Source organism: Bos taurus, chromosome 13 (assembly GCF_002263795.3).
Source record: "Bos taurus isolate L1 Dominette 01449 registration number 42190680 breed Hereford chromosome 13, ARS-UCD2.0, whole genome shotgun sequence".
NCBI lineage: Eukaryota > Metazoa > Chordata > Mammalia > Artiodactyla > Bovidae > Bos > Bos taurus.
Window position 1 is genome coordinate 657,855 of NC_037340.1, and position 144,179 is coordinate 802,033.

A 144,179-nucleotide genomic window follows, 5' to 3' on the forward strand; every position below is an offset into this window, starting at 1 on the left:
CTTCCAGTTATCGGTCTCATTTTTACAGTAGTTTCAAAGCTTCTCCTTCTATACAGCACCATTGATAAAACATCTACATTAAAGATGAAAAGTTTCTCTACCGTGAGTGTCACCCAGAGAGGTTTACAGCGTTATATCGAGAAGAGTGAGGAGGGAGTTAGAGGTGACCCGAATGAGATGAGATGGAATCAATAGAGGAGAGTGGGCTATTCAGTAATCTCTTTCTTATGTGCACTCCACAACTGGACTGCTCAGAGTTGTTCACAGAGTTATACAGAGAAGAGAAGAAGGAGGAAGGTGACAGAGGTGGCCAGTAGGATAAATGGGGGGAATGAAAAGGAGGGAGACAGATCCAGCCAGTAATCAGTTCCCTAAGTGTTCTCCACCATCTGGAACACACAGAAATTCACAGAGTTGGGTAGAGTAGAGAGGGGTTAGGGAGGAGACACAGACGACCTGGTGGAGAAAAAGGAGAGTCCAAAGGGAGAGAGAGCAGTTAAGCCAGTAATCTCACTTCCTAGTGAAAAATGGGTACTGAAGATTGGGTTCTTAAGGGTACAAAATTGGTAACAAATACATAAAAGCAAAAATTAAAAATCTAGAGTAGAGTTTGGAACTTCAAAAATATGATGTTAAAGAAAAGAAGAAGGAAAAGAAAGAGAGAAAAAATGAACAAACAAAAACAAACAAGGTCACGAAAATTATAAAGAAAATATAGGTACAAAATTGATAACTAATACCAAAAAGCAAAAGTTAAAAATCTAGAGTAGAGTTTGGAATTTCAAAAATACAATGTTAAAAAAAGAAGAAAAAGAAAGAGAAAAAAAACAAACAAACAAAGTTGCATAAATTATATATAAAAAAAATACAGGTTCAAAATTGATAACAAATACCAAAAGGCATAAATTAAAAATCTAGAGTAGAGTTTCGAATTTCAGATATACAATGCTATTTAAAAGAAGAAGGGAAAGAAACAGAGAAAAAGAAAAGAAAAAATAAAAAATGGTCACAGAAATTATTAAAAAAAAAACTATAGGTACAAAATTGATAACAAATACCAAAAAGCTAAAATTAAAAATCTAGAATAGAGTTTGGAATTTCAAAAATACAATGTTAAAGAAAAGAAGGAAAAAAAAAGGTCAAAAAATTATAAAAAATATGTATATATGAAGTTTGCTTTTAAAAAAATAGGGTCTTCTTCCTTTTTTTTTTTTGTGCAAAGTAATCAGTTATAAAAGTGGAAATTAAAGGAATATTAGAGGACTTTAAATTTTTTTTAATAAAAAAAAGAAACAATGATCGTACAAATAGAAAAAATATATCTAGGACTTTCTCCAGTTTTGTTGTGAGTATTGTGGGTTCAGTAAATTTTTGGCTAGTTCCTTGGTCTGATTTATATTTCTCAAGATCTATAGGCCCCTTCCTATGTAGTTGGTAATAACCACAGGGTTTTAATCTATTGCCTGTAGCTTCCAAGTCGGTTCCCTCTCTTATAGCTTCTTCTGTTTGCTGGTCTCTTCGGTGTCTGGTTTCTGCACTGACACAAAGGGGACGGTGGAGGACACTTTTTTTTTTTTTTGGCTCACTTGTTCAGTTGTGCTGAGGGGAGGTAGGGAGGGATGCTGCAAACAAATAACACTGGCGTGTGCTCGCAGTGCCTCAGACACACTGGGTCTGCCCCCCCGCCTCCTCCCCGTTCAGGGCGCATGTAGCCTCTTTGCCCACGCTGCTCAGGCTCTAGGTTGCTCCACCAGGAACCATCCGTGGCCGGCCCTGGGCTGCCTGTACTTCCCAGGTCCAAGCCGCTCAGGTTCAGGCACTTGGGTAGTCCTCAGACGCGCAGACTCTTGGTTGGGCCTGCATTTTGTGCCGTTCCCCGATCTGAGCAGCTCAGGTGATGAGGTGTTTGGAGCGCGATTGCTGCGACTTATCGCCCCCCGCCGCTCGGTTATCTAGGTGTGCACCGGCACACCTTCTCAGGCAGATGTTGACCGTCCAGACCCCCAAGAAGTTTTAGTTAGCAAAGAAGCCTGCTTACAGTTTTATAGATAATGTCTCTGGGGCTGCGATTGTCCCCTTCCGCCTCTGGCTGCCTATCACCGGAGGGGGATGGTCTGCTGCCGGCTATCTCTGTTCAGTCCTTTGTTCTGTGCGCGGGCCTGGCGATGTCATAGGTTAGGGCTGGCTTTTCGCGTGGTAGATATCCCACAGTCTGGTTGCTAGCCCAAATTATTTCACTCAGATAGCGCTCGGGGTATTCAGGCCAGATTCTTGCGATGCAGCCTGCGCCGCGCCTCCCTGCCCAGCCCCCACTTGCTAATGGCGGATGCAGGCATCTGCGCTGCTTCTTTGCTGGGGGAGTTACTGTAGGGCTCGCAATGTATGGGTTTTAATTGTTTATTTATTTTTCCTCCTGTTATGTTGCCCTCTGTGCTTCCAAGGCTCAGCACAGATTCGTCAGTGAGAAGGTTTCCTGGTGTTTGGAAACTTCTCTCTTTTTAAGACTCCCTTCCCGGGACGGAACTCTGTCCCTCCCTCTTTTGTCACTTTTTTTGTCTTTTATATTTTTTCCTACCTCCTTTCAAAGACTTGGGTTGCTTTTCTGGGTGCCTGATGTCCTCTGCCAGCATTCAGAAGTTGTTTTGTGGAATTTACTCAGCGTTTAAATGTTCTTTTGATGAATTTGTGGGGGAGAAAGTGTTCTCCCTGTCCTACTCCTCCACCATCTTAGCTCCCCCCTCCTGTTTTCCACTTCTTTGGGGATCTCATCTGATAGTATAGTTTCACTAAGCAGGGTAACAACAGGTATGGCAGTCAACAGTGACAGAACACTCTCCCTTCATTATTTTTTCCATGGAGTGGTACAGTGTGTGTAGGTGTGTATTTACACAGCTCTGAAAGTGTGGGGAAACACTTTTTTTGGATACTGGGAACTGTAGCCTAATGATAAAATCAGTATTTTCCTCCTCTGAAAGGTGGATGGCTGTAGTCTCAAACTTGCCAGAAAAACACATGGGTTCATTTTTCTCCTCATTACAACCACAATTTTGGTCAAGTATTTGAGTTTTCTGAAAGAAACAGGTTCCTTGAAACTTACTGCTGGAACTCGTCTGACATTATTAGAGTGTCACTGATCGGGATAACAATAGATATGGTAGTAAACACTCACAGAACACACCCCCTGGCATCTTTTCTCATGGAAATGTACAGTGTGTCCTTGAACTGTTTTTAGACAGCTGTGAAACTGCAGAGACACATGTTTTTTGGAACCTGAGAATTGTGGCCTGATGGCTAATATCCTTGTGAAAGCTGGAAAGTTGAACCCTCAAACCTGCCAGATAAACACACTGATTTATTTTTCTTTTCATTGTAACAACTTTCATCAAGTATTTGATTTTTCTGAAAGAAACAAGCTACTTGCCACATCTCCCTGGGAAGTTGTCTGATAGTAGAGTTTCACCTAATCAGGGCAACAACAATTATGGCAGTCAATACACAGAACACTCACCCATGACCTCTTTTATAACAGGATAAAACGGTGTGTCCTACGTGTGTCTTTACACAGCTCTGAAACTCCAAACATGTTTTTGTGAAACTTGGAACTGAGCCTGATGGTAAAAGCAATATTTTATTCCTGTGAATGCTAGATATTTGAAGAGTTACTTGTGGGAAAAAAACACCGTCGTTTATTTTTCTCTCCATTACAACAACTGTGGTCATGTATTTGAGTTTTCTGAAGTAGCAAGCTGCTTGCCACTTCTTACTGGGAATTCATCTGACACTAGTTTTACCTAATCAGTTGGTGATAAGTATGGCAGTCAACACTCACAGAACCCTCTCCTGCTGTCAGTTCAGTTCAGTTCAGTTCAGTCACTCAGTCGTGTCTGACTCTTTGCGACCCCATGAATCGCAGCACGCCAGGCCTCCCTATCCATCACCAAATCCTGGGGTTCACTCAGACTCATGTCCATCGAGTCAGTGATGCCATCCAGCCATCTCATCCTCTGTCATCCCCTTCTCCTCCTGCCCCCAATGCCTCCCAGCATCAGACTCTTTTCCAATGAGTCAACTCTTCACATGAGGTGGCCAAAGTACTGGAGTTTCAGCTTTAGCATCATTCCTTCCAAAGAAATCCCAGGGCTGATCTCCTTAACAATGGACTGGTTGGATCTCCTTGCAGTCCAAGGGACTCTCAAGAGTCTTATCAAAAACCACAGTTCAAAAGCATCAATTCTTCGGTGCTCAGCCTTCTTCACAGTCCAACTCTCACATCCATACATGACCACTGGAAAAACCATAGCCTTCACTAGATGGACCTTCGTTGGCAAAGTAATGTCTCTGCTTTTGAATATGCTATCTAGGTTGGTCATGACTTTCCTTCTAAGGAGTAAGCATCAGGGAATGTTTAATAGGAGGATTCCTACGTGCTGTTTCTCATAAATCCTCTGTTCCTTTTCAGTTTCTGGAAACAGAAACCAGTGGAATGGCATGCCACTCCCAGGACTGAGGTCATAGGATGAGACAGGCTTGAATCTCCTTCAGTAAACATTCTTCTTATGACAAAACTGCTTAGTCTCAATCCTCTTTCTTGAGATATGGATTGTCTCCTGACCTTGTGACCATTATTAATCCCTTGTCCCTTGGTAATGGTTGCTGTACATTTGGTTTTCTGATCTTTATCATTGACAAAAGAAATTCCTTGTACAAAGGCCTATATATACTCACAGAAATATCATTAAAGCACCCTTCCTCCACCAGAGGCTTGGGTCCCCATGTCTTTCTTTCTCTCTCTCTCTTTCTGGCTAATTCTCTGGAGTGTAGAAACCCACCAAGTTCATTCTCCTGCCTGGGTTCCAAGACCTCCTCCAGAAGGCACCCTGTGCTTTGTGAGTGGTGCAAGCCCTGCTCAAGGGTTTTATTGGTTCTCTGCATAAACCAGGGAATATTTGCTTCTTTCTTTCTTTCACTTTCTTATTGTTGACTCTGGACTTCCAGGTTCTGGTCCATTAAAGGACCGCAACATCCCACGACCACCTTTGTTATGAAATGGTAGAGTATATCCTAGGTGTGTCTCTACAATGCTGAGAACGTGCAGGGAAGCATATTTTTTTGAACCTGGGTTTGGGCTCTAATGGCAAAAGAAGTATTTTTCCACTGTGAAAGTTAAATAGTTGCAGCCACAAACCTGCCAGAAAAAATCCAGGTTCATTTTTCTCTTCATTACACTAATAACTTTGGTCAAGTTATTGAGTTTTTTAAAGATAAGGCTGCTATCCACTTCTTGCTGTGTGTCATCCGACAGTACAGTTTCACCTATTTGGTTTAACAACATTACAGCAGTCAGCACATAGAAAACTCTCCCCTGACCCCTTTGCTCATGGAATGGTTCAGTGCATTCCAGGAGTGTTTTTACACAGCTCTGAAACGCAGAGAAACATGCTTTTGTGAACATGGGAATTGAGACCTGTTGACAAAAGCAGTGTTTTCACCTTATGAAAGTTGAATAGTTGCAGCCTAAAATCTGTCAGAAAAAAAACAATGGTTAACTTTACTCTTCATTACAACCACAACTTTGGTCAAGCATTTGAGTTTTCTTAAAGAAATTGGCAAGTGAGAGGTGCTCACCACCTGTTGCTGGGTAGTCATCTGATAATACAGTATCACCTAATTAGGGTAACAACATGTATGGCATTCAACCCTCACAGAACACTCTCTCTGACCTTTTTTTTCTCATAAAATGGTACAGTGTGTACCTAGGAGTATCTTTACAGAACTCTGAAACTGCCAGGAGACATGCTTTTTTGAGTCTGGGAATTGGGCCTGATGGGAAAATTAGTACATTTCCTCTGTGAAAGCTGGATAGTTACACCCTTAAATCTGCCAGAAATGCACACTGGCTTATTTTCCTCGTCATTAAAAGTACAATTTTGTTCATGTATTTTAGTTTTCTGAGACAAATAGGCTGCTTGCTACTTCTTGCTGAGAACTCAAACAGTACAGTTTCTCTTATTCAGGGTAACAACAGGTATGCCAGTCAACCCTCACAGAGCACTCTCCCCTGATCTGTTTTCTCCTGGAATGGTACAGTGTGTTCTAGGTGCATCTTTACACAGCTCTGAGCCTGCAGGGAAAACTTTTTTGGGGAATCTGGGAACTGTGTGTATTTTCCTCCTGTGAAAAGTGGATATTTGTAGCCTCAAACCAGCCAGAAAAACACACTGATTTTTCTCTTCATCACGACAAAAATTTGGTCAAGTATTTGAGTTTTCTGACAGGAACAGGATGCTTGCCCCTTCTTGCTAGGAAGTCCTCTCACAGGACAGTTTCACCTAATCAGGGCAAGAAGAGTTACCTGTACACAGGTACACTTTCCCCTGACTTCTTTCCCATGGGTTCTTACAGTGTGTACTTGGTGTATCATTAAGATCTCTGAAACTGCAGGTAAGCACGTTTTTATGAACCTGTGACCTGGGCCTAATGGTAAAAGCAGTGTTTTTCCCCCCACGAAAGCAGGATAGTTGTAGTGTCAAACCTGCCAGAAAAATACACTCGTTCATTTTTTTCTCATTACAGCAAATACTTTGGTCAAGCATTTGAATTTTGTGAAAGAAACTATCTGCTTATCACTCCTTGCTGGAAAGTCATCTTATATTACAGTTTCACTTTATCAGGTAACAACAGATATGGTAGTCGAAGCTCACAAAACACACTCCCCTGACATAGTTTTCATGGAATGGTACAGGGTATTTTAAGAGTGTCTTTACACAGTCTAAAACTGCAGGAAAACATGCTTTTACGAAACCATTAATTGGGATCTAATGGCAAAATTAGTATATTCGCCCTGTGTAATCTGGATAGCTGCAGCCTCAAACCTGCCAGAAAACACACTAGTTTATTTTTCTCTTCATTACAACAGCTTTGGTCAAGTATTTGAGTTTTCTGAAAGAAAACAGGCTGCTTGACACTTATCACTAGCAAGTCATCTGACAGTACAGTTTCACCTAATCAGGGTAACAACAATTATGCCAGTCAACACTCACAGAATACTCTAACCTGACCTTTTTTTCTCATGGGATGGTAGAGTGTGTCCTAGGTGTGTCTTTACACAGCTCTGAAACATCAGGGAAACACTTTTTTTGTGAACAGGGAACTGGGGCCTGATGAAGGAAGCACTATTTTCTTCTTGTGAGAGCTGGATAGTTGCAGCCTTAAATCTGCCAGAAAAATACTCAGGTTCATTTTTCTCTTTATTACAACAATTTTGGTCTATTATTTGAGTGGTCCGAAATAAACAGGCTGCTTGCCATTTGTTGCTGGAAAGTCATCTGATAGTACAGTTTCACCTCATCAGGGTAACAACAGGTATGGCAGTCAACACTCTCAGAACACTCTTTCTTGATATATTTTCTCATGGAATGGTACAGTATTTCCTAGGAGTGTCTTTACACAGTTTGGAAACTGCAGGGAAACAAGTTTTTGTGAAACAGGTAATTGGGGCCTGATACCAAAATACTATGTCCCCCTTTGAAACCTGGATAGTTGCAGCTTTAACCCAGCCAGAAAAACACACTGGTTCATCTTTCTCTTCATTAAGCAACAACTTTGGTCATGTATTTGAGTTTTCTGAAAGAAACAGGCTGTTTGACTCCCACTTCATGCTGGGAGTCATCTGACAGTACAGTTTCACCTTATCAGGGTAACAACAGGTATGACAGTCAACACAGAACACTGTCCACTGATCTCTTTTCTCATGCAATGGTACAGTATGTCCTAGGATTATCTTTACACAGCTCTGAAATGGCAGGTAAACATGCTGTTGTGAACCTGTGAATTGGGGCCTGATGGCAAAATTAGTATTTCTGCTTTGGAAGCTAGATAATTGTACACTCTGACCTACCAGAAAAATACATTTGTTCATTTTTATCTTCATTACAACAACTGGAGTCAAGTTTTAGAGGCTACTTTGCCACTTACTACTGGGAAGTAAGCTGACAGTACAATTACACCTAATTAGGGTTACAACAGGTATGGCAGTCAGCACTTACAGAACACTTTTACTGAAAGGTTGTTGCTGAACCATGAAAGATGCTGGGATTCTTGGCATCCAGAGGAGAAGAATTCAATCAGGGGCCAGTGACGAGGCTTGATCATTCAGAGCTTTTGTGTAATAAAGTTTTATTAAAGTATAAAAGAGATAAAGCTTCTGACATAGACGGCAGAAGGGCACCCCTCTAATAGTCTTTAGCTGGATGTTATATAGCTACTAGCAGTCTGCTAATTAGAGAAAGGAAATGTCTCAAAACTCAGAGACTGGCACCAGGCCCCTCACCCACAACATGCATCTTGAGATAACATTGGCACAAAATGAGTTGTCCAGGGCCATAATCTGTTGACATGAATCTTGAAGAAAGGCAAGTTGCCAAGCAAATACAGTCTCATTAACATAGCTTAAGAGAACATTTGCATGAGTAAAACATACTGGTTTGTCAAGTTGGTTCTGAGTCTTAGGCAAACCAACTTGAAGATGGAGTCTAAGGTAAATAACATAGGGTTCATTAACATAGCTTAAGAAAAACATTGCCATAAGAAAAACACATTGGTTAGCTCAAGGTTTGAGAAAAGTTAAGCTCAGGTGGCGCCAGATGTCATCATGGCAACACATAATTTTTAAGAGAAATCTCCTTTTAAATTTGTATAGAGAAGGGGAAAAAATCTTACCACTTGTAGTTTGTTTCCTCCTGCTGCCTAAGAGAGACATAAAAAATGTCTGACGCTTGAGCCTATTTCCTCTGTTTGGAGACCCCTGGCCTTCCTGCCTGTTAACCTCTCATTACTTGATATTTTTTCTCATGAAATGGTACAATGTCCTAGGGGTATATTTAAATAGTTTTGCAACTGCAGGGAAACATGCTTTTGTGAACTTAGGAACTGGGGCCTGATGGTAAAGCAGTAGTCTCCTCCTGTGAAAACTGGATAGTTGGTGCTTCAAGCCTGCCAGAAAAACACCCTGGTTCATTGTTCTCTTCCTTTTCAACAACAGCTTTTTTCAAGTATTTGAGTTTTCTGGTTGAAACAGCTGCTTGCCACTCCTTTCTGGGAAGTCATCTTGACACTCCATGTTCACCTTATTAGGGTAACAATACATATGGTCGTCAATGATTACAAAACACACTGCCTTCACATCTATTCTCATGGAATGGTACAGTGTGCCCTAGGAGTGTCTTTTCACAGCTCTGAAACTGCAGGAAAAAAAAAATGTGCTTTTGTGAACCTGGATAAAGGGGCATGATGTTAAAAGGCATATTTTCCTCCTGTGAAAGCTGGTTAGTTGCAGCCTCATACCTGCCCCCAAAATATACTGGTTTATTTTTCTCTTCATTACAAAAATTTTAGTCACGTATTTATGTTTTCTGAAAGAAACTGCCTGCTTGAAACTTCTTGCTGGGAAGTTATCTGAAAGTACAGTTTCACCTAATCAGGGTAACAACAGGTATGGCAGTCAACACTCACAGGACACTCTTCCTTGATATCTTTTCTCATGAAATAGTACATTGTGCCCAAGTGTGTACTTACTTAGCTCTGAAACTGTAAGGAACCATGTTTTTGTAAACCTTGGATTTGGGGCCTGATGGAACAGGCAGTATTTTCCCCCTGCAAAAGCTGGATGGTTGCAGGCTCAAACCTACCAGGAAAACACACTGTTTCATTTTTCTCTTCATAAAAACATCGACTTTGGTCAATATTTGAGTTTTCTAAACAGTTTTCCAAAGAAACAGGCTGCTTACCACTACCTGTTGGAAATTTATATGACATTACAGTTTCACCTTATCAAGGTAAACAAAGTATGGTAGTCAACAATCACAAAACACACTATCCTGACATAATTTCTCATTGACTGGTACAGTGTGTCCTAGGAGGATCTTTACACAGCTCTTAAACTACAGGGAGACATACTTTTGTGAGCCTGTGTATTGGGGTCTGATGGCAAAATTGGTATATTCCCCCTGTGAAACCTGAAAAATCATACCCTCAAATCTGCCAGAAAAACACAATTTCGATTCTTTAAAACAATAACTATGGTCAAGTATTTTGAGTTTCCTGAAGGAAACAGGCTGTCTGACACTTCTTGCTGGGATGTCATCTGACAGTACAATTTCACCTAATCACAGTAAAAATAGGTATGGCAGTCAACACTCACAGAACACTCTCCTGACTTCTTTTCTCAAGCATGGTATGGTGGGTCCCAGGAGTGTCTTTATACCACTATGGAATTGCAGGGAAACATATCTTTGTGAACTGGGGAATTGAGGCCTGATATAAAAGCAGTTTTACCCCTGTGAAAGCTGGATAATTGCCTCCTCAAACCTGCCAGAAAAACACTCTGGCATTTCATTTTTCTCTGCATTACAACAACTATTATGGTCAAGTATTTGAGTAGTCTGAAAGAAGCAGGCTGCTCGCCACTTCTTGTGGGAAGTCATCTGACAGTGAAGTTTCACCAAATCCAGGTAACAACAGGTATGGCAGTCAACACTCACAGAACACTCTCCCCTAACCTTTTTTTCTCATGGAATGGTACAGTGTGTCCAAGATGTGTCTTTATACAGCTCTGAAACTACAGGCTTGCTTTAGTGCTTGGAAGTCACTCAGTCGTGTCTGCCTCTTTGTGACCCCATGGACTATACAGACCATGGAATTCTCCAGGCTAGAATACTGGAGTAGGTAGTTTTTCCCTTCTCCAGGGGATCTTCCCAAGCCAGGGATTGAACCCAGGTTTCCTGCACTGCAGGTGGATTCTTTACCAGCTGAGCCACAAGGGAAGCCCTTCTCATTCTTATGGAGTGGCATAGTATCCTGTACACACACACAGTGTGTCTTGTGTCCTGTCTTTACACAGCTCTGAAACTGAAGGAAAACATGTTTTTTGTGAACCTGGGAATTGGGCCTGATTGTAAAAGCAGTATTTTTCCTGGTGCTGAATTCTGGGGGATCTGGCTTCTGGCTGTTGCTGTGGGAGTTGACTTCAGAATTTTGAGCCACCAGAACAAAATAATTGCCCCCAGAACATTGTGAAATCTGTGGGAAATACCATGCAAGGAAGGGTCAAATAAAAAACATAGTTTTAATTTGACCATTCTACTAAAATGATACAAATATGTACAGACACAGAAATAGTGAGATGCTATAACATCTAACATCCGACACCATGACTGACTTAGGAAGTCAGAAGCTATACAAGCTGCAATTAATGTAGAATGGTTTTGAGAGGATGTGCCCATATGTGGCAGAAAGTATGCTTAAGGTGGTCTGTCTGCCAAGGGTGATGGAATGAGGCTTGGCAAACCTCCTGGTTGGAACAATTAGATAAGGGAGCAAAATTTGCTGGATTTTAATCTTAAAGCAAGAGCCTCATGAATTCTCTCTACTGATGAAGGATACCTAGGCTGAAGAGGATAAAGAAAGAATATTTACAGCCTTTAGGATCACCTAGTGGGGCTCATGCCAGAGGCCTGGAGTAGAATTAGGGAACTGGAAATCACAGCAGGGATACTCCCTCTCATTGAAGTTTTCTCATGGAAGCATAAACAAAACCCAAGTCCCAATCAGAGACCCTGAAAGACAGGTCTTCTCACAGGGTGGGCACTAATGTGCTTCCAATGCAGTAGTTTTTCAACAGCAAGTGGAAACCAGAAAGAAGTCAGCAGGAATGAGTCCACGCAGGGTTCACCCTCCACCTCTGTGGTTGGACCTGGAAGGCCGTGTGTGCCCACTGTCCCCATCTGCCACGGAGGAGAGGGGCATCTAGTGGGGCCTCTGCCTCGAGGAGGTTTGTCAAATGAATCAGACTTCCCTATTTGAAGAATGGGCACTGGATCAGAGGGCCTGAGATTCTCTGGGCAGGCAGGGGGATTTGTTACTCAATCTCATATGTTTCTAGAAATTCTAGTAGTGAGTTTTCCCATTTTCTGCCTCCAGTGATGAATGTTGGCAGAAGCTGCTGAATTTTACAGTGTCTCCTGACAGAGACCCCTGACAGGGATTTTGATCTTCCTGGTATGAGCCAGGGAAGGTGGAGGCAGCAAATGGAAAGTGTAATCAGCACAGTTTCTTTTGACACATGTCCTTGCATAGCCTCTCTTCCACTTCCCCTCACAATCAAGCAAAACTCTGGCAATGTCATTTTGGTATTTACAACTTTCCTGGACTACATGGCTTAATTGTACAGTGAAAGAAACTTAGGAGCTGAGATGGGGTATCTCTATCAGAAAGGATCTATAGAAAAAGTGTCTTTCTCCAGAAAGTGTAAGAAAGGAGAGGTGGTAGCTGACAGGAAAGTGTAGGTGAGGTGAGATTGATTAACGCTCAGTCTTTGGGAATAGCAGAGAGAAGTATTTGGGGATAGACTAGAGATTAAAAGGAGGGAATAGTGTTGGCTTGCAGAAGGGGATTGATCACTTTGGGACTAAATGAGGCAGAGAAAGAAAGGAATATATGGAAATCAGAGTTTACTTTTGATTGCTAGATTATGGTCCTTTGAATGCAATAATCCACAGGGCTTTATGAGATGCAGGATTTATTTAGATCATGAAATCCTACCTCACAGCAAAGTGAAAAGTGCAAGAGAGTCCTCCACTCAACTTAAGAACTCAGTCATAACCAATTTCTTCCTCCCAGGATTTGCCTTTGCCTCCAGGTCACAGCATTCTGTTTTCAGAAACTAGATAGACCAAGGCTGTGCCTGCTCCTAGTTCATCCTCATTTCTACTGTTAGTCCTTTCAGAGATCCAGCCCAAATGAGGGGGTTAACAGGCCATCCTGTCTTTAGCCAGTCTCTGATTCCTCAGAGAGACAGCGCTCTCAGAAAGATTACTCAGCTTCTTAACACACCCACCATCATCTCCACTTCTGGAAACAGCAAATGCCCTCAGTAGAAAGCTGCCCCTAACACCAGATCACAGTCCTGACCTTTCTGTCTCCCTTAGATCCTGACCTGGGAATCCTTCATTAACCTATAAACTCTGATGCTCTTAAGCAAGATGTGTGTGTGTGTATGTAAAATGTTTCTTACTATCTGAACATTTACATACACATAAGAATGGAATGGCTGTCCCTCCATTATTCTTGCCTGGAGAATTCCAAGGACAGAGGAGCCTGGCAGGCTATGAAGGGGTCACTAAGAGCTGGACACAACTGAGTGACTAACACTTTCATATGTATATATGCATGTGTGTATATGTACATGTATATGTATATATAAAGCAGCTTTTCTAGTTGTTCTCATTAGGAGGATTGGTTAGAATTGTCTAGAATGTCATTAACGGATGTGAATGTCCCTTTATATACCCGCTGTAATGATGAGGCACAGAAAAGTTAGATAACTTGCTCAAGTTCAAATCATGGCAAATGGTGGACCTGGGATTCACCCCAGGAAGACCTGCTCCAGTATCTGATGCCTGCAGGGGTAAAATACATTGCCTTTTGGTGACATAAGAACAAATCTTGGAAAATCCTGAGGAATATATTTCTGGTATTCATTCCAATATTTCTATCAAAGATACTTGTTGTTCAGCTGCCCAGTCCTGTATGACTCTTTGTGATCCCGTGGACTGCAACACACCAGGCCTCCCTGTCTCTCACCATCTCCCTGGAGCTTGCTCAAGTTCATGTTCATTGCATCGGTGATGCCATCCACCCATTTCATCCTCTGACGCCTTCTTCTCCTCCCCTTGATCTTTCCCAGCATCAGGGACTTTTCCAGTGAGTTGTTTGTTCACATCAGATGACCAAAATACTGGAGCTTCAGCTTCAATGTCAGTCCTTCCAGTGAATATTCAGGATTGACCCCCCTTAAGATTGACTGGTTTGATCTCCTTGCTGTTCAAGGGACTTTCAGAAGTCTTCTCCAGCACCACAGTTAGAAGGCATCATTTCTTTGGTGTTCTGCCTTCGTTATGGTCCAGCTCTCACAACCGTACATGACCACTGGGAACACCATAGCCTTGACTATACAGACCTTTGTCGGCAGAGTAATGTGTCTGCTTTTCAACACACTATCTAGGTTTGTCATCGCTTTCCTGCCAAGAAGCAACTGTCTTCTGATTTCATGGCTGCAGTCACTGTCCCCAGTGATTCTAGAGCTCAAGAAGAAGAAATTTGTCACTACTTCTACCTTTTCCCCTTCTATTTGCCATGTAGCAATGGGGCCGGATGCCATGACTTAGTTTTCTTTAATATTTAGTCTTAAGCCAGCTCTTTCACTCTCCTCCTTCACCCTCATCAAGAGGTTCTTTAGTTCCTCTTTGCTTTCTGCCATTAAGGTGGTGTCATCTGTATATCTGAGGTTGTTGATGTTTCTCTTGCGTATCTTGATTCTGGCTTGTAACTCATCCTGCCCAGCAGTTCTCATGACGTGGTCAATGTACAGATTAAACAAACAGGGTGACAGCAGACAGACCTGTTATATTCCTTTCTCAACCTTGAACTAATCAGTTGTTCCATACTGGGTTTGAACTGTTGCTTCTTGACCCTCATACAGGTTTCTCAGAAGACAGGTAAGACATAAGAACAAATCTTGGAAAATCCTGAAGAATGTATTTCTGGTATTCATTCCAATATTTCTACCAAAGATTACTATAATGGTAAAGTAATTCAGGAATATGTCATAGTCAGAAGATAGCATGGGCCAGCCAAAAACTAGAAGTACTCTGCATGTCTGTTAACAGAAGAGTAATGTGTTGCATATTCATAAAATGAAATACTACATACAAATAAAAAGGATTGAACTATTGATACCTGCAGCATGGATGAAACTAAAATACATTATTCTAAGGGGGGAAAAGTGCCCTCTTCTTTTATGTTTTAAAAGTTTAAAGTTTTTATCTGATATTATCTCAGGGATTAGGGCAAATCTAATCCTTGTGTCTGGTGAAAAGTCTCCTTATGTAATTTGTAATTTTGAATTGTGAATTAATCTTTAAGTGGGCTTTATCAATGGAATTTTTATGCCAGGTCAACAGTGATTTCAAGAGTACTTAGTTTTGTCCTCCTTTTGCTAGTATACCCTCCTGCCCCAAATTTATGAAAATTTTTTGACTGGGGGACTTTTGAGACTATGAAGCTTATGTAAATCCGAACTTAAATTTGTAAAAGTCAGGCCTGTGGTTATGACTTCCCAAGGAAGAGTACTGTTTTCTACACAGAGATGAGGCCAAGACAGATAAGCTTTCCCCGTGTGCTAGTGAGTAGATTTTTTTTGTTTCACTGAGGATGTAATTGGGAATTTTACACAGTTTTGGTTCCAACTTCCCACCTTGTTACAGTCAAGACCTTGTATCCCATAGCTATGTGGTCAAAAAACTACACACCCTCTGGTTACCTAGGGCCACAGCTTCCAACACTAACATCACCCCACACCATCACCCCTACTAGAGCAGTCCTAGTACCAGGTTATGTTTATTTACTTCATGGTTTTTGACCCCTGTGAATTTTCCCTTCTTTAGTGGCTAACTTTGCCTTTAAAAAGATGTCAGCTACAGTTTAGCCAAGATTTCTAGTTTTTGTGGTGGGAGAGTTTTCAAATTTTCTTTTCCCTCAATGTTGTTCATCAAATAAGTTTTAGAAATGCTAAACTCACCTCTTCCTTGGAGATTTTTTTCCCTTCTTGTTCCTTGGAGATTTGCGTCACTAACTTGCAAAAGACAACAATTTAAATTTAAACCTTTTTTGAAAAATGTATGCTAAAACTTCTCTTGTTGTGGGTTTGCCCCTGAATCACTGTGTTGTTTGCATAATATGAATGAGGCAGTCTATTTCATGAGAAAGCTCAAAGACGTCATGGGCTTAACTGTTTCTTGAGGTCACTACTTTAACCTGTCAATAGGATTGTGCTGTACTCACAGGATGGAGGTGGGTAGGGAGGTTGCTTTCTGCTATAGCATGAAAACAGGTAGAAGTTTTAAAACAAATGTCAACACTATTCATATGTGTTTGGAAGCATAGAAGAAAAAAATCACCTTATTTTATGCCATATAATAGGACAATTTGACTCTGTTGGGAGGTGACACTTTTCCAGAGTCAGTGGAATAAAGGCTCTGAAGGAGGGTCAAAAAACCTGATGCCACAGTATAACTATAGATTTTCCCACAGCTGCTTCCCATCTAAGAAGGAATCAAGGATGTGAAAAGTCTTAGAATACCCTGTACAATATTTTTATTAGTCAAAACAGTTGAAAGTCAATGCTTAATCCATAACCTGCTGGTTTCTAATGCTATTTATTAGATCAAGACTCATGGTCAGAATTTATTGCACAGAGAACCAGAGATTGAAGGACAATTCCATAGAGTGACAGCTCTGTAATTTTATAAAGTTGGCAGGTTGTTCCTCTGAGTCTGGGCCTTATCCTCTGAACTCTATCAAAGTAACTAATTATAATTTTAGGAATTATATGCCCCAACAGGGACAACAGGATACAAAGAATTTTGATGGTATAAAATTTTCCAAACTATAATTTTTAAGGTTAACATGATTAATCAGACATCTATTAACTAGAAACCCATTTAGGGAGATTTATAAGTTATTGATTAGATATCAAAGATATAGAAATGGGAGAAAAATCTCATGCAAGGGTTAACAAGAAACTCTCTCTCATTTCCTAAAAAAAGGAAAATGAAATCCCAGAATCCACTCTGAATACTTAAGAATCTCCCATTGAGATATGCTAATCCTGTTTTTCAATATTTGCAGCTTAAAAGTTGCTTGTGTTCATCAGAGGGGTTCCAAGTCCATATCTGCCTTAGAAACTTCTAATCTTTCCCTCCTGGTCACACATAGCATTCAAACTCTCCACCCGGACCAGGTTCCTTTCTTATAAACTCACATAGCATCTCTTAATTCTTTTATTTGTCCTTCTTATTACACTCATTAATTTCCGTCTCTCAAAACATGAACTCCATGAGAACATACCTCTAACATTCTGAAAACTCTGGTATCTTGAAGACCAATGATAGGAATGTTCAGAAGGAAGCCAGCCCTGAGCCTGCATGTGTTCTTCCCTCTCTGGTGATGTGACATTTATATTACTAACATTTCTCAGGAGCTTACCTTTCGTGAGGCACTTGAGTTACACAGATAGGTAAGATAAGTCACTGTAGCAGAGATGCTGGCTCGCAAACCTCACTTTTCTTGAGCACATGGCAAGACGACACAACCCAACCCCACTGAAGGTTGGCTGTAACCTCTCCCAGGACGTGTGTACAGAAGGGACTCAGCCCGGCTCTAACATACCCTGGAAGCACTCCTTGTGCTCTCACTTCTGCAATGACTGGGGCAGAGGGAACACAGCTGCCTCAGAAGCCACACATTACACAGCCAGAGTCTCCCTTGACCGTGGTCGTGCAGAGGAAAACCTGCATGACAGCCTCTGCTGTCTGGAACGGCTGAACTCGGTGAAACAGTAATAAAATTCTCCTTGTTCTGAAAGCCCCTGAGATTTGGGAGTCTGTTAACACAGGCTGTCTAGGATGGTCATAACTTACCTTCCAAGGAGTAAGCGTCTTTTAATTTCATGGCTGCAATCACCATCTGCAGTGATTTTGCAGTGTTGGGGGCCAGAGTGAGGTACTCCGCCCATGACAAAGGTCATGAGGAAGGAGGCTCGACATACGCAAAGGCGGGATCGAGCCTCAGGAATCCCCCTGGAACTCCTCGAGCATCTACCCCCATAACCAGAGCCTGCCTACTTTACTACTTTGTGCTCACCTACACCTCTGACTTTACAGGGGGCTGTCCCCCACCACCTCTTTCGGAGAAGGAGTTAACTTAGAGCTCTAGTTAATAATAATTCCTGGGCGTGATAAGAGTGTTTTAACCTACAAACTCCTCTGAAGGTTCTCTAGCCTGCCTGACAGGCTTGTCCGGCCACATGTGATTGCTCACAGCCTCCCAACCGTGAGAGGCACGAGATGCTTTAAACCTTCTAAAAACAGGTTCCTTAGAAAAGTTAGAAAACTATTAGTATAAGTATAATGGGCTGATTAGAAATTGTATTGGTGAAGGGTTTTTCATTTGTTGAGCCAATGTTTGTTGCTAAGTCTCCACATCCCCTGCCCTTACACACATTAATGAATATATAGAAGAAATAAGTATTAACCTTTGATATTAATCACGTTAGACCTTAGGCTAAGTAAATTCTTTCCTTAACTAAAACCCACTACACCCTCACCCTATAGGAATGTAACTTTATTTGGGTAGTGTCTGTTTTGAGAATAATCAGCCCTGGAGAAATAAGTGTCCTGGTTGACTGACCGCTGTCACAAGGAGAGGGTCGTAAATTGTCAGCAGGCCCCCCTGGCCAGAAGATGATGTAACACCCCTAAGACCTCTGTATACATTTGTATGAAGCACCTGACTTTGATAAGTCAGGACTGCTGACCCCGTGTGACGTTTGCATAACATCTCAGTGTATAAAAGTAGACCATGGAAAATAAAGAATTGGGATCAGTTTCTCGAAATACTGGTCTCCCCATGTCGCTCTCTCTCCCACTCTGGCTGAGTCTCCATCTGGAGCGTGGAACCCACCATGCTTACTAATTATGCCTGGGCTTCTAAGATCCGACCAGGGAGGCCTCAGTGTCTCCTCTCCTTTGGGAGAACGGAAGGACGCCTGTGGCCTACGTAAGTGGTGCAAACTTCTTGTCTTGAAGTTTTATTGGTCTCCCGCGTAAACCAAGCCACTCAGCCTCTTTTCTCCACTGAATTTTCCTACTGAGCTATCCTTATTCTATTACTCTTTATATCTTTAATTAATATCTAATTGAAGGTATTGTATCCTGATCCTCGCCTATGCCGTCTCTCCTTCGAATACCCTGGATCAGCTGGGGCTGGACCCCGGCATTGCAGCCCCCCAAAATAAAGTCAGCCACTGTTTCCACTGTTTCCCCATCTATTTGTCATGAAGTGATGGGACCAGATGCCATGATCTTCGTTTTCTGAATGCTGAGCTTTAAGCAAATATTTTCACTCTCCTCTTTCACTTTCATTAAGAGGCTCTTTAGTTCTTATTCACTTTCTGCCATAAGGGTAGTGTCATCTGCATATCTGAGGTTATTGATATTTCTCCTGGCAATCTTGATTCCAGCTTGTGCTTCATCCAGCCCAGTGATTCTCATGATGTACTCTGCATATAAGTTAAATAAGCAGGGTGACAATATACAGCCTTGATGTACTCCTTTTCCTATTTGGAACCAGTCTGTGGTTCCATGTGGTTTTTCCAGTAGTCATGTATGGATGTGAGAGTTGGACTATAAGGAAAGCTGAGCACCAAAGAATTGATGCTTTTGAACTGTGGTTTTGGAGAAGACTCTTGAGAGTCCCTTGGACTCTCAAGTTCATCCTAAAGGAAATCAGCCCTGGGTGTTCATTGGAAGGACTGATGTTGAAGCTGAAACTCAGTTCATCCTAAAGGAAATCAGCCCTGGGTGTTCATTGGAAGGACTGATGTTGAAGCTGAAACTCCAATACTTTGGCCACCTGATGGGAAGAGCTGACTCATTTGAAAAGACCCTGATGTAGGAAAGATTGAGGGCAGGAGGAGAAGGGGATGACAGAGGATGAGATGGTTGGATGGCATCACTGACTCAATGGACATGAGTTTGGGTAGACTCCGGGAGTTAGTGATGGACAGGAAGGCCTGGCATGCTTCAGTCCATGGGGTCGCAAGGAGTCAGACATGACTGAGTGACTGAACTGAACTGAACTAACACAGGCTAGACTGCCTAATCCTGTTCTAAGTCTGAAGAGGGTCACATGTCCTAAGAAGACTTAACCTATTATTGTAGAATAAATTTCAAAGAACCTCAAAGACTGGAGCAAAGAAGGGGATTGCATCTCAGTGTTGGTTTAAAAAGCTGCAGGCTTTGCTCCCACTAAGGATGTATGACCAAGTTCAAGTAGGTCAAGATACCACATAGTGGATGTTCTTCCATTAGCATGCTGAGCAAGTTTCTCTAAGGACTTGGTCGTATGGAAGTTTAATCATTTTTTTCTTACTACACATCCCTGTGTGCTTAGTTGTTTAGTCGTGTCCAGCTCTTTGTGACTCCATGGACTGCAGCCCGCCAGGCTCCTCTGTTCATGGAATTCTCCAGGCAAGAATACCGAATGGTTTGCCATGCCCTCCTCCAGGGCGGCATCTTCCCAACCCAGGGATCGAATCCAGGTCTCCCGCATTCCAAGTGGATTCTTTACCATCTGAGCCACCATGGAAACCCAAGAATACTGGAGTGGGTAGCCTATGCCTTCTCCAGGGGATCTTCCCGACCCAGGAATTGAACTGGGGTCTCCTCCATTGCAGGCAGATTCTTTACCAGCTGAGCTACCAGGAAAGCCCACACATGTCCCTACTATCTTTCAAAAATGAAAACTCTAATTCCATTATTTCACCCCAGTCTCTGAGGGAGTCTGTCCTTTGGGCTTTTCCACTGCTATACTGACAGGAAGGGTCAGATGCAGTATTCTGAATGCCCTAGGAGACCAGGTCAGTTCAGTATCCCAAAGGGTTAGTAGCATCCCTTGCCATCTGCTCCACTGCCGGCCACTTCCAGACCTCAGGAAAGAGGGGACCTGAGGGCAGTGAGTTTCCATAGACAACACAACTATGATGAGGAGAAAGCCTTGGATCTTTGCACTCATTCCTGAGTTTTTGTGAACCTCTCAGAGAAGCTAAAGCAAGGGTTCGGGATGCATCAAGTCAAGGAGGAGGAAGAGAGGAACAATGAACAGACAGGATGGAGGATGGACACATGAAAATTACTTTTTAACAAAGTAATATTTTTCACTGCCTAGGCAAATGACTTCTGTGAATTTCGTGTATGAAAAAGAACTTTTGTTTTGTTTTCTTTTTACTTAGTTATCACCATCATTATGTTTTGATGCAAGTGGAAATTTACAATAAAATGAAAACAAATAGCATCAAGGATCACATACAATTCTGTGATAAGGTGATCTGTAATTCAGGCAATGTACGCTTGAGGCTCATATCTTGATCTCCTACTCCAGTTGCTGCTGATGCCATTTGAGGAAAATACAGATGAAGAGAAAAATAAGTATCACCAGGCTAAAAAATTAAGACAATTACAAGAATATAAATAACAAATTTATAATGGATTGCAGTACAAATAAATAGTATTTTTAGTATAAAGCTGCATTTGCATGAAGAAGCTACATTTGCACTGTTTAGTAACAATTATGATTAAAATACACCAGAAACATGTTAAAGTTGTTTGAGTCACATATATACAATGTCACAGTTCACAAGAAGCTTCGCTGAGAATAAGCCATCTGAAGGCCATGTGTCCTGATCTGAAACTATCAAAGGCCTTTCAAGCAAACCTCCTGGCTCAGGAAAGATGCTCAAAAAGCTGCCCCATCCAGATCGATCTGACTTGACTCCACTTTTGGTTTTCAAGATAAGCTATAATCTTCTAAAGGGGATCATAATGTAGACTGATATAAACAGATACTGAACAAGAAGGAACTTTTCTATTGGCACAGAAGATTTACATCACCATTTTCCCAAATGTTATTATTTGAAAGGATGGGTGAACCACACATTTATAAGACTGGCAGAAATAACACTTTAACACTGAGATAAAGGACATAATGAAACTACTGATAGACATTATAAAAAGCACCAGTCTCCCCTTCCTTTTCTTACTTCATGCCAATTTAAGGTTTTAGGCTAAAAGCTCAGGTACGTCTTATCATTTCAACTCTTCTTTGGACTCTTTAATGTTTCTCATTCTGTAAATCAGGCTCCACTCTTAAAGGACTTGGTAATAAGTCACATGCCAAGTACTTGCCTTAAAAGACACTTCTATCATCTACCCAAATCACACATACACAAATCTTATAGAAATACCACAGCTATCAACAAGGATTTGGGCCCTAAGAGTCAAAATTTGGCTTTCTCCACCATCAGAGTCAGCCTGACCAAAGCTTGCTTGCTTTTTATCACAGTAGTAATTTTGGATTTCTTCTTGTAATCAGAGAAGCTTGTGGCTAACTGGGATCTTGTGCCAAGATAAAGCAGCGGGTTTGTACTCATGGGTTCAAGCCATGTGAGTTGAATGAACCAGCTTCTCATCCATTCACACTTACAGTTTAATGGGAAAGAAAGAAGTAGACTGCCTACATGTTGCTTCAGAATGAGAACTCTAAGCAAGCTGGGGTTGTTCGCCAAGAGATAAATAATAAAAGGAAGAAATCAAGGAAACAGTAACTGGAGGTTTCAAACTTTCCCTCTAACCAGTGAACAGGCATTCTGCTCTCACTTCTCACACAGAAGGCACTGCACCCATTCCCAAATGAAGAGTTTATTTAATTTACCTAACTTTGATATTCTATAACTAAGTAACTGATATTGCAATACAGGGAGGTATGATAATTTATTTTTTGAATAAAAATCATATTTCTATGCACTTGACTTCTGGATTAAGGACTACTTATTACCTACAGGAAAAATCTATCAACTCCTATTGAAATGTTAATCTAATTTTAAATTATTTTGGGTTGATATTTTCCTTTAGTTTTATATTCAGGAAGAACTTAAAATGAACCTAAAAGTTGCAAGTAGAAAGAAATTAAATTCGATTGTGTGCATCTCTCATCAGAATATTAAATAAAAAAAAAAAAAAAAAAAACGTAAAAACAGTCCCCATAGCAAATACTTCAACTTTTAATGAATCCACATCTCCAAACTGTTTTCTCCTCTTCCTCTATTTTTTTTTATGTATTGTTGAGAAAGAAAATACATTTTTCTTATTATATAATTAAATACTATCAGAAGTCCAACTGGAAATTGGCCTTACATTTATAAAAAGCCAAAGTAGATTTTATTTCTTCATTCCATCCCCTTTAGTAAAATACTTCACTGACAGAAAAAGAATTATTTCAATATGGGGGCAGGGGGTTGGGGAGAAGTATCATACAGAAAAGCCAAACTATGAAGCCTTTCTTATTCCAATACTATTGAACTTGAATTCAATTATCTTTGAGAATTTTGTTTCAGCTGATTAGAAAAGAAACAGAATCCAGTGCCAGGAGGGCAGGTTCAGCTTGTCTCTGCTCCAGAAAGGCTTCCTGGTATCAGGGAGATGGAGCTGCCTCCCTGGAGGTACCACTGGAACTGGGACTTTGGGTGAGGTGTCAGAGCCCCAGATGGTGGTCGGGCGAGAAGTGAGCACAAGTCAAGGTTTTCCCAGCCTGTCAGTTCTGTGATGGCCTCAAACTTGAGATTGTGTTGCTGTCTAAAGAGAAAAATTATCGGCAACTCTTAATGTCATCACACTGGGGGATGAGACTATCAGGTGACTAAGTGGGAAAGATGAAAAATAACCAACTCTAAAAACTGGATTCTGTCAGAATAAAAACTCCCTTTGTGTGAGGCTTGCAATAGGCTCATTCAGCCACATCAGGGCAGAGTTTCAGAACCTCCCCCTCCTCCAGTAAGCCCATGTTCAAAGTTAATACAAGGTAAGGGTTATCTAAACAGCAGATAGGAGTGTACTGCATATTTCTTCTTAAAGATTACAGAGTAACATGGAGACTTACATTACCATATGTAAACTAGATAGCCAACGGGAATTTTCTGTATAGCTCAGGAAACTCAAACAGGGGCTCTGAATCAACCTAGAGGGGTGGGATGGGCAGGGAGATGGGAGGGAGGTTCAAAAGGGAGGGGATATATGTATACCCATGGCTGATTCATGTTGAGGTTTGATAGAAAACAACAAAATTCTGTAAAGCAATTATCCTTCAATAAAAAATAAATTAAAAAGAAAAAAATGACAGAAGCTTTTTGAATTCCATAAACCTGTACTACTTATTATTCCATCTGGACTCAAGGGGTGTACAATAAACTTTAGACACCTTTCATAAGCTTGGAATCTAATATTATGAATTTATTCTAAGGCATAAATCAGATAGATGGATGGATTTTCTAAAGGACATTGGGCCCCCTGGGTACTTTTAGCAGACTAAATATTGAGATGTATGGAAATAAAATTCTTTACAAGATTAAGGAAGAAGGAAACGAAATCAAACCTTTCATTTTCAGATACACAATTTCATTAGTTCTTTCATCAAAAGCGTATCAGTGAAGGAAAATCAGAAATGTTTTTTCAGTTATTATTAAACTGGTTCAAGAGCCAGGGAACCCCTTGAAATGGAAACAAAACAATACAGTATTCAAGGTTTCATCATAAGATTACCTTGTACTGGCAAAGACGTAGGAGATTTCTGGCTTCAAAGAATATTGCTAAAGGAGCTTTTGGAAAAAAATTTAAAAATACCACGTTTTGGCTAAAAACAACCAAAATCTCTCCTGTAAAACCGCTACTTCTTTTTGAATCTCTGAAGGTTACAACATTTTGTTTGAGACCCTTGGCAGTCATGGCTTCATGGGCTGTGCTGCTTGATTATCTAAACCCTTAAGGCAAAATAAATACAGCTAATATCAAGCTGACTGCTGCCCGAGTCCTCTCACTGAGGAAGTACTGTTCAGAGGATGGGGAGCCCACAGGCCCATGGTGGGAAAACTGGAAATGTTAAAGGTAAGAAATAAAACACAAGAAGGGAGGTTCAGAGTTAGAAACATTTCCAAGCTTTTTTCTACAATAATCTCCAAGGCCCTCTCAACTTCTATCTCTAAAAAGTACCCCTTTATATGGTGCCTGATGGCCTGATGTTTCTTACAGTTTGACAAAAATCAATATTCAAACAAGAGGAACCAAGATGGCTGCTACACTCAGGGTGCTCAGCTTGCCCTGCTCTCACGGTAAGGGCCTGCAGCCCTGTCTGTGCCCGTGACAGTGCTCCTGACGCTGGGGACTGCGTTCTCTGGTCAGAGCTCTGTAGCCCCGAGTAAATGTGTGCTCACCCCCGGCCCCAAACAGACCCCAGCACCATGTTTGCTTTTCTGTATCCTGATTGTCATGCCTGAAAGATTCTCCCTAACATACACGAGGCTTAATGCCATGAGACTAAATGGCTAAAGATTATTGTTTAAGAGAAGCTTGCTCATTCAAAAAGAAAATAAGAATTTGGTTTAAACTGCAGACAAAAGGGGAAGTTAACATATTCTTTTGGTCTGTATTCCAGTCTCAGGCCGACGGTCCCTTGTCAGCATGCTGACTTCTGCGCTGTCTCAACGAGTCTCCCAGCGCCTCTGTGCCAGCCGGGCGGGGCTGCTCCAGGCTGTCATCTCCAACCTCACTGGACCCCTCGTCCTCCCGGGCCTCCCTCGGGGGCTCCGGGTCCCGGGCATCACTCTTCTCCTCGTCCCCGCCAGCAGCTGGGCCGTCCTCCTCTTCCTCCTCTGCTTCCTCCTCGTAACCAAGGTCCTCTTTCTCATCCTCATCATCTACAAGGCTGTCCTTGTTCTCTTCTTCATTTGAATCATCCTTTTCCTCCTCTACATCCTGCAACTGCTCAGTTAAATGAACCTCCTCTGACCTGAGATTCTGCTCTGTGGAAGAAAGAGAGGGGAACATTCTCTGATTAAACAATGGGCATTCAAAATGCTTTCACTAGTGTGTAGAATCTAAAAAAATAAAACAAACGAATGAATATTATAAAACAGAAACAGACTCATACAAACTAATGCTTTGTACTGATTCAACAAACTAGTGGTTACCAACTGGAGGGGCAAGACAGGGGAAGGGGAAAAGAAGTACAAGCTACAAGGCGTAAAATCTACGAGATACAAGGGTGTAATACACAGCACAGAGATAGAACCAGTATCATAACTTAAAATGCAGTGTAACCTATAAAAATAATGAATCAACTCTATTGTACACCTGAAACAAATACAACGTTGGACACCAACTATACTTCAATTTTAAAAAGGTCATTCAGCAGTCGATTGCATTTTGCTGTAAAATGAAACAATGGGGTACAGGATGGCTTTCTCCATCATGAAACCATGTTACTGCAAAGGACAGATCTCTGGATGGCATCCTAGCCCCATCCAGGGTGTCTCCACCTCTCTCTGGAGACTCGCTGACCGAGCTGACTTGGGCACAGCCCAGGGGCATGGAGGGCAAAGATTCCTCTGTGCTCTGTGTTATGCACTTTGTAGAATGCTCAGCAAAACACTCACTGGTCATGGTAATTGGTTCAAACTCTGACTTAAGCAGAGCCAGTTGGAATCCTGTCCAGGAATTTTTGGCCAGAGTGAGGAGGATAACTTTCTCTCCTTCTACAGGGATTGTTAAACTGATGAAATGTGAGTTGGGGCTGTTTAAAGCCACTGAATCAGCTTCACAGAGACAGAAAGCGATCATCTTTGGGCTGAGCATGAAACCAGAACATCCTTGGATTTTTCAGCTTTGTAAACTAATAGATTTTTCTTTCTTCCCCTAAGTTACTTTAAACCGGGATTTTGTTACTTTTAAGAATTCTAAGGAATATAACATAGTTTATAATTATATATGGAAGTCTGAAAGCCTTAAAAACTTTAAGAATTAAAAAAGAAATATAAGCTTATTTAGTTAAACTCACATAAAATTCAACAATTACAAAGTCTCATGAGTCTTCAACACTTCCCTAGCAGTCCAATGGTTAGGACTCTGCACTTCCCCTTCAGGAAGTGCAGGTACAATCCTGGTCAGGAAAGAAAGATCCCACAGGACACAAGTATGGCCAAAAAAACAAAGTCTTCCTGCAAACAACAGGAGTAAAAGCATGGAAATCCAGGGGTATTTGGTCCCAGAAACAGTGTGAAGTACTGAAAGGATTTGGGAAGACTGCTTTAATGGCTCAGAGTCATTACTGGTACACAGGAGAAACTCAGTAAGTGCCACTTCCCCTCCTGCCTTGCTCATCCCAGTTTGAATGAAGGAAAACATGTCAACTGATTAATGAAAGGCATACAATTCAAGGGAAAAAGTAATGGCCAAAATGAAATGTTCTTTAATGTAAGAGAGGAAAAAAAAGAATGCTTGCTCAAATCTATCTAGAGAACACATTTCAAGGAATTTGGTGGTGGTGAATGTTTGGTCACCAGCAAACCACAGGAAAATTCACTATGAGCACAGAAGGGCATACCACAGACTTCTAAAGATACTCTATCTCATAAACTTGTCATCCTTACCAGAATGTTCAGATAAATTCCTTGGAAGTGGCAAGTAGAAACATTCAGATATTACTACCAAGACCTGGAGGGAAAACAGTGATTTTACAGTGAGTAAATAGAACATTTACTACCAGACAACCTTAAAGTTAGGCCTTGCTTCTATAACCAGATATTCATAGATAAATACAGAGCAATTGGTCAAAAGTCCTCAAAAATACAAGGCAAGGGTATAATTAAGAATTTTCTATTTTTCAAATGTGGATATAATGCTGGAAAATACTATTAATTTCAAACAGAGGTCACAAAGTCAAATGTATACACACAGTCCACTAAAAATAATAAGCAAGTATAAGAAAACAGACACTCTCAGCCAAGTCTGAAGTGATCCTTTAAAAAATCCTACTATGACAAATGATACCACTCTCATGGCAGAAAGCAAAGAGGAACTAAAGAGCCTCTTGATGAGGGAAGATGGAGGAGGAGAGTGAAAGAGCCAGCTTAAAACTCCACATTCAGAAAACTAAGACTCTGGCATCTGGTCCCTTTGTGAAGTGAAGTGAAGTCGCTCAGTCGTGTCCGACTCTTTGTGACCCCGTGGACTGTAGCCTGGCAGGCTCCTCCATCCATGGGATTCTCCAGGCAAGAATACTGGAGCAGGTTGCCATTTCCTTCTCCAGGGGATCTTCCCGACCCAGGGATCTAACCCAGGTCTCCCGCATTGCAGGCAGACGCTTTAATCTCTGAGCCGTCCCTTTACTACATGGCAAACAGAAGGGGCAAAGGTGGAAGCAGTGACACATTTCCTCTTCTTGGCTCTAAAACCAATGAGGAAGGTGACTGTAGCCATGAAATCCAAAGACGACTACTTCTTGGCGGGGAAGCTATGACAAACCTAGATAATAGTGTTAAAAAGCAAAGACATCATTTTGCCAACAAAGGTGCATACAGTCAAGGCTATGGTTTTCCCAGTAGTCATGTACTGATATGAAAGCTGGACAATAAAGGCAGAGAACTGAAGAATTAATGCTTTTGAATTGTGATGTTGGAGAAGACTCTTGAGAATCCCTTGGACTGCAAGGAGGTCAATCCAGTCAGTCTTAAAGGAAATCAACCTGGAACACTTTTTGGAAGGACTGATGCTGAAGGTGAAGCTCCAATACTGTGGCCACCCCATGCGAACAGCTGACTCACTGGAAAAGACCCTGATGCTGGGAAAGACTGAGGCAGAAGGAGAAACAGGCAACAGAGGATGAGATGGTTGGATAGCATCACTGAGTCAACGGACATGAACTTGGGAAACTGAGGGAGATGGTGACGGACAGGGAAGCCTGGAGTGCTGCAGTCCATGGGGTCGTGTAGAGTCGGACATGACTTGGTGACTGAACAACAGTATGATAAATAAAATGAGTCTGTATATGGGTTGTCATTCACCAGTGGGAAACTCCTGATTATGTGGAAGAGTATTTCAGGGTGTAGAATTACTAAGAGTGCTGTAAGAAATTACTAGAGGTGCACTGGCAGGACCCTGAGGGATGGGATGGGGAGGGAGGGTCAGGATGGGGAACACATGTACACCCATGGCTGATTCATGTGAATGTATGGCAAAAACCACCACAATACTATAAAGTAATTAGCCTCAAATTAAAAAAAAAAGCAGTGGGAAAATAATAATAATAATTTAAAAAACAAATTACTAGAGGGACAAACTAAGAAAACATATCAATGATGTGAACTAGATCTTATTTTAAAGAGTGACTGGCCTCACCTCCAACCTTGATTGCAGCATTGACTCACTTTCTACTTACTACTACTAAGCTGCTTCCCTTGATAAACTACAAGCTTCCTAGAGGAAGGTTCATTCTGGCTCATGTTCCACACCCGGATCGTGTGCTGCGGTGATGAAACTGATGGGACGATGTGTGAAATGGGACTGAGGCAGTCGGGGTCCCTCACTCCCTACACCCTCCGCACGGCCTCCGCACAGTACTGCGCAGCAGAGAGAGACCAGCGTGGGAGGAAGCCGCCCGTTGAGAAGGGCTGCACTGGTCCTCCTGTACCGAACTAACTCTTGGGCTTCACCTTCACTGTGAACAACTGCCCAATCTTTAAAATAGGAACAGTACTTCATAAATTTAAGGGGTTCAAAACTTTTAAAACTCTAAAGTCATGTCCTTTTGATTCAATGTTATAAACATCAAATGAGTAACTCACTTTGACTATTCCCACCTGCATAGTTATTTATTACTTTACTTAATACTTGGTTCATTACATTTAAGATATCATGTTAAAATCTGGGGGGAAGGGTTCAGAAAAAGATAAAAAAAGAAGTTGTAAAGCAATATGTATCAGGCAACTCATAAAAAAATGAAGAAAGCTCTTTGATAGATACTTCAGAGATACAGAGACAACAACCAGTCCTGGGGGTGGGGAAGGATCCAGAATGACCACTTAAGAGAGGTGGCCTTTGGGGCCCTGGACACGGTTAGGAGAGGACGAGCACCACCAGTGGTCTGACTCATGTAAGCAGCACCACGCTGCACAGAGGCTGTTGGATCCAGCTGTTGTTCAGTCAGTCACTCATGTCCGACTCTGCGACCCCATGGACTGCAGCACGCCAGGCTGCCCTGTCCTTCACTACCTCCCAGAGTTTACTCAAACTCATGTCCATTGAGTCGGTGATGCCATTCAACCATCTCATCCTCTGTTGTCCCCTTCTCCTCCCGCCTTTAATCTTTCCCAGCATCAGGGTCTTTTCCAATTAGTCAGCTCTTTGCATCAGGTGGCCAAAGTATTGGAGCTTGGATCCAGAGAAACGCCTAAATGACAGACAGAGGAAACCCACGTGCAGGGCAGTGGGATGCACAAAGCACCGAGTGTTGGAGAGGAGCAAGCTCCAAGCTCTTAAACTGATGTGAACAACAAAGAGGAAAACACTTCCACCTGAAAAGACAGAGTCTGAAAACCAAATGACAGCCACATGCTTATAGTAGCTATTCACTGAACATAATGCTTTTTTGTGACTTTCTTTTTCCTTTTGCCTTTCTTAATACCAACTGAAGCAGAAATTTTTGGTTTGGTCACATTGCAAAGGAAAGAAGAAACACCTTCCAGTCACAAATAATTGGCATTTACAATAAAGCCTGGGAGGGAGTAAGTCCCACCTGTGAGATACCTGGGCCATCTAGAATGCACATAAGGGGGCCTAGAAGAGACTTACGGGACACCAGCCTCAACCCTGTCAGCTGTATGACCCTGGGCAAGTCACTTAACTGTTTTCTCACTTCAGTCAGTTCAGTTCAGTCACTCAGTTGTGTCCGACTCTTTGTGACCACATGAATTGCAGCACGCCAGGCCTCCCTGTCCATCACCAACTCCCAGAATTCACCCAAATTCATGTCCATCGAGTCGGTGATGCCATCCAGCCATCTCATCCTCTGTCGTCCCCTTTTCCTCCTGCCCACAATCGTTCCCAGCATCAGAGTCTTTTCCAATGAGTCAACTCTTCGCATGAGGTGGCCAAAGTACTGGAGTTTCAGCTTTAGCATAATTCCTTCCAAAGAACACCCAGGACTGATCTCCTTTAGGATGGACTGGTTGGATCTCCTTGCAGTCCAAGGGACTCTCAAGAGTCTTCTCCAACACCACAGTTCAAAAGCATCAATTTTTCGGCTCTCAGCTTTCTTCACAGTCCAACTCTCACATCCATACATGACCACAGGAAAAACCATAGCCTTGACTAGACGGACCTTTGTTGGCAAGGTAATGTCTCTGTTTTTGAATATGCTATCTAGGTTGGTCATAACATTTCTACCAAGGAGTAAGCATCTTTTAATTTCATGGCTGCAGTCACCATCTGCAGTGAGTTTGGAGCCCCCAAAAATAAAGTCTGACACTGTTTCTACTGTTTCCCCATCTATTTCCCATGACTTGCATTCTCTCAAAAGGACAAGTCTGGGGTCAGTCTACCACTAAGGGCTGCTTCATGTCTCTAACACTACATACATAACTCCATTACACCGTCATCCTTCCCAGAAATTGGGAGGAAAATCCTCTTGTTCCATCAGTTCAGGATCTATTTTCCAATCTAAAGAACCACTCTCTCGTGATGGGACACTTTCTGAACCACTAAACATGGCACTGTTTACAAACAGGGCCTATACAGGAATGGTACCCTCCTCTCCCTCTTCCCTCCAACAGTTAGATGTTCAGGTTTCAGCTTAGCAGACAGCCAGGCATCTAAAAGAGGAGAGCAGACAGATTTGCCATCTTTCATAGAGAGTGAGAGCTACACCTCCTGATACTGGAGACCCTCTCTGTGGAAGCTCTGTGCTAGGAAGCGGTCAGCAGCATATACTGGGTTGACCAAAAAAGTTCATTCCAGTTTTCCCACAAGATCTTGGGGAAAACCCAAATGAACTACTGGCAACGCAATAGAAAAATGGTTCACCCAAGTTGCAAAATTCAGACAGTATCTACAGCAACTGAAATGGAGATCAGATAAGACAGGCAAAAGTTTGCTGCCCATATATTCCATGGCTTTTCTGCCTGTCCGCAGCTTTGCTATTTTCCATCCTTCAAAGCAGAGTTTCCATCAGAAAGTGATGCAACCAGAGCAATCTGATGTACATTTACAGGCCTTCCCCATGTTGGTTTAAAGTGCAGAATATAGAAACAGAAAAATATACGGAAATATATTCTATAGAATATAGAAACTTCATTTCTAAAACTGAGCCCTTGGGTTACATATGAAAAATAACATGGTACGAGTACAGCCACTATGGAGAACAGTGTGGAGGTTCCTCAAAAAAACTGGAAATAGAACTGCCATATGACCCAGCAATCCCACTGCTGGGAACACGCACCAAGGAAACCAGAAGACACATGTACCCCAGTGTTCATTGCAGCACTGTTTATAATAGCCAGGACATGGAAGCAACCTAGATTTCCATCAGCAGATGAATGGATAAGAAAGCTGTGGTACATATACACAATGGAATATTACTCAGCCATTAAAAAGAATGCATTTGAATCAGTTCTAATGAGGTGGATGAAACTGGAGCCTATTATACAGAGTGAAGTAAGTCAGAAAAAAAAACACCAGTAGAGTACATAAACACATGTATATATGGACTTTAGAAAGATGGTAATGACGATGCTATATGCGAGACAGCAAAACAGACACAGATGTAAAGAACAGACTTTTAGACTCTGGGAGAAGGAGAGGGTGGGGTGATTTGAGAGAATAGCATTGAAACATGTTTATTACCATATGTGAAATAGATCACCAGTCCAGGTTTGATGCATGAGACAGTGCTCTCAGGGCCGGTGCACTGGGATGACCCTGAGGGATGGGATGGGGAGGGAGGTGGGAGGGGGGTTCAGGATGGAGAACACATGTACACCCATGGCTGATTCATGTCAATGTAAACCACTACAATACTGTAAAGTAATCAGCCTCCAATTAAAATAAATTAATTAACAACAAAAAAAAATAACACTTGAAAAATATTTCAACCATTACTAGTCTCAATAAAGACAGCAAACAAAAACCAAACTAGCAGTCCTACTTTGACTTCCCATCTTTTAAAATTATGGGAAAAAAGAAAGATGTAATGGTGAAGCTTATGGGAAACAAAGACTTGATCTGGAAATCACTTCTCTATGGGAAACGTCGTGCCCTTCCTGGGCAATGCATATATTAACATTTCATGCAAAGACTGGCACAATAAAGGACAGAAATGGTATGGGCCTAACAGAAGCAGAAGACATTAGGAAGACGTGGCAAGAATTTGTATGCAGGTCAGGAAGCAACAGTTAGAACTGGACATGAGTTGGAACAACAGACTGGTGCAAAATAGGAAAAGGAGTACGTCAAGGCTGTATATTGTCACCCTGTTTATTTAACTTATATGCAGAGTACATCATAAGAAACACTGGAGTGGAAGAAACACAAGCTGGAATCAAGATTGCCAGGAGAAATATCAATAACCTCAGATATGCAGATGACACCACCCTTATGGCAGAAAGTGAAGAGGAACTCAAAAGCCTCTTGATTAAAGTGAAAGTGGAGAGTGAAAAAGTTGGCTTAAAGCTCAACATTCAGAAAACGAAGATTATGGCATCTGGTCCCACCACTTCATGGAAAATAGATGGGGAAACAGTGGAAACAGTGTCAGACTATTTTTCTGGGCTCCAAAATCACTGCAGATGGTGACTGCAGCCATGAAATTAAAAGACGCTTACTCCTTGGAAGGAAAGTTATGACCAACCTAGATAGCATATTCAAAAGCAGAGACATTACTTTTCCAACAAAGGTCCGTCTAGTCAAGGCTATGGTTTTTCTTGTGGTCATGTATGGATGTGAGAGTTGGACTGTGAAGAAGGCTGAGCACTGAAAAATTGATGCTTTTGAACTGTGGTGTTGGAGAAGACTCTTAAGAGTCCCTTGGACTGCAAGGAGATCCAACCAGTCCATTCTAAAGGAGATCAACCCTGGGATTTCTTTGGAAGGAATGATGCTAAAGCTGAAACTCCAGTACTTTGGCCACCTCATGCAAAGAGTTGACTCATTGGAAAAGAGTCTGATGCTGGGAGGGATTAGGGGCAAGAGCAGAAGGGGACGACAGAGGATGAGATGGCTGGATGGCATCACTGACTCAATGGACGTGAGTCTCAGTGAGCTCCGGGAGTTGGTGATGGACAGGGAGGCCTGGCATGCTGCAATTCATGGGGTCGCTAAGAGTCGGACACGACTGAGCGACTGATCTGATCTGATACACAAAAAATATCTTCATGACCCAGATAACCACTCAATATGCCAGCAAACTTGGAAAACTCAGCAGTGGCCACAGGACTAGAAATGGTCAGTTTTCATTCCAATCTCAAAGAAAGGTAATGTCAAAGAATGTTCAAACTACCAGACAATTGCACTCATCTCACACACTAGCAAAGTAATGCTCAAAATTCTCCAAGCCAGCCTTCAACAGTACAGGAACTGTACTGTTCCAGATGTGAAATTCCAGATGTTCAAGCTGGATTTAGAAAAGGCAAAGGAACCAGAGATCAAATTGCCAACATCCACTGGATCACTGAAAAAGCAAGGAAATACCAGAAAAACATCTACTTCTGCTTTATTAATTACGTCAAAGCCTTTGACTGTGTGTATCACAATAAACTGTGGAAAATTCTTAAAGAGATGGGAATACCAGACCACCTGAACTGCATCCTGAGAAATCTCAAGTACACAGGTAAAGAAACAGCTAGAATCGGAAATGGAACAACAGACTGCCTCCAAATTGGGAAAGGAGTACGTCAAGGCTGTGTATTGTCACCCTGCTTATTTAACTTACATGCAGAGTACATCACACAAAATGTTGGGCTGGATGAAGCACAAGCTGAAATCAAGATTGCCAGGAGAAATATCAATAACCTCAGATATGCAGGTGATACCACCCTTATGGCAGAAAGCAAAGAAGAACTAAAGAGCCTCTTGATGAAAGTGAAAGAAGAGAGTGAAAAAGCTGGCTTGAAACTCAACATTCAGAAAACAAAGATCATGGCATCCAGTCCCATCACTTCATGGCAAATAGATGGAGAAACAATGGAAACAGTGACAGAGTTTATTTTCTTGGGCTCCAAAATCACTGCAGACGGTGCCTACAGCCATGAAATTAAAAGATGCTTGCTCCTTGGAAGAAAAGCTATGACCAACCTAGACAGCATATTAAAAAGCAGAGACATTACTTTGCCGATAAAGGTCCTTCTAGTCAAAGCTATGGTTTTTCCAGTGGTCATGTATGGACATAAGAGTTGGACTATAAAGAAAACTGAGCACCAAAGAATTGATGCTTTTGAACTGTGGTGCTAGAGAAGACTCTTGAGAAGTCCCTTGGACAGCAAGGAGATCAAAGCAGTCCATCCTAAAGGAAATCATCCTGAATATTCATTAGAAGGACTGATGTTGAAGCTGAAACTCCAATACTTTCACCACCTGACACGAAGAACTGTCTCATTAGAAAATCCCTTGAAGCTGGGAAAGATTAAGGGCAGGAAGAGAAGGGGATGACAGAAGATGAGATGGTTGGATGGATCACCAACTCGATGGACGTGAGTTTGAGTAAACTCCAGGAGTTGGTGATGGACAGGGAGGCCTGGCGTTCTGCAGTCCATGGGGTTGCAAAGAGTCGGACATGACTGAGCAACTGAACTGAACTGATGACTCACAGAAGGAAGGAGACCCTATGAGGTCATGGAGATCAAGCTTCACATGATGACACCCATGCCTTGCTTTCAGTCCCCAGTTAAAGGCAAAGGTGATAGGGATCAGTGAACCTGAGACCTCACTGAAGGCAAAGCTTCTAGCTGTTGTGTCACTTTCAACACACATTAGAGGTACAGAAAATGCACGTTGAGCAGAGATACATGCTAGCTGTTTTACGGAAATGTATTAATAGAAAACGTATGAGTCTATTACTGCTTTGGAATTATTATTTCCTTAAATAATGTTCTCTTCCCAACTTCTTTAAAGGAACAGTATCACTTGGTCACTTGAATAGTCTAGAATCAACTCCCTTCTTCAGATCAAGTCTCTAATAACCTTCCTACACTGATAATTTGACTCAGTTTCCAAATAAACTTAGGGCCCAGATAGGCCTGACTTTTTCAACTTAAAGTCAACCTCAAAAATAAAATTCTAAACTATTTATGTGAGAAGAGTTTTCAATGTTTGGGCTTCCCTGGTGGCTCAGACAGTAAGCATCTGCCTATAATGCAGGAGGACCTGGGTTCAATCCCTGGGTTGGGAAGGTCTCCTGGAGAAGGAAATGGCAACCCACTCCAATATTCTTGCCTGGAAAATCCTATGGACGGAGGAGCTTGGCAGGCTACAGTCTTTGGGGACACAAAGAGTCGGACACCACTGAGCGACTTCACTTTCACTTCCAATAGGCCCATACTCAACTACATCCAGAATAACTCCATCTCAGAATCACCCAGGATCTCATATTGTTTCTCCTACAGAAGCCACACACTCATGCAGCTCCAGAGTAGACAGCAGATGGGAGAAATACATTGATATCCACAAAGTTATATCCAAAGTCAAATTATTTTAGGCCAGAGGACTAAGGACACGTTAATTAGCAATAAGATCAATACAGCAGAATGGAACATACCCAGGACTACTGAATTACCCAGGACCACTTAAGTTCTATCCCTATCCATGAAGTTAACATCAGCAGTCAAATGACAAATACAAACCATATATGAGGTAAGCATACTCATGGCAAAATAAAAGCAAGCCTTCTTGGCACCCTGGAATATGACTTTGTAGCACCAAGTTATGGCTTGCTATAAAGGTGACTGCTAACATTTTCCTTAAGTTTATTTTTTAAAAGACTGTGAAAAAGAGCTGAAATATATTACAAAATGTAAGGACAGACTCTAACAAACTTACCTAAAGGGTGATCCTTTTCCTGTAAATTTTTAGTCATCAATTATTCCTATCTATAATATAGTGTTTAAGAGCTATGTGATTAGTATATAGTATAATAACTTCTATGAACTTCTCAAGTTTAAAGCTCAAATTGATCAAGAGTAGGTAAAGAAAAGGATTTCAAAAATACATAACCAAGAGAAAAACACACTTATGCATTTACATTTCCCACATAATTAAGTATAAAGTATAAAATTATTCCAAGCCCTATCTAAAACTCTAGGAAGAAAGTATACAGATACCTAATGGATAGGGATTTTCAAATCCAAAGAAGACATAGTGATATGGTTTACATCTCATTTTTTCATGCAACAATGATTGTGATTTTTTTTAAATCCACATTATCTTACAAAATCTACCTTGGGAAAACTGGAGTATAATAAGCTGGTTACATTTAGATTTTCAATTTGAGGATACAAATAGGAAAAATCATCTTGCTCATCCAAGGAACAAATTCACAGCTTTGGCCTTATCACAACAGTGTTCTAATCAAGTAGGCAATGTGTGAATTCACAGCTGACTCAGTTGTCTTGGAAACTAACTTATCAACTCAAGTTACGTCTCTATTTCTCTCTTCAGCACTGCCTATATTTTGGGTGGCACATATCTTCAGAATATTTAAGAGAGGGGATTGGGGGATAATAATTTAATGAATTTTCCACTATATCTCAAATTTCCATTGAAAGTAGTATCATACAAGCAAATGTTATTTAACTGCTTAGATTATACACAAAATGATGTTTGTTTATGTGCTTTTTCTTTCTTGGCTGCTTTCTAGTTTTGCATGAAACCAACTGGCTTTAAAGACAAGAGATTCACGTTATCTCTTACCAGACCCATGAGAAGGCCAAAAATCAAGGTGGCTATCACAAAGAAGAAGTAAGAACACCAAGCAGGAACTCCAAGGGTCACTGTGAAATAGTTGTGAAGATGCTGTAAACAGAAGAAAAAAGTAAAAAAAAAAAAAAATACATATTTATAAAGAAAACTAAAAATGTTTGAATCTCTTTACCACTTTACTCATGTCTACAGTTCTATTTATATGAGCTCCCACAAAGATTATGCATCTATATTATTTTTCAAAAGCAAGTCAGATTTTATAACACTGAGAATCTGAGAGTAAAAATCAAGGTCGTATCTAGTAAGAGTTATAATTCTTTGAAGTTCATGACCAAACAGAACTCTGGTAGGATTGTTTATCCTTCTTCCATCATGAGATTTTTTTTTTGGTCACTATCCCCTAACAACTTATATACCTTAATGATTACTAATAATATGATATCCATAAAAAATTAAACTTTTTTTTTAATTGGGCCTTAATCAATTTTTAAGTATAACTAAATTACTACTTATGGAACATCAACCATTTAAATGTTTCCATACTTTCTTTTTCTAGTCATATTCTTATTGCTCGACACCCAGCGATCCTTTACAAATTTCCTAATCACCATAAAATTGACATTTTTCATTTAATTCATTATGAGCAAATAAGATATCATCAGCCTTTGAAGAAAGTGCACATTCCTTCTTGTTTACTATCCCCTGGGACTCTATTTTTCACTCGAACAGTAAAAAATGAGTGAGGAGATACGATCTGAGCTAGAAGTATCACATGCTAAATCATACAGTTATTACAGATAGGAACTTGCTAGTGTGGAATCAAAGCCCATTTAGACATGGACTTGAAGGATCCATGTTGCCTCATGACGGCTTTATAATCATCTATTTTAGGCCCTTTTAGCTTCAAAAAAATTCACTAAAAAGCCAATAGTTTTATGATATTTTTATGTCTATAGATAGTTTATCTACAAAATTACTGGGCACAGAATGAAATGGCTCCAAACTAAATGCCACCAGCAAACAGAAATAATGACTGAATGACTTGCTCAGAACTGATGAGGTTAATGAAAACTAGTCCAAGATTTTATTTAAATAGTTCTCAAAACTGAAGTCACTCAAGTATCTCCCATTGGCTTCTCGTTTGTAACTGTCAATACAATTAGATAATATATCTGCTTCTGGCTTAATTTTGAATAAACAAAACAGATTGTTAACTGATCTAGAATAGTCTGAGATCTCTTCTCTCCAATTGTTTATTCAGCAATAGAGACACATCTAAAGACTCCTCAAGTTTTTAAATACTGACACATGTAATTAAAGTGTTCAATAAATACTTATTGAATAAATAAAATACACTAGCAAATCCTTAAACTATTCACAGGAATGCACACAACTCCTGACTTATAAAACTGTCATCCGTCTTCTGTTGATGGCACTGGTCATTGCTCTATCTGCAGCCAGGGCAACTATCTAAGAATAATCTAGTACTCTGCAGCCCAAGTAGGCAAAAGAGATATTTAGGATATAAAAGGTTGTTTTGCTCAAACTCTGTTCAGTGGAAGTTTTAAGATGCATTGTACAGTTCTCTAGGAAATTTGGCATATTGAACATAGCTTATTTATGCTTGTCTTGATTATTCAATGTCATCATCAAAATTAAACTCTGAAATGGGCCAAGGAATTAGAAGACATGGAAAGCCAGTGTGCATATGTGCTGACCCATGGACATATGAATTCTGTAATTTGCTTTATAAGTAGTATCTGCCCATATAGTTGGAATGAATAACAACACATCCAGTTATAAGACCATCTGGACAGTGTCTTAAGCCCTTTTGCAAAATAAATGATTTAAGAAATGCTTAAGAAATTTTTTAAGTTATTTTCTAGAATTCAGTAAATGATGTGCCTTTGAATCACTGCATTAAGTCATATTCTCAGTGCATTCAAAAACATCCTCTTACAGATTCCACTTCAATTTTCTTGTACTGTCATACTCTAAGGAATTTGCTTGAGCTTCTTAGAGAAACTCTGCCATCTTGTGGTCTTTTTAGGTGATTACTAAAAAATTACTAAAGCTTCATTAATCAAGTTGTGTTTTCAAAACTGTAGCCACAAATCTTTATCGTTTACTTTGTCTGAGTCCACAACAGTTTCAGAATACCTTTAAGACTATTAGGGTTCCTGTACTAGGCACATGAAGTTTTCTGTATACATGTTTCCAAGCAGTAACTGATTAAAACCGACCTATTTCAGTTTTAGATTTCTGTGTTTCTTTGCCAGGCAAAGTAACTCTTCACTTGTGGAAAATATTGACCCGAGGTCAATATTATATGTGCTCATTACAAGGAAGCATCATATTATTTCCTTAAAATGCATGCAAATGTCACCTGCTGGGCCCAATACCTTATAATATTATATTTTTGTAATAAGTGACTGAATTAAAGCTAATTTTTAGCTATGAACAGATCTGAATGAGAGGACTACATGAAGACACTGTTTACAGCAGAAAAAAAGGAGGACATTCCAACCAGTGGTCAGATGGATTTGAGGAATGGAGCCAGGATAATGTGTCCAAGGTTCAGAGGTGGAGCTTTTTATAAGATTCACTCAAAACATAACAGAAAGGTTGAAAGTTGAAAAAAACAATTCCAGGTAGGCACTAACCAGAAAGAAAAAATTACAGTATTAATATTAGGAAAAAATGACCTTATAGAATGTAAATCCAATTGCTATGTGTCAAATTTTACAATTTCTTATAAAATTAAAATTTTTGTTCTTTTAAAAAAAATCTGGAAAGTCCAAATATACATACATATACCATATATACTGTACTTCTCAATCACTAATAAGAATATATTAACTGGTTATTCAGAGATGGATCATGTTCTGCTCTTCAAACAGCCTTTTCTCTGCAGTCCAATGCATTCACACAGAATCCATCCATGCTGCCCAAGGCTGTGCCCTGTGCCTACAGAGGTAAAACATCAACTCCTGGCCTTCATGTGCTCCAAATGTCACACACAGAAATCATTTGCATGACATAATGAAAAATGGCAACTCCTTGTTATCACTCAAGCTATAAGTTCAGTTCAGTTCAGTTCAGTTCTGTCGCTCAGTCGTGTCCGACTCTTTGCAACCCCATGAATTGCAGCACGCCAGGCCTCCCTGTCCATCACCAACTCCCGGAGTTCACTCAGACTCACGTCTATCGAGTCGGTGATGCCATCCAGCCATCTCATCCTCTGTCGTCCCCTTCTCCTCCTGCCTCCAGTCCCTCCCAGCATCAGAGTCTTTTCCAATGAGTCAACTCTTCGCATGAGGTGGCCAAAATGCTGGAGTTTAAGCTTTAGCATCAGTCCTTCCAAAGAACACCCAGGACTGATCTCCTTTAGAATGGACCGGTTGGATCTCCTTGCAGTCTAAAAAGGGACTCTCAAGAGTCTTCTCAAGCTGTCAGAAGTTTGAACAATTATTTATTTTCCCTGGTACTGTCTTTGAAAAGAAAACTACTTTATAACAATGTGTGAGGGTCACAATTAACTTCCATCTAATCTCTTTTTAAGGCTTCCCTGATAGTTCAGTTGGTAAAGAATTCTCCTGCAATGCAGGAGACCTCAGTTTGATTCCTGGGTCAGGACAATCCACTGGAGAAGGGATTCCAGTATTCTTGGGCTTCTCATGTGGCTCAGCTGTTAAAGAATCCTCCTGCAATGCTGGAGACCTGGGTTCGATCCCTTGGTTGGGAAGATCCCCTGGAGAAGGGAAAGGCTACCCACTCCAGTATTCTACAGTCCATGAGATTGCTAAGAGTCAGACACGACTGAGCAAATTTCCCAATCTCTTCTTAACCCTCAGAACAAATTCTCTCCTGACCTGCAGTTGTAACAGATTCTTTGCTAAGCTTTTGGAGATTCCTGACACCTATTATAATTATCCTGTTGGTTTAGAGAGTATATGTCTTAAGGTTTTCAGATAGCTATCAAAATATATGACTCCTAAATATATTTAGTGTCAAAATATTGCAATAGGCTGAATCCTTACTCTCAGTTCCTGGTTTGCAATGCAAAATTCTCAACCTTTGAATAAACTTCTCACCAATAAAAGAAAATATCAGAAGAAAACCAAATGAAACTGAAACTATATGAAAAGAAGACAAATGCTAGTTATTTTTTAATATGATATGCTGCTGCTGCTCCTAAGTCGCTTCAGCCGTGTCCGACTCTGTGCGACCCCATAGATGGCGGCCCACCAGGCTCCCCCGTCCCTGGGATTCTCCAGGCAAGAACACTGGAGTGGGTTGCCATTTCCTTCTCCAACGCATGAAAGTGAAAAGTGAAAGTGAAGTCGCTCAGTCGTGTCCGACTCTTCGCGACCCCATGGTCTGCAGCCTACCAGGCTCCTCCGTCCATGGGATTTTCCAGGCAAGAGTACTGGAGTGGGGTGCCATTGCCTTCTCCAAATATGATGTACAAATGTCAAAAAAAGACAATTAACAGAATTTAAACAAAAAAGATTAAGTTCAAGTCACCAATTTATTTTCTGTTGCTAAAAAAAAAAAACCTAAAGTAGGTATATCTTAAAAAGCAAAAACTATAATACAACTGAAAAACTGAGATATAAAAGTTCTTTTTAAATTTCTCCAAATATATACTAATATGCACAAAAAGCAGAGCTTTCATGAGCTTCATGAACTGTTGTTGTTCAGTCACTCAGTCGTGTCCGACTCTCTGCGAACCCATGGGACTGTAGCACACCAGGCTTCTGTGTCTTTAACCACGTCCTACAGCTTGCTCAAACTCATGTCCATTGAGTTTGTAATGCCATCTCATCCTCTGTCATCCACTTCTCCTCATGCTTTCAAACTTCCCCAGCAGCAGGGTCTTTTATAATGAATCCGCTCTTCGCATCAGGTGGCCAAAGTATTGGATATTCACCTTCAGCATGAGTTCTTCTAATGAACACCCAGGACTGATCTCCTTTAGGATGGACTGGTTGGATCTCCTTGCAGTCCAAGAGACTCTCAAGAGTCTTTTCCAACAGCACTGTTCAAAAGCATAAATTCTTCAGCACTCAGCTTTCTTTATAGTCCAACTCTCACATCTATACATGACTTTGTATGGAAATACCATAGCTTTGACTAAACAGACCTTTGTTGGCAAAGTAATGCCTCTCCTTTTTAATATGCTAAGTTGGTCATAGCTTTTCTTCCAAGGAGCAAGCGTCTTTTAATTTCATGGCTGCAATCACCATCTGTAGTGATTTTGTACTTGTTTCTATTGTTTCCCTGTCTATTTGCCATGAAGTGATGGGACCAGGTGCCATGATCTTCATTTTTTTCAATGTTAAGTTTTAAGCCGGCTTTTTCACTCTCCTCTTTCTCCTTCATCAAGAGGCTCTTTAGTTCCTCTTTGCTTTCTGCCAAAAGGGTGACATCATGTGCATATCTGAGGTTATTGATATTTATCCTGGCAATCTTGATTCTAGCTTGTGCTTCATTCAGCCTGGCATTTTGCATGATGTACTCTGCATATAAATTAAAGAAGCAGGGTGACAATATACAGCCTTGATGTACTCCTTTCCCAATTCGGAACCACTCTGTTGTTCCATATCTGGATTTAACTGTTGCTTCTTGACCTACATACAGATTTCTTAGCAGGCAGGTAAGGTGATTTGGTATTCCCATCTCTTTAAGAATTTTCCCCAGTTTGCTGTGATCATACAGTTCAGGGCTTTAGCACACTCAGTGAAGCAGATGTTTTTATGGAACTCTCTCGCTTTTTCTATGACACAATGGATGTTAGCAATTTGTTCTCTTGTTCTTCTGCCTTTTCTAAATCCAGCTTGAACATCTGGAAATTCTCGGTTCACGTACTGTTGAAGCCTGGCTTGGAGAATTTTGAGCATTACTTTGCTAGCATGTGAAATGAGTGCAATTGTGCAGTAGTTTGAACATTCTTTGGCACTGCCCTTCTTTGGGATTGGAATGAAAACTGACCTTTTCCAGTCTTGTGGCCACTGCTGAGTTTTCCAAATTTGCTGACATATTGAGTGTAGCACTTTCACAGCATCATCTTTTAGGATTTGAAATAGCTCATCTTGAATTCCATCACCTCCACTAGTTTTGTTCGCAGTGATGCTTCTTCCTAAGTTCCACTTGACTTTGCAATCCAGGATGTCTGGCTATAGGTGAGTGATCATACCATCATGGTTATCTGGGTCATTAAGATCTTTTTTGTATAGTTCTTCTGTGTATTCTTGCCATGTCTTGTTAATATTTCCTTGAATATTAAGTTCCAAAATGACAAATGATGTATAATCATAACTTAGAAAAGACAAATAAAGGGAGGTAATCAGATCTAAAGATCTTCTGAAATACTTTAAAAATATATACTTAATTCCCTGACAATTTTGTCAAATCTGGCAGGATTTAGATCATCCTACATGTAGAGAGGAGCAAAGGTTACGTGATACATTCAGTATTATATAAAAATTCAGCATTTTAACCATAATAACAGTTCTAAGTTACTGAGAAGACTCAGTAAAATGATATAATCACACATAGCAGCTTCCCAGGTGGCGCTAGTGGTAAAGAACCCGCCTGCCAATGCAGGGGACGTGAGACATGGGTTCGATCCCTGGGTCAGGAAGATCCCCTGGAGGAGGAAATGGAACCCCACTCCAGTATTCTTGCTGGAAGAATGGGCCATGGAAAGAGAAGCCTGGTGGACTGCTATAGTACATGGGGTCACAAAAAGTCAGACTGTCTGAGCCACATAAAAGGGGCTTGCAAATTTTTCCTTAAAGGGCTACATCATGAATATTTAGGTTTGTGGGCCATATGATCTCTGTCACAACAACTCATCTCTATCACTGTACTGTGAAAGCAGTCACAGAAAATAGGTAATAAGTGAATGTGACTATGTTCCAACAAGACATTATTAAACAAAACAGGCAGCCCAGCCCACTCACAAGCTGAAGTCTGCTGATCCCCAACAGATCTTTGATTCGTAGGGAGATCATGACACGGAGAAGGCGTAGGGAGATCATGACACGGAGAAGGCAATGGCACCCCACTCCAGTACTCTTGCCTGGAAAATCCCATGGACGGAGGAGCCTGGTAGGCTGCAGTCCATGGGGTCGATAAAGGTCGGACAGGACTGAGCGACTTCACTTTCACTTTTCACTTTCATGCATTGGAGAAGGAAATGGCAACCCACTCCAGTGTTCTTGCCTGGAGAATCCCAGGGACGGGGGAGCCTGGTGAGCTCCCGTCTCTGGAGTCTCACAGAGTCGGACACGACTGAAGTGACTTAGCAGCATGACAATGAGAAATAAGAGCAAGTGAAACCACAGAAGCCCTTTCAGCTTTGACAAAGGGATTCACTACTGATCTATGAAAATATGACTTTGGTCTTTTGGTCCCTGTCCAATTTAAGTCCTTCTACACAAAGACACATTCCCACTATGACTCCAGGTAAGAGTAGTTGTGTGGCTTAAGAAGAAAAGTGAAATTATGAAACCATTTATAAGTATTCATTTTCCTATTATTTAGAAGCTACCTTCTCACTCTTAAAAACCCCTCTGCTGATATAATCATAAAAGGCCTTATTTACTCACCCATATCTTGCCAGAGATGCTAAAAAGCCCAGCCATTCCAGACATCCTAAAAAAAAAAATAAAGGTAAGGAGAACCAGTGGTGATGGATAGCATAATAAAGAATAAAAACAAAACAAAACAAAACCTCAAGTCACAAGGACTCCTCCTCCACTTTGTGCAAGACATCATGCTCTCTCCTGGATTCTCTTCTGTTCTGACAGAGCTTAGACCCCAGGGCCAGGTTCTGGATTACTCAGGAGTAAACCCAATCAGGTCAGCTGGTCCTTTCTTGCTGCATGGTGCGTGCCTGGCAACATTCCTAACACTGAGCAGCTGCAGGTCTCAGGGGAAAAGTCACACACTCTGCCCTCAAGGCCACAAGCTCAGTGGGCACCTGAGAGGGCACCGTCTGGCTAGAATCCTCTAGGCTCATACTAGAGATGGGAGCTCATGTCCTTTCTCTCCCTTCAAACTGTACACACCCTCTCCACCCCGTGCCCTCAGCTAACACACACTCATCTGTCACTGTGCAGCCAGCAGCTGGCAGGTGGCCTTTCTCATCGTCTCAGCAGCACGTCTAGCCTGGTGTTCACCTGCATCCAGCTTCTTCTGTTCCAGTGGAGGAAACTATCCCCCCAACCACAGTCCAAACTCTCCACTTGTGCCTTGGATCCCATCCCTTCTGTCTTGCTAATGACTTGGTTTTTCCTTTCATCCCATTTTCTGCATCAGCAATTTCTCCCTCTCTGATGGACCATTTCACTGCATGAAAACACGTTCTACTCTCACTCATCTTCTGAAAGGAGCATCACTGGACCGCAGATGGCCCTCCAACTCAGCTTCTCAATCTCCAAAGAGGTGCCTACACCTGCTGCTCGTTCTTCCTCGCCTTACCTTTAACCCACTCAGATCCGGCTTCTGTCCTCACTGCTGCACTCCCTGACTCCCGTTAAGGCCACAATGACATCACATTCCATCACTCAATGTCCTGTCTCAGACTTCATCTCCCCTAACCCCTTGTAGACATGAGACACGAGGGACTACTCTCTCCTTCGTGCACCTTCTACTTGCCTTTCAGGAAATCGCACACCCCTGCCTGCCCTCCTGCCTCCCTGGCACTCATTTCCAATTTTCTTTTGCTGACTCCTTCTCTACTCAGCTTCTTACCTCTGGACTGTCTTGTGGCTCAGCCCCAAGCACTTTTCTTTCTCTCTCTCTCCAGGTGACCCCCTTCCTTCTAAAACTTAAAATACCATCTATATGCCTTTTGTGTTCCTGAATTCTCCATGGAGACCTATCTTCATGCATCCAAACTGGAAGCTCTACAAAGAAGTCTGCATCTCAAACTTAATATGCCCAATGCTGAACCCCTGATTTTCTTTTGCTCAAACCAGTAACTGGTACCAAGACCATCAAGTTCTCAAACCAAAAACCCAGGAGTTGAGTTGTGTGTGTGTGTGCATATTTGGTGTATGTGTCTGTTTGTGTATGGATCTTCCCTTTCCTTCACCTTAGTGGAGGAAACCTATTTTAAAACCTATTTTAAACCTATTTTATTTTTTAATAGTGAAACAATTATTAAAACATTTAACAACTACATTTATACCATATACAAACCTAAATTTCATTTAAAAGTATCAACTGATAGTGGTGTTGGATTCACATTAGCAATCATTACATGATCAAAGAGACTGCTTTCTTGCACTTTATTACAAAATTTATTTTTATTAACTACTCAAGTTTCAGAATGCTTTTATTTTTTCCCTAGGTATATTCCTTTCTTTAGGGCTCCTACAGCTTCAAACAATTGTTCCTATCTTTAAATTCAGTCCTGTCTGAGTTTAATTCAACATCTATTAACAGACATTGGTTTCAATCTTTTTCTTCTTAGCTATAATTATGATATACAGGGAAACAAAAGCCATCAAAGAAGCCTAACATTTACCAAGTGTCTTTTATTTGGGGCCATGACTAGCACTGAATCTCAGTCTTCAGGAAAGAGCTGGGAAGGTGAGGACTATGATCTCATCTCCATATAGAGACTAAGAAGCCTGAGTGATGCCAAGTCACTTGGTTAGTGATTGAGACAGACCTCTCCACTGGAAGGTGGTTTTCACTTGATAATGGCTAGGTCATTTGTGGGGTGATATGTTGGCACCATGTGAATGCCCCATTACTCCACAATCTTCTAAGAGTTTTAAATCCATAATGTCAAAAGCCCTGGTCTGCCATGAGGCTACTCTTACACATCCAATCCACACAGTTCCTATAACACTTAACTGGAAAACTGTGCTTATATTCAGTATTCAGAAGGCATCTGAAGTTGTATGGCATTTAACTTTAAAAGCTTTAAAGGCCTGTTCAGCAGTCATTTGTTAACAGCAGAACTGTAATTTTATTAGCAGGAGCTTGTTCAGCTGATAAAGAATCTGCCTGCAATGCAGGAGACCTGGGTTCAATCCCTGGTTTGGGAAGATCCCCTGGAGAAGGGGATTCCATAGATGAAGGAGCCTGGTAGGCTACAGTCCATGGGATCGCAAAAAGTTAGACACGACTGAGCAACTTCACTGGTTCCTAGAAAAGGGAAGGGATACCCACTCCAGTATTCTGGCCTGGAAAATTCCATGGACTGTACAGTACATGGGGCCACAAACAGACACGACAGAGACTTTCATTTCACTTCACTTCCAAATCTGTAGTTCAGTGGTTCCCAACTTTGGCTGCTTCTCAGAAACATCTGGGGCTTCCCTGGTGGCTCAGATGGTAAAGAATCTGCCTGCAATGCAGGAGACCTAGGTTCGATCCCTGGGTTGAGAAGATCCCCTGAAGAAGGGAACGGCTTACCCACTCCAGTATTTTGGCCTAGAGAATTCCAGGGACAGAAGAACCTGGCAGGCTATATAGCCCGTGCGGTTGCAATCAACTGAGTGACTTTCACAGAAACACCTGAAGCTGCTTGACCAGTATCAGCACAGTCTCTAGGACAGTAGCCATGTGTGGGTAGTTTTCAAAAGTCCACAGGTAATTCCCCTGGGCAAGTGAGGATGCAAATCACTGCTTTCAATCATCGCAATTGCAATTCTTACCACTTCAAAAGGCTTCCCAGGTGGCACTAGTAATAAAGAACCAGCCTACCAAGCAGGAGACATAAAAGACACAGGTTTGATCCCTGGGTTGAGAAGATCCCCTGGAGGAAGGCACAGCAACCCACTGCAGTATTTTTGCCTGGAGAATCCCATGGACAGAGGAGGCTGGTGGCTACAGTCCATAGCGTTGTAAAGACCGGGACATGACTGAAGTGACTTAGCACGCGCACACACGCACACCATTTCAAATTCAGAGAGGTAGAGTTTTGGCGAATCAATAAGCTGACTTTACAGTTTTCTGAAAATGTGAAGAAAGTGCAACACTGTCAGTTTTCACTAGAAAACTAGTGCTCTTGATACTCATGCCTCCTTAAGAAGAACCCAACATCACAGATGTAAGCCACACTGTATGATTTCTGGGAAATCAGGTCCACAATAGGGTATATTTTCTGCCCAGTTCTCAAAGAGATCACACTAATATTTTATAAGTGAAAAGGAAGGCCCCAGACCTGGAATCCATGACTAAGAAATAAAGCTGATTAGTTTATGGAGGGAGCAGAGACAGCTCTAATTTGGCCTACAGGGTCTAAAACTGGTCTTAAGTAAATTTCCCTCAGAGAGCAAACTGACATCATCATGAAACACTAATGATACTCAGTTCAAATATATCCCTACACCATTTTTTTTCCAACTGGAAATTTACTCCATTTTCCAAACTATACAAATGTAAAAGTTTCAAATAAAAGCCCAAGCATTAGTAATGCCCATCTTTCTGGCCAATGTCCAACAAATATCTTTACAATAGTTGGGCATTTCAAAACCATACCACAAGGGTATGTTAACTAGAATTATGTAAGACTCACTCCTTTAACTAGTCCTGTGTTCTGCAGGTTCAGCAGGGAGGACTCTCGCCCAGCTGGCAGGTCAGGTGCAAGAGTCAACACTCTGCACCCCAGACCTACTGATGACCGTCCCTGAGGCTGAGACATGAGGCTGAGGTGAGAGGTGGGAGCAGACAAGGGCAGGGGCAGGGAAGTCTAGTTTGTTATAATAATGACAGTGAACTCATGACAGTGGGGCTGCTCATGTGAACCATTTCAGTCTCAGCAAGATTATAAACCCAGGAGTCTACCTGTGGGCCTGAGTGGGCAGCAGCTGGAAAGTGAGAGTGCCCTGGATCCCTCTCCGCTCCTCTGCTCACAGCTCCCCACCCTAGCAGGGCCATCACGAGGCAGGGTGGTGGGGAGACACTGGATCCAAGGGTTCAGAGTGGCAGGGACGCTGGGAGGGCACTGGAGCAGCACAGGGAGGCTCTGGGTAAGGAGTGAAAATGCAGAAGAGCCTCACAGGTGCTCTGACAAGAAGCTGTCAGAGGTTTCTAGGCCAAACCACAGGTACAAAGCCCTGAGCAAGGGAAGCTGAGCCCCGAACACAGTCAGAGTGAAGACTAAAACCACTTAATCCCTCCATCCGAGAAAAGTCACTGTCTCTTCAGCCTCCATGACTAAGAAGGAGGCCCAGGATGTTACTGGATTCTCGGTACTGGAAAAAGAAATGCACGCCTTCCTTGTTAAATGCATGCCTTTCCAGTTGGAGAACGAAGCACACACGGGTGTGGGGCTTGCTCCTGGTATCTCAGTTTTGCAGAAAGGGCAGCAGCTGTTCTGTGGGGAATCTCTCTCACTTCACCACCTGAAGCAAAGTTGCAACAGGGCAACAGGGCCTCCATTAAGAGGCTCCCCTAACGCCTGAGGAAGCTCTCCTAAGGGCCACCAGTGCTGTGCAACAGAGTACTGCCACTGTTAAACTCAGCACCCACTCTGCACTACCACCAGCAATGGCCCTGCTCAGCAGGCAGAACACAAAGCCACTCTCACTGCGATAGGACGAGGCCAATCTGCATTACTGCCTTCAACCATGTCCCTGAGGAGGAAGCTAGAATCCTATTTCAGTCTAGTATTAATATCTATTATAACCCACTCTAAGCAGCTTAGAGCAACATCTAATCTTTGTTGTCATCACCAATAATCACAGGAAGAACTGATGGAGAAAAGCCACTCCCACTCCACGAGAGAGGCCACACCCTTCCACCTGCAACCCACAGGGGCACAGGGCACTTCAGCTAGGTTTCGCAGCCCTCATTCCACTGGCGTGAGTAGGGTCAGACTGCATAATAATAGGGTACTATATTTACGATTTTTAAAAAGAGTTCTTACCTTTTATAGACACATACCAAAATATAATAAAATGACATACTTGGTATTTGTTTCTAAACAATTGATAAAACAAGCTATAATTTGATGGTCATAATAGGTGTGTGATACGTACATGGAGGTTTACTATACTATTTTCTGTATTTTTATGTATATTTGAAAGTTTCTGTAATAAAAAGTGAAAAAAAATTTTGAGTTCTTGTACAAAAATTTGGAACAAAGTGGCTCATACCATTATGATTTTCGTATGATTTATACATTTTACAAGCAAAATAACACACTCCCTTAAAATACTACTGTAATAAGGAGAAAATGCAAATGGATGAATTTCTAAAATTTCCACACATCTACTGCTGCTAAGTCACTTCAGTCGTGTCCGACTCTGTGTGACCCCATAGACGGCAGCCCACCGGGCTCTCCTGTCCCTGGGATTCTCCAGGCAAGAACACTGGAGTGGGTTGCCATTTCCTTCTCCAATGCATGAAAGTGAAAAGTGAAAGTGAAGTCACTCAGTCATGTCCAACTCTTCGCAACCCCATGGACTGCAGCCCACCAGGCTTCTCCATCCATGGGAGTTTCCAGGCTCCCAGTACTGGAGTGGGGTGCCATGTACATCTACTAGTAGCTACAGTTTCCAAATTCAATACATCACTCCCAAGTTAAAAGACAAACATTTTTAAAGGAATGCCTTAAAACCATACCTTTTGCAAGGGATCACCTGCAAGTTTAAGAATTAATTCTAAGTTCTTTGCATCCTCAGAATTCATGAAGTCCCCAAAATCCTGTGGATCAGTCCCTTTTCCAGCTCACTTTCTAACCTTCTGTAGTATGAAACCTGTACATCATCCAGTGACACCTCCAATTAACAGCTGGGTTGCCATGCTACACTTTTCGGCTGAAGGCCCAGATTCCTGTCCAAACACCTTGGGCCACCATGGCTGCTTTTCAGCAAGTTCTGCAAAATACAGTGACTCAAAATTTCCCTCAAAGTTTAGGCGAGCTGGTCTCACGATGACCCCGCGGGGATCCGAGGGGTGGGACACAGAGTGGCAGGGGCCCTGCCATCAGCACAAGCTGGCTTCCAGCATGCGGGACTGAGGTTTAAACCTGTTTTAAATCCACCCATGCTCTGCATTCCCACTGCCTCCAGCCTGGTCCATGCTACCATCCCTGGGCGAGGCCACTCCCCACAGTCCCCTCCAGCCTCTGCTCATGGCCTACACTGCTCACACCCCGGCTTCTCAGCAGCCACAGGCCTGACAGTCTGCCCCTGCCCTCTCTGCCCTCTGTTTATACTGCTCCCCCTTCTCTTTCACTGTGCCTCTAACCCTGGCCACCTGACTCTTCCTCAATACACTGAGCTCTTTCCAATGAGGGGCGTGTGCGAATGCTACCTCCATTCCTGGAACAGTCCTCACCTGCTCCTCACCTGGCCAGGCCCTGCGGCCCTGCAGACCCCATCCGCAGTGACCCCTCAGAGCCAGCTCTCCTAGTACCCATCTAATGGAGGCCCGTGCTCCCACAGTCAAGCCCTGACTCGGTAAGAGTTGTTTTCTGTTTTGTTTTGTGATTCTTTACATCCCTAATTTTTTCATCATCTATCTTACTGTAAGTCACCCTAGGAGACCAGAGGGGTCACATCTGTCATGTTGACTGCTAAACATCTAGCACCAAGAATAGTATCTGCATAAAATCAATGCTCACTGATTTTAAAGAATGAAAATTTGTAGAATGAAACGTCAGAGGTGAGCTGCTTTTAGAATAAGCCATGTATTTCCTATGGATGCTATCAGATCATTTATTCCTAAAATGTAACATGATTTGATCCTATTTAAGCAGGGATACTCCTTATGCTTATATATACCAACATAAAATCAATTACAAATACCACAATTCATTCCAAATGAAAACTGTGATTAAGGTATTATTGCTTGACATTATCTGCCTCACTAAGCATTATATAATTTACCATCATGGCCAAAGGTTACCCCAGCAGTATTCTGCTAAGCAGCCAAAGACACCATAGGTCTTACTCTCCACACAGATAGATACTTTAGCAATTCCTTCATGAACTCTAATTCAAGAAAAAGGTTCTCCTCTACCTTCTCAATAATTTATAAAGAAGGAGGCATGGTAAATAGTGTTCAATACCATATTTAGTAAAGCGAAAAGAGGTGACGGTGCAAAAGTTGGAGGAGAGGTCTCTGTAACCCACCTGAATCTGGATACTAAACCCTAGCATCCTAACAACCAGCTGAAACACACGGGGTCACAAAACCAGAAACACACCATGGGCCAAGCAGAAGCATGTGTCATCTGGGAAATCAGAAGTGAACATGAAAAGAAATGTAGACTTTCAAGGTCTATGGGTTGTTAACTTGAGACTGTCTGTTCTATTAGTAATACTCTGTTATTAAAAAAACAAGTTACGTTAGAGAAGCTGGGGATTTCCAGCCAGTCAGAGGCTCAACAGATTGCCACTTCTTCTCTAAGATATAGTTCTGCAAGTCTTCGTAGACTCCTGGGCCACGGTAACGGCGGAATATCCCATCTTTTGCACTATAAATTATAAAAACAAAAAATAAACCAATTAAAATAACAAGTGTTACAGATAATAAAAACGAAAATAAGTACTGGTTTACATGTGAACTCCACTCTGAATTTTAACTTCACTCAAATGAAAAAAAAAAAGAAATATTATAGTTAGGCATAAATAAGAAAGCATGCACAAATACTTATTACAAATGAGAAATTCCAAAGCAGAGAGAATTAAACATTCTATTTTATCACTACACAATTTGCAACTGTAAGCAAAGTCCTTGGCAGTGGCTAATCTGACAAGTTACTTTTTATTAATTTTGCTACAAATTATTTCAATTTTTCTCTTACATCAGCAAAACAGCAGTTCTAAAAAACTCTATCCACATTTCCAAATCAATATCATCCAAGTCCCTCCCCTGAAAACTGGGTCTCCCTGGTGGCTCAGTGGTAAAGAATTCTGTCAAGGCAGGAGACCTGGATTTGATCCCTGGGTTGGGAAGATCCCCTGGAGAAGGAAATGGCAACCCACCCCAGTATTCTTGTCTGGAGAATTCCATGGACAGAGGAGGCTGGTGGGCTACAGTCCATGGCGTTGCAAGAGTCGGACATGCCTTAGTGACTAAATAGCAAATGCCTTCGGTCTTCCCTCCCTCTCACCTTCTCTCTAGCTAAGTTTCCTAAGGGAGGAGTCTACATTTTTTCCTCTTACATTAACTCATTCACTACTCCTGCCATCAGGGGTCCTGTTTCCATGACTGCATGGAAACTCCTTCACTACTCCTGCCATCAGGGGTCCTGTTTCCATGACTGCATGGAAAATGCTCATACTGGGGGTCTCCAATGACTCTTCAGTGCGGTGTCCCTGGAGCACTCTTCTGCCATTTCTCCTGTGTGTGTCCTGGACTCTGTCCCTTCCTCCCTCCTTTCCCTAAGCTTTTCTGACATGAGCTCTCCAATCCTTCTCAGTTCCATGCTCCTTTGCAGATGTCCTAATGGTGGTCACCGATCCTTGCTGCTGCTACTGCTAAGTTGCTTCAGTCGTGTTCGACTCTGTGCAACCCCATAGACGGCAGCCCACCAGGCTCTGCCGTCCCTGGGATTCTCCAGGAAAGAACACTGGAGTGGGTTGCCATTTCCTTCTCCAATGCATGAAAGAGAAAAGTGAAAGTGAAGTCGCTCAGTCGTGTCTGACTCTTAGCGACCCCATGGACTGCAGCCTACCAGGCTCCTCCATCCATGGGATTTCCCAGGCAAGAGTACTGGAGTGGGGTGTCATTGCCTTCTCTGCACCAATCCTTAGCCTGCTTCTTTTCCCACCGTGTCTATTCTCTCATTGTATATATTTCAACTGTTATCTAATCCCTGGTATGTACCTCCAGTCTAGACCTTTCTTATGATCCTAAAATTAAACTTTCACCTAAACTTCTCATTTGGAATTAGCATAAAACCTTCACACTGTCTTTTCCATTCTGGTCTCTATCTTCCAAACTGCACTTTATTCTAACAACCTCTCAATAGCTTTGCTAGTTAAACAATAGTCAGCACAGGCTTTCCCTTTCTTATGGCTAACCAGTCACCAATGATCCCACCTCCTCAGCATCTCTGGAAACCACCCCTGCCTGTCCCCTTCCCCCTCACGACCTGAGCCTCGCTGGCGCCATCACCTGGGATAATCCACCTGTACCTCTCAGGCAAGCCACAGAGAAATAGCTATAGTTCTCAGAAGGCATCTCCTCTTCTCCTGGGCTTTTCCATGATACATCCTCTATTTGGAAAGATCTTCTCTACTTTACCTGCTTCACATACACCTGTTATCTATTAAGAATCATCCCATCTTTCATATTGTCAAAAAACCCTCTTTGACCTCCTCACCTATTTGCTGCCTAAAATTAGATTCTCTGTAGCACCTGGACACCCCTCTCTTCTAATCACTATCGTTCAGTGCAGACTCGTCTTTCTCCCTTCAAACGCTAAGCTGAACAAATGAAGGTTATGGACAACAACAAAAGAATCCCGGGACAGACTTTTTACACACGCACCTACTAATTTCTAATCATTACAGGACCAGAAAATTATTTGAACTTACTGGAAAAATGCTGGGAGGGTAGTGACAAAGAAGCGGCCACTCAAACCTACAAGAAGCAGAAACAAAAAAGTTATAAGCCAAACTCAGACTAACAGAAGCATCTAACTTAGGTTTTAAGAACAAGCAGCCTTGATCTTACTACAACCACATAAGTAAAATCGCTCCCATTACTGAATCACGTTTACTATTTTTTAAAATAAAATTTTAACCATCTTTATTTACCCAATACTCTCCAGTCACTGACATAAAACTTGCTTATTTTCGATGTGTTAAACTGGAGTTTTCTGGCTTATATAATACTAAGAACTGTATGGTGGCTGAAAGAATAGGCTGTAAAGACATGCAACCTGGGTTAAAAAACTAAATTCTCCACTTACTAGCTTTGTGTCCTTAGAAAAGTGACTTAATCTTTCTGATTATCAGTTACCTCATATATAAAATGGGGATATAAAAGCCTAGCTGAATTGTTCTGAATATTAAATTATTCAATAAATTATACATATTAAATCAGCCATATATTTAAAAATAACAAATATGACATAATGAAATCATGTATAATCTTTGCACATTCATAAATTTTGCAAGTACACTCAAGAAATTCTATGTACAATTCAGCTCAGTTGAATTCAGTTGCGCAATTGTGTCTGACTCTTTGCGATCACGTGGACTGCAGCACGCCAGGCCTCCCTGTTCATCACTACCTTCCGGAGCCTACTCAAACTCATGTCCATCGAGTCGGTGATGCCATTCAACCATGTCATCCTCTGTCGTCCCTTCTCCTACTGCCTTCAATCTTTCCCAGCATCAGGGTCTTTGCCAATGAGTCAGTTCTTCGTATCAGGTGGCCAAAGTACTGCAATTTCAGCTTCAGCATCAGTCCTTCCAATGAATGCTCAGGATTGATTTCTTTTAGGATTGACTGGTTGGATATCCTTGCAGTCCAAGGGACTATCAAGAGTCTTTTCCAACACCACAGTTCAAAAGCATCAATTCCTGGCACTCAGCTTTCTTCATGGTCCAACTCTCACATCCATTCATGACTATTGGAAAAACCACAGCCTTGACTAGATGGACCTTTATCGGCAAAGTAATGTCTCTGCTTTTTAATATGCTGTCTAGGTTGGTCATAGCTTTTCTTCCAAGGAACAGTGTCTTTTAATTTCATGGCTGAAGTCACCATCTGCAGTGATTTTGGAGCCCAAGAAAATAAAGTCTGTCACTGTTTCCCCATCTATTTGCCATGACGTGAAGGGATCGGATGCCATGATCTTAATTTTTTTAATATTGAGTTTTAAGCCACCTTTTTTATTCTCCTCTTTCACTTTTATCAAGAGGCTCTATAGTTTCTCTTTGCTTTCTGCCATAAGGGTGGTGTCATCTGCATATCTGAGGTTATTGATATTTCTCCATGCAATCTTGATTCCTGTTTGTGCTTCTTCCAGCCCAGCATTTCTCATGATGTACTCTGCAGAGAAGTTAAATAAGCAGGGTGACAATATACAGCCTTGACGTACTCCTTTTCCTATTTGGAACCAGTCTGTTGTTTCATGTCAAGTTCTCACTGTTGCTTCCTGACCTGCATACAGATTCCTCAGAAGGCAGGTAAGGCGGTCTGGTATTCCCATCTCTTTAAGAATTTTCCACAGTTTGTTATGATCCACACAGTCCAAGGCTTTGGCATAGTCAATAAAGAAGAAGTAGATATTTTTCTGGAACTCTCTTGCTTTGTCAATGGTCCAACTGATGTTGGCAATTTCATCTCTGGTTCCTCTGCCTTTTCTAAATCCAGCTTGAACATCTGGAAGTTCGCAGTCCGTGTACTATTGAAGCCTGGCTTGGAGAATTTTGAGCATTACTTTACTAGCCTATGAGATGAGTGCAATTGTGTGGTAATTTGAGCATTCTTTGGCATTGCCTTACTTTGGGATTGGAATGAAAACTAACCTTTTCCAGTCCTGTGGCCACTGCTGAGTTTTCCAAGTTTGCTGGCATATTGAGTGAAGCACTTTAACAACATCATCTTTTAGGATTTGAAATAGCTCTGCTGGAATTCCATCACCTGCACTAGCTTTGTTGGTAGGGATGCTTCCTAAGGCTCACTTGACTTCTCATTCCAGGATGAATGACTAGGTGAGTGATCACACCTTCGTGATTATCTGCATCATAAAGATCTTTTTGTATATTTCTTCTGTGTATTCTTGCCATCTCTTCTTAATATCTTCTGCTTCTGTTAGGTCCATACAATTTCTGTCCTTTATTGTGTCCATCTTTGCATGAAAATCTCCCTTGGTATCTCTGATTTTCTTGAAGACATCTGTAGTCTTTCCCTTTCTATTGTTTTCCTCTATTTCTTTGCATTGATCACTGAGGAAGGCTTTCCTATCTCTCCTTGCTCTTCTTTGGAACTCTGCATTCTAATAAGTATATCTTTCCTTTTCTCACTTGCCTTTTGCTTTTCTTCTTTTCACAGCTATTTATAAGGCCTCCTCAAGTAATCATTTTGCCTTTTTGCATTTGTTTTTCTTGCAGTGGTCTTGATCACTGCCTCCTGTACAATGTCACAAACCTCTGTCCATAGCTCTTCAGGCACTCTGTCTATGTGATCTAATCCCTTCAATCTATTTCTCACTTCCACTGTATAATCATAAGGGATTTGATTTAGGTCATACCTGAATGGTCTAGTGGTTTTCCCTACTTTCTTCAATTTAAGTCTGAATTTGGCAATAAAGATTTCATGATCTGAGCCACAGTCAGCTCCCAGTCTTGTTTTTGCTGACTGTATAGAGCTTTTCCATCTTTGGCTGCAAAGAATATAATCAATCTGATTTCATTGTTGACCATGTGGTAATGTCCATGTGTAGAGTCATCTCTTGTGTTGTTGGAAGAGGGTGTTTGCTATGACCAGTGCGTTCTCTTGGCAAAACTCTATTAGCCTTTGCCCTGCTTCATTCTGTATTGCAAGGCTTTATAACAAACTTTCCTGTTACTCCTGGTAGTTCATGACTTGCTACTTTTGCATTCCAATTCCCTATAGTGAAAAGGACATCTTTTCTGGGTGCTAGTTCTAGAAGGTCTTGTAGATCTTCATAGAACCATTCAACTTCAGCTTCTTCAGCATTACTGTTCGGGGCATAGATTTGGATTATTGTGATATTGAATGGTTTGTTTTGGAAATGAACAGAGATCATTCTGTCGTTTTTGAGATTGTATCCAAGTACTGAATTTTGGACTGTTTTGTTGATTATGATGGCTACTCGATTTCTTCTAAATTATTATTGCCCACAGTAGTGGATATAACAATCATCTGAATTAAATTCACCCATTCCAGTCCATTTTAGTTCACTGATTCCTAAAATGTCGATGTTCACTCTTGCCATCTCCTGTTTGACCACTTCCAATTTGCCTTGATTCATGGACCTAATATTCCAGGTTCCTACGCAATATTGCTCTTTACAGCATTGGATTTTACTTCCATCACCAGTCACATCCACAAATGGGTAATGTTTTTGCTTTGGCTCTGTCCCTTCATTCTTTCTGGAGTTATGTCTCCACCAATCTCCAGTAGCATATTGGGCACTACCACCTGGGAAGTTCATCTTTCAGTGTCCTATCTTTTTGCCTTTTCATACTGTTCATGGGGTTCTCAAAGCAAGAATATTGAAGTAGTTTGCCATTCCCTTCCCCAGTGGATCACGTTTTGCCAGAACTCTCCACCATGACCATCCTTCTTGAATGTCCCTACATGGCATAGCTCATAGTTTCATTGAGTTAGAGAAGGCTGTTGTCCATGTGATTAGATTGGGAGAGCTATTAGCTTTTGTTAATTAACCTCACTGAGCCTGTTTCTGAGTAATATATAAATAGTTTGTTCTTCCTAGGATTGTAATGATGCTAAAATGTATGTAAGTGCTCAACACAATTACAAACTGAAATAAATGCTTACTAAATGTTAGTTATTATCACCAAAGAGAAAAGTAGAAGGAAAAAAAATTTTTTAAGTAAAACTAATCTTACTTTCAAAACTGAAATGAAGTTGTCAATATAATAGAATATAAATAACTTTTATTATTATAAAGTTAAAATGTCAACACTAACTAAAGTACAGTAAACTAGTTTCTATAATAAATTAGTGATTCTGAGAACAATGCTTACTCTTGGCCATGGTTTTACCTCTAATCTAGTGCAACAGCCATGGATGTTTTCTGAGCAGCTGCTGTTTTCTGTCTTGGGCAACTAAGCTCATCCATATAAAACAGAAGGTTCAAGTAGACACTCATTAAATTTAATTTTCCAAAGTCAACTGAAACATCACCTGGTCTACACAGTATTAAAAAGGCAGCATATGTAATCTAAGGCCTGTGCTCTCTTTGACTTCTACATCTCAGATGTAAAAATGCAATGTGTTTATAATCTCCAGTCTTTATAATCCTGAAATCTTACTTTCTACTTAAACTACCTAAAAAAATCTCTTATTAAAAACACCAACAGTTGAGTTACAGGCATAGCTAAAGAGTATGCATGAACACTTCAAAAATTCTTGCTTTCCCTTCTTTTTAAAAAGGAATGAAATTATCCCTTACTAGCATTCCTGCACATGGCAATCCTGGTGAAAGTTACAGTAATACAGATTTGCATCCAGTTCTTCAACTGTACACAGAAATATCCAATAAATATCTCAATTGTGGGAAAAATAATATCATTGCAATGGTTTCCCACTGCTTATTCCAGAGGTAAGATTTTGTAAAAATGAAGCAAATACTTGCTTCCAAGAATACAGACAAGATGTCCTGGAAGTTTTCCAATGAGTCAGTACCACATAAGACACTCTCTCTTCATTCTGCTTCCAGGACTGCCTACTTCTCCATCTCCTTCCTACCTCACTAACCTCTCCTTTTCAGCTTTTCTCCTTTCAGCTTCTAAATGTCAGAGTGCCCCAATTCTCAATTCTGAAAACACTGCTCTGCATATATTCCCTGGTGTTGGTGTTTAGTCACTCAGTTGTGTCCGACTCTTTGGGATCCCATGGACTGTAGCCCACCAGGCTGCTATGTTCATGGGACTTCCCAAGCAACAGTACTGGAGTGGGTTGCCATTTCCTTCTCCAGGGGCTCTTCCTGACCCAGGGATCAAACTCAAGTTTCCTTCTTTACCACTGAGCCACCAGAGAAGCACACATTCCTTAGGTAATCTCAATTCAACCCTTTGCTTAAAATACCATCTACCTGATAATTCTTAAATGTCTTTCTCTAGCTCATCTCTATTTGGATTTCTACTAAACATCTCAAAGCTAAACCCCGTTCCAAACCTGATCCTCTTTTAGTCTCTTCCATTGTCACTCTTTTCACAAGTGTTGCAACCAATCTATCAGGAAATCCTTCTGGGTATTCCAGCCAAATGCGTATGTTCAGTCCACCCACTTAACACTGTTGCTTCCATCCAAGCCCTCATCCCTCCACTCTAGGCTACTGAACTGACCTCTGAAATTTTCTTCTGGCTTATACTTCCAACCTCTTACAAATTTTCACATAGCAGCCAAATGAATACTTTTAAAACATGAATCAAATCATGTAACTCCCCCACTAAAAACCTTCCAGTTAGCTTCCTTTCTATCATACTTGATATAAAACCTAAACACTTTGCCATGGCCAACAGAGCCTACATGATCTGGTTTCTAGCTACATCTCCAGTCCCATTTGTCTCAAGGACCCCACTGGCTATATTGTTTCTCAAATAAGCCAAGTACCCCTACCTGCACATACTGTTTGCTCCACCTGGAATGCTCCTCTCCTAAACCTCATTGAAATTCATTTCATTACTCTGTCAAGACCTACAGTTAAAAAGTCCTTCCCTGGACATCCGATTAAAACAGTGGCTCCCACCATTTTTACATTTTTACCTTGCTTTCTTTTTCATTACAGCCCTTACCACCCCCAGACATTATTTCCCATTTTACTTTTGTGACTGTTTATCCCCTTCACTAGAATGTAAACTCAATGCGGAACTATGTTTTTCCTTCTTATTCATTTGCATCTTTATTCACCTGCATCATTGATCTTATTGCTGGTATACAGAACAGGGCTTGGTGCATGATACCAACTCAAAAGTTTGTTGAAGAAACACATTATTTCTAAACTCTATTAAAATATTATTTGAAAGCATTACATTTGTATTTTAAAGTACAATTACAAGCATAAAATAATATAATCTAAAGTGAAATATTCTCTAGGCCACACAGTCATGTGTGTGAATTTTGTATCCTAATTTTTTTTTTTAATCAGTTACAGGTTCAGTATCTACCATTTAAAAAAATTCTAGAGTTTCTACTTTAAAAAAACTAAGACATAAAACAACCACATTTTGATTTTTTTGGTCTTTATTTCTTCCCTATTTTCATGGAACACTAGACCAGTGACTTTTTTCCTTCTCTGAAGATGTATCATATTTATATTAATACTATGAGTCAATGATGAATTTGCTCTGAAAATATTTTGTCATAGTCAATTTCTCTTATTTCATTATACATTTAATCCATTCATAAGGGAAAAATAGCTATAAGTCTACATTTTAGAAGGAAAGACTATATTTATTAATAGTTAGGTTTTAGATCTATGAATTCATCACAAAGCTGTTTAATTTGTTTAATTCAAACTATGCTGTGAATTTCCAGCAGGTAACCCAAAAGGCTGAAATAAGAATAGGCCAGATGCTGCATTGCTAAGAAACTCATCATAAAATGGGTCTGGTACTCACAAATTAACAAGACTTACACCTGACTTCACTGGACTCAAACTTTTAAAAACACAAAAACACGTTTACAGCAGATATGTAATTGTAATGATTTGATCTCCAAATATAAAAACTCATTAAAATAGCAGAAAGTCAAAGTGAAAGTCATGTCCAACTCTTTGCGACCCCATGGACTGTTATACAGTCCATGGAATTCTCCAGGCCAGAATACTGAAGTGGGTAGCCTTTCCTTTCTCCAGAGGATCTTCCCAACTGAGGGATGGAACCCAGGTCTCCCTCATTGCAGGCTGATTCTTTACCACCTGAGCCACAAGGGAAGCCCAAGAATACTGGAGTGGGTAGCCTTTCCCTTCTTCAGTGGATCTTCCTGACCCAGGAATGGAACCAGGGGATTCTCTACCAACTGGGCTATCAGGGAAGCCCATACAATAGCCCAAATCATCAACTAATAATGATAACTGTTAGTCCCCTCAGTCGTGGCCGACTGTTTGCAAACCCATGAACTATAGCCTGCCAAGCTAATTTATCTAAGGAATTCTCCAGACAAGAATACTGGAGTGAGTAGCCATTCCCTCCTCCAGGGGATCTTCCTGGTCCAGGGATCAAACCCGGGTCTCCTGCCTTGCAGGCAGATTATTTACTGTCTGAGCCACCAGGGAAGCCCAATAATGGTAATTGTCCATCTCTAAATAGCAGATAGGCATTAGTGGTTTTGGATTAAATGCTTAAAAAAGGCAGAGGCTTAAGGACTCAGAGCTTGTAGCAGAAATCTCTCTCCATGGGTTTGTCAACACATAGATATTAACTGACACCATTCATTTTGTTGTCCATGTAACTGGTAATTCATTATTTTTTGATTGTTAGACTCACAGCTACTACAGAGAAGGAAGAGCTATATTTCCATATCTACTATCTTTTTCTTTCCTGTGAAAGGATGCAACAGGTAGAAATTAAATGTAGATAGGAAAAAATTACTTATACAGTTTGAAAATTGTCAAATTTGAGATTTAAATCATAAAAACCCAACTCTTCTAAATTTACATATATTACAGTTATTTTTAAACTATAAATACAAATTTATTGTATTTTTCCAGAATTTAAGTCTGTATCTCCCTCTTTTGAAAAATTGCATCACTATAATTTTTTCATTATTATTCATTTCCATTATTCATTCATTATTTCATTATTATTTAATTTTCATCATTAACAACTAATGAATGTAGGTGGTGAAAGAATTAGAAACTTACCATTCTGGAACTCTTAATAAAATATCTTGTTCAGGTAAGATCATCACAGATCTTAAAACCCTAAAGTATCACCCCATAGATTACCTGCCAGCTATAAAGTGTGGTCTTTCTTTATAATTGAGATGTGTAGTGTCATCACCTTAACCAAGTGCTCAAACTCAACATGACAGTACATGTCTTCTGATGGGATACAATATAAAGTCACAGCATCACTCCTCCGGAAGTGTTTAACTCAAATCATCCCTTTAGACAGAAGTTCAAGTTTACAGAATATGCAGAAAATATAAGAGCAAGTTAAATGTCACCAATAAAGAAACATCTAGGAAAATCCCTAGCTTGTTCTCTTCAGAATAATAACGGCATGGAAAAAAAACGGAGTATTCTAGATTGATAGAGACTAAAAACACTTAACAATGAAATGTAACTGGTGAATCTTGACTGGATCCTGGTTTAAAAAACTATAAAAAGACATGGAAAATAATTAAGGACACAATAATATGCTGAAGTATTGAAGGGTGAAGTCTCACGATGTTTGCAACTTACATTCAAATGACTTAGCAAAAAAACCATAAAAATATATACACACATCTGTATGTGTAAATATGAATACACAAACAGATACATATTTGCTAAAATATTGTTTGTTGATTTTAGGTAGTCAGTTTATGGTAATCAATATTCTAGTCTTTCAACTTTCTGCATGTGTGAAAAATTTCAAATTAAAAGCAACACACTTTTGTATTTAATGTTCAACATTTACAGTACCTGGTTCTTGAATGACATCTACTTTCCCCACACTGATCTGAAGTATTTCACCATTCTTTGCAAATGTCTCCCATTCTGAATCAGTCTGCTGACAGGATGGACACCAAGGGGCATAACTATAAAAGAATAATAGCTATTCAATACACATAAAAACATCAATAAAACAAAATAGAGAAACAGAGTATTTAAACTGACAAATTCTTAACTAAAAGGAGGCACAAAAGCAAGTTTTTCCAAAGTTGCTTGATACAGAAGTATATTTCCCCCCTAGAATTTAATGTCATGAATATCAATTTCCCAGGGGAAAATTCACCAAGTTTAAGATTTTTCACAATTATTATACACTTAAAATACTTTATTTCAATGTTATTGCTATAATCAACACAAATTTTATCACTTTACAGATACTTTTTGATATTTGAGGATGAACATTATTTTGAAAGTGCTACTAAAGAAGGATAATTTTCAAAAGGATACCCATAAACTAGCTAAACCAGTTTCAAATCCATAAAAGCTATAAATGTGATGAGCAAAGACCAGAAGACTTGTAGCTAGTGGGTCCCCAGAACGTGAGTCACTTCCAAAGCTCTGTGGCAGTTCTGAAAAGCATTTGAGAAAGAAAGTATAAGCTATAGCTAAACCAACTCTTGACACTAAAGAGTTAGAAAAACATGTGTCTTTAATTAGAACTCTGCTATTTACATTTATTTTTTTCCAAGGACCACCTTAGAAGCTAAGGCTACAACTCTGGAGAAGACTAATGCATCTCCTCTCCTTATGGATTTTACAGCTCAAAGAGGTAATTAGAATCCAAGAGGCAAATATGAGTACAGAAAAGATGCTGTAGAGACCCTCAGAAGCTGGGTGATCTCAGAAGGGCCCAAAGAAAAAGAACATCTGTGCTAAAGTAGGAGTTAGCAGCCAGAGAGGAATCAGGAATGTCCTCATCAAAGCAGAGTAAACAATATATGTGAAAATGCAGAGAAATGAGCATTTAAGAGTTGTATAAGGGGTGAGCACTATATTTGAAGCTCTCTGGTTAGCCCTATGGAGGTAAGAGAATTATGATCAGATTTACATTTTGTAAAACTCACCCAGCACTTCTGTGGATAATGGATCAGGGAAGAATAAGATGGAAGCAAAGAGAAGAGGTAGAAGGCCAGCCCTGTCTAGTTCCATCTTTAAAAAAAGACTAGAATAGCCAAGTCCAAGATCATTCTAAAAAGTCACTAATCATGCTATTACAGCTCACTGTCCAAGCCCTCATGTTTAGGCGACAGGGACCAGAGAACATAGTCCAAGGAACAATCTGCTGACATGACACCTTTGAACGTGGATTTTTCTAAAGGCACTTTTATCCCTACATTTCCAAGGCAAAATACATCCTGGTATATAGTAAGTGCTCAATAAATGTTTACAGAATAAGAAAATGAGCCAACTTTAAAGAAAGTTATATTCTTCACCTGAGAAACTTTGTTATTTTCTAAATATCCAAATGGCAGACTAGATTGGGGTAAACAATTGGTAAACTCTAGGGTAAAAAGGAGCATTATTAAGTCCATTTCAAGAGGGATTTCAATATATTGGATAAGAATTCTGCTGAAGGAATCAGAAAGACCAACTACAAATTAAGCATGTGACTTTGAGCAAGTTAATAATCCCTCCATGCCTCAGCTTTCTCAAATGTTAAATGAGATAGTAACAGCAGCTACCTTAGAAGGTTATTGAGAGATTAGATGATGCATATAAAGCAGACACATATGAAGAAAATCATTAGAGTAAATGACATCTGTAATAAGTGGTTTGGTTTCAGAGACATTTTTATGGTGCATTAGCAAGCTCATCTGAACCTTACAATAGAAGAAGAAAGAGAAAAACAATAGAATGGGAAAGACTACAGATCTCTTCAAGAAAATTAGAGATACCAACAGAACATTTCATGCAAAACTGGGCACAATAAAGGACAGAATGGTATGGACCTAACAGAAAGAGAAGATATTAAGAAGAAGTGGCAAGAATACACAGAAGAACTGTACAAAAAAGATCTTCATGACACAGATAACCATGATGTTGTGATCACTCACCTAGAGCCAAACATCCTAGAATGTGAAGTCAACTGGGACTTAGGAAGCATCACTACGAACAAAGTTAGTGGAGGTTATGGAATTCCAGTTGAGCTATTTCAAATCCTGAAAGATGATGCTGTGAAAGTGCTGCACTCAATATGCCAGCAAACTTGGAAAACTAAGCAGTGGCCACTGGACTGGAAAAGGTCAGTTTTCATTCCAATCCCAAAGAAAGGCAATGCCAAAGAATGCTTAAACTACCACACAATTGCACTCATCTCACATGCTAGTAAAGTAATGCTCAAAATTCTCCAAGCCAGGCTTCACAGTACGTGAACTGTGAACTTCCAGATGTTCATGCTGGATTTAGAAAATGCGAAGGACCAGAGATTAAATTGCCAACATCCGCTGGATCATCGAAAAAGCAAGAGAATTCCAGAAAAACATCTACTTCTCTTTTATTGATTACACTAAAGCCTTTGACTGTGTAGATCACAACAAACTATAGAAAATTCTGAAAGAGATGGGAATACCAGACCACCTTACCTGCCTCCTTAGAAATCTGTATGGAGGTCAAGAAGTAACAGTTAGAACCAGACATGGAACAACAGACTGATTCCCAATTGGGAAAGGAGTACGTTAAGGCTGTATATAGTCACCCTGCTTGTTTAACTGATATGCACAGTGCATCATGCGAACTGCCAGGCTGGATGAAACACAAGCTGGAATCAAGATTGCCAGGAGAAATATTAATAACCTCAGATACACAAATGATACCACCCTTATGACAGAAAGCAAAGAACTAAAGAGCCTCTCGATAAAAGTGAAAGAGATGAAGGAAAAAGCTGGCTGAAAACTCAACATTCAAAAAGATCATGTCATCTGGTCTCATCACTTCATGGCAAGTGGATAGGGAAACAATGGAAACAGAGACAGATTTATTTTGGGGGGCTCCAAAATCACTGTAGATAGTGGCTGCAGCCATGAAATTAAAAGATGCTTACTCCATGGAAGAAAAGCTATGACCACCCTAGACAGCATATTAAAAATCAGAGACATTACTTTGCCAACAAAGGTCTATCTAGTCAAAGCTATGGTTTTTCCAGTAGTCATGTAGGGATGTGAGAGTTGGACTATAAAGGTGGCTGAGGGCTGAAGAATTGATGCTTTTGAACTGTGGTGTTGGAGAAGACTCTTGAGAGTCCCTTGGACTGCAAGGAGATCCAACCAGTCCATCCTAAAGGAAATCAGTCCTGGGTGTTCATTGGAGGGACTGATGCTGAAGCTGAAACTCCAGTACTTTGGCCACCTGATGTGATGACCTGACTCACTGGAAAAGACCTGATCCTGGTAAAGTTTGAAGGCAGGAGGAGAAGGGGATGACAGAGGATAAAATGGTTAGATGGCATCACCGACTCGATGCACATGAGTTTGAGCAAGCTCCGGGAGTTGTTGATGGACTCGGAAGCCTGGCATGTTGCAGTCCATGAGGTTGCAAAGAGTCAGACATGACTGAATGACTGAACTCACCGAACCTTACAACTTCACTGCTGTAAGGCCACAGACAGGTTCAGGGAGACTTGCTGAAGGTCACTAAGACCACACAGAGCAAGAACCCAGATGGAGGTATTCCTGTGATAAAAGTGTTCAAGGAAAATAAGATCCAACAGAGAGACAGACACACAGACAGCAGGAATAAGACATACCTGGTGGCTCAGACAGTAAAGAATCTGCCTGCAATGCAGGTGACCCAGGTTTGATCCCTGGGTTGGGAAGATCCCTTGGAGAAGGGAATGACTACCCAGTCCACTACTCTTGCTTGAGAAACTCCATTACAGAGGAGTCTGGCTGGCTACAGTGCATATGGTCACAGAGTTGGACATGACTGAGCAACTAAGCATATGCACTTATATATATATATATACATTTTATATATATATATATATATACATTATATATATATATATGAAATTCTGAAGTACAATTTAATGAACTCTAGATATTTTTTGCTTTGTTTCCCTAGACCTCTTTTTGCATACAACTCATGGACACCTTTGCTATATCAGTAATCATTAAATGATACAAATTTCATCATCTAATGAAATCCTAGTACCTAATCTCCAGATAAATTATTATATAAATCAGGATTTGGGTGAAACTGACCCTCAAAAATACAAATATCATTGAGATAATTTTAGATACTCCATTTTCTTTGTAGCTGCTACCCAGTGGTTTGTGACACTTTAATGTTATTATTTCTTAGATTTAATCAGTTTATTGTGTTGGAATGTACCAAGGTCATCCATTAACCAAGTGTGTTCTTTGCTAATGGAGAGAAACCATCCCTGAGTCTTAGATGAGGGAACTGGTCTATTGTTGTTGCAACTTTTAAAGTTACTAATATTGTTTTGTATCTAAATGATCCCATTTAGAGTCTGTTGTTCATTGTTCAGTTGCTAAGTCTTGTCCATCTCTTTGCCACCCCAAGGACCACAGTGCAGTCTACAGTACACCAAGCTTCCTTCAAACCATTTCATCCTCTGTCGTCCCCTTCCCCTCATGCCCTCAGTCTTCCCCAGTATTAGGGTCTTTTCCAGTGAATCAGGTCTTCACATCAGGTGGCCAAAGTATTGGAGCTTCAGCTTCAGCGTCAGTCCTTTCAATGAATACTCAGGACTGATTTCCTTTAGAATTGACTGTTTTCATGTCCTTGCAGTCGAAGGGACTCTCAAGAGTCTCCTCTAGTGCAGTTTGAAAGCACCAATTCTTTGGTGCTCCGCCTTCTTGATGGTCCAACTCTCAAATTCATACATGACTACTGGAAAAACCACAGCTTTGATTATACAGACCTTTGTTGGAAAGTGATGTCTCTGCTTTTTAAGATGCTGTCTAGGTTTGTCATAGCCAAGAGTCTTTTAATTTCATGGCTGCAGTCACCATCTGTAGTGATTTTAGAGCCCAAGAAAATAAAATCTGTCATTGTTTCCTCTTTTCCCTCTTCAATTTGCCATGGAGTGATGGGGTCCAATGATATCATCTTAGCTTTCTGAATGCTGAGTTTAGAATCTACTACAAGATTCTATAAGATTTTATTTTCTTGGGCTCTAAAATCACTGCAGATGGTGACTGCAGCCATGAAATTAAGAGGCTTGCTCCTTGGAAGAAAAGCTACGACCAACCTAAACAGCATATTAAAAAGCAGAGACTTTACTTTGCCAACAAAGATGCATCTAGTCAAAGCTATGGTTTTTCCAGTGGTCATGTATGAATGTGAGAGTTGGACCATAAAGAAAGCTGACCACCGAAGAATTGATGCTTTTGAACTGTGGTGTTGGAGAAGACTCTTGAGAGTCCCTTGGACTGGAAGGAGATCCAACCAGTCAATCCTAAAGGAAATCAGTCCTGAATATTCATTGGAAGGACTGATGCTGAAGGTAAAACTCCATTACTTTGGCCACCTGATGTGAAGAGCTGATTCATTTGAAAAGACCCTGATGCTGGGAAAGATTGAAAGCGGGAGGAGAAGGGGATGACAGAGGATGAGATGGTTTGATGGCATCACCGACTCCATGGACTTGAGTTTGAGCAAGCTCTGGGAGTTGGTGATGGACAGGGAAGTCTGGCATGCTGCAGTCCATGAAGTCGCAAAGAGTCGGACACGACTAAGTGACTAAACTGAAGTATAAGTAAAATACCTCCAGGGCCCAAAAGAATAAAAAGAAGGAAAAGCACCATGATCCTAATGATGTTTCTCTTTTCTCTCCCTCTCCCTCTTCTCCCCTACCCTCTTCTGTGTCTCTTCCTCGTTCCCACCCTCCCTTCCTCTCCCTCATTATGCATAGATAAATGTAATTTGTTTTAAGTACATATACATGAATAAGACTAATTACAATGGACTGAACACATTTATATTAAAAAACAGGTCATAGTGGCAGTCTTCTAAGAACTATAATAGAGTTGACCTGCTCTAATTTTGTCTTTTACATATAAATTAATCCTTTAAAATTCTCCAAGAGCAATTAGTACCTTTATAGTCATGGAAACTGGAAAAGAGCATTTTTAAACTTTTTGAAGGTGACAGTGGCAGGTAAAATTAGTATGCTTCATAAAGACATTTGAAGTATTATATATTCCAGAAAGCAAAATATTGCTAAATCCATGAACTTAGGTGTCAGTCTAGTGTTTTTAACCATTACTGGGAAACAGAATTCAACAGCGAGCTTTTGTTCTCTATATTGGTATTCACATACAAATCACACGTGTACATCTGCTACATGTAAGGTGGTTGAAGGCCCCTGAGTCTCTGACTGCATAAACTCACTGAATTTTGTATGAGATTTCATTAAGCATACTAAACATTTCAAGAGAAAGAATTAAATATATTTTCTAGAAATAAAATTTCATGAAAAATAATTTTTATTCCCCAATAATGGTCAATTTTTCTTTTGTCTTGACTTAAACTTTACCAGTGTTTCCCAGTACATTCTCATTTCTTATCCTTGTAGACATGAGATGAACCATGACTACTACTACTACTAAGTCGCTTCAGTCGTGTCCGACTCTGTGCGACCCCATAGACGGCAGGCCACCAGGCTCCCCTGTCCCTGGGATTCTCCAGGCAAGAACACTGGAGTGGGTTGCCATTTCCTTCTCCAATGCAGGCAAGTGAAAAGTGAAAGTGAAGTCGCTTAGTCGTGTCCGACCCTCAGTGACCCCGTGGACTGCAGCCTTCCGTGCTCCTCCATCCATGGGATTTTCCAGGCAAGAGTACTGGAGTGGGGTGCCATTGCCTTCTCCGTGAACCATGACAGATACAGTTAATTTTCACTTTGAACTTACTTTGACCAACATACTCAGAAGAATCTGTAACACTGAAGACAACATCCATATACTAGGATCATCTTTCTATATAAAACTAAATCACAATGTCAACAAATAATGCCTTAACTATAAGTGCTATTCTTCTTTCTGGAAAATCTGGATAAACTCTTATTAGCCAAGAGTTGAAAGTATTATGCTCAATTCTCTTTCTTAGAAGATCATTTCTAAGACATGCTATCATAAAATGTAGAGAAAAAATAAAAACTGACAGCTCTGTGAAAACCATGACACCTGCTAGAGAAATTTAATAATTTCACTAGAATTAATACTCCACAAAGGCAGCAACTGGTGCCTTGCTTGTAACCTAAAACAGAGCCTGGCGCATTCCAGGTCACAACAAATATGTATTATATCAATGAACAAAGGGGAGATGATAGTGAATATCCTCGGGTACCAAGGATACCAGGAAACCACTGTTCCTTCAGTGATACACTAGATCTTGATTAAAGATTAAAATATATTATTTGTTCATTCACTGAGTCAAAAGTATTTACTGAACACCTAGAATTTGACAGTTATTATGATTTTGTAGATAAACAGGAAAAAGAAAAACTCTGTTCCTCTACTTAAAAGCTTATCGTCTACAGGAAGAATAAGAAAAAAATCAAGTACAAAAACATATAAATTAATTTATGAATTGTGAAATAAGGCCACGATAGATACAAACAAAAACTGTGGAAAATTCTGAAAGAGATGGGAATACCAGACCACCTGATCTGCCTCTTGAGAAATTTGTATGCAGGTCAGAAAGCAACAGTTAGAACTGGACATGGAACAACAGACTGGTTCCAAAGAGGAAAAGGAGTACGTCAAGGCTGTATATTGTCACCTTGCTTATTTAACTTTTATGCAGAGTACATCACAAGAAACGCTGGACTGGAAGAAACACAAGCTGGAATCAAGATTGCCGGGAGAAATATCAATAACCTCAGACATGCAGATGACACCACCCTTACGGCAGAAAGTGAAGAGGAACTCAAAAGCCTCTTGATGACGGTGAAAGTGGAGAGTGAAAGAGTTGGCTTAAAACTCAACATTCAGAAAACAAAGATCATGGCATCCGGTCCCATCACTTCATGGGAAATAAATGGGGAAAGAGTGGAAACAGTGTCAGACTTTATTTTTCTGGGCTCCAAAATCACTGCAGATGGTGACTGCAGCCATGAAATTAAAAGACGCTTACTCCTTGGAAGGAAAGTTATGACCAACCTAGATAGCATATTCAAAAGCAGAGACATTACTTTGCCAACAAAGGTTCGTCTAGTCAAGGCTATGGTTTTTCCTGTGGTCATGTATGGATGTGAGAGTTGGACTGTGAAGAAAGCTGAGTGCCGAAGAACTGATGCTTTTGAACCGTGGTGTTGGAGAAGACTCTTGAGAGTCCCTTGGACTGCAAGGAGATCCAACCAGTCCATTCTAAAAGAGATCAGCCCTGGGATTTCTTTGGAAGGAATGATGCTAAAGCTGAAACTCCAGTACTTTGGCCACCTCATGCGAAGAGCTGACTCATTGGAAAAGACTCTGATGCTGGGAGGGATTGGGGGCAAGAGGAGAAGGGGACAACAGAGGATGAGATGGCTGGATGGCATCACTGACTCAATGGACATGAGTCTGAGTGAACTCCGGGAGTTGGTGATGGACAGGGAGGCCTGGCGTGCTGCAATTCATGGGGTCGCAAAGAGTCGGACACGACTGAGCGACCAATCTGATCTGATCTGAGATACAAAAAAGGCACAGTGAGAAAGAAGTTTCCTATTGGTTGGGGTACAGGGAAGGCAGGCACCTGTCTGAATGGTGAGGTGTCAGAAATGAGCTCAAAGCAATGCTCTTCATTTGCAGAATTTAGAGAGATGGTAAATCCATAGGTGGGCCTCTGAATCCTTTAGGGAAAAGGCTTCCCCTTACATGGATCAGGTACTGAGAGCCTAAGCACAAGTCAGCCAGGCTCTGTGCCTTCCTCCAGGTTTCCCCATGGCATAGCTACTCTCCTCAGCTTGTACTGGGGACTGTAAACCTCAGGCGAGCGTTCTAGTCCTAGCCATACCCACCACTTATCAAAGATACGGCTTACAGCTTTAACCTTCCCAGTTTTAACTCCTCGGTTAATGAGAATGAGAATGATACTGCACCAGATTGCTGTAATGCTCAAATTCTGAGATAGGGCATTCAGAACATGTGATGTGAGCAATGTAACTGTTTAATGTGATTGAAATGACAATGATGACAATGGAGATGATGTGGAAACAATCTGAAATCACATACTGATACTTCTATGTTAGCCTATAAGCTCCTCTTTTGCATGTTTATCCATAACAGTACCCAGGGCAGTGGTTTCTAATTAGAAGCACTTAGAAGTGTGTATAGGGGATGGACTAAAACTTTGTTGATGTCACATGACTGCTAGGATGTCATGGGATACCAGGGGTACCAAAGGTTTTGCAGTGTGTGAGCCATCCTCACATATCAAACAGCTGTGTAAGCCAAAATGTCAATAGTATCTGGTGAGAATTGCTGAGGAACACTCAACAGAAAGGAAGCACCCATTAAATATTTGCTAAACAAGTGCTTCCTATGCTACTTATCTCCTTCACACACAGTAGACTGCCAGTCTCCTGAAACTGAGAAGTGTAATTCATTCATCTTCATGTTCTCAAGTCCCTAACTTTGAATCTGACACATCACAGGCATCTAATGACTATCTTTTATACTTTCAATCAACAAATCATGACAATCAATGAAACTGCAAGAAATTATAACTATCTAACAACTATGGTTTTTCCGGTGGTCATGTATGGATGTGAGAGTTGGACTGTGAAGAAAGCCCAGTGCTGAAGAATTGATACTTTTGAACTGTGGTGTTGGAGAAGACTCTTGAGAGTCCCTTGGACTGCAAGGAGATCCAAACAGTCCATTCTGAAGGAGACCAGCCCTGGGTGTTCTTTGGAAGGAATGATGCCAAAGCTGAAACTCCAGTACTTTGGCCACCTCATGTGAAGAGTTGACTCACTGGAAAAGACTCTGATGCTGGGAGGAGTTGGGGCAGGAGGAGAAGGATACGAAAGAAGATGAGATGGCTGGATGGCATCACTGACTCGATGGATATGAGTTTGAGTGAACTCCAGAGATGGTGATGGAAGGGAGGCCTGGCGTGCTGCGATTCATGGGGTCACAAAGAGTCAGACACGACTGAGTGACTGAACTGAACTGAATTGAACATGGGTAAGTTAAGGCAACAATGCTCTGACTAAGTATAAGAAGAATACTAGAGAAACAATGGTAAATCCAAGAGATCCTAGGGAAATAAATGAGGGTTTCCTCCATCACCAGACTCACTAATTTCCATTCTGAAACATGATCATAAGTTAATTTAACACAAAAACTCATTTCTCCTCTGGATATCCGTTTAAGTATATGGGCCAAAACTAAGCTTTATGGATGTCTATTGATGTCTTTGGGGAAAAAAGCCACCAGAAGAGTATGGAAAATTGTATTATATTGCATACTTTCAAAAAAGAACAAAAGTAGTATTCTCAAGAACTTATTTGATGGGGGCAAGCAAGTGTTTAAAATAGTAAAAGCTTCCAAGAGAACGCACTGGTCATAGCAAACACCTTCTTCCAACAACACAAGAGAAGGCTCTACACATGGACATCACCAGATGGTCAACACCGAAATCAGATTGATTATATTCTTTGCAGCCAAAGATGGAGAAGCTCTATAGAGTCAGCAAAAACAAGACCGGGAGCTGACTATAGCTCAGATCATGAACTCCTTATTGCCAAATTCAGAATTAAATTGAAGAAAATGGGGGAAACCACTAGATCATTCAAGTATGACCTAAATCAAATCCCTTATGATTATACAGTGGAAGTGAGAAATAGATTGAAAGGACTAGATCTGATTCACAGAGTGCCTGATGAACTATGGACAAAGGTCCAGGACATTTTACAGGAGACAGGGATCAAGACCATCTCCATGGAAAAGAAATGCAAAAAAGCAAATGGCTGTCTGAGGAGGCCTTACAAATAGCTGTGAAAAGAAGAGAAGTAAAAAGCAAAGGAGAAAAGGAAAGATACAACCATCTGAATGCAGAGTTCCAAAGAATAGCAAGGAGAGATAAGAAAGCCTTCCTCAGTGATCAATGCAAAGAAATAGAGGAAAACAACAGAATGGGAAAGACTAGAGACCTCCTCAAGAAAATTAGAGATACCAAGGGAACATTTCATGCAAAGATGGGCTCGATAAAGAACAGAAATGGTAAGGACCTAACAGAATCAGAAGATACTAAGAAGAGGTGCCAAGAATACACAGAAGAACTATACAAAAAAAAAAAAAAAATCTTCACAACCCAGATAATCATGATGGTTGTGATCACTCACCTAGAGCCAGACATCCTTGAATGTGAGGTCAAGTGGGCCTCAGAAAGCATCACTACGAACAAAGCTAGTGAAGGTGATGGAATTCCAGTTGAGCTATTTCAAATCCTGAAAGATGATGCTGTGAAAGTGCTGCACTCAATATGCCAGCAAATTTGGAAAACTCAGCAGTGGCCACAGGACTGGAAAAGGTCAGTTTTCATTCCAATCCCGAAGAAAGGCAGTGCCAAAGAATGCTCAAACCACCGCACAATTGCACTCATCTCACATGCTAGTAAAGTAATGCTCAAAATTCTCCAAGCCAGGCTTCAGCAATACGTGAACCATGAACTTCCAGATGTTCAAGCTGGATTTAGAAAAGGCAGAGGAACCACAGATCAAATTGCCAACATCCGCTGGATCATGGAAAAAGCAAGAGAGTTCCAGAAAAACATTTATCTCTGCTTTACTGACTACGCCAAAGCCTTTGACTGTGTGGATCACAATAAACTGTGGAAAATTCTGAAAGAGATGGGAATACCAGACCACCTGACCTGCCTTGAGAAACCTATATGCAGGTCAGGAATCAACAGTTTGAGCTGGCATGGAACAACAGACTGGTTACAAATAGGAAAAGGAGAACGTCAAGGCTGTATATTGGCACCTTGCTTATTTAACTTATAGACAGAAATGCTGGGCTGGAAGAAGCACAAGCTGGAATCAAGATTGCCAGGAGAAATATCAATCACCTCAGATATGCAGATGACACCACCCTTATGGTGAAAAGTGAAGAGAAACTAAAAAGCCTCTTAATGAAATTGAAAGAGCAGAGTGAAAGAGTTGGCTTAAAGCTCAACATTCAGAAAACAAAGATCATGGCATCTGGTCCCATCCCTTCATGTCAAATAGATGGGGAAACAGTGGAAACAGTGTCAGACTTTATTTTTTGGGGCTCCAAAATCACTGCAGATGGTGAATGCAGCCATGAAATTAAAAGATGCTTACTCCTTGGAAGGAAAGTTATGGCCAACCTAGATAGCATATTAAAAAGCAGAGACATTACTTTGCCAACAAAGGTCCATCTAGTCAAAGCTATGGTTTTTTCAGTGGTCATGTATGGATGTGAGAGTTGGACTGTGAAGAAAGCTGAGGGCCGAAGAATTGATGCTTTTGAACTGTGGTGTTGGAGAAGACTCTTGAGAGTCCCTTGGACTGCAAGGAGATCCAACCAGTCCATCCTAAAGGAGATCAGTCCTGGGTGTTCATTGGAAGGACTGATGCTGAAGCTGAAACTCCAATACTTTGGCCACCTCATGCGAAGAGTTGACTCATTGGAAAAGACTCTGATGCTGGGAGAGATTGGGGGCAGGAGGAGAAGGGGACGACAGAAGATGAGATGGCTGGATGGCATCACTGGCTCGATGGACATGAGTTTGAGTGAACTCCGGGAGTTGGTGATGGACAGAGAGGCCTGGGGTGCTGTAATTCATGGGGTCGCAAAGAGTCGGACATGACTGAGCGACTGAACTGAACTGAACAAGGCAACTGAATGAATAATATTATGAAACAATGAGAATAGAGAAAATAAAACATCAGAAGAGCATTTAAAGATTAGATAATCTTCCCTAACCCAAGAAAGAACAAACTTTTCAAAAGAGGTTAAAAGAAAGAAACAGCAAGCCAATCATAGAAACACGGCAGAAACAGGAGTAAAATGTATAAAATAATATATGAAATTAAATACAAACAGAAAAACTGAATGTACAAAAAGTCCACAGCATTAAAGAAAATGTTAATATACTGTATTGGTGTTTTTCTTTCTGGCTTACTTTACTTTGTATAATAGGCTCTAGTCATCCACCTCATTAGAACTGATTCAAATGTATTCTTTATAATGGCTGAGTGCAGATGGTGACTGCAGCCATGAAATTAAAAGACGCTTACTCCTTGGAAGGAAAGTTATGGCCAACCTAGATAGCATATTCAAAAGCAGAGACATTACCTTGCCAACAAAGGTTCTTCTAGTCAAGGCTATGGTTTTTCCTGTGGTCATGTATGGATGTGAGAGTTGGACTGTGAAGAAGGCTGAGTGCCGAAGAACTGATGCTTTTGAACTGTGGTGTTGGAGAAGACTCTTGAGAGTCCCTTGAACTGCAAGGAGATCCAACCAGTCCATTCTAAAGGAGATCAGCCCTGGCATTTCTTTGGAAGGAATGATGCTAAAGCTGAAACTCCAGTACTTTGGCCACCTCATGCAAAGAGTTGACTCATTGGAAAAGACTCTGATGCTGGGAGGGATTGGGGGCAGGAGGAGAAGGGGACGACAGAGGATGAGATGCCTGGATGGCATCACTGACTCGATGGACGTGAGTCTGAGTGAACTCTGGGAGTTGGTGATGGACAGGGAGGCCTGGCGTGCTGCGATTCATGGGGTCTCAAAGAGTCAGACACGACTGAGCGACTGATCTGATCTGATCTGAATACTCCATTGTGTATATGTACCAGAGCTTTCTTATCCATTCGTCTGTTGATGGACATCTATTGCTTCCATGTCCTGGCTATTATAAACAGTGCTGCGATGAACATTGGGTCTCTTTTAATTCTGGTTTCCTCAGTGTGTATGTCCAGCAGTGGGATTGCTGGGTCGTATGGCAGTTCTATTTCCAGGTTTTTAAGGAATCTCCACACTGTTCTCCATAGTGGCTGTACTAGTTTGCATTCTCACCAACAGTGTAAGAGGGTTCTCTTTTCTCCACACCCTCTCCAGCATTTATTGCTTGTAGACTTTTGGATTGCAGCCATTCTGACTGGCGTGAAATGGTACCTCATTGTGGTTCTGATTTGTATTTCTCTGATAATGAGTGATGTTGAGCATTTTTTCATGTGTTTGTTAGCCATCTGTAACACCAATACAGTATACTAACGCGTATATATGGAATTTAGAAAGATGGTAATGATAACCCTGTATGCGAGACAGCAAAAGAGACACAGATGTATAGAACAGTGTTTTGGACTCTGTGGGAGAGGGCAAGGGTGGGATGATTTGGGAGAATGGCTTTGAAACATGTATAATATCATATGTGAAACGAATCGCCAGACCAGGTTCCATGCATGATACAGGATGCTCTGGGCTGGTGCACTGGGATGACCCAGAGGGATGGTATGGGGAGGGTTGTGGGAGGGGGGGTTCAGGATGGGGAACACGTGTACACCCATGGTGGATTCATGTTGATGTATGGCAAAAACAATACAATATTGTAAAGTAAATATATATATATATATATATATATGTATATATATATATATGTGTGTGTGTGTGTGTGTATATATGTATATATATTTTGCGGAGAATTTTTCAGGTTTTAAAAAAGGTTTCAGAACAGAAATGGTAAATACAACAAATATAGTTTTAGTTGATATTTTTCTTTAACAGAGAAGTGCTTTTTTAAAAATTGAAAATTCAACTGCAAGGATACAAAAAATTGAGTGTTTGAAAGACAAAGAAAACACAACAAATTAAATTTTACAACAGGGTTTTTTTGGATCTTGGAGAAAACAGACACTGCTAAGTCCTTAAAAATAAATTATTGACACTGATCTAACCAAGAATTGTGTTATAGGAGCTTGGTACGAATTGGGACAGAAAAGAAAAAATTCCCAGAGGAGAGGTAGCATATAAACAAATGAACAAATGAAGAACTGTCATTCAAAATAATGTTAAAATTTTAATACTGGGTTGGGCCATTGTGAACAAAATTTTCGCCAACTAACATTATCAGAAAGCCTCCTAATTTTCTTCTTTAGAGATATTAAATATATCACCAGTGGATACTTAACAATCTCCATTTATTCTGACCAGTTCATCTAAACAAAGTGATAACTTATTGGATGCTTGAAAAAATTCCTAGAAATTTATAGTAGGTCTATAATAGTACTGAAGTTAAATTTTATTTTTTAAATGTTGAATTTTGTCAAAGGAGTATCACAAAGAGCCAAATTTTCTTCAGGATAAGCACACAGATTCTTGAATTTGGATATACATAATGGTTTAAATCCTCTTTCCTTTATAGCCTCACTTTGTATTGACCTATTCTGAAGTGAACTCAATGGAAAGAGAACTTCTAAAAAGATCTCAAGTGTCTATATAGCTTACAAGTGTCATCCTGAATCAGAGCCCAAACATTCTCCATGTCCAGCCCTATCTGCTGCATCTTGACCTGCATACAGATTTCTCAGGAGGCAGGTAAGGTGGTCTGGTATTCCCATCTCTTTAAGAATTTTCCAAAGTTTGTTGTAATCCATATAGTCATAGGCTTTGGCACAATCAATAAAGAAGAAGTAGATATATTTCTGGAACTCTCTTGCTTTGATGAACCAACAGATGGCAATTTGATCTCTGGTTCCTCTGCCTTTTCTAAATCCAGCTTGAACATCTGGAAGTTCACGGTTCACGTACTGTTGAAGCCTGGCTTGGAGAATTTTGAGCATTACTTTGCTAGCATGTGAGATGAGTGCAACTGTGTGGTAGTTTGAGCATTCTTTGGCATTGTCTTTCTTTGGGATTAGAATGAAAACTGACCTTTTCCAGTCCAGTGGCCACTGCTTAGTTTTCCAAGTTTGCTGGCATATTGAGTGCAGCACTTTAACAACATCATCTTTTAGGATTTGAAATAGCTCTGCTGGAATTCCATCACCTCAACAAGCTTTGTTCGTAGTGATACTTGAGACCCTCTTGACTTCGCATTGCAGGATGTCTGGTTCTAAGTGAGTGATCACACCATCGTGGTTATCTGGGCCATGAACATCTCTTTTACATAGTTCTTCTGTATATTTTTGCCACCTCTTTTTAATATTTTCTGCTTCTGTTAAGTCCATACTGTTTCTGTCCTTTATTGTGCCCATTTGTGCCTGAAATGTTCCCTTGGTATCTCTAATTTTCTTGAAGAGATCTCTAGTCATTCCCTTCCTATTGTTTTCCTCTTTCTTTGCACTGATCACTGAGGAAGGCTTTCTTATCTCTCCTTGATATTCTTTGGAACTCTGCATTCAAAGGGGTGTATCTTTTCTTTTCTCCTTTGCCTTTCACTTCTCTTCTTTTCACAGCTATTTGTAAGGCCTCCTCAGACACCTATTTTGCATCTCTTTTTCTTGGGGATGGTCTTGATCAGTGCCTCCTGTATAATGTCACAAACCTCCATCCATAGTTCTTCAGGTGCTGTGGGCAAAAATCCCTAGAAGAACTGGAGTAGCCCTCATAGTCAACAAGAGAGTCCAAAATGCAGTACTTGGATGCAATTTCAAAAATGACAGAATGATCTCTGTTCATTTCCAAGGCAAACCATTCAATATCACAGTAACCCAAGTCTATGCCCTGACAAGTAATGCTGAAGAAGCTGAAGTTGAACAGTTCTATGACGACCTACAAGACCTTCTAGAACTAACACCCAAATAAGATGTCCTTTTCATTATAGGGGACTGGAATACAAAAGTAGGAAGTCAAGAAATACATGGAGTAACAGGCAAATTTAGTCTTGGAGTACAGAATGAAGCAGGGCAAAGTCTAACAGAGTTCTGCCAAGAAAACGCACTGGTCACAGCAAAAACCTTCTTCCAACAGCACAAGAGAAGATGCTACACATGGACATCACCAGATGGCCAATACAGAAATCAGATTGTTTATATTCTTTGCATCCAAAGATAGAGAAGCTCTATACAATCAGCAAAAACAAGACTGGGAGCTGACTGTGGCTCAGATCATGAACTCCTCATTGCCAAATTCATACTTAAATTGAAGAAAGTAGGGAAAACCACTAGACAATTCAGGTAGGACCTAAATCCAATCCCTTAGGATTTCTGTTCCCCTTCATCCCCTGGGTAAACCGCTTACCCACCCCAGCCATAAAACACTTCCTCCCAAAGCAGCGGAGAAGCCAGGCAGGGTGACGCCCTACACCCAGGGCCCTCATGGGGCAGGCCAGACACGCCTGCGCAGCGGGGAGGTTGGGCTCAGCCAGGCCAGGCAAGTCCCTGTCTGCGTGGGTCTGGGCCCAGGTCGAGACCTTGGGCAGTGCCGGCTTGGAACCGTGCGGCGGGGGCGGGCAGGCACACTCACAATTTCAGCATCCACTCGCCCTCCATCACCAGCGTCCAGTTGGAAGCTGTCATGGGCCGCACCAGGCTCCGCTCCGGCGGCAGCGCGGCCTGCTCCAGGTCGGCCTCCGCCTCCGCCACCGCCACGACCCAGGCGGCCAGGAGCGCCGCGAACAGCGGGCCACGGCGCCCGCCCGCCATACCGGGACGCAGAGCCGGGCTCTTCCCGGAGCTACGGAGAAGGGCGCGGCGGGCTCGCAGACCCGGCCTTCCCAGATGGTGCGCCGAGAGGCCCGCCCGGCCCGCAGACCTACCCGGCCCGCTGCGCCGGCGGCGGCCCGCCTCTAACAGGCCCGGGCCACCGAGGCCACGCCCCCTTCCGCCTAGTCTCGCCGTTGCCCGGGGCGTCGGTTGCCTTGGCAACGGCCGTCCTTTCTTCCGGACGGCAGTGTTGAAGATAAGCAGTGACCCAATGTTGCATAATCAGAGCCTCACTGGCTACTGCCAAGTAACGGGTTGGCGCATTTGGTTTCTTTCTCAAGAGAAAAGTGGCCAATAATTAAAATATGCATCCTCTATTCAATGATAGCAAAAATAGCAACAGTGGACTGCAAATAAACTGTTTTACTGTAATGAAAAAGAAGGGATGCGTTGGGCATCCCTTACTGAAAAGGAGAGGAAATTTTAAGTACTCTTTGCATGTGTATAACGAAGTAGCACTGCCTAATAGTAAATAATGAAACCAGACCGTGCAGTTTTAATTTTTACAAAAATGAATTTAATTTCACACAAAAAAATATTGTTTAAAGCATGGATGCTAACAGATAAAATGAATCAGTTTATAGGAATAGTGCCAGTTGCAATAAAATGGACCTCGAGCTCCTCTTGGCTACACATTTGTCAGATCCAAAATGAGAGTAACCTTAAATTATTTGCAAATCTCTTTCCAGATACCCGTTTGATGCATCTGTACCTTGAGATTACCACACCCAAGAATGTATGACAATTACCATTAGAGGCCAGGTGTGCTTTTACAAAGTGTGGTTTAAAAGAATTTATTACATATGTAAAGCATAGTGTGGTCCACTTATCATGAAAAACAGTCATTTCTGTCCTGGGCTTAAAGACAACTATACAACTAAGAGTATTGCAAGGAACATGAGATCAGTATCCAATCTGTACTTACAGGTGAGAAAGAGAAAGGTGAATTTTGCCGGCAGAGACAATCATACCTTAGCTGACATAACAACAACAGCTGAGTTGTTCTCAGTTGTGTCTGACTCTTTGCAACCCAGTGGACTGCAGCACGCCAGGCTTCCTGTCCATCACCAATTCCTGAAGCTTGCTCAAACTCATGTCCATCGAGTCAGTGATGCCATCCAACCATCTCATTCCCTGTCATCCCCTTCTCCTGCCTTCAATCTTTCCCAGCATCAGAATCTTTTCCAATGAGTGAATTCTTCACATTAGGTGGCCAAAGTACTGGAGCTTCAGCTTCAGCATTAGTCCTTCCAATGAATATTCAGGACTGATATCCTTTAGGATGGACTGGTTTGATCTCCTTACAGGGACTCTCAAGAGTCTTCTTCAAAAGCATCCATTCTTCAGTGCTTAGCTTTATTTATAGTCCAACTCTCACATCCATACATGACTAGTGGAAAAACCAAAGCTTTTACTAGATGGACCTTTGTTGGTAAAGTAATGTCTCTTTTCTTAATATGCTGTCTATGTTGGTCATAGCTTTTCTTCCAAGGAGCAAGCATCTTTTAATTTCATGGCTGCAGTCACCATCTGCAGTGATTTTGGAGCCCAAAAAATAAAATCTGTCACTGTTTCTGTTGTTTCCCCATCTGTTTGCCATGAACTGATGGGACCAGATTGCACAATCTTCATTTTTTGAATGTTGAGTTTGAAGCCAGCTTTTTCACTCTCCTCTTTCACTTTTCATCAAGATGCTCTTCAGTTCCTCTTCACTTTCTGCCATAAGGATGGTGTCATGTGCATATCTGAGGTTATTGATATTTCTCCTGGCAATCTTGATTCCAGCTTGTGCTTCATCCAGCCCAGCGTTTCTCATGATGTACTCTGCACATAAGTGAAATAAGCAGGATGACTGATAGGACCCACATGGGGTCTCATTGATAAAATGGCTCATTATGTCAACCTCGCAAACAAAGAATAAATCACAATGTTCTGTGAGACTGACCAAATTGTCCAAATGGCATCATGTTATTTCACTGGTGCCTAACTTCTCAAATCTGCGAGAGGACCAGATTCCAGACCTCTGGCTATGTGACCATCCCTTCAAATAATTTTTCATTGGTGGGGTATAAGAAGGACTCCGTCATAAAGGGAGAACGCTGGTTCTCCTTAAGAGCCAGTCGCCCTCTCTTTTCTCTCTAATAAATTTCCTTTTCTTGCCTGACTGCCCGGCTTGCTCTTTTTTTCTCTGCACTCTCCTTACAGCAACAATACAGCCTTGATGTACTTCTTTCTCAATTTGGAACCAGTCCACTGTTCCATGTCTGGTTCTAACTGTTGCTTCTTGACCTGCATACAGATTTTTCAGAAGGCAGGTAAGGCTGTCTGGTATGCCCATCTTTTGAAGAATTTTCTGCAGTTTATTGTAATCCACACAGTCAAAGGCTTTGGCGTAGTCAATAAAGGAGAAGTAGATGTCTTTCTGGAACTCTATTGCATTTTCAATGATCCAATGGATGTTGGTAATTTAATCTCTGGTTCCTCTGCTTTCTCTAAATCCATCTTGAACATCTGGAAGTTTTTGGTTCACAGACTTTTGAAGCCTCACTTGGAGAATTTTGAGCATTACTTTACTATCATGTGAGATTGTTGCAGAAACCAGTACTATGAGAAACCAAGCACCACACGTGGAGAGTTGGAGATCTCAGGTTTATTATGCCGGCTGGCCCAGAGGAGTTAACAATCCAAGCTCTGAGCCCCAAACAAAGGAGTTATAAAGTTTTTACACACGAACAGGCATAATTAAGCAGGCTTGTGGGTCTGCAGGGGCTGGGTGATTGCAAAGAGCAGGACAAGGGTGAGTGAAATAAGCTCTAGTTCCTTGTATTGTGAGTCCCCATTTTCTGAGACCTATGTGATCCAGACTTTGCAAGGAGCAGGCTGAGTTATAGAGGCAGAAGCAGTGGGAGGTTATGTAAAATTTTAACTTTTCTTCTTTAAGATGAGTGCAATTGTGTGGTACTTTTAACATTCTTTGGCATTGCCCTTCTTTGGGATTGGAATGAAAACTGATCTTTTCCAGTCCTGTGGCCACTGCTGAGTTTTCCAAATTTGCTGACATATTGAGTGCAACACTTTCACAGCATTATCTTTTAGGATTTCAAAGAGCTCAACTGGAATTCCGTCACCTCCACTAGCTTTGTTCCTAGTTATCTTTCCTAAGGCCCACTTGACTTCAGACTCCAGAATGTCTGGCTTTAGGTAAGTGATCACACCATTGTGGTTATCTGGGTTATTTGGCCTCAGGCCAACAAACAGGGAGGAAACACAGCACCACCCATCAAAGAAATTTGGATTAAAAAGCATGGCCCCGCCCATCAGAACAACACCCAGTTTTCCCCCACAGTCAGTCTCTCTCATTAGGAAGCTTCCATAAGCCTCTTATCCTTATTCGTTACAGGGAAGACAGACTGAAAACCACAATCACAGAGATCTAACTAAAGTAATCAAATGTACCACAGTCTTGTCTAACTCAGTGAAACTCTAAGTCATGTTGTGTAGGGCCACCCAACACAGACAGGTCATGATGGAGATTTCTGACAAAATGTGGTCCACTGGAGAAGGGAATGGCAAACCACTTCAGTATTCTTGCCTTAAGAACCCCAGGAACAGTGTGAAAAGGCAAAAAGATAGGACACTGAAAGGTGAATTCCCCAAGTCGGCAAGTGCCAAAACGCTACTGGAGAAGGGTGGAGAAATAACTCCAGAAAGAATGAAGAGACGGGGCCAAAGTGAAAACAACACCCAGTTGTGGATGTGACTGGTAATGGAAGTAAAGTCCGATGCTGTAAAGAGCAGTATTGCATAGGAACCTGGAATGTTAGGTTCATGGATCAAGGCAAATTAAAAGTGGTCAAGCAGGAGTGGCAAGAGTGAACATCAGCATTTTAGGAATCAGTGAACTAAAATGGACTGAAATGGGTGAGTTTAATTCAGATGACCATTATATCTACTACTATGGGCAAGAATCCCTTAGAAGAAATGGAATAGCCATCATAGTCAACAAAAAGTCCTAAATGCAATACCTGGGTGCAATCTCAAAAATGACAGAATGATCTCTGTTCGTTTCCAAGGCAAACCATTCAGTATCACAGTAATCCAAGTCTATGCCCCAACCACAAATGCCAAAGAAGCTGAAGTTGAATGGTTCTGTGAAGACCTATAAGACCTCCTAGAACTAACACCAAAGAAATGATGTCCTTTTCATCATAGGGGACTGGAATGAAAAAGTAGGAAGTCAAGATATCATACCTGAATTAGTTGTTAATTGTAGTTGCTCAATTCTATTTGGAATCAGTCCTTATCCTCAAAATATAGGACCCAAATTTACAAACCATTGCAAATTTGGATGAAGTCCTTGAAATAAATGTTACCAAAAATCAGCTATCTTTTACAGATCAATCCTATAAACTCAGTGGAAAATATTTTGTTTTTAAAAAGAAATAGCATACACAGAAATTCTATTATTCTTTTCAGTGTCCCTTATATATGTAAAGGGCTTCACTGGTGTCTCAGACGGTAAAGAATCTGCCTGCAGTGCGGGAGACCTGGTTCAGTCCCTGGGCTGGGAAGATCCCCTGGATAAGGAAATGGAACCCACTCCAGCATTCTTGCTGGAAAATCCACAAGACAGTGGAGCTTGGCAGTGGGGTCATAAAGAGTCAGACACGAGTGAGTGACTTCACTGTCTTTCTTTTGTATATGTATATGATTGGCAAAATATTTTTTTTCTTAAAAATAGAATCTGATATTAGGAAATTACTATTAATTTTGTTGGGTGTGATAATAGTGTTATGACTATATTTTATAAAGTCTTTATTAGTTACAGATAGTAAATTATTTATGAGTAAAATGATACGATGTCTAGAATTCACTTTAAAGTACAGCAGAAATAAAATTTGGGGGGTTAGAAGGAAGATGCATGAAACAAAAGTGGCACCACATCAATCAAAGCTGAATCTAAGTTCATTTTTGCTATTCTCTCTACCTTTGTGCAGGCTGGAAAATTTGCAAAGTGAAAGAGAGTATCATGGCTGAAGCTCTTTCTTATTTCTAACACAAATGGCCTTCAGACTAGAGTTAGTAGGAAGGTGTCTAGCAAGAATGTGTGGGCAAGTGAATGTGGTGGGGTGGCATACGTGAGGGATGGCACTGGCCTGACCCTTCTTACCTTTGTGACTTGGGGCTAAAATCATTTAACACCAGTTTTCTGTTTAAATGCAGGTAATAATAGAGCCTACTGCAGATGGTGGCTTTAAGATTAAATGAGATAAATAAAATGCCAGTGTTCAATCCTTCTTTGCGTTTAAAGCATGGGATCACAGTTTATAGAAGATTGGTACATGGTAATGGGAAAAAGAGTTTTTGTCCCTAGGGTAGTTTCCAATGATGGCACTATGAGGCAGCTATGGTTATACAAAAGTGCATGGTTCCTAATAGGAAAAGAAAGTGAGGTAACAAATAGTCCAATGGTAGAAAGTTCAAATACATGGTAATGAACAAAGACCTTGGTAAAAGGTAAAATTGGTAATATAGGGCTTAATATTATGAAGATAATCAACGAGGGTTGAGGAGATTGTATTTAGGTTGTAAACTCTGTAATAATAGGGCATAGAAGTAACGCACAATGGTTTTCACAAGAGGATGGGGAAACTGGTATGGAAATATTAAATAAGCTACACAGTGCTGTAAAAATTAGTCCATAAAGTAATAATAGCACAGGAATTGAATTACACAAACAGATTTGCTAAATGTCTTATAGGAACAAGAGGGAGAATTATTAAATAGGACACTTCCTGGAACAGATGGTAGAAGAAGCCATAGATGATTCAAATAAGCTGAGTTGTCCCAAGCTAGTGACTAGAAATGAACCCATAAGGAGCCTTGCTAGGCCTCTAAGAAACAGCAACTCCTGGATGACCTCTTGGGAAAATCAATTAATTTTTTTCAGAACTAATAAGTGAGTTCAGTGAAAGCTGCATACAACAGAAATAGACACAGATCAATTCTCTTCTTCTATACCAGTAAGAATTAGTTTTAAAATATAATATGGACAAACATCTCAACAAAATCTATAAAACTACCTAAAGAAAGAAGGAGAGAAACATGCAAGACATATGAAGAAAGCTAGAGGATTTTGTATGGTTATGTCAATTTTCCCAAATTAATCTATAAATCCAATGCAATAGGATTCAAAATGCAACCAAGTTCTTTTACCTAGCATTCTAAAAATTTATTTTAAAAAGCTGATGCTTAAGTCAAGCTAACAGAATTAAAAAAAAAAAAAAACAGTGATGTAGGTCTTGCCTGAGTATTAAATCTGCTATAAAGTTACAGTAAAGCAGGGAGGTATTTGTATAAGAACAAGCAAATAGATGGATGGATCAAAGTAAAGACTCAAGAAATGAAACTATATGTATGTGGATATTTATATATGTTAAAGGTGGTATAGTTAACAAGATAAGGTAGATTTAGGTTGCATTAACAAATAACAAACCTCCCAAAATTGGAGGTTTGACTCAGAAAGCTCCTTTCTATGTCATGTAAAATCCACCTCTGTCTAAGATACTCTGGGGAAACTGAACATTACGCAGGCTCTACACAATCCAGGCTGCTTCATTCTCACAACTCTGCCATCTCAATGCAAGGCCTTCTCCGTGATTACAGCAGGGAAAGGGAAAAGAAAAGGGCTGCAAGGGGCTTCAGGCTTCCTTAGTCCAGAAGTAGCACATCCTGGTTCAGCTCATGATTCGCTGGCCAGAATTAATTATGACTGCCTCACTTGTAGGATGGGCTTCCCAGGTGGTGCTAGTGGTAAAGAACCTGCCTGCCAATGCAAGATATGTAAGAGACTGCAAGTTCGATCCCTGGGTCAGGAAGATGCCCTTGAGGAGAGCATGGTAACCCACTCCAGTATTCTTGCCTGGGGAACCCCATGGACAGAGGAGCCTTGTGGGCTACAGTCTCTAGGGTCACATAGAGTCAGACATGACTGAAGCATCTCAGCATGCACTTATACTAAGGGTGGTCATGCATGAGAGCTTGAATATTGATGCACACTAATAATGTCCAGAAACGGCATCTCAAATCTGTGGGAGCAATTTGGTGAATCCACAATAATGTTAGGACAATTTCCTCTCCTTCGAGAAAAAAATAAATACCTCTGACTCAATCTATATACCAAAATAATTTTCAGATCGACTAGTAAAAAAAGCATACCATAGTAAATGCTCTTGGAAAAGTTTTAGGATGATACTTTTATGATCATCTGATGGGGAAAACCTTCCTGAGTAACAAAAGAAACACTAAATCCATAAAGGGATTCTGGTAAATTTGCTACCCAGTTAGACAATTTTAAGTAAAGCCAAACTGTAAAATGACCTGAAATATTTACACCACATAAAGGTTTAGTATTCCTGAAATTCAAGAAATTTTACAAATAATTAATAAAAAGATATATAGCCCAATAAGGAAAACAGAAAAGAATATAAATACAGAGAAGAAATCCAAATGCCAGATGAATATGAAAAACCGTAGATACATACTGCAGGTCACAAAAAGGACATTTCATAGTGGCAAATGCAGTTTATTTGATGATTCCCTGTGATTTCCCTTGGAGTACAAACTGCTGTGATGAAGACCAGCCACCCCAAAATTATAAAAATTCTTCAGTGAACTCTAAATACAATAGCTCCCTTTCTATAACTACTTATCCCCTCACTGTTTGACTATATTCTCTGATTATATGATATTTGGGAACCTGGCAAGCATGTCAGTTTTAAAGTAGGGTTAAGTGGAAACTGGAAATGAGAGGGGCATAAATTTTATTCAAAGCAATTGTGTGCTACAAATCTGGCAAATTGTACATGAAAAGAAAAAACAAAACTCTCATGAATCAAGTTTAGATATCATGTGTGATGTTAGGTAGTCTCTAATAATAATCAGGCCCTAGATATTGGAGTAAACCAGCTGATATCTTCATTTCAGTCAACAAATTTTGTGGAGCATGTATTGTGTGTAGGCTTTGTGCTAGGTTCCATGAGATCAGTAAAAGTGTGTCTCCACTCTTAAGGAGCGAGGTATTAATAACATTAAATAGTAATGATTGAAATAATGCTCAGAAAACATTAAATATTCAATGGTCTAGAGCATTTTGGGTATATCGTTCCTTTTCTCCTTTGCCTTTAGTGTCTCCTCTTTTCTCAGCTATTTGTAAGGCCTCTTCGGACAACCATTTTGCCTTTTTGCATTTCTTTTTCTTGAAGACGGTCTTGATCACTGCCTCCTGTACAATGTCACAAACCTTCATCCATAGTTTTTCAGGTTCTCTGTCTATCAGATCTAATGCCTTGAATCTATTTGTCACTTCCACTGTATAATCATAAGGGATTTGATTTAGGTCATACCTAGTTGCCTAGTGGTTTCCCTACTTTCTTCAATTTAAGTCTGAATTTGGCAATAAGGAGTTCATGATCTGGAGGCGGTCCTAAGATGGCAGAGAAATAGGACAGGGAGACCACTTTCTCCCCCACAAAGTCATCAAAAGAACATTTGAACACTGAGCAAATTCCACAAAACAACCTCTGAATGCTGGCAGAGGACAGCAGGCACCCAGAAAGGCAGCCCATTGTCTTCAAAAGGAAGTAGGACAAAATATAAAAGATAAAAAGAGAGACAAAGGAGGTAGGTGCCGGTGCCAGCCGGCAAAGTCGATCAGGTCCCGAGAACATGCACGGCGCAGCTGAGAAAGAAAACTACAGCAAAAGAATTCTACAACAAAGATGGGGTCGAGAGGTTCAGACACGTCTCCACGAAGGGAAGCGGTCTGACACCAGCTTTATTCAGCATCTTATATTTATACAGGAGAGCATGAGACAGACAAGACAGTTAACTTTTTTCTTGGTTTACCTATACATCTTACAAACAGTTACAAGAAATCTTGAGAGCATGGGAATGGCACCCTGTTATTATTTCTTACACCAGATAACATTTCTGTGTGAGTGAGAAGTTTGTCCAGAACTCCAGGTGTCTGCAGTAAATAATCGCCTAATCTCTGGGGTGGCGGGACAGAGAGCTATGTTTGCAAGCAAACCCTCAAGGACTGAGGCAGCTCCTAGAGCTGTGTCCTTCAGACAAAGGACCCCGTTCTCACGGGCAGCTCCCCGCAGGTAGGGACGGAGATCTGTCTCAGGAAGGGAGTCTTAAAAGAGAAGTTTCCAAACACCAGGGAACACTCACCAGCGGGTCTGTGGGGAGTTTTGGAATCTCAGAGGGCAACATAACTGGGAGGAAAAATAAATAAATAAAACCCACAGATTATGTGCCTAACAGCAACTCCCAGTGCTCGGAGCCACCACCAGCAAGTGGAGACTGAACAGGAAGGCGTGGGCTGTATTGCTTAGGATAAGGACTAGGCCCAAATGCCCGGAGGGCAATCTGAGGGAACTAATGTGAAATAGCAACCCAAATTGTGGGATAGCCAGAGAGAGAAAGGAGTTCATGATCTGAGCCACAGTCAGCTCCCAGTCTTGTTTTTGCTGACTCAATATAAACTTTTCCGTCTTCAGATGCAAATATAAACAATCTGATTTTGATATTGACCATCTGATGACATCCATATGTAGAGTCACCTCTTGTGTTGCTGGAAGAGGGTGTTTGCTATGGCCAGTGCCTTCTCTTGACAAAACTCTGTTAGCCTTTGCGTTGCTTCATTTTGTTCTCCAAGACCAAACTTGCCTGGTACTCCAGGTATCACTTGACTTCCTACTTTTGCATTCCAGTCCCCTATGATGAAAAGGACATCTTTTTGGGGTATTAGTTCTAGAAGGGCTTGTAGGTCATCATAGAACCTTTCAACTTCAGCTTCTTCAGCATTAGTGGTTGGAGCATAGACTTGTTTGTCCTGAGGCTTAACTATGGTAGGGTTAATGTCAGTAATGGTGACCTCCTTCAAACAGACTTATCCATGCACTGTTGTATTCAGTACCCCTGACCCCACAGGAGGCCACAGTTGACCCACACCTCCACTGGAGACTCCTGGAGTCTGACTCACAGGCAAGTCTGGCTCAATCTCTTGTGGGGACACTGCTCCTTTCTCCCAGGTCCTGGTGCACACAAGATTTTCTTTGTGCCCTTCAAGAGTCTGTTTCCCCAGTCCTGTCTAAACTATGTAATCAAATCCTACTGGCTTCCAAAGTCAAATCCCTGGGGGTTCTCAGTACCTTTGCTGGATCCCCGGGTTTGGAAATCTGTTGTGGGGCCTAGAAATTTCTGAACAGTGTGAGAATTTCTTTGGTATAATTGTTCAGCAGTTAATGGGTCATCTGCTTAGCAGCTCTGTTGAGGGGCTAATGGATACCTCCTGCAAGATGGTTTATGCCACACTCTGCGTGTACCAGGTCTGCTACAGCCAGAGGCTCTGTTCCTGTGGCAGACCACTGCTGATCCATGCCTCTGCAGGAGACATTTAAACACTCAAAGGCAGGTCTGGCTCAGTCTCTGTGGGGTCTCTGGGTCCTGGTGCACACAAGGTTTTGTTTAAGCCCTCTGAGCATCTCTGGAGGGAATGGGGTTTGATCCTAAAGGTGATTTTGCCCCTCCTAACATCTTGTTGGGGCTTCTTTTTGCCTTTGGACATGAGGTATCTTTATTTGGTGGGACCCAACTTTCTCCTGTCAATAGTTTTTCAGCAGAGAGCTGCAATTTTGGAGTTCTCCCAAGAGGAGATGAGTGCAAGTCCTTCTACTCAGAAATGGCATGGACCTAAAAGAAGCAGAAGATATTAAGAAGAGGGGCAAGAATAAACAGACAAACTATACAAGAAAAGATCTTATCAGTTCAGTCACTCAGTTGTGTTTGACTCTTTGCAACCATATGGGCTGTGGCAAACCAGGCTTCCCTGTTTATTACCAATCTGCAGAGCTTACTCAAACTCATGTCCATTGAGTCAGTGATGCCATCCAATGATCTGATCCTCTACTAACCAACCTTCTCCTCCTGCCTTCAATCTTTTCCAGCATCAGTGTCTTTTTCAATGAGTCAGTTCTTCATATCAGGTGGCCAAATTATTGGAGCTTCAGCTTCATCATCAGTCCCTCCAATGAATATTCCAGACTGATTTCCTTAGGATTGACTGGTTGGATCTCCTTGCAGTCCAAGGGGCTGTCAAGAGTCTTCTCCAACACCACAGGTCAAAAGTATCAATTCTTCAGAGCTCAGCTTTCTTTATAGTCCAACTCTCACATCCATACATGACTACTGGAAAAACCATGGCTTTGACTAGATGGACATTTGTTGGCAAAGCAATGTCTCTGTTTTTTAATATGCTGTCTAAGTTGATCATACCTTTTCATCCAAGGAGCAAGCATATTTTCATTTCATGGCTGTAGTCACCATCTGCAATGATTATGGATCCCAAGAAATAAAAGCTGTCACAGTTTCCATTGTTTCCCCATCTATTTGCCATGAAGTAACGGGGCCAGATGCCATGATCTTTGTTTTTTACCTTTTGAGTTTTAAACCAGCTTTTTCACTCTCCTCTCTAATGACCCAGGTAACCATGATGATGTGATCCCTCACCTAGAGCCAAGGGGGCATTTCATGCATAAGTGAATACAATAAAGGACAGAAATGGTATGAACTTAACAGAAGCAGAAAATATTAAGAAGAGGTGGCAAGTATATGCAGAAGAACTATACAAAAAAGATCTTCATGACCCAGATAATCATGATGGTGTGATCACTCACCTAGAGCTGGACATCCTGGAATGCAAAGTCAAGTAGGCCTTAGGAAGCATCACTATGAACAAAGCTAGTAGAGGTGATGGAATTTCAGTTGAGCTATTTCAAATCCTAAAAGATGATGCTGTGAAAGTGCTGCACTCAATATGCCAGCAAATTTGGAAAACTCAGCAGTGGCCACACGACTGGAAAAGGTCAGTTTCATTCCAATCCCAAAGAAAGGCAATGCCAAAGAATGTTCAAACTACCACACAAATGCACTCATCTCACAGGCTAGCAAAGTAATGTTCAAAATCCTCCAAGCCAGGCTTCAACAGTATGTGAGCCAAGAACTTCCAGATGTTCAAGCTGGACTTAGAAAAGGCAGAGGAACCAGTGATCAAACTGCCAACACCCATTGGATCATCGAAAATGCAAGGGAGTTCCAGAAAAACACCTATTTCTGCTTAATGAACAAGCCAAATCTTTTGACTGTCTAGATCACAACAAACTGGAAAATTCTTAAAGAGATGGGAATATCAGACCCCCTTACCTGCCTCCTGAGAAATCTGTATGGAGGTCAAGAAGCAGCAGTTAGAACCAGACATGGAACAATGAACTGGTTCCAAATTGGGAAAGGAGTACATCAAGTCTGTATATTGCCACCTTGCTTTTTAAATTCTATGCGGAACACATCATGCGAACTGCCAGGCTGGATGAAGCACAAACTGGAATCAAGATTGCCAGGAGAAATATCAATAACCTAAAATGTACAGATGACACCACCTTATGGCAGAAAGCAAAGAGGAACTGAAAAGCATCTTGATGAAATTGAAAGAGGAGAGTGAGAAAGCTGGCTTAAAACTCAACATTCAAGAAACGAACATCATATCATCTTCTCCCATCACTTCATGGCAAATAGATGCGGAAACAATGGAAACAGTGAGAGACTTTATTTTGGGGGGCTCCAAAATCACTGTAGATGGTGATTGCAGCCAGGAAATGAAAAAAACGCTTGCTCCTTGGAGGAAAAGCTATGACCAACCTAGACAGCATATTAAAAAGCAAAGCTGTTACTTTGCTGACAAACGTCTGTCTAGTCAAAGCTATGGTTTTTCCAGTAGTCATGAATGCATGTGAGAGTTGGACCATAAAGAAGGCTGAGTGCCAAAGAATTGGTGCTTTTAAACTATGTTGTTGGAGAAGACTCTTAAAAGTCCCTTTCACTGCAAGGACATTCAACCAATCAATCCTAAAGGAAATCAGTCCTGAATATTCATTGGAAGGACTGATGCTGAAGCTGAACCTCCAATATTTTGGCCACCTCATGCGAATAACTGACTCATTGGAAAAGACCCTGATGCTGGGAAAGATTGAAAGTAGGAAGAGAAGGGGACAATAGAGGATGAGATGGTTTGATGTCATCACCAACCTGATTAACATGAGTTTGAGCAAGCTCTGGGAATTGGTGATGGACAGGGAAACCGGGGGTACTGCAGTCCATGGGGTCACAAAGAGTCAGATACGACTGAGTGGCTGAACTGAACTGAATTGGGAGCATTTTGTAGTAGGAAGACTTAAGAATATGCCATATTGCACTTTAGAGCTACTCGAATATGGAGACAGGAATAGAACAGATAAAGAAGAGAAACAGAAAATTCCAGATGGAGATAATGCCCTGATAATAAGAAACTATTAAAACCTCCAAACTCTCAACCTTAAAGAGAAAAGCTAAAAGTCTAAGCCATGTTTATTATGAACAAATATCTGTTGTCTTTTGTATTTGAAACCTGGGAAATCAGGAACTAATTGTATGCATGCACTTAACACATTTAGTCAAGATATGTTTTTACTCTAAAGAAGAAATTGGAAAGCATCAAAGATGTCCTTTGAGTTTATTGTTCAGCTTCAAGGCAAGAAAACCTGTTAACTAAATCATCAGTTCTTGGTATCGATACAAGAATTCACTTTACAGATCTCATTTTGGTAATGTTTTTGATATTTGAACCAGATATTTCCCAAAGACTTAATTAATGTATTTAGATAGGGTTTCCTTTTGTTTTGTTTACATTTCAGTGAGGGTAAAGAGACAACTGTTCACCATTTAATAAACTTTATATTCCTAAGTATAATTTTTACCCTTATTTCAAACTCCTCTCCCTCTGTCATTATGCACAATTTCAAAATCCAAAATTAGAAACAGACAGGGACTTTCCTGGTCATCTAGAGTCCAGGTTCAGTCCCTGGTCAGAGAAAGAGATCCCATGTGCCACAACTAAGATCAGGTGCAGCTAAATAAATTACTAAATATTTTTTAAACTTAAATACAGATAGGCATTAAAATATTAGATAATGCAGGCCAGGTATTGAATGTTTTGCTTTTTACCTAACAAAATAATCTAGGATATTTGAAAGATGATAGTGAAAGTCACTCAGTCGTGTCTGACTCTTTGCAACCCCATGGAATATACAAACCATGGAATTCTCCAGCCCAGAATACTACAATGGATTGCCTTTCCCTTCTCCAGGGGAACTTTCTGACCCAGGAATTGAACTTGGGTCTCCTGTACTCCAGGCAGATTCTCTACTAACTGAGCTATCAGGGAAGCCCCTAGGATATTTACTAGGCAGTAATTTATATGTTACTTATAAGAGCTGAGAAAACAGGGTACATTCTATAGGAGAAAATACAACTAAAATTTGACTGAAGCAAAAGTTCACATTTCACAAAAATTACTAGTAGTACCACTAAAGCATTAGCATAAAGAAATAAAATGAAGTTGTTCAGTCGTGTCTCTTTCTGACCCCATGGACTGTAGCCTTCCAGGCTTCACCATCCATGGATTTTCCAGGAAAGGATACTGGAAAGGGTTGCCATTTCCTTCTCCAGGGGATCTTCCCAACCCAGGGACCGCATTGCAGGCAGACTCTTTGACGTCTGAGCCACCAGGGAAGCACAAAAAAGATCCTAATGACCCAGATAACCACTGTGGTGTGATCATTCACCTAGCGCCAGACATCCTGGAATGCGAAGTCAAGCAGGCCTTGGGAAGCATCACTATGAACAAAGCTAGTGGAGGTGATGGAATTTCAGCTGAGCTAGTTCAAATCCTAAAAGACTATGCTATACTAGTGCTGCACTCAATATGCCAGCAAATTTGGAAAACTCAGCAGTGGCCACAGGACTGGAAAAAATCAGTTTTCATTCCAATCCCAAATAAGAGCAATGCCAAAGAATGTTCTGAGTACCATAGAATTGCACTCATCTCACACGCTAGCAAAGTAATGCTCAAAATTCTGCAAGCCAGCCTTCAACACTATGTGAACCTTGAACTTCCAGATGTTCAAGCTGGATTTAGAAAAGGCAGAGGAACCAGAGATCAAATTGCCAACATCCAATGGATCATCAAAAAACCAAGAGTGTTCCAGAAAAGCATCTACTTCTGCTTTTTTGACTATGTCAAATCCTTTGACTGTGTAGATCACAACAAACTGTGGGAAATTCTTAAAGAGATGGGAAAACCAGACCTCCTTACCTGCCTTCTGAGAAATCTGTATGCAGGTCAAGAAGCAACAGTTAAAACCAGACACGGAACAACAGACTGGTTCCCAATCAGGAAAGGAATGTGTCAAGGCTGTATATTGTCACCCTGCTTATTTAACTTATATGCAGAGTACATCGTGCGAAATGCCAGGCTGGATGAAATACAAGCTGGAATTAAGATTGACAGGAGAAATATCAATAACCTCAGATATGCAGATGACACCAGCCTTATGGCAGAAAGTGAAGAGGAACTAAAAAGCCCCTTGATGAAAGTGAAAGAGGAGAGGCAAAAAGCTGGCTTAAAACTCAACATTCAAAAACTGAAGATCATGGCATCTGTTCCCATCACTCTGTGGCAAGTAGATGGAGAAACAATGGAAATAGTGACAGACTTTATATTCTTGGGCTCCAAAATCACTGCAGACAGTGACTACAGCCACGAAATTGAAAGACGCTTGCTCCTTGGAAGAAAAGTTATGACCAACCTAGACAGCATATTAAAAAACAGAGACATTGCTTTGCTGACAGAGGTCTGCTCTAATCAAAGCTATGGTTTTTCCAGTAGTCATGTATGGATGGGAGAGCTAGACTATAAAGAAAGCTGACCCCTGAAGAATTGATGCTTTTCAACTATGGTGTTGGGAGAAGATTCTTGAGAGTCCCTTAGACTGCAATGAGATCAAACCAGTCAATCCTAAAGGAAATGAGTACTGAATATTCATCAGAAAGACTGATGCTGAAGCTGAAAGTCCAATACTTTGGCCACCTGATGCAAAGAACTGACTCACTGGAAAATACCCTGATGCTGGGAAAGATTGAAGCCAGGAGGAGAAGGGGATGACAGAGGATGAGATGGTTGGATGGCATCACTGACTCTATGGACATGAGATTAAGCAAGGTCCGGGAATTGGTGATGGACAGGGAAGCCTGGAGTGCTGCAGTCCATAGAATTACAAAGAGTCAGACCGAATGAGTGACTGAACTGATACAGTGGACTATTAGCTATATAAAAAGAACAAAAGAATACCATTTGTAGCAACAAGGATGGACCTAGAGATTGTCATGCAGAGTGAAGTAAGTCAAACAGAGAAAGACAAATATCATGTGATATCACTTATATGTCAAGTCTGAATCAGACACACCTATGCAGTGCTGGGAGCCACAGCAGTTTGTTGGCGAGAACAGGGCCGAGCACAAAGGCACCTCCCACCCGAGATGGAGTCACGCCGGATGGTGCCCACACCAATCCTCAAATCAAACTCTGTGCAGCGGGCACAGCGCTTCCCAACTCCCCAACCTCGGCCTGCCAGCATTCAGATGTTCCTCACCAGCGAGCAGGAGGGAGATACTTCAGAATTACAGACGTGGTAGGATAGATTCTGTGTAACACCGTTTAGCCCAGTTGTCAGTGATTTGCTGGATCACTGATGCTACTAATCACTTGTGGGATTAACAACCCACGACCCTGAGGCTGAGAAGCTCAGATCAGTTGAGTTTGCCAATTTCTGTGTGGTAACTACTCCCACATGATTGATTTCAAACTGCCAACTTGATGTCCAAGAACTAGTAGCATTTCTGAAAATTGATCAGTTGGCTTTTACAATCTCGAGCAAGACGCCTCCAGAAGCCCACTACAAGCACTGATAATACTATGCTACCACTTAATACAATGCTTATCCTTTGTTGTTCTGAACACTATAGAGGTGGATGTAAAAACTTTAAAATACTTTATATGAATATAGGTGTGTGAATGTAAGAACACATGAATATATGTTTTGCAGATTTGTGAACTTAAAATATTACACAGGATTCAAGTCTGTGCTTTGGAGCACTTATTAAATTTCTTTTTTTTTTTTTTCAGTTATTTTAAAACATAACTAAAGAACACATATTTTTAGATAAACTGTTAAAGCTCTTTAAAAAAATGTTTTTAAGTGAACTTTTCAGTTCAGTTCAGTTGCTCAGCAGATTTAACTGAGGCAGAGGAACAGAAACGTGAGCTGGAAGATAGAATAGTAGAAGTAACTGCTGAAGAACAGAATAAAGGGAAAAGGATGAAGAGAGTTGAGGATAGCCTCAGAAACCTTTGGGACCATATTGAACACACCAACATTAGAGTTATAGGGGTCCCAGAGGATGAATTTTAAAAAGGCACTGAGAAAATTTTTGAAGAAATTATAGTTGAAAACTTACTCAACGTGGGAGATGAAATAGTCAGTCCAGAAGTGCAGAAAGTCCCTTACAGGATAAACTCAAGGAGAAACACGCCAAGATACATATTAATCAAATTAACAAGGACTAAACACAATGAAAGAATATTAAAAGCAGCAAGGGAAAAGCAACAAGTAACATACAAGAGAAAACCCATATGATTAACAGTGAATCTTTCAGCAGAAACTCTGCAGGCCAGAAGAGAATGGCAGGATATATTTAAACAACTGAAAGAAAAAAAATCTAAAACCAACATTACTCTACCCAGCAAAGATCTCATTCAAAATTGATGGAGAAATCAAAAATTTTATAGATAAGCAGAAATTAAGAGAATTTAGCACTCCAAACCAGCCTTGCAACATATACTAAAGGGACTTATATAGCCAGTAAACACAAGACAAAGGAAAGACCTACAAAAACAAACCCAAAGCAATCAAGAAAATGCCAATAAGAACATATGTGTCAATGTTTACCTTAAATGTAAATGAATTAAATCATCAACCAAAAAATACAGACTGACTGAATGGATACAGAAACAAGACCCATATATAGGCTGCTTACAAGAGACCCATTTCAGACCTAGAGACAAATACAGACTGAAAGTAAAAGGATGGAAAAAGTTATTCCATAAGAGTGGAAACTAAAAGAAAGCTGGTATGGCAATCCAATTTCAAATAAAATAGACTTTAAAACAATGAATATTAAAAGAGGCAAAGAAGGATACTACATAATGATCAAAGGATCAATTTAAGGAGAAAACATAGCAATTGGAAATATTTGTGGACCCAACATAGGAGCACCTCAGTACACAAGGCAAACATTAACAGTCATAAGAGGGAAAATTGACAGTGACACAATAATAGTAGGGCACTCTAACACCCCACTTACACTAATGGACAAATCATCAAAACAGAGAATCAATAAGGAAACACAAACATTAAATGAAACATTATACTAAATGGACCTAACTGATATCTTCAGGACTTTCCATCCAAATGCAGAAGAATACACTTTATTCTCAAGTGCACATGAAACATTCTCCAGGATAGACCACATCTTGAGCCATAAATCAAGCCTCAGTTAGTTTAAGAAAATTGAAATTGTATCAAGTATCTTCTCTGACCACAATGGTATGAGACTAGATATTAACTACAGGAAAAAAAAAAATTCAAACTCATGAAAATTAAACAATATGTTACTAAATAACAAAGATGTTACTGAAGAAATAAAAAGGGAAATCAAAAAATTCCTAGAAACAAATGACAATGAAAACACGATGACCCCAAACCTATGGCATTCAGAAAAAGCAGTCCTAAGAGATCCTTCATACCTCAAGAAACAAGAAAAACATTGAATAGACAACCTAAGTCTACATTGCTGGGAAAGGGGCAAAAAACTCCAAAGTCAACAGAAGGAAAGAAATCATAATGATGAGAGCAGAAATAATTGAAAAAGAAATGAAGTAAACAGTAGTAAATATTAATAAAACTAAAAGCAGTTTCTTTGAGAAGATAAACAAAATTGAAAACGCACTAGAAGACTCATCAAAAATAAGGGAGAGGGGATAAGATCAACAAAATTAGAAATGAAAATTAAGTTATAACAGACAACACCGAAATACAAAGGTTCATAAGAGAATATTATGAGCAGCTATATGCTAATAAAATGGACAACCTAGAGGAAATGGACAGATTCTTAGAAAAGTTCAAACTCCCAAGACTTAAATAGGAAGAAATAGAAATTATAAACAATGCAATTAGAAACAGTGAAATCAAAACTGTGATCAAATATCTCCCCAAAAACAAAAGCCCAGGGCCAGATTGCTTCACAGGGGAATTAGATCAAACATTTAGAGAAGAGCTAATGCCTATTTTTCTTTAATTCTTCCAAAAAGTTGCAGAGGAAGGAACACTTCCAATCTCATTCTATGAGGCCACAATCACCCTGATACCAAAACTAGGCAGAAACAACACACATAAAAAAAATTACAGACCAATATCATATCATTGATGAATATAGATGCAAAAATCCTCAACAAAATTCTAGAAAACAGAATTCAACAACACATTTAAAAGCTCATACACCATGATCAAGTTCAGTTTATTCTAGGGATGCAAGGATTCTTCAATACATGCAAATAAATCAAAGTGATACACCATATTAACAAATTGAAAGATAAAAACTATGTGATCATCTCAATAGATGAAAAAATGCCTTTGACAAAACTCAGCACTCGTTTATGATTTAAAAAAAAACAAAACACTTCAAAAAATAGGCATAGAAGGAACCTACCTCAACATAGTAAGGGCCATATATGATAAGCCCACAGCAAACATTATTCTCAATGGTGAAAAACTAAAAGCATTCCCTCTAAGATCAGGAACAAGACAAGGGTGTGCAGTTTCATCACTATTATTCAACATAGTTTTGGAAGTCCTACCTATGGCAATTAGAGAAGAAAAATAAATAAAAGGAATCCAGGTTGGAAAAAAAGAAGTAAAACTCTCACTGTTTACACATGGCATGATGTTATACATAGAAAACCCAAAAGAAATTATCAGAAAATTACTAGAGCTAGTCAGTGAATTCAACAAAAGTTCAAAGAACACAAGGTCAATACACAGAAATCAGTTGCATTCCTATATATTAACAATGAAAATTCAGAAAGAGAAAGTAAGGAATCAATCTTATTTACCATTGCAACAAAAAGAGTAAAATACCTAAGAACAAACCTACCTAAGGAGAAAAAAGACCTGTAAACAGAAAATTGTAAGACACTGATGAAAGAAATCAAAGATGACATAAACAGGGAGATATTCCATGTTCCTGGATAGGAAGAGTCAATATTGTGAAAATAACTATTACCAAAAGCAATCTACAAATTTAATGCAATCCCTATCAGACTATCAATAGCATTTTTCACAGAACTAGTAAAAAATTTCACTATTCATATGGAAACACAAAAGTCCCCCAAATAGCCAAAGCAGTCTAGTCTTGAGAAAAAAGAATGGAGCTGGAGGAATCAACCTTCCTGACTTCAGACTATACTACAAAGCTAAAGTCATCGAGATAGTATGGTACTGGCACAAAAACAGAAATATAGACAAATGGAACAAGATGGAGAACCCAGAGATAAACCCATAAGGCCATGGGTAACTTATTTTTCACAAAGGAGGCAAGAATATACAATGGGGCAAAGATAGCCTCGGCAATAAGCTGTACTGGGAAAACTGGACAGCTACATGAAAAATAATAAAATTAAAACACTTCCTAATGCCATACACAAAGATAAACTCAAAATGGGTTAACGATCTATGTTTAAGACCAAAAACTATAAAACTCTTAGAGAAAAACATAAGCAGAACACTCGATGTCATAAATCATAGCAAGATCTTCTATGACCCACCTCCTAGAGAAATGGAAATTAAAAAAAAAAAATAGGGAACTAATTAAATTTAAAAGCTTTTGCACAGCAAAGGAAACTACAAACAAGGTGAATAGACAACCCTTAGAATGGGAGAAAATAATAGCAAATGAAACAACTGACAAAGAATTAATTTCCAAAATATACAAGCAGGTCATACAACTAAATACCAGAGAAACAAACAGCCCAATCAAAAAGTGGAATGAAGAGGTAAAAAGACATTTCTCCAAAGAAGACATACAGATGGCTAAGAAACACATGGAAAGATGCTCAACATCACTCATTATTAGAGAAATACAAATCAAGACTTCAATGATATACCACCTCACACCAGTCAGAATGGCCATCATCACAAAGTCTACACACAATATATGCTGCAGAGGGTGTGGAGAAAAGGGAATCTTCTTGCATCGCTGGTGGGAATGTAAACTGATACAGCCACTATAGACGATGGTATGGAGATTCCTTAAAAATCTAGGAATAAAACCACCATCTGACCCAGCAGCTTTCCTGATAGCTCAGTTGGTAAAGAATCTGCCTGCAATGCAAGAGACCCTAGTTTGATTCTTGAGTCAGGAAGATCTGATGGTTAAGGGATAGACTTTGACTGTGTGGATCACAATAAATTGTGGAAAATTCTGAAAGAGATGGGAATACCAGACCACCTGACCTGCCTCTTGAGAAACCTATATGCAGGTCAGGAAGCAACAGTTAGAACTGGACATGGAACAACAGACTGGTTCCAAAGAGGAAAAGGAGTATGTCAAGGCTGTATATTGTCACCCTGCTTAGTTAACTTCTATGCAGATTACATCATGAAAAACGCTGGCTGGAAGAAGCACAAGCTGGAATCAAGATTGCAGGGAGAAATATCAATAACCTCAGATATGTAGATGACACCACCCTTATTGCAAAAAGTAAAGAGGAACTAAAAAGCCTCTTGATGAAAGTGAAAGTGGAGAGTGAAAAAGTTGGCTTAAAGCTCAACATTCAGAAAACGAAGATCATGGCATCCGGTCCCATCACTTCATGGGAAATACATGGGGAAACAGTGGAAACAGTGTCAGACTTTAGTTTTGGGGGCTCCAAAATCACTGCAGATGGTGACTGCAGCCATGAAATTAAAAGACTCTTACTCCTTGGAAGAAAAGTTATGACCAACCTAGAGAGCATATTCAAAAGCAGAGACATTACTTTGCCAACAAAGGTCCATCTAGTCAAGGCTATGGTTTTTTCTGTGGTCATGTATGGATGTGAGAGTTGGACTGTGAAGAAAGCTGAGCACCAAAGAATTGATGCTTTTGAACTGTGGTGTTGGAGAAGATTCTTGAGCGTCCCCTGGACTGCAAGGAGATCCAACCAGTGCATTTTGAAGGAGATCAGCCCTGGGATTTCTTTGGAGGGAATGATGCTGAAGCTGAAACTCCAATACTTTGGCCACCTCATGTGAAGAGTTGCTCATTGGAAAAGACCCTGATGCTGGGAGGGACTGGGGGCAGGAGGAGAAGGGGACGACAGAGGATGAGATGCCTGGATGGAATCACTGACTCGATGGACCTGAGTTTGAGTGAACTCTGGGAGTTGGTGATGGACAGGGAGGCCTGACATGGGGTCATGGGGTCGCAAAGAGTCGGACATGACTGAGTGACTGAACTGAACTGAAATGACCCACTTCAGTATTCTTGGGCTTCCCTTGTTGCTCAGATGGTAAAGAATCCACCTGCAATATGAGAGACTTGGATTTGACCCCTGGGTTGTGAAGATCCCCTGGAGAAGAGAAGGCAACCCACTCCAGTAATCTGGGCTGGAGAATTCCATGGACTGTATAATCCATGCCGTTGCAAATAGTCGGACACAACTGAGCAACTTTCACTTTCACTTCACTGACCCAGCAGTCCCATTCCTAGGCATATACCCTCAGGAAATCAAAATTGAAAAAAGACACATGTACTGCAATGTTCGTTGCAGCAATATTCACAATATCTAGAACATGGAAGCAACCTAAATGTCCATCAAAAGATGAATGGATAATGAAGCTATGGTACATATATAAATGGAATACTAGTCAGCCATAGAAAGGAACACATTTGAGTCAGTTCTAATGAGGTGGATGAATCTAGAGCCTATTATACAGAGTGAAGTAAGTCAGAAAGAGAAATATAAATATCGTATACTTATGATATATATGAAATCTAAAAAGATGGTACTGATGAATTTATTTCAGGGCAGCAATGGAGAAACAGACATAGAGAACAGACTTATTGGCACAGGGGGAAGGGAAGAAGGAGAGGGTGAGATGTATTGAGAGAGTAACATGGAAATTTACAATACCATATGTAAAATAGATAGCCAATGGGAATTTGCTGTATTACTTAGGAGTCTCAAACAGGGTTTCTGTGACAATATAGAAGGGTGGAATGGGGAGGGAGATTGGAGGGAGGTTTGGGAGGGAGGGGAGGTAGGTGTACCTATGGCTGATTTTTGTTTATGCATGACAGAAAACCACAAAGTTCTGTAAAGCAATTATCTTTCAATTAAAAAATAAATTAAAAATTAAAAAAAAACTAAAAGAAATAGAGGCTGAATTTTATCAAATATGTGTTCTTCACCTTTTAAAAATATCACAGAATTTTTTTCCTCAAAAATTATCATGTTGCACTGTATTAACTGACATGTGAATATGAAAGCAACCTTTCATTCTTAGGGAGAGCTATCTTATATTTCAGTTCAGTTCAGTTGCTCAGTCATGTCCAATTCTTTGCGACCCCATCAATCGCAGCACGCCAGGCCTCCCTGTCCATCACCATCTCCCGAAGTTCACTCAAACTCATGTCCATCGAGTCAGTGATGCCATCCAGCCATCTTATCCTCTGTCGTCCCCTTCTCCTCCTGCCCCCAATCCCTCACAGCATCAGGGTCTTTTCCAATGAGCAACTCTTCACATGAGGTGGCCAAAGTATTGGAGCTTCAGCTTCAGCATCAGTCTTTTCAATGAATATTCAGGGTTGATTTCTTTAGGATTGACTAATCTGATCTCCTTGTAGTCCAAGGAACTGTTGAGAGTTTTCTCCAGCACTATAATTTGAAGGCATCAATTCTTTGGCACTCACCCTCCTTTATGGTCCAACTCTCACATCTGTACATGACTACTGGAAAAACCATAGCTTTGACTATATGTAACTTTGTCAGGAAAGTGATATCTCTGCTTTTTAATTTTCTGTCTAGGTTTGTCATAGTTTTTCTTCCAAAGAGCAAGCTTCTTTTAATTTCATGGTTGCAGTCACTGTCCACAGTGATTTTGGAGGCCAAGAAAATAATCTGTCACTGCTTCCACTTTTTCCTCATCTATTTGCCATGAAATGATGGGACTGGATGCCATGATCTTAGCTCTTTGAATGTTGTTTTAAGCCAGCTTTTTCACTCTCCTCTTTCACCCTCATCAAGAGGTTCTTTAGTTCCTCTTCACTTTCTGCTATTAGAGTGGCATCATCTGCATATCTGAGGTTATTGATATTTCTCCTGGCAATGTTGATTCCAATTGATGATTCAGCCAGCCCATCATTTGTCATGATGGACTCTGCATATAACCTTAATAAACAGGGTGACAATATACAGCCATGTCATATTTCTTTCCCAATTTTGAATCAGTCCATTGTTCCATGTAAGGTTCTCTCTGTTGTTTCTTGGCCCACATACAGGTTTCTCAGGAGACAGGTACGTTGGTCTATTATTCCCATGTCTTTAATAATTTTCCATAGTTTGTTGTGATCCACACAATCAAAGGCTTTAGTGTAGTCAGTGAAGCAGAAGTAGATGTGTTCCTGGAATTCCCTTGCTTTCTCTATTATCCAATAAATGTTGGCAATTTGATTTCTGGTTCCTCTGCATTTTCTAAGTCCAATTTGAACATCTGGAAGTTTCAGTTCGTGTAGTGCTGAAGCCTAGCTTGAAGGACTTTGAGCATAACCTTACTAACATGCAAAATGAGAGCAACTATACAGGTAGTTTGAACATTCTTTTGCATTGCTCGTCTTTGGCACTGGAATGAAAACTGAAGTTTTCCAGGCCTGTGGCCACTTCTGAGTTTTCTAAATTTACTGGAATATTGAGTGCAAAACCTTAACTGCATCATCTTTTAGGATTTGAAAGAGCTCAGCTGGAATTATATCACCTCCATTGGGCTTGGAGCTATTACTGCTTCCTAAGGCCCTCTTGACTCAGACTCCAGGATGCCAGGCTTTAAGTGAGTCATCACACCATTATGATTATCTGGGTCATTAAGATCATTTTTGTATTGTGCTTTTGTGTATTCTTGGCACCTCTTTTTAATCTCTTTGCTTCTGTTAGGTCCTTACAGTTTCTGTCCTCTATCATGCTCATCTTTGCATCAAATATTCCCTTGGTATCTCCAATTTTCTTGAAGAGATCTCTAGGTTTTCCCATTCTATTATTTTCCTCTATTTCTTTGCACCGTTTGTTTAAGAAGGCCTTCTTATCTCTCCTTGCTGTCTCTGGAACTCTGCATTCATTTGGGTATACCTTTCCCTTTCTCCCTTGCTTTTTGCTTCTCTTCTTTGCTCAGCTATGTGTAAAGCCCCCTCAGACAACCACTTGCATTTCTTTTTCATTGGCATGGTTTTCATCACTGACTTCTGTAATAATGTTATGAACCTCTGTTCATATTTCTTCAGATACTCTATCAGGTCTAATATCTTGAGTCTATTTGTCACTTCTACTCTATAATCATAAGGGATTTTATTTAGGTCATACTTGAATGGCCTAGTGATTTTGCCTTCTTTCTTCAACTTAAGCTTGAATTTTGCAATAAGGAGTTCATGCTCTGAGCCACAGTCAGCTCCATGTCTTGATTTTGCTGTATGAGCTTCTTCATCTTCAGCTACAAAGAATATAATCAATCTGATTTTAATATTGACCATTTGGTGATGTTTATGTGTACAATAGTCTCTTGTGTTGTTGGAAAAGGGTGTTTTCTATGATCGGTATGTTCTCATGACAAAACTCTTTGCCTGAGTCATTTTGTACTCCGAGGCCAAACCTGCCTGTTACTCCAGGTATCCCTTGACTTCCTGCTTTTCCATTCCAGTTCCTTATGACGAAAAGGACATCTGTTTTTGGTGTTAGTTCCAGAAGATCTTGTAGCTCTTCATAGAACCATTCAACTTCAGCTTCTTCAGTATCAGTGGTTGGGTTATAGACCTGGATTATTGTGATATTAAACGGCTTGCCTTGGAAACAAACTACAATCATTCTCTCATGTTTGAAATTGCACTTAAGTAGTGCATTTCAGACTCTTTGTTGACTATAAGAGCTTCTCCATTTCTTTCTAAGGATTCTTGCCCACAGTAGTAGATATAATGGTCATCTGAATTAAATTCTCCCATTCCTGTCCATTTTAGTTCACTGATTCCTATGATGTTGATGTCCATTCTTGCCATCTCCTGCTTGACCATGTCCAATTTACCTTGATTCATGGAGCTAAAATTCCAGGTTCCTGTGAAATACTGTTCTTTACAGCATCAGACTTTACTTTCACCACCAGAGACATCCACAATTGAGCATTGTTTCCACTTTGGCCCAGCTGCTTCATTTTTCTGGAGCTGTTAGTAGCTGCCCTCAGCTCTTCCCCAGTAGCATATTAGACACTTTTGGACCTGGAAGGCAGGTCTTCTGGTGCCATATATTTTTGCCTTATCATACTTTCATGGGGTTCTCAAGGCAAGAATACTGGAGTGATTTTCCATTCCCTCCCCCAGTTGACCACATTTTGTCAGAACTCTTAACTAAGACCCATCCGTCTTGGGTGGCTCTGCAAGGCATGGCCCATAGTTTCATTGAGTTATGCAAGCCCCTTTGCCATGACAAGACTGTGTTCCATGAAGGGCATGTTCTTGTTTAAACTGTACTAAATACTAAAATCAGTAGGTGTGGCATATAGCCTGTTGTCAACCATCTGAAAGACACTTAGAAACAGTTTGTGGCTTTAATTTATTAGAGGCCATTGTCACATTGAGCCATGTGAATTTATAGAATAGTTTCAACCTCACACGTATTACATTATAAACCCTTCACAAGCTCAGATTTGTAAGTGAGCAGCTGGTGTTAAGAAGTACACAGTGAAGAAATTTTCAGTTAATTTGTTATCAGAAAGTTACCCCTGACCCTATATTGCAGATGGGAAATATTTTGCAATATTTAAAATACAAAATTTGTAACATATACAAACACTTCTATTTGTTAAAATGGGATTTTATTCCAGAATGACCAACTTTGAATTCATAAGCAAGTCAGGAGAGAGGATGTAGAGACACCCACAGGTTTTGTAAAGTGAGTTTGTTCATTTTGTGATAATTCATTGGGTTATACACTTCTGTTTCATGTGCTCTCTCTCTCTCTCTCTCTCTCTCTCTCTCTCTCTATATATATATATATATATATATATATATATGTAATGTTTAATGTTTATTTAAGTATCTACTTGCATTTTCTGCCCCCTTTATTTTTTCATGGCATTTTTGTTGTTGTTGTTGTTGTTTTGTTTATTTTTAGGCCATGCCATGTGGCGTGCAGGATCTTAATTTCCTGACCAGGAATCAAACTAATGCTCCTTCATTGGAAATGCAGAAACTTAACCACTGGACATCCAGGGAAGTCCCCGTATACTTTTATATATGCATGTATTACGGTATCTGAAGTATTGGAAATTTTCATATTCTTGAGTTTGTTTAACATATGACCATGTTGATCATGTTGGAAAATCAATACATTAGGTAGGTTATAAAATACCACAGTAGTATAATATCACGTTGGAAAAATACACAAGCATGTTCATGCACTCATAAAAAACTGAATATATATTCACCAGTGATTTTCTAGGCTGTTAAAGAATAGTGTGTAGCTACAACTAGTCTAGTTATAGATAGTAGTATATTAGTATATAGGAACAATCAAGAGTTCCTTGATTTTTTACCACTTCAGTATTTATGTATAGTTTCAGTTTTCTGTTGATGACATCTAGTTTATTTCTAAACTTTACCCTCCTAACATTGTTGCAATGAATAATCTTTTACACATAATGTATTGCCTGAGTGCAAGTCTATCTATAGAAGAGTTTCCTAGAAATAGAATTGCTGACTTAAGGGTATATGCATTTGTATCTTTAACAGCCATGGCCCAATGGTCTTTCAAAGAGATAGTTTCAATTTTATGCTCCCATAAGCAATACACAAAAGTACCTGTTTCCACATCACACTATGTATGAAAGTACTTTCCTGTCAATGAAATTTGTTTGTATTCTGTTCCCCACTCCCCAAAATTTGCTTAATGCAGAAAATATTAAAGCTACATGACAAATAAATACTTTGGATGGTATTATAAATGATCACCTACCCCCCATTTTTTGCTTGGCTTTTTTCTTAGATTTTCAAATTAACAAGAAAAAAAATCAAGCTACCGAAGAGTATGCATAATATGCTACCATGTGTATAAAAATATTAGAAAAATTATATTAGTGTATATTTATGTATGTTCAGAGAACTTCTCTAGAAGTCGAAATAGTTCATAAATTCCCATGAATCAAAGAGTTATTTCCTAGTCCTGAGCTTTGTTAAGTATGTCAAGGGCATACAGAACCAAAATGCTGAGATGAAGCAGACAGAGGTCTGTGAAGTTACGGAGCCTCCCCTTCTATCCCACATCAGCTGGAGCTTCATTCTCACTGTGGGATCCCCTCCCACAGTGGGAGCATTCAATTAGAAAGCATCTCCATTTTATACCTAGATATAGCCCACCTGACATTCTTCTTAAATGCCCATCTCTATGAAGCTGGGTTACATTTACTATAGGCTTTCCTTAGCCAGGAACATCCACCAAGGGCCTTTAAGAAATAGTGCCTCTGCCTTCCAATAGGAATCAGTAATTCTGCTTACCTGGAGGTCCAGGAACGGAGGTCCCTTACCTGCCTTTTCCATGGGGGTAAATCCTCTGTAAAGACATGAGCAGATCTCAGGCAACTGATTTAACTCTTTCTTCCTGAAGGATAAAGTACCATGCCTTAAAAAAGTTTAATAGCTGGGAATAGGGTGAGATGGAGGTTTTAAACTGAATATATTTTTTGTCCATATAAATGTATTACCTATTAAATGATCATATAAATACAAATAGCAAAAATAGTAAGTTAGAAACATCCAGTTTATAACCATGAGAATATGATATTTCTGGATCTTTATTTTGTCTGTACTCATGGAAAATATTTCTATGTTATGTTTAAACACCACTAACTTAATTCTGGTAATGGAATATTTGGCACAGGAAAATTTGAGAATGAGAAAGAAAGTGTAACAAGATTAAACTCTTTTGGCTAAGAACAATACAGATCCTTGAGTTTGGATTTGAAGCTTTGCCTAATAATAGCTTATTTTTTCATCCTAAACTATATTAGTGGATTTTATGGGCACTCTGGTGGATTAATGACATTTCAATTTTTAGGGGTGACCATTGTATTTTATTGTGTTTTCTTAAGTAATGATGAGGCTTCAGGACATTGTACTAGCCCTGTCCTTGTCACTTTATTGCCTTAGCAAGGCATAACTTTTTTGTCTTAGATGCAGATGTAATATGTTACAGACCTAGAATTTGGGCCACTTCTTACTTGTATGACTTCAAAGTTATTCAGCTTCTACAGGTTTCACTAATATTCTTCCCATCTGTAAAATGGGGAAATCAGTGACAACTGTTTCAGCCCAGATCCTTAGAAAACAAAGCCTGAGGCCAGATCAAAAGCAATGATGCTTAATGTGTTGGGTTCATGAAAGTCTGAAACAGTACAAAGTCAGGAGGTACGGAGTCATGGAGGTATGGAGTCAGGAGGTATGGAGTCATCAGCAGAAGTATCCACCTGGCACAGACATCCTGGATAACAGGAAAGAGTATCCTTGCACCAGATGAGTTCTTCAGAAGAAGGAAAAAGAGGGAATGTTTTGGCTAGGTGTCACATATCTCCTCTTTCCCACTGGAAAAAGTTCCCATCAAATGGACTTCAATCCCCTTCACTGCCAAGTGGCATCATTTGGCCCTTTCAGCTGCCTCTTGGGATGCTGTAACCCAAGTCCTGTGGTGTAATATTTTATCAAAATCCTCAAGTGTCTGGAGGAATCAGAACTTTAGATGGCCTGCCTAGCTACAAATTATATATTTCATCACAGGTTATATTTTTTGGAGATATCTATTCTCAATTCTCCTACATCAAGTCAGATAAGATATGAAATTCAATGTTTTGTGAGAGAAATATTATGTGATTATATCAAAAAACCTATAGCTTTACCATCATAATTATGCCCAATATCTATACATTTTCACAGCCCAGCTGTGTTCTATAAAAATAAACTATTAATTAAAATCTTTCAAGTTTTTCTGTAGGCCTTTGATGTAATTCTTTCAACTATTTGTCTGTCCATTAACTTAGTTATCTCTGAAGAATAAGAAATGTCTGCTATGATTTATTTTAAAATAGTAAAATCATTTTAAAATAACAATTCTCAACAGTTTATAAATACTTTGCTACATTTTCAAGCTATTTCGAAATAGTTGACTGAATACACATTTTTTTCTTGTTTCTCTAAAATAGATTTCATCCCATTAGAATGCTGAAAAGTTCAATCTCTCTGTCTATATATATATATATGTGTGTGTGTGTGTGTGTGTGTGCATACCATTTATATATACACATAACATTTCTTTCTAAACATTTGAGGTAGCCCAAGTCATATAGCTATGTTTCAAGACTAACTCCGGAGAAGGCAATGGCACCCCACTCCAGTACTCTTGCCTGGAAAATCCCATGGATGGAGGAGCCTGGTAGGCTGCAGTCCATGGGGTCGCAAAGAGTCGGACACGACTGAGCGACTTCACTTTCACTTTTCACTTTCATGCATGGGAGAAGGAAATGGCAACCCACTCCAGTGTTCTTGCCTGGAGAATCCCACAGACGGGGGAGCCTGGTGGGCTGCCATCTATGGGACTGCACAGAGTCGGACACGACTGAAGTGACTTAGCAGCAGAACCAGCAGCAAAACTAACTCAGCACAAGAACAGTGAGAAAAGATGAAGAGGAAATAATATTTTTAAAAGGTTTAAATGCAATAGTAAGGCCAATCCCATTCAATAGGAAAAAGAAAATCTTTTCAACAAATGACATTGGTAAAACTGGATACATAATATGCAAGGGAATGAAGCTGGACTCTTACCTTACACTGTTTTTTAATTCAAAGCAAATTAAAAAGAACTAAACATAAGGATGAAACTATTAAAGCCTTAAAAGAATACAGGGACAGCTTCAAGATAGTGGATGTGGCAATGATATCTTGAATATGATACCAAAAGCATAGTCAACAAAATAAAAAACAGATAAATTGGACTACATCAAAATTTTAAATTTATGCACAAAGGACACAATCAATAGAGTGAAAAGATAACCAATAGAATGGGAGAAAAATATTTTCAAGTCATATATTTGGTAAGGGGTTAATGTCAAAAATATATAAACAATCCCTACAACTTAATGACAACAAAAACAATGCAACTGAAAAAATGAACTTTAATAGATATTTGTGCAATGAAGATTTACAAGTGAACAATAAACACAGGAAAGATGCTTGACATCATTAATCATTCAGTTCACTTCAGTTCAGTCGCTCAGGCTGTCTTACTCTTTGTGACCCCATGGCCTGCAGCACGCCAGGCCTCCCTGTCCATCACCAACTCCTAGAGCTTGCTCAAACTCATGTCCATCGAGTCAGTGATGCCATCCAACCATCTTGTCCTTTGTCATGCCCTTCTCTTCTTGCCTTCAATTTTTCCCAGCATCAGGGTCTTTTCCAGTCAGTTCTTCACATCAAGTGGCCAAAGTATTGGAGTTTAAGCTTCAGCATCAGTCCTTCCCATGAATATTCAGGAATGATTTCATTTAGGATTGACTGGTTGGAACTCCTTGCAGTTCAAGGGACTCCCAAGATATTCTCGGACACCACAGTTTAAAAGAATCAATTTTTTGGTGCTCAGCTTTCTTTATAGTCCAAACCTCACATCCATACATGACTACTGGAAAAACCATAGCCTTGACTAGATGAACCTTAGTCAGCAAAGTAATGTCTCTGCTTTTTAATATGCTGTCTAGGTTGGTAATAGCTTTTCTTTCAAGGAGCAAGCATCTTTTAATTTCATGGCTGCAGTCACCATCTGCAGTGATTTTGGAGCCCCCCCAAAATAAAGTCTGTCACTGTTTACATTGTTTCCCTATCTATTTGCCATGAAGTGATCATTAATCATTAGGGGAATGCAAATCAAAACTATAAGGAGATGGCATCTCATTCCATTAGGATGGGCTACTGTCAAAGAAAACAAAATAACGAGTGTTGAAAAGATGTGGAAAAATGGGAACTTTTATGCACTATTTGTGGGAATGTGAAAGATGAAGACACTGTGGATAAAAAGTATGGTAGCCCCTCAAAAAACTAAAGAGGAACTAAAGAGCATCTTGATGAGGGGGAAAGAGGGGAATGAAAAAGCTAGCTTGAAACTCTACATTCAAAAACGAATATCATGGCATCTGGTCCCATTATTTCATGGCAAATAGATGGGGGAAAAGTGGAAACAGTGACAGATTTTATTTTCTTGGGCTTCAAAATCATTGCAGACAGTGACTGAAGTCATGAAATTAAAAATCACTTGCTCCTTGAAGGAAAAGCTATGACAAACTTATACAGCATATTAAAAAGCAGAGACATCACTTGGCTGACAGAGGTCCATATAGTCAAAGCTATGGTTTTTCAAGTAGTCATGTACAAATGTGAGAGTTCCACCATAAAGGAGGCTGAGTGCCAAGGATTTGATGCTTTTGAATTGTGCTGTTGGAGGAGACTCTTGGGAGTCCCTTGAACCTCAAGGAGATCAAACCAGTCAATCCTAAAGGAAATCAATATTCATTGAATATTCATTGAAATCAATATTCACTGAATATTCATTGAAAAGACTGATGCTGAAGCTCCAATATTTTGGACATCTGATGTGAAGAGCCAACTCTTTGGGAAAGACTCTGATGCTGGGAAAGATTGAAGGCAGGAAAAGGGGTCGACAGAAGATGAGATGATTAGATAGCAACACCAACTCAGTGGACATGAATATGAGCAAATTCTGGGAGATAAAGGAGGATAGAGGAACCTTGCATGCTGCAGTCCATGGGTTCACAAACAGTCAGATAAGACGTAGCAACTGAACAACAACCAAGTACTAAAAATAGAATTACCATATGATCCAGTAATTTCACTTCCAGCTCTATATCCAAATAATTGAGAGAAAGGTCTTATAAAAATATTTGTACAGTCATGTTCATAGCATCATTATTCACAATAGCCAAGAGGTGGCAACAACCCAAGTGTCCATCAACCGGATAAATGGATAAACATAACGTGTAGTGTAAGTATAATGAAATATTATTCAGCTTTAAAAGACAAGTAAATTCTGACACAAGATGCAGCGTGGGTGAAGCTTGAGGATATTATGCTAAGTGAAAACTTCAATTCAGTTGCTCAGTCATCTCTGACTCTTTGCAACGCCATGAACCACAGCATGCCAGACCTCCCTGTCCATCAGCAATTGCTGGAGTACACCCAAACCCATGTCCATTGAGTTGGTAATGCCATCTAACCATCTCATCCTCTGTCTTCCCCTTCTCCTCCTGCCCTCAATCTTTCCCAGCATCAGGATCTTTTCAAATGAGTCAGCTCTTTGCATCAGGTGGCCAAAGTATTGGAGTTTCAGCTTCAACATCAGTCCTTCAATGAACACCCAGAACTGATCTCCTTTAGGATGGACTGGTTGGATCTCCTTGCAGTCCAAGGGACTCTCAAGAGTCTTCTCCAACACCACAGTTCAAAAGCACCAGTTCTTTGGCACTCAGCTTTCTTTATAGTCCAACTCTCACATCCATACATGACTACTGGAAAAACCATAGCCTTGACTATATGGACCTTTGTTAACAAAGTAATGTCTCTGCTTTTTAATATGCTGTCTAAGTTGGTCATAACTTTCCTTCCAAGGAGTAAGCATCTTTTAATTTCATGGCTGTAATCACCATCACATGAAGTGATTAGAGCCCAAAAAATAAAGTCTGACGCTTTTCCCACTGTTTCCAAATTTGCTGGCATATTGAGTGCAGCATTTTCACAGCATCATCTTTTAGGATTTGAAATAGCTCATCTGGAATTCCATCACCTCCACTAGCTTTGTTCATAGTGATGCTTCCTAAGACCCACTTGACTTCACACTCTGAGATGTCTGGCTCTAGGTGAGTGGGGGTGATAATAAGCTAGTCACAAAAAGGCAAATTAGTATGATTCTAGTTATATGAGGTACCTAGAGCAGTAAAATTCATAGAGTGGAAAAGTAGAATGGTGATTGTCCATGCTCGGGGGAGAATGAAAACGGAGGTTATTGTTTAAGGCTGCCTAGTTTCAGTTTTACTAGATGAAAATTCTCTACTTAATGCACAGGACTGCACACTTAAAATTTTTAAATGATGACTTTTATGTTCTATGTATTTTATCACAATTTAAATAATTATATGAAATAAATACAAATGCAATTTCCAAGAAATTGGAACACATGTACATTATGGTTGAGAATGTAAAATAATGCAGTTGCTGTGAGAAACAGTTGGGTGGTTTCTCAGTAAGTTAAATATAAAATTATCAGATAACTCAATTACACTCGTAGGCATATACTCAAAAGATTTTAAAACAGGAACTAAAATAGATCTTTATGCAAATTATCACAAAAGCATTATTCAAATAATCAACAGGTGGAAACAACCCAACTGTCCATCAACAGATTAATATATAACCAAAAAATGGCATTTACCTACCATAGAATATTCTCCAGCCATAAAAGGAATGCATTTCTGTGAACTTTAAAAGCAATAAACATCCCAAGTGGCTCAGTGGTTTAAAAAAAAAAAAAAAAAATCTGTCTGCCAATGCAGGAGATGCAAGAGACGGCTGTTGGATCCCAATGTTGGGAAGATCTCCAGGAGAAGGAAATGGCAACCCACTCCAGTATTCTTGCCTGGAAAATCTCAAGGACAGAAGAGCCTGGCAGGGTACAGTAAATGGTGTTACAAAGAGCCAGACGTGATTGACCAACTGAGCATGGATACACAAGTGAAATAACCCAGACACAAAGGGACAAATATTGAAAGATTTCACTTTTATGAAATATCTACATCGGAAAATTCATAAGGACAGAAATGATTAGAAGTTACTAGAAGCAGAGGAGGAAGGAAGGGAGTTATCGTTTAATGGGTTGTTGTTGTTTTTCAGTCACTCAGCCATGTCTGACTCTTTGCAACCCCATGGATTGCAGAATGCCAGGCTTCCCTGTCCTTCACCATCTCCCAAAGATAGCTCAAATTCATGTCCATTGAGTCAATGATACCATCCAACCATCCAACCATCCAACCATCTTGTAATCTGTCATCCCTTTCTCCGGCCTTCTATCTTTCCCAGCATCACAGTCTTTTCCAATGAGTTGACTCTTCGCATAAGGTAGCCAAAGTATTGGAGCTTTAGCAACAGTCCTTACTATACTATTCAGTGTTGATTTCCTTTAGGATTGACTGTATTTGATCTTGCAGTTCAAGGGACTCTCGAGTTTTCTCCAATACCATAGTTCAAAAGCATAAATTCTATGGCATTTATCCTTCTGAGGTTCAGTTCTCACATCCATACGTGACTACTGGAAAAGCCATAGCTTTGAGTAGACGGACCTTTGTTGGCAAAGTAATGTCTCTGCTTTTAAATAAACTGTTTAAGTTTGTCATCGGGCCTCCCTGGTGGCTCAACTGGTAATGAATCCACCTGCAATGTGGGAGACCTGGGTTGAATCCCTGGATTGGGAAGATCCCCTGGAGAATGGAAAGGCTACCCACTCCAGTATTTTAGCCTGGAGGATTCCATGGACTGTATAGTCCATGAGGTTGCAAATAGTCAGACATGATTGAGTGACTTTCACTCCTAGGTTTGTCATAACTTTTCTTCCAAGGAGCAAGTATCTTTTAATATCATGGCTGCAGTCACAGTCCTCGGTGATTTTGGAGCCCAAGAAAATAATGTCTTTCACTGTTTCCATTGTTTCCCCATTAATATGTCATGAAGTAATCAGACTGGATGCCATGATCTTAGGTTTTGAATGTTAAGTATTTTAAATTTTTTAATTAATTAATTTTTTATGTAAGTATAATTGCTTTACAGAATTTTGTTGTTTTCTATCAAACCTCAACATGAATCAGCCATATTTATACATATATCCCCTCCCCATCCCACCTCCTAGGTTGATACAGAGCCCCTCTTTGAGTTTCCTGAGCCATACGGCAAAATCCTATTGGCTATATATTTTACATATGATAATGTGACATAGATTTCCATGTTTCCAGAAATTTCGATGTTGCTCTTTCCATACGTCTCACCCTCTCCTCCCCTCTCCTCATGTCCATAAGCCTATCCTCTACGTCTGTTTCTCCATTCAGTTCAGTTCAGTCGCTCAGTCATGTCCAACTCTTCGCGACCCCATGAATCACAGCACACCAGGCCTCCCTGTCCATCACCAACTCCTCGAGTCTCCTCAAACTCACGTCCATCGAGTTGGTGATTCCATCCAGCCATCTCATCCTCTGTCATCCCCTTCTCCTCCTGCCCCCAATCCCTCCCAGCATCAGGGTCTTTTCCAATGAGTCAGCTCTTTGCATCAGGTGGCCAAAGTATTGGAGTTTCAGCATTACCATCAGTCCTTCCAATGAACACCCAGGCTGATCTCCTTTAGGATGGATTGGTTGGATCTCCTTGCAGTCCAAGGGACTCTCAAGAGTCTTCTCCAAAACCATAGTTCAAAAGCATCAATTCTTCGGCACTCAGCCTTCTTCACAGTCCAACTCTCGCATCCATACTCATTAGAACTGACTCAAATGCATTCCTTTTTATGACTAGTATTCCGTTGTGTATATGTACCACAACTTCTTTATCCACTCATCCGTCGATGGACATCTAGGTTGCTTCCATGTTCTAGCTATTGCAAATAGTGCTGCAATGAACAATGGAATACATGTGTCTTTTTCAATTTTGGTTTCCTCAGGGTGTATGCCTAGGAGTGGGATTGCTGGGTCATAGGGTGGTTTTATTTCTAGTTTTTAAAGGAATCTCCATACAGTCTTCCATAGTGACTGTATCAATTTACATTCCCACCAGCAGTGCAAGAGCATTCCTTTCTCTCCACACCCTCCCCAGCATTTATTGTTTGTAGACTTTTTGATGATGGCCATTCTGACTGGTGTGAGGTGATATCTCATTGTAGTTTTGATTTGCACTTCTCTAATAATGAGTGATGTTGAGCATCTTCTCCTGGGTTTGTTAGCCATCTGTATGTCTTTGAAAAAATGTCTGTTAGGTGTTTTTCCCAGTTTTTGATTGGGTTGTTTATTTTTCTGGTTGTATGAGTTGCTTGTATATTTTGAAATTAATTCTTTGTCAGTTGTTTTATTTGGCATTATTTTCTCCCCTTCTGAGGGTTGTCTTTTCACCTTTCTTGCAGTTTCCTTTGCTGTGCAAAAGCTTTCTGTTTAACCAGGTCCCACTTGTTTACTTTTGTTTTTATTTCTGTTACTCTAGGAGGTGGGTCATAGAGTATCTTGCTTTGATTTATGTCATCAAATGTTCTGCCTATGTTTTCCTTTAAGAGTTTTATAGTTTCTGGTATTACATTTAGGTCTTTAATGCATTTTGAGTTTGCTTTGTGTATCATGTTAGGACACATTCTAATTTCATTCTTTTACATGTAGTTGTCCAGTTTTCCCATCATCATTTATTGAAGAGGCTGTTTTTGCCCCATTCATATTCTTGCCTCCTTTGTCAAAAATAAGGTACCCATAGGTGCATGGGGTTATTTATGGGCCTTCTATCTTGTCCAATTGGTCTATATTTCTGCTTCTGTGCCAGTAGCATACTGTCTTGATGACTCTATCTTTGTAGTATAATCTGAAGTCAGGATGGTTCATTCCTCCAGCTTCATTCTTCTTTCTCAAGACTGCTTTGGCTATTCAGGGTCTTTGTGTTTCCAAAAGAATTGTGAATTTTTTTGTTCTAGCTCTGTGAAAAATGCCATTGGCAATTTGATAGGGATCAAACTGAAACTGTAGTTTGCATTTGGTAGTATAGTCATTTTCACAACAGTGATTCTTCCCACCCAGGAATATGGAATATCTCTCCCTCTGTTTATGTTATTTTTTATTTCTTGCATTAGTGCCTTATAATTTTCTGTGTACAGTTCTTTTGTCTCTTTATGTAAGTTTATTCCTAGATATTTAATTCTGTTTGTTGCAATGGTAAATGGGATTGATTCCTTAATTTCTCTCCCTTTCTGATTTTTTTTGTTTGTTTGTTTTGTTTTGTTTATAATTTCTATTTGATCTTGGTTCAGTCTTGGATGATTGAACTTTTCTAAGAATCTGTCCATTCCTTCAAGGTTATCTATTTAATTGCCATATAGTTATTCATAATAGTCTCTTCTAACCCTTTGTATTTCTCCATTGCCTGTTGTAACTGCTCTCTTTTCATTTCTAATTTTGTTGATTTGATTCTTCTTTTATTTTTTTTCTTGATGAGTCTGGCTATAGGTTCATCAGTTTGTTTATCTTCTCAAAGAACCAGCTTTTAGTTTTATTAATCTTTAATATTGTTTCTTTCATTTCTTTTTCATTATTTTTGCTCAGATCTTTATGATTTCTTTCCTTCTACTAATTTTGGGGATTTTTGTTCTTTTTCCAATTGTTTTAGGTGTAAAGTTAGTTTGTCTATCTGATGTTTTTCTTGTTTCTTGAGGTAGGATGGTATTGCTATAAACTTCCCTCTTAGAACTGCTTTTGCTGCATCCCATAGGTTTTGAGTTGTCGTGTTTTTGTTGTCATTTGTTTCTGTAAATTTTTTAATTTCCCTTTTTATTTCTTCAGCAACCTATCAGTTATTTAGAAACATGTTGTTTAATCTCCATATGTTTGTGTTTCTTACAGTTTTTCCTTGTAATTGATATCTAGTCTCATAGCATTGTGGTCAGAGGAGATGCTTGATACAATTTCAATTTTCTTAAATTTACTGAGGTTTGATTTGTGACCCAAGATGTGGTCTATCTTGGAGAATGTTCCATGTGCACTTGAAAGAAGGTATATTCCTCTGCATTTGGATGGAATGTTCTGAAGACATCAATGAGATCCATCTCATCTAATGTGTCATTTAAGACTTGTGTTTCCTTTTTAATTTTCTGTTTTGATGATCTGTCCATTGATGTGAGTTGGGTGCTAAATTCTCCTACTATTATTGTGTTACTGTCAGTTTCTCCTTTTATGTCTGTTAGTGTTTGTCTTATGTGTTAAGGTGATCCTATGTTGGGTGCATAGACATTGACAATTGTTATGTCTTCCTCTTAGATTGATCCCTTGATCATTATTTAGTGTCCTTCCTTATCTCTTGTAATATTCTTTATTTTAAGGTCTATTTTGTCTGATATGAGGATTGTTACACCAGCTTTATTTTGCTTCCCATTTGCATGGAATATATCTTTCCATCCTCTCAGTTTCAGTCTATGTGTCTTTAGGTCTGAAGTAGGTTTCTTGTAGACAGCATATATATGGGTCTTGTTTTTGCATCAATTCAGCCAGTGTGTGTCTTTTGGTTGGAGCATTTAATCCATTTACATTTAAAGTAATTATTGATATATATGTTCTTATTGCCATTTTCTTGTTTGGGGTTGATTTTGTAGATCGTTTTTCTTCTCTTGTATTTCTTGACTATATAAGTCCCTTTAACATTTGTTGTAAGGCTGGTTTGGTGGTACTGAATTCTCTTAACTTTTGCTTGTCTGAAAAGCTTTTTATTTCTCCATCAATTTTGAATGGGGTCCTTGCTGGGTACAGTAATATTGGTTGCAGATTTTTCCCTTTCACTATTTTAATTATATACTGTCATTCCCTTCTGCCCTGCAGAGTTTATGCTGAAAGACCAGCTGTTAAGCATATGGGGTTTCCCTTGTACGTTACTTGTTGCTTTTCCCTTGTTGCTTTTAATATTCTTTCTTTGTGTTTAGTCTTTGTTAGTTTGATTACTATCTGTGTTTCTCCTTGGGTTTATCCTATATGGGACTCTATGTTCTTCTTGGACTTGATTGACTATTTCCTGTTCCATGCTGGGGAAATTTTCAACTATAATCTCTTCAAAATTTTTCGTATACCCTTTATTTTTCTTTTCCTCTTCTGAAAGTGAAAGGAAAGCGAAAGTCACTCAGTTGTGTCTGACTCTTTGTGACCCCATGGACTATATAGTCCATATAATTCTCTAGGCCAGAATACCAGAGTGGGTAGCCTTTCCCTTCTCCAGGGGAACTTCCCAACCCAGGGATCAAACCCAGGTCTCCTGCATTGCAGGCAGATTCTTTACCATCTGAGCCACAAGGGAAGCCCTATAATTCCAATGTTGGTGCACTTGATATTTTCCCAGAGCTCTCTGAGACTATCCTGTTTTTTTCTTTTTTTTCATTCTTTTTACTTTATTCTGCTCTTAGAAGTCATTTCCACCATTTTATCTTACAGCTCACTGATTCATTCTTCCGCTTCAGATATTCTGCTATTGATTACTTCTAGAGTATTTTTAACTTTAGTAATTGTGTTGCCTGTATGTTTATTCTTTAATTCTTCTTCTGCTGCTGCTGCTAAGTCACTTTAGTCATGTCTGACTCTGTGCGACCCCATAGACAGCAGCCCACCAGGCTCCCCCGTCCCTGGGATTCTCCAGGCAAGAACACCGGAGTGGTTGCCATTTCCTTCTCCAATGCATGAAAATGAAAAGTGAAAGTGAAGTTGCTCAGTCGTGTCCGACCCTCAGCAACCCCATGGACTGCAGCCTTCCAGGCTCCTCCATCCATGGGATTTTCCAGGCACAAGTACTGGAGTGGGGTGCCATTACCTTCTCCGTTAATTCTTCTAGGTCTTTGTTATTTGATTCTTGCATTTTCTCCATTTTGTTTTCAAGGTTTTTTTTTTATCATCTTTATTATCATTATTCTGAGTCCTTTTCCAGGTAGTTTGCCTATTTCCTCTTCATTTATTTGGACTTCTATGTTTTTAGTTTGTTTCTTCATTTGTGTAGTATTTCTCTGCCATTTTTTTTAACTTATTGTGTTTGAGGTCTCCTTTTCCCAGGCTTCAAGAAAAGTTTAATTCTTTCCTTGAAGAAGGTTGAATTCTTTCTTCCTTTTGGTTTCTGCCTTCTTAAGGTTGGTCCAGTGGTTTGTGTAAGCTTTGTATAGGGTGAGATTTGTGCTGGGTTTTTGTTTGTTTTTCCTCTGATGGGCAAGGCTGAGTGAGGTGGTAATCATGTCTGCTGATGACTGGACTTGTATTTTTATTTTGTTTATTGTTTAGGTGAGGCATCATGCACAGGGTACTACTGGTGGTTGTGTGATGCTGGGTTTTGTATTCAAGTGGTTTCCCTTGTGTGAGTTCTCACTATTTGATACAACCCAGGGTTAGTTCTCTGGTAGTCTAGGGTCTTGGAGTCAGTGCTCCCACTCCAAAGGTTCAGGGCCTGATTTCTGGTCAAGAAGGAAGATTCTACAAGTGGTTTGTTTTGGCATTAAGTGAGATTAAGGCAACTAATCAAAGATGAACCCCAGACAAATAGCAGTTACAAAATCAGGCAAATAATAATTATAATAATGGAATATACACAAATACATATACAGCAATGAACAAAGCAAAAACAGTCTAACAAAAATAAAGTACAGTAGATTGACTCAGGGAATGAAGGAAATCAAAAATTGTATTTACCAGTTAAGAACAAAACTAACTAAAGCACAAATGGGAAAGCAAACCTGAAGCAAAGTACCAAACGGGGTATAAAGCACTGAAAACAAAACTAACAAATATGTTGAGAGCAAAGGAAAGAAAGAAAAGAGAGAAACAGTAGATATGCAAAGTTAAATAGAGTTAGATAAAGAAGATTTATATACATTAAAAATTAACTGTAAAAGGAACAGTAAGAAAAGCAAATAAAGGAATAAATGTAGAAAAAATAATAATAGGTTTAAAAAATTAAAGCTAAAAAAAAAGAAAAAGAAAACTCCACAGAACTGCAAAAGCTCAATGTAGAGGCAGAGGTTTATAACAAAAATAAAAAATGTGACTGAGAGGCAGTCCTAAGATGGCAGAGGAATAGGACGGGGAGACCACTTTCTCCCCCACAGATTCATCAAAAGAACATTTGAGTGCCGAGTAAATTCCACAAAACAACTTCTGAATGCCGGCAGAGGACATCAGGCACCCAGAAAAGCAGTCCATTGTCTTCAAAAGGAGGTAGGAAAAAATATAAAAGACAAAAAGAGAGACAAAAGAGGTAGGGATGGAGCTCCATCCCAGGAAGGGAGCCTTAAAAAAGAGAGAAGTTTCCAAACACCAGGAAACACTCTCACTACCAAGTCTGTGGTGAGCCTTGGAACCACAGAGGGCAACATAACTGGGAGGAAAAATAAATAAATAATTAAAACCCACAGATTACATGCCCAATGGTAACGCCCCCAGCGGAGAAGCAGAGCAGATGCCTGCATCCACCACTAGCAAACGGGGGCTGGGCAGAGAGGCACTGGCTGCATTGCTTAGAGTAAGGACTGGGCCTGAATGCCCAGAGGACAATCTGAGGGCACTAACTTGGGCTAGCAAGCCAGACTGTGGGATAGAGACCACGTGAAAAGCCCTAACCTAAGACACCACCAGGCCCGCTCACAGAACAAAGGACCGAGCAGAGCTAGCTGGCTGCAGACCTTCCCCTCCAGTGACAGGCAGCCAGAGCCAGAAGGGGGGAATCGCGGCCCCAGAGCGGCATTATCTACCAAACTGCAAGCAGGCTTCATTGCTAACTAAGACTTCTTGGGATTCTGGACAGTCAACAATCGCCTGAGAAGGTGCACTGGTTGTACACCCAGAAAACTGAGTGGCAGGGACGGGGGAGGCGATAAGTCACAGCGACCGCGCTCGCCAAACACCTGGTCACCTGAGCTGCTCGGACCTGGGAGGGGCACAAAACACAGGCCCAACCGAGTCTGCACCTCTGAGGAGCACCCGAGTACCTGAACCTGAGCAGCTTAGACTTGGGAAGTGCATACAACCCAGGGCCGGCTTCGGACGGTTCCCGGTGGAGCAACCTAGAGCCTAAGCAGCGTAGACAGGGAAAGCACACACGCCATGAGCGGGGGTCAAAACCACTGTGGCCGAGACACTGCGAGCACTCCCCACAGACACCAGTGATACCTGCTTGCAGTGTCCCTCCCTCCCCACAGCACGACTGAACAAGTGAGCCTAAAAACGTGTCCACCACCACCCACTTGTGTCAGGGTGGAAATTAGACACTGAGGAGACAAGAAAACAGAAGAAGCTAAAACAGACGGAACACCCTTGGAAGTGACAGGTGCAATAGATTAAAACTCTGTAGTTAGTACGAACTACATGGAAGGGGCCTATAGATCTTGAGAAATATAAGCCGGACCAAGAAACTATCCGACAATGAACTGACCCCACAACTGCCCACAACACCAGAGAAAGTCCTAGATATATTTTTACTATTTTTACTATCATTCTTTTTTTTTTTTTAATTTTTAAGTCCTCTATTACTCCTTTAATTTTAATTTTTATAACCTACTATTAGTTTGCAAAAAAAAAAGAGAGACGTTATTTTTTAAAGCAAACTTCATATTTTATAATTTTTGTGACTTTTTTTTCCCTTTAATATTGTATTTTTGAAAATCCAACCTCTAGATTTTTAATCTTTGCTTTTTGGTATTTGTTATCAATTTTGTACCTTTAAGAACCCAATCTTCAGTACTCATTTTTAATTGGGAGCGAGATTACTGGCTTGACTGCTCTCTCCCCCTTTGGACTCTCCTTTTTCTCCACTACATCGCCTCTATCTCCTCCCTCCACCTTCTCTTCTCTACCCAACTCTGTGAATCTCTTTGTGTGTTCCAGATGATGGAGAACAATTAGGGAACTGATTACTGGAGCAGATATCACTGGCGTCTGTGGGGAGTGCTTGCAGGCTGGATCTGTCTCTCTCCTTTTGATTCCCCCCTCCCCTTTATCCTCCTGGCCACCTCTGTCTCCTTCCTCCCTCTTCTCTTCTCTGTGTAACTCCTTGAACATGTCTGAGTGGTCCAGACTGTGGAGCACACATAAGGAAGTGATTACTGACTAGTTTGCTCTCTCCTCTTTTGATTTCACCTCATCTCATTTGGGTAACCTCTATCTCTCTCCTCCCTCTTCTCTTCTCCATGTAACTCTGTGAACCTCTCTGGTGTCACTCACTGTGGAGAAACCTTTCATTTTTAACCTAGATGTTTTATCAACAGTGCTGTATACATGGAGAAGTCTTGAGGCTACTGTAAAAATAAGACTGAAAATCAGAAGCAGGAGGCTTAAGTCCAAATCCTGAGAACACCAGAGAACTCCTGACTCCAGGGAACATTAATCAACAAGAGCTCATCAAACTTCCATACCTACACTGAAACCAAGCACCACCCAAGGACCAACAAGTTCCAAAGCAAGACATACCACACAAATTCTTCAGTAGCACAGGCTGCCCAAAGTCACCCCAAACCCACTGACATCTCATAACTCATTACTGGATACTTCATTGCACTCCAGAGAGAAGAAATCCAGCTCCATCCACCAGAACACCAACACAAGTTTCCCTAACAAGCCACCTGTACAACCCCACCCACAGCGAGGAAACTCCACAATAAAGAGAACTCCACAAACTGCCAGAATACAGAAAGGCCAGCCCAAACACAGCAATATAAACAAGATGAAGTGACAGATGAATACCCAGCAGGTAAAGAAACAGGATAAATGCCCACCAAACCAAACAAAAGAGGAAGAGACAGGGACTCTATCTGATAAAGAATTCTGAATAATGATAGTGAAAATGATCCAAAATCTTGAAAACAAAATGTAATCACAGATAAATAGCCTGGAGACAAGGATCGAGAAGATGCAAGAAAGGTTTAACAAGGACCTAGAAGAAATAAAAAAGAGTCAATATAAAATGAATAATGCAATAAATGAGATCAAAAACACTCTGGAGGGAACACATAGTAGAATAACGGAGGCAGAAGATAGGATTACTGAGGTAGAAGATAGAATGGTAGAAAAAATAAATCAGAGAGGAAAAAAGAAAAACGAATGAAAAGAAATGAGGACAATCTCAGAGATCTCTGGGACAATGTTAAATGCACCAACATTCGAATCATAGGAGTCCCAGAAGAAGAAGACAAAAAGAAGGACCATGAGAAAATACTTGAGGAGATAATAGTTGAAAACTTCCCTAAAATGGGGAAAGAAATTATCACCCAAGTCCAGGACACCCAGAGAGTCCCAAACAGGATAAACCCAAGGTGAAACACCCCAAGACACATATTAATCAAATTAACAAAGATCAAACACAAAGAACAAATATTAAAAGCAGCAAGGGAAAAACAACAAATAACATACAAGAGGATTCCCATAAGGGTAACTGCTGATCTTTCAATAGAAAGTCTTCAGGCCAGGAGGGAATGGCAAGGCATACTTAAAGTGATGAAAGAAAATAACCTACAGGCCAGATTACTGTACCCAGCAAGGATCTCATTCAAATATGAAGGAGAAATCAAGAGCTTTACAGACCAACAAAAGCTGAGAATTCAGCACCACCAAGCCAGCTCTCCAACAAATGCTAAAGGATCTTCTCTAGATAGGAAACACAAAAAGGGTGTATAAACTCGAACCCCAAACAATAAAGTAAATGGCAACGAGATCATACTTAATAATTATCTTAAACATAAATGGGTTGAATGCCCCAACCAAAAGACAAAGACTGGCTGAATGGATACAAAAAAAAAAAAAAACAAAAAAACTGGAAATAGAACTGCCTTATGATCCAGCAATCCCACTGCTGGGCATACACACTGAGGAAACCAGAAGGGAAAGAGACACGTGTACCCCAATGTTCATCGCAGCACTGTTTATAATAGCCAGGACATGGAAGCAACCCAGATGCCCATCAGCAGATGAATGGATAAGAAAGCTATGGTACATATACACAATGGAGTATTACTCAGCCATTAAAAAGAATACATTTGAATCAGTTCTAATGAGATGGATAAAACTGGAACCTATTATACAGAGTGAAGTAAGCCAGAAAAAAACACCAATACAGTATCCTAACACATATATATGGAATTTAGAAAGATGGTAACAATAACCCTGTGTACGAGACAGCAAAAGAGACACTGATGTATACATCAATCTTATGGACTCTGTGGGAGAGGGAGAGCATGGGGAGATTTGGAAGAATAGCATTGAAACATGTATAATATCATGTATGAAACGAGTCGCCAGTCCAGGTTCGATGCACGGTACTGGATGCTTGGGGCTGGTGCACTGGGACAACCCAGAGGGAGGGTAGGGGAGGGAGGAGGGAGGTGGGTTCAGGATGGGGAACGCGGGTATACCTGTGGCGGATTCATTTCGATATTTGGCAAAACTAATACAATATTGTAAAGTTTAAAAATTAAATTAAATTTAAAAAAAGACCACTATATATGCTGTCTACAAGAGACCCACCTCAAAACAAGGGACACATACAGACTGAAAGTGAAGGGCTGGAAAAATATATTCCACACAAATAGAGACCAAAAGAAACCAGGAATAGCAATACTCATATCAGATAAAATAGACTTTAAAACAAAGGCTGTGAAAAGAGACAAAGAAGGAAAAAGGATCAATCCAAGAAGAAGATATAACAATTATAAATATATATGCACCCAACATAGGAGCACTGCAATATGTAAGCCAAACGCTAATAAGTATGAAAGGGGAAATTAACAACAACACAATAATAATGGGAGACTTTAATAACCCACTCACACCTATGTATAGATCAACTAAACAGAAAATTAACAAGGAAACACAAACTTTAAATGATACAATAGACCAGTTAGACCTAATTGATATCTATAGGACATTTCACCCCAAAACAATGAATTTCACCTTTTTCTCAAGCACACACAGAACCTTCTCCAAGATAGATCACATCCTGGGCCATAAATCTAGCCTTGGTAAATTAAAAAAAATTGAAATCATTCCAAGCATCTTTTCTGACCACAATGCAGTAAAATTACATCTCAATTACAGGAGAAAAACTATTAAAAAATCAAACATATGGAGGTTGAATAACACACTGCTGAATAACCAACAAATCACAGAAGAAATCAAAAAAGAAATCAAAATATACATAGAAACGAATGAAAATGAAAACAGAACAACCCCAAACCTGTGGGACACTGTAAAAGCAGTGTTAAGGGGAAGGTTCTTAGCAATACAGGCATACCTCAAGAAACAAGAAAAAAGTCAAATAAGTAACCTAACTCTACACCTAAAGCAACTAGAAAAGGAAGAAATAAAGAACCCCAGGGTTAGTAGAAGGAAAGAAATCTTAAAAATTAGGGCAGAAATAAATGCAAAAGAAACAAAAGAGACCATAGCAAAAATCAACAAAGCCAAAAGCTAGTTCTTTGAGAAGATAAATAAAATTGACAAACCATTAGCCAGACTCCTCAAGAAACAAAGGGAGAACAATCAAATCAATAAAATTAAAAATGAAAATGGAGAGATCACAACAGACAACACAGAAATACAAAGGATCATAAGAGACTACTATCAGCAATTAAATGCCAATAAAATGGACAACTTGGGAGAAATGGAAAAATTCTTAGAAAAGTATAACTTTCCAAAACTGAACAGGAAGAAATAGAAAATCTTAACAGACCCATCACAAGCACGGAAATTGAAACTGTAATCAGAAATCTTCCAGAAAACAAAAGCCCAGGTCCAGATAGCTTCATAGCTGAATTCTACCAAAAATTTAGTGAAGAGTTAATACCTATCCTACTCAAACTCTTCCAGAAAATTGCAGAGGAAGGTAAACTTCCAAACTCATTCTATGGGGCCACGATCACCCTAAGACCAAAACCTGATAAAGATGCTACAAAAAAAGAAAACTATAGGCCAATATCACTGATGAACATAGATGTAAAAATCCTTAACAAAATTCTAGCAAACAGAATCCAACAACACATTAAAAAGATCATACACCATGACCAAGTGGGCTTTATCCCAGGGATGCAAAGATTCTTCAATATCCACAAATCAATCAATGTAATACACCACATTAACAAATTTAAAAATAAAAGCCATATGATTATCTCAATAGATGCAGAGAAAGCCTTTGACAAAATTCAACATCCATTTATGATAAAAACTCTCCAGAAAGCAGGAATAGAAGGAACATACCTCAACATAATAAAAACTATATATGACAAATCCACAGCAAACATTATCCTCAATGGTGAAAAATTGAAAGCATTTCCCCTAAAGTCAGGAACAAGACAAGGGAGTCCACTTTTGCCACTACAATTCAACATAGTTTTGGAAGTTTTGGCCACAGCAATCAGAGCAGAAAAAGAAATAAAAGGAATCCAAATGGAAAAGAAGAAGTAAAACTCTCACTGCAGATGACATGATCCTCTACATAGAAAACCCTAAAGACTCCAGCAGAAAATTACTAGAGCGAATCAATGAATATAGTAAAGTTGCAGGATATAAAATAAACACACAGAAATCCCTTGCATTCCTATACACTAATAATGAGAAAACAGAAAGAGCAATTAAGGAAACAATTCCATTCACCATTGCAATGAAAAGAATAAAATACTTAGGAATATATCTACCTAAAGAAACAAAAGACCTATATATAGAAAACTATAAAATACTGGTGAAAGAAATCAAAAGGGACAAAAATAGATGGAGAAATATATCGTGTTCATGGATTGGAAGAATCAATATAGTGAAAATGAGTATACTACCCAAAGCAATCTATAGGCAGAGTACATCATGAGAAACCCTGGGCTGGAAGAAGCACAAGCTGGAATCAAGATTGCCGGGAGAAGTAACAATAACCTCAGATATGCAGATGACAGCAACCTTATTGCAGAAAGTGAAGAGAAACTAAAAAGCCTCTTGATGAATGTGAAAGAGGAGAGTGAAAAAGTTGGCTTAAAGCTCAACATTCAGAAAACGAAGATCATGGCATCTGGTCCCATCACTTCATGGGAAATAGATGGGAAAACAGTGGAAACAGTGTCAGACGTTATTTTTGGGGGCTCCAAAATCACTGCAGATGGTGACTGCAGCCATGAAATTAAAAGACACTTACTCCTTGGAAGAAAAGTTATGACCAACCTAGATAGCAAATTGAAAAGCAGGGATATTACTTTGCCAATAAAGGTCCGTCTAGTCAAGGCTATGGTTTTTCCAGTGCTCATGTATGGATGTGAGAGTTGGACTGTGAAGAAAGCTGAGTGCTGAAGAATTGATGCTTTTGAACTGTGGTGTTGGAGAAGACTCTTGAGAGTCCCTTGGACTGCAAGGCGGTGCAACCAGTCCATTCTAAAGGAGATCAGCCTTGGGTGTTCCTTGGAAGGAATGATGGTAACTCTGAAACTCCAGTACTTTGGCCACCTCATGCGAAGAGTTGACTCATTGGAAAAGACTCTGATGCTGGGAGGAGTTGGGGACAGGAGGAAAAGGGGACGACAGAGGATAAGATGGCTGGATGGCATCGGTGACTAGATGGACGTGGGTTTGAGTGAACCCCGGGAGATGGTGATGGACAGGGAGGCCTGGTGTGCTGCGTTTCATAGGGTCGCAAAGAGTTGGACACGACTGAGGGACTGAACTGAACTGAACCGAACTGATCCAAAGCAATCCATAGATTCAATGCAATCCTATCAAGCTACCAATGGTATTCTTCACAGAGCTAACAACAAATAATTTCACAGTTTGTATGGAAATACAAAAAACCTCGAATAGCCAAAGCAATCTTGAGAAAGAAGAATGGAACTGGAGGAATCAACCTGCCTGACATCAGGCTGTACTACAAGTCCGCAGTCATCAAGACAGTATGGTACTGGCACAAAGACAGAAATATAGATCACTGGAATAAAATAGAAAGCCCAGAGATAAATCCACCCACTTATGGACACCTTATCTTTGACAAAGGAGGCAAGAATATACAATGGAGAAAAGACAATCTTTTAAACAAGTGGTGCTGGGAAAACTGGTCAATCACTTGTAAAGGAATGAAACTAGAACACTTTCTAACACCATACATAAAAATAAACTCAAAATGGATTAAAGATCTAAATGTAAGACCAGAAACTATAAAACTCCTAGAGGAGAACACAGGCAAAACAGTCTCCGATATAAATCACAGCAGGATCCTCTATGACCCACCTTCCAGAATATTGGAAATAAAAGCAAAAATAAACAAATGGGACCCAATTAAAAGCTTATGCACAACAAAGGAAACTATAAGCAAGTTGAAAAGACAGGCTTCAGAATGGGAGAAAATAATAGCAAATGAAGCAACTGACAAAGAATTAATCTCAAAAATATACAAGCAACTCCTGCAGCTCAATTCCAGAAAAATAAACGACCCAATCAAAAAATGGGCCAAACAACTAAATAGACATTTCTCAAAGGAAGGCATACAGATGGCTAACAAACACATGAAAAGATGCTCAACATCACTCAGTTAGGTTCAGTTCAGTTTAGTCGCTCAGTCGTGTCTGATTCTTTGCAACCCCATGAATCGCAGCACTCCAGGCCTCCCTGTTCATCACCAACTCCTGGAGTTCACTTAGGCTCATGTCCATCGAGTCAGTGATGCTATCCATAGAACCATTCAATTTCACTCATTATCAGAGAAATGCAAATCAAAACCATAATGAGGTACCATTTCACACCAGTCAGAATGGCTGCTATCCAAAAGTCTACAAGCAATAAATGCTGGAGAGGGTGTAGAGAAAAGGGAACCTTCTTACACTGTTGGTGGGAATGCAAACTAGTACAGCCACTATGGAGAATAGTGTGGAGATTCTTTAAAAACTGGAAATAGAAATGCCATACGACCCAGCAATCCCACTGCTAGGCATACACACTGAGGAAATTAGAATGGAAAAGAGACACATGTACCCCAATGTTCATCACAGCACTGTTTTAATTGCCAGGAGATGGAAGCAACCTAGTTGTCTATCAGCAGACGAATGGATAAGAAAGCTGTGCTACATATACGGAATGGAGTATTACTCAGCCATTAAAAAGAATACTTTTGAATCAGTTCTAATGAGGTGGATGAAACTGGAGCCTATTATACAGAGTGAAGTAAGCCAGAAAGAAAAACACAAATACAATATCAGTTCAGTTCAGTCACTCAGTCATCTCCAACTCTTTGTTACCCCATGAATCGCAGCACACAAGGCCTTCCTGTCCATCACCAACTCCTGGAGTTCACTCAGACTCACGTCCATCGAGTCAGTGATGCCATCCAGCCATCTCATCCTCTGTAGTACCCTTCTGCTCCTGTCCCCAATCCCTCCCAGCATCAGAATCTTTTCCAATGAGTCAACTCTTCCCATGAGGTGGCCAAAGTACTGGAGTTTCAGCTTTAGCATCATCCTTCCAAAGAAATCCCAGGGCTGATCTCCTTCAGAATGGACTGGTTGGATCTCCTTGCAGTCCAAGGAACTCTCAAGAGTCTTCTCCAACACCACAGTTCAAAAGCATCAATTCTTCTGCATTCAGCCTTCTTTATGGTCCAACTCTCACATCCATACATGACCACTGGAAAAACCATACCCTTGACTAGACGGACCTTTGTTGGCAAAGTAATGTCTCTGCTTTTCAATATGCTATCTATGTTGGTCATAACTTTTCTTCCAAGGAGTAAGCGTCTTTTAATTTCATGGCTGCAGTCACCATCTGCAGTGATTTTGGAGCCCCCAAAAATAACGTCTGACACTGTTTCCACTGTTTCCCTATCTATTTCCCATGAAGTGATGGGACCGGATGCCATGATCTTCGTTTTCTGAATGTTGAGCTTTAAGCCAACTTTTTCGCTCTCCTCTTTCACCTTCATCAAGAGGCTTTTCAGTTCCTCTTCACTTTCTGCCATAAGGCTGGTGTCATCTGCATATCTGAGGTTATTGATATTTCTCCTGGCAATCTTGCTTCTAGCTTGTGCTTCTTCCAGCCCAGCGTTTCTCATGAGGTACTCTGCATATAATTTAAATGAGCAGGGTGAAATATACAGCCCTGACGTACTCCTTTTCCTATTTGGAACCAGTCTGTTTTCCACATGCAGTTCTAACTGTTGCTTCCTGACCTGCATACGAATTTCTCAAGAGGTAGGTCAGGTGGTCTGGTATTCCCATCTCTTTCAGAATTTTCCACAGTTTATTGTGATTCACAGAGTCAAAGGCTTTGGCATAGTCAATAAAGCAGAAATAGATGTTTTTCTGGAACTCTCTTGCTTTTTCAATGATCCAGTGGATGTTGGCAATTTGATCTCTGGTTTCTCTGCCTTTCCTTAAACCAGCTTGAACAACTGGAAGTTCACGGTTCACATATTGCTGAAGCCTGGCTTGGAGAATTTTGAGCATTACTTTACTAGTGTGTGAGATGAGTGCAATTTTGCAGTAGTTTGAGCATTCTTTGGCATTGCCTTTCTTTGGGATTGGAATAAACACTGACCTTTTCCAGTCCTGTGGCCACTGCTGAGTTTTCTAAATTTGCTGGCATATTGACTGCAGCACTTTAACAGCATCATCTTTCAGGATTTGAAATAGCTCAACTGGAATTCCATCACCTAAACAGTTTTGTTCGTAGTGATGCTTTCTAAGGCCCACTTGACTTCACATTCCAGGAGGTCTGGCTCTATGTCAGTGATCACACCATCGTGATTTTCTGGGTCGTGAAGATTTTTTTTTTTTTTCTTTAACAGTTCTTCTGTGTATTCTTGCCATCTCTTTTTGATATCTTCTGCTTCTGTTAGGTCCATAACATTTCTGTCCTTTATAGAGCCCATCTTGCATGATATGTTCCCTTGGTATCTCTAATTTTCTTGAAGAGATCTCTAGTCTTTCCCATTCTGTTGTTTTCCTCTATTTCTTTGCATTGATTGCTGAGGAAGGCTTTCTTATCTCTTCTTGCTATTTTTTGGAACTCTGCATTCAGATGCTTATATCTTTCCTTTTCTCCTTTGCTTTTCGCTTCTCTTCTTTTCACAGTTATTTGTAAGCCCTCTTCAAACAGCCATTTTGCTTTTTTGCGTTTCTTTTCCATCGGGATGGTCTTGATCCCTGTCTCCTATACAATGTCACGAACCTCAGTCCATAGTTCATCAGGCACTCTATCTATCAGATCTAGGCCTTTAAGTCTATTCATCACTTCCACTGTATAATTATAAGGGATTTGATTTAGGTCATACCTGAATGGTCTAGTGGTTTTCCCTACTGTCTTCAATTTCAGACTGAATTTGCCAATAAGGAGTTCATGGTCTGAGCCACAGTCAGCTCCTGGTATTGTTTTTGTTGACTGCATAGAGCTTCTCCATCTTTGACTGCAAAGAATATAATCACACTGATTTCAGTGTTGACCATCTGCTGATGTCCATGTGTAGGGTCTTCTCTTGTGTTGTTGGAAGAGGGTGTTTGCTATGACCAGTCCATTTTCTTGGCAAAACTCTATTAGTCTTTGCCCTGCTTCATTCCGTATCCCAAGGCCAAATTTACCTGTTACTCCAGGTGTTTCTTAACTTCCTACTTTTGCATTCCAGTCTCCTGTAATGAAAAGGACATCTTTTTTGCGTGTTAGTTCTAAAAGGTCTTGTAGGTCTTCATAGAACCATTCAACTTCAGCTTCTTCAGTGTTTCTGGTTGCGGCATAGACTTGGATTACCGTGATATTAATGGTTTGTCTTGTAAAGGAACAGAGATCATTCTGTCGTTTTTGAAATTGCTTCCAAGTATTGCATTTCAAACTCTTTTGTTGACCATGATGGCTATTCCATTTCTTCTGAGGGATTCCTGCCCATAGAGGAAGATATAATGTTCATCTGAGTTAAATTCATCCATTCCAGTCCATTTTAGTTCGCTGATTCCTAGAATGTCGACGTTCACTCTTGCCATCTCTTGTTTGACTGCTTTCAATTTGCCTTGATTCATGGACCTGACAGTCTAGGTTCCTATGCAATATTGCTCTTTACAGCATCAGACCTTGCTTCTATCACCAGTCACATCCACACCTGGGTATTCTTTTTGCTTTGACTCCATCCCTTCATTCTTTCTGGAGTTATTTCTCCACTGATCTCCAGTAGCATATTGGGCACCTACTGACCTGGGAAGTTCCTCTTTCAGTATCCTATCATTTTGCCTTTTCATACTGTTCATGGGGTTCTCAAGGCAAGAATACTGAAGTGGTTTGCCATTCCCTTCTCCAGTGGACCACATTCTGTCAGATCTCTCCACCATGACCCGCCCATCTTGGGTGGCCCCACGGGCATGGCTTAGTTTCATTGAGTTAGGTAAGGCTGTGGTCCTAGTGTGATTAGACTGTGTAGTTTTCTGTGAGTATGCTTTCAGTGTGTCTGCCCTCTGATGCCCTCTTGCAATACCTACCATCTTACTTGGGTTTCTCTTACCTTGGATGAGGGGTATCTCCTCACCGCTGCCCCTCCTGACCTTGAACGTGGAATAGCTTCTCTAGGCCCTCCTGTGCCCACGCAGCCACCACTCCTTGGAGGCGGGGTTGCTCCTCCCGGCTGCTGCCCCTGGCCTCAGATGTGGGGTAGCTCCTCTCGGCCACCGCCCCTAACCTCGGACTTGGGGTAGCTCCTCTCAGCTGCCGCCCCTGACCTTGGACGTGGGGGAGCTCCTCTCAGCCATTCCTGTGCAGTCGCAGCCTGGCACTCTCAGCCTCTGCGCCTGACCTCGGACATGGGGTAAATCCTCTTGGCCGCCTCCTCTCGGGCATGGGGTGCTCCCGGCTTCTGCCCTTGACCTCGGACTTGGGGTAGCCGCTGCCCGGGCTAAATTCGCTGGTTGCAGCCGCCCGTGCTAAATACAATATACTAACGCATATATATGGAATTTAGAAAGATGGTAACGATAACCTGTATGTGAGACAGCAAAAGAGACACAGATATAAAGAACAGTCTTTTGAACTCTGTGGGAAAGGGTGAGGGTGGTATGGTTTGGGGGAATGGCATTGAAACATGTCTAATATCATATGTGAAATGAATCGCCAGACCAGGTTCAATGCATGATGCAGAATGCTCGGCGCTGATGCAATGGGATGACCCAGAGGGATGGTAAGAGGAGGGAGGTGGGAGGGGGGTTCAGGATGGGGAACACGTATACATCCGTAGCAGATTCATGTTGATGTATGGTAAAACCAATACAATATTGTAATTATCCTCCAATTAAAATACATAAATTTATATTTAAAAAAATAAAAAAATAATGTGACTGATGGGGGGAAAAGCTTAAAAGCTTAATTGGATTTCATATTGCCAATAAAATCGACAACTACAACAGAGGGGGAATAATGGGGGGGGGGGAATGCAAAAGAGTATACAGAACAAGTCAAAACATAAGAATAATAAAGGTTTTTCTTGAGTCACTGCTGTCAGAGTCCTTTCCCTCTCTGGGAGTCATAGTCCACCTCACCTCCCTAGGATGCCCTCCAACACTGTTCTGGTCTCTGGACCTGCTGTGTGGGGGCAGCTCAGATTCTAATCTGGTCCTACTCCTCTGTGTTCTTGCCTTCAATGTCCACTGCTATCAAAACTACTGAGTTTTCTGTTGTGGGAGCTCTCAGTGGCTTTTATATATTCCATAGACATAGAGTCTGCCTATTTGATCATGTGGATTTAATCTGCAGCTTGTACAGCTGGTGGGAAGGTTTGGGGTCTTCTTCCTTAGCCACAGTCCGGGATGGCTGGGAAGGCCAGCAGGGAAGGTGGCTCAGGTGCTCTGTCATCCCCTTGTCCCCCTCTCTCTCTGGAGGTGGGGGCGCGGTACTGTGGGGGCAGGCCAACCCCCGAGTGTTACAGCCCCCAGCAGCAGCACTCCCCAAATCCAAGGGCTGCGGGAGCCAGACCTGTTGCCACGCTCTCCCTCCTCCTGGTGCCCACCCCTGCAGGGGTGTTCCTGCGAAGGGGCGTTCCCCCATGGGGACGCCCGGGTGTAACCTGGCCTTGGCCAGGTTTGGAGGGGCGAGCCACCCCTCCCACGGTGCGACCACAGGAGTGGGTTTCAGTTGTGGTTTTATTTCCACCTCTTCATGTGGGTCGTCAACTGGGGTTTGCTCCTGAGGCTTCCCTGGAGGACTTGGGTTTGCCCCTGTGAGGGCCTGGTGTGGAGGTGGTGCAGCTGCTTGGGTTGCAGCATTTCTGGCAGCACCAGGTACTCAGGGGAGTTGGGGGCTAGGGCAGCAGGAAATACAGTGCTCTAGAAGGGTAAGGCAACCAGTATTAGCCAACACACTCTAGTATTCTTGCCTGAAGAACTCCCACCCTGACAGAGAATCCTGACAGGCCACAGTCTACAGGGTCACAAAGAGTCAGACATGACTGAAGCGACCCTGTGCACATAGATGCAAGACATTTTTTGCCTGTGGCAGCTCTGCCCCAGTGAGGGTTTAGTTTGAAGGTGGCACACCTGCTTGGCTTGTGGGGACCCTGGCAGAATCTAGTGTGCAGGGACAGGGACTGCCTCCACCACAGGAGTTATGGCCCTATCAGGGTCTTTTTTTGAGCCTCTTGTAGCTGGCCATCAGAAGGCCTCTTTGGCCATCAGAAGGCCTCTTTGGCCAGTCTTTCTCCATAGCTCTGCCAGTTCGGGCACTTAGAAGTCTCCCTTGCCTGGGGTCCTTCTCTGTTGTTCAGTCCATCAGGAACATAGAGACCTACCTCCTGGGTGGGGTTCTACCCTTCGGATGGATGCATCAGTCACTTAAAGGAGCACCCTGGGTGGGGTCCTGCTCTGTGGTTCAGTGCATCAGGTGTTTGAAGGGCCAGCCTCTCTATTTTTCAGCTGCCGATGCTGGCGTGTGGGCAGAAAGGCTATGGTGATGGTTCCACCTCCTACACATGACTCAGCAGTATCACCTTGCTTCCATGGCTGCCGGGTTTTCCTCCATAGGCATTTCCCACCACAATCTCCTCCCTCACATCCCCTCGATCTGTCTCTCCACAGTCAACAGCAGCCTTCTCCCTGTGATTGCTCCACAAACCCCAAACTCCAACTCCCAGTCGCTGCGCCTTCCAGGGGACCTGCATCCCTGTCTGGGGTATGTAGGGCTGTGGCAAGGACTGTCTGTTTCTATTTCCATTTAGGCTGCCACAGATCAGCTGTTTCACTCTTAGCCTTAAATGACTTCACCTATAACTTAGACAACTGCCCTGATGTGGGGATCGGACCTCTGCTTCAGTTCCCCCAACCCACTGAGGGCAGGTCCAGTCCTACTAACACTCCTGTTTTTCCCCCTAGTTCCTTTATCCTACTGAGTTTTGCGTGATTCTATGTATTATTTTCCACTGGTCAGGTATTCCTGTCTGCTCTCAGCTGGTGTTCTGCATGCACTTCTGTGCCTGAAGGTGTGTTCCTGATGTATCTGTGGAGAAAGATGTACTCAACGTCCACCTACTCCTCCGCCATCTTGTTCCCCCCAAATGTTGAGTTTTAAGCCACGTTTTTCACTCTCTTCTTTCACCGTCATCAAGAGGCTCTTTCATTCCTCTTCAGGTTCTGCCATAAGGGTGGTGTTATCTGCATACCTGAAGTTATTGACATTTCTCCTGGCAATCTTGATTCCAGCTTGTGCTTCATTCAGCCCAGAATTTCACATGATGTACTCTGCTTGTAACTAAAATACACAGGGTGGCAGCATACATCCTTGACACACTCCTTTCCCAGTTTTGAATCAGTCTGTTGTCAGTTATGTTCAGTTCTAACTGTTGCTTCTTGAGCTGCATACAGGTTTCTCAGGAGGCAGGTAGGGTGGTCTGGTATTCTCATCTCTTTAAGAATTTTCCACATTTTGCTGTGATACACACAGTCAAAGGCTTTAGTGTAGTCAATAAAGCAGAAATGGATGTTTTCTGGAATTCCCTTGCTTTTTCTATGGTCCAATGGATGTTGGCAATTTGATCTCCAGTTCCTCTGCCTTTTCTAAATCCAGCTTGTACATCTGGAAGTTCTCAGTTCACATACTGTTGAAGCCTAGCTTGGAGGATTTTGTGCATAACCTTCTGTTTAATGGGTAGAGTTTCTATTTCTGATGATGAAAAGTTTTGGAAATAGATAATGGTAGTGATTGTACAACATTGTAGGTGCTACTAATGGCATAGAATTATACACTTTAAAACAATTAAAGTAGAAAAAAATTTTAATATATTTTATTATAATTTTAAAATATATTAAAAAACAAAAAAAGTATGAATACAGTTCTTAAAATTGGTTTTTAGGAAGTGAATGAAGGGAAGGAATTGGTGATCACCCTAAGATTTCATGCGATGTGAGGCTACTCATGCTGTCAAAACTGAACCCATAGAAAGAAGAGGGATGGAATTGTGAAAATGACAAGGAATCTGGCATTTTGATGATGTTGAATTTGAGATGGTACAGTGCAGAAATGACTATTTGGAAATCATTATCATTTAGTGGTAGCTGAGAAAAATAACAAGATAATTAAAACGTGAGACAGTTTCATGAAAATTTAAGCTTCTCTTCTAGTCTAATAAATATTATTACATTTTACTGGGAAAAAAACGAATAGAAAATAGCTTCCTTCTAAATGGCAATCATAATTCTTCTCTCAACTATTCTCAGAATGGAAAAAATCAGAGGGAATATTATTATACTACTTCATAGCAACAACCTAATTTGATTTTCTTTTGATTACTGCCAAAAGTTTAAGTAGATACATAATCCATGATCATTAATAGTCTACTTATTCTAGAACACCATGGGCTTTTGAAGGTTGATTCTGAGAACTATCTTACTTAGACACCCCCGTGCCCTCTGTGGTAGTACAGACTGTTGCTAAGACCCCCTAGATATATGAATTTGGATATTGCCAGCAAAGATTAATGGACTCTATCCTGGAATGACTTCACATTATAAAACCCCGAAGCCAAGATTCAAATAGTGTAATGTGTGAAAAAAATCTTGAGAATAGTTTAAAGTTCTGTATAAAAATTATTCATTATTATGATGATGATGATACAATAAGGCTTAGTCGATCAGCTTACATTGTTAGTATAAACATGTTAAGAAGGAAGAAGTATGAGTATTTTTTTTTTAATGTGTGTAAAACTAGCTGGGTGTATGACTTAAGAATTCTGATTTGGTACTTAAAATAGTTCCTTAAAAAAACATACATTTAGCATATTCAACAGCATTGATATTTTGCACCAGACAATTCTTTTGGCGGGGGGAGGGGGGATGGGCAGGGTTGTCCTGTGCACTGTAGGTCATCTAGCAACATCCACAGCCTCTATCCACTAGATGCTGGTACAGTCTCCCCCAGTGCTGACAATCATCAATATTTCCAAATTTGCCAAATGTTCCCTGGGAGCCAAAATTGCCTCTGCTTGAGAACCCTTGCTTGTATATACAGGTATGTACATCTTAACTCATTTATAATAATAAATGTACATAGTATTCAAAGTAGAGCTCTCATCATTACATAATTGAACTACTTCCTTTGAGAAATGCTAAGGAGAAATGCTTAACTACTGGGAACAAAGGAGTTAGCCTAAGTGCAGCAGTAGATAGCAGGTGCCTGACAACACAGGTAGCCTTTAGAGCCACCAAGCAGAGCCACTGAATAGTGATTAGGTGAAGATTTTCCCCCCTCCCTGGAGGCTTTTGTACTCTAATTTCTATCTTCACTTTCTTAGTCCCATCCCTCTCCCGTCATACCAAACAACACAACAGTAGCACTGTCATAGAATAAATCATCCTGGGAAGAGAATGCAGTTTGCCCTGCTCAGGGAGAGATGGGTAATTTCTTTCATTATTTTTCTTATCAGTTTCTAAGAAGTCAATAGAACATCAAGGCAGTCATAAAAATTCAAAACAATAACCTCTTGGTTCTCTGGTGGAAGCAAGAAAACATACTGCACATTTATGGATAATATATAAGCTATTTAGAAAGTCTGTGTTTTGTTGCTGTTGCTTTTAAAATACAAATGTGAAGTTCAACTTAAGGTACATAGAAAACTGAGGAGGCTTTTCTTTTTAGTAAATAAAAAATAATATGAACTAACACAAGCACAGAATGTAAGTCCAAGAAAGAGAAAACTAATGTTTAATACAGACACATACATATAGTACATCAAAATGCATAACTTTTAATTTTGAAAAGATTTTAGATTTGAAGAAAAATTATAAAAAAGAAGACAGTTCCCATTCACCCCTTACCCAGATTTCCCTGATGTTAACACCTGCTGCTGCTGCTGTTAAGTCGCTTCAGTCATGTCCGACTCTGTGGGACCCCACAGATGGCAGCCCACCAGGCTCCCCCGTCTCTGGGATTCTCAAGGCAAGAACAGTGGAGTGGGTTGCCATTGCCTTCTCCAATGCATGAAAGTGAAAAGTGAAAGTGAAGTCTCTCAGTTGTGTCCAACTCCCAGCGACCCCATGGACTGCAGCCCACCAGGCTCCTCCAACAATGATCAAACTTGTATGTTAGTCACTCAGTCATGTCTGACTCTTTGTGACCCCATGGACAGTAGCCTGCATTGCAAGCAGATTTGTTACCATCTGAGCTACCAAGGAAGCCCCTTGGATGGAACTTGGTTATGAGACAATTCTTTTCTGTAGCTGAGCTAGGGAGAGGAGGGAAGGAATCTAAAGGTTCTGGGGTCCCCTGAGAAGGAGGTCACTCCAGGAAAGCTGAATCAGAGGTGGAAGGGGCACTGAGCCTGATGACATCCCTGAGCTCCCAGACCTGAATGGGCCCTCCCACCCCTTGGCTTTTCATACATGAAGCCCATCACAGATGATTCTGTCCTCGCCACCTCAAGAGCTGACAGGACTCCAGATACGCTGACTTTGGCAGCATCCAGACCAGGGGCTGGACACTTGCAGACATTGACACTTGCAGACATGGGAGGCAAGCAAGCTTTCCCCTGGGCCTCCATCAAAACCAGGATATAAACAATTGGTACAATATTATTTGCTATGTTACTTTATTTGAAGTTCACCACTTTTCCCACTTATGTCCATTTTTCTGTTCCAAGATCTAATTCAAAACACTAGAATATATTTATTTAGCTGCCATGTCTGCTTGTTCTCCAATCTGTAACCATACTACAGTGTCTCCTTGTTTTTCATGACCTTGGCAGGCAGAATATTTCTTGATTTGGGTTGACTTGGTATTTTCTCAGGATTATCTTGAAGTTCTGCATCTGTGTCTAGAACAGCACACCAGAGATGCTGTACCCTGCTCAGGGCATCTTATCAGGAGGGTGAGATGAAAATATGTCTTATTATCAGTTATTCCTGTTCTCTTGGTAAAGGTGTTGTCTGCTAGGTTTCTGCTCCATAAAGTTACCATTTTTCTTTTAAAATTAGTATCCTGGGGAAGACGCTTTGAAACTATGCACGAAGCCTGCTTCTCAAACTTTGCCTACTGCTTTCAGAATTTATGTTGGTGACTCTTGCCTGCAATAATTATTTCTCTGGTGTTTGCCTTGTCATGATCTATTCCCTCATTCCTTCTATATTAGAGTCTTTCTATAGATAGAGCTTTCTGTTTTCTCCCACATATTTATTTATTCAGCTATTTGTTCTATCAGGAGGAATACATGGATATTTCCTTTATTCTGTGGATTAGAAGCCAATACATATTCTCATTATTTATTTTTTTGCTCAAAATGATGTAACTTTTGGCCTCTTTCAGTTGAAGCCTAGGTCCTCTCGACATGTCCACATCCTTTTCTGATCACTTTCTAATTTTCTGGCACCAAAGGAGATTCTCAGCTCATTTTGTAATTTTGTAATTTTAAAATGAGAATTTCTCCTTTTTTTCATTTAAAATAAAAACAATTTTCATGCAGTTAATAAAAATGACTGGGATTTACAAAAGCCAAATAATTATCCTGGAAGAAAAGTGATTTAATCTCCATACAGAAGAAAGATGGTAGGTTGTAAGAGAAAAAGAAGGAAGGAAAATACAGAAGAGCAATGTAAATGATAATTAAGAAAACAGATAAACTTGAGAAGAGAAACAAAGTGAGTGGAAAAAAGAGAAAGACTTTTTAAAAAATTTAAATGACTCTAAAGCACAGTAAATGTGGAGAAAGTAAATGAAAACAAGAGGTGTAATGACAGTTTTTTTTAAAGTAATTTGTATTTGACTTTATATAACATTTTGTCACTTTATAATATTAAAATTAAACACTTAAACATCATTATTTATCTTACACAATAAAATAGAAAATCTGGAGTTTAAAAAAAATTTAAATACTTTGCATAAAATTCTTATGAAAATTCAGGAAACTAAATTTCCAGTCTTTTATTGCTCAAGCTCTTTTGGTGTAAGATTTATTAAATTTGTGGAGTTTCTTCTCTGAGATAGAACATACTTTGATTCCTTTTTTTACTTTTAAAATTTTTTCATAAAAACATGATGGAGGGGACAAAATTTCCTCCTTATCAGTTGCAAAGCTAAGCTTGGTTAGCTGCCACCCTCCCCCATTTCTCTTTCAGTCTCTCCTTGAAGTTCTAGTTCTAAGCTCTGGAGCTGGTATTGATCCCCTGTCACCAAGAACTGATGACACAGATGTT

The 144,179-nt window shown here is 40.4% G+C and overlaps 1 protein-coding gene across 1 annotated transcript; it reads right to left on the minus strand.

Annotated features, from left to right (window-relative positions):
* Positions 1-22,711: 22,711 nt before the first annotated feature.
* Positions 22,712-81,430, minus strand: TMX4 (thioredoxin related transmembrane protein 4). The gene is made up of 8 exons (NM_001099170.1): positions 81,156-81,430; positions 63,742-63,857; positions 54,983-55,028; positions 52,786-52,914; positions 45,077-45,122; positions 37,452-37,553; positions 27,149-27,212; positions 22,712-25,522 (listed from the first exon to the last, which is right to left on the minus strand). The coding sequence occupies exons 1-8, from the start codon at positions 81,332-81,334 to the stop codon at positions 25,158-25,160; spliced, it is 1,047 nt and encodes a 348-aa protein (NP_001092640.1). The 5' UTR covers positions 81,335-81,430; the 3' UTR covers positions 22,712-25,157.
* Positions 81,431-144,179: the final 62,749 nt, after the last annotated feature.

What these genes read in the sequence shown, in the direction of transcription:
- TMX4 (NM_001099170.1), bottom strand. Translation starts at nt 81,334, where the DNA reads ATGGCGGGCGGGCGCCGTGGCCCGCTGTTCGCGGCGCTCCTGGCCGCC. An exon ending in ACCCTCCCAGCATTTTTCCA is followed by an intron (nt 52,915 to 54,982) that starts GTAAGTTCAAAT and finishes TATAATTTATAG; the next exon opens with TGCAAAAGATGGGATATTCC. An exon ending in GCATCTCTGGCAAGATATGG is followed by an intron (nt 37,554 to 45,076) that starts GTGAGTAAATAA and finishes TTCTGTTTACAG; the next exon opens with CATCTTCACAACTATTTCAC.